We start from the raw sequence: 133,245 nt of genomic DNA, 5'->3' as shown, positions 1-133,245 counted from the left end.
GCTACTGACAATGACGGAGTCAGTGTCACAGGCTGCTGTCTCTGCAGTCCGTGGTGGCAGGTGCGGTGTGTGGGTCTGCGGCATGATCTGGGGGCTCTGGTGACAGAGCCTTCCTGTTCCTGCCCAATTTCAGAAGCTGGTTCACCAATCTTCCCAGAAATTTTGTGATTGTTGCATGTGCTTTCACTAAATTCTTTATTGTTCACGTCAGTCTGGTCAGTGTCTGTTGCTTGCAACCGAGGAGCCCTGAGGGGTTCACCTGCCTCTCACAGTGGGGCTCTTGCCCCCCAACATCCACTTCCCTCTTGGACTGCTTTCTGAGCCGTGTCCACAGCCACTCTCAGTCCTCAGTATCCCAGTCACCATGGTGATGACAGGTTGACCATCTGCTCCTTCCTCAGGTGTCTCCTTTGTCTTTCGTGGAGCTGCTCTCCAGGGAAACCAGTGGTCACCATCATTTCTGGAGATCCCTAGTACCTCCCTAAGTCATGAAAGTATGTGGTTAAAACAACCTTGGGCCTGAGTTTCAGAGCAGCACAAATTTTAAATGCGCTGTTCATACACCATGCCCCCATTTTGGGGTTTAAAAATACTCTCCATCTCCATAGCATGGGGGTGGGATTGGTGGCCTGCCAAGGCGGAGCTGCCTTTCACATGGAACAGATTCACCGAGTTGTGTAAGAGCAGAGAAGCCAGGATAAAACAGAACAGAGAATCAGAGACACCACCGAGAGAGCTCCCCAGAGGACAGCTTTTAGGTGGTGTGAAGAAACACTGAAGAATGGAGTCCCGGGGGCCAGAAGAAGGTAGCAGTCAGCAAGGACAGAGAGATCACAGAATTAGACACATGTTGGTTATTCTTGTAGAGCCTACTTGTCCCGAGAGTGGGCTGGACATAGTCATCTGCTTCTAAAGAACAGAATCCAGTAGAAAGGACAAAGGGCCGCTTCAGAGACCACGTCATAAAAGGCACTGAGGCCTCCTCCTTGCTCTGTCTCAGGTTGCTCACTCTGGGGGGACGGTAGCCGCCATGTTGTGAGGGCACTCAAGCAGCCCATGGAGAGGTCCATGTGGGGAACCGAGGCCTCGTACCAACAGCTAACAGCGCGGGCCTCCCAATAGCCAGCAGGGAACCAAACCTGCCCAAACGAGCAATTTGGGTAAGCCAATTTGGGTAAGCCATCTTGGAATTGGGTCCTCCCAAGTCACAGTCACTGTGAAGCCTTCAGACAACTGTCGCCCCAGCTGACATCTTGACTGCAGCTTGCCAGAACCAGTCCGCTAAGCTACTCCCAATTCTTGCCCAACAGAGACGGAGAGGTAATAAATATTTGTTGTTTGAAGTCACTGAGTTTCAGGGTATGTTCCAGAGCAGTAGATAGCTGTGTACACTGGTCCACACGTGTAGTATGGGCAGGACACTGGGGCATCTCACATACTGAAGGGGCGGTGGAAGGGCCAAACTGCAGGAAAGAAGGGGGACGGCTAACCGTCAGGAGCCCACAACACCCCTGGGTCTCTGCAGCTCCTGTCTGCTTCTCTCTGCAGATCAGCTTTATTACAGATCTATTTGTCGTGGATTGGCCTTCACCGCCTACTCCCAGGATAGGACTCACTGTCCTGCCCAGAGCTCTTTATTTTTATACTTAATGTCCAACCCAAGAGAAGGGCAGACTTTCCTTCCAAGTTTCAGTCCAAAGAATGCCAGGGAAGGCCTCCGACGGGCCCACCTGGAATCAGGAGCCACCCAGGAGTCACGTGACCCGGCAGCCTCTCTCCCGACTCCGCATCAGAGAGGCATCAGAGAGGAGGGAAGAGCAACTGCCTCAAAAAGTGGGGGGTTCTGTTCCACAAAGAGGCTGGGGACAAACAACAGGTATTCTTGACCGGAGGGAAAGGTGATGGGGCCTTGCAGGCCTGCTAGGGGTCCAGGGACACCAGGGACACTCTGACTCCTCCTTGACTTGACCCCAACTCCCCACCTCAGGCGACTCTTCAGGCCCAGAGAAATGTGTCAGCCCTACCACGGCCACATGTCTGTTCCCAAGTCTGGCAACAAGAACTTTTTCAAGTGACTCCCCTCCCCCCTCCGCAGTTGATCTCCCTCCAAGATTAAAAGGAAAGTTGGAGGAATCAGAGTTTCTTTTTAGTTGATTAAATAAGAAGAAATTGTTCAATCTGTGTGGCCAGAGTATAACACTGCATCTGACACAGCCAACTCTTAGCTTTCTGATTAAGTGCTACTTGTGGAAATTGCGGAGTGGAGATGGTGCAACTTCGGAGTCAAGTGTCTTTTTGAAAACAGTTTTCCAGAGGAAAATCCAAAGCACCTTGAGGTAAGTGCTTACTGCCTAGAGAAATCAATCTAAGGGACACTGGCCTGTGCATCCCCCACCCCCAGGCCCGTTCGGTCCCAGGGGTTCATGTAGTGACCCTCTCTCCCCTGAGTAGACCACCCAACGAGCAGCCAGGGAACCAGCCTGCAAGGGGACCTGTGGCCACAAAATCCCACGGCCACGAAGCCCCATGCATATCCTGGCAGTGGCAAAGAGCGAAAAAAAATCTCTTTCTTGGGAATTCAAACTGGAAAGAGTGAATGACCCAAGGACCAAGGACAGCGCATGGCTGGTGGAAAGCTGGAGGCAAACAAGGGCACTCAAATAGGAAATACGGAGAGAATCCATCCAGGAGAAATGGAAGTTAGAAAGATGGCCTGGGGGAGGCCAGGCGGGGCACTGGCAAATCTGAGCTGAGCGGAAGCCCACTCTGGGGAATAAAGGCAGTGATTCTCAATCCTGCTGCAAATGAGAACCACCTGGGGTGTCTAAAAATACACCTGGGGCGTTCCCAGGTCCACGAGGCAGAGACCAGGCAGTTAAAAGCAGACGTGAACCGCCCCTCACGCCGAGTCAGGACGGACCCCTACCTCTGCCCCGCTTTGCTCCCAGGAAGCTGCTGCGCCTGCGTCAGTTCGCCAGCTCCCCTCCATCCCTACTCACCTGGTGGGGGTGGGGGTAGGGGTGGGGGCGGGGGGAAGGCCCCCACCCCCTAACTCCACGGGGTTAACAGTGGGAGAGCACCCATTCCACTTGAGCTGGGGGCGGGCCCTGGGCCCCCACCCGCCCCGGGCGGAATCCGGCCTGTGGAGTTAAAAGGAGCGGCTGCCAGCTGGGAATTTCCTGAGTTTTCCGGAGCAGCACCGCGCGCGGGCGTCGCTACCCTGCGCTCCCTCCAGGCTACCAGGTAGGACGTCCCCACATGCGCCCCCGTGCGTGTCAGAAACCCTTGGCTTGAGTCAGCAGAGTTGTTTCTTACTTGCCCCCTAGAGACCCTTAGGTCGCGCTCTCCGCGTCTTACAGTTCTCCCCTTGGCGAGCGAGCCCGACTCCTGACATCTCTCCTCGCGTTTGCTCCGCTAGCGCAGGGACTGGGGAGGCCGTCGTTAGACGCCGCCTCTCCGGAAACTGCTCCTTTCTCAGGTCGTGGTTAAGATACCTTGACACTGTGAATTTCAAAGAACACTTGAATTTGGTTTTGTTTGCGAAAAATACAATGCTGATTAAGGAGGCAGATAAAAGATGCCAGTTTCTTCAGTCACGTTGACCTTTATTCAAGCACGTTGGTTCAGAAGCCCGGCGTCGGTGCCGGTCTCCGGCCGCGGCCAGCGGCCGCCTCCCCGGCGCTCGTGAAAACACAGAGGTCCTCAGAGAGCAGAACACCCGGCGAAACAATTGGATGAAAGAATAAAAAGTGAGAACAACTCAAGTTCAAGTAATAATGTTAGCTTTTTTAAAGTAAACGGTTTTTAGGACAGTTACGTAACTGCGTTTAGAACTATTTTAGATTTACAGAAAAATGGGGAAGATAGTACAGAGTGCCTGTGCATCCCATAGCGTTTCCCCTCCTCTTAACAGCCCAGATTAGTGTGGCACATTCGTTACAATTAATGAACCGATACTGATACAGTATTACAAATCAAAGCCCATAGTTTATTCGGATTTCTGTAGCTTTTCCTTAATATCTTGGACCCGGTGTCCCCTCCGCAACTCCACATTACATGTCCTTGTCGTGTCGCCTTTGTCTCTTCTTGGCCCCGACAGTTTCTCAGAATTTCCTTGCATTCAATGACCTTTAATTTTTAAATAGCAGTGCATACCAGTATATTCTGTGGGGGAAACAATGGGTGTGTCTGAACAGAAAGCAATTTATTTATTTTTTTTTTATTTTTTAATTTTTTTGTCATTAAAGACAAGCTCCTGCTTGGGGAACCTGGCTGGTTCAGTTAGAGGAACATATGACTCTTGATCTCTGGGTGGTGAGTTCAAGCCCCACGTCGGGTGTAGAGTTACTTAAATAAAATAAATTTTTTAAAAAGTCTGAGCTTATTTTATATTTAAGAACTGTGCCTTAGACGCCAACAACATATTTCTCAACCACATATGGTCACAGGAAACATTTTCTTTGAGGGCACCCTGGAACTACAGCCATATTGGTAAACACCTGGGTGTTTAGGGATTTCAGATTTGCAGTGTGTTTCCTCTTCTAGGGAAAATGTTTGGAGTTGAGCCTAAATAATAGCTTAGTTTTTTAAGCTTAAAGCACTTTTTGCATAATATTCTCACATCCCTGATTTCATTTTATCATTTAAAAAATAATTCCAGGGGCGCCTGGGTGGCTCAGTGGGTTAAAGCCTCTGCCTTCGGCTCAGGTCACGATCCCAGGGTTCTGGGATCAAGCCCCGCATAGGGCTTTCTGCTCAGCGGGGAGCCTGCTTCCTCCTCTCTCTCTGCCTGCCTCTCTGTGATCTCCATCTGTCAAATAAGTAAATAAAATCTAAAAAAATAAAAATAAAAAATAAAAAATAAAAAAATAAAAAATAATTCCAGTATAAATAACTTAGCATTATATTGGTTCAGGTGTATAATGTAGTGATTCAGTAATTCTCTACATTACTCAGTGCTCATCATAAGTGTACCCTTTAATACCCGTCACCCATTTTGTGATACTCCCTCCCCATCCCACCCCTTGTAACCATCAGTTCTCTATAGTTAAGGGTCTGTTTTTTGATTTGTCTTTTTCTCCCTTTGTTCATTTGTTTTGTTTCTTAAATTTCACATACGAATGAAATAATATAGTATTTGTCTTTCTCTAATTTATTTCACATAGGATTATTTTCCCTAAAGTCATCAACATTGTTGCGAATGGCAAGATTTCATTCTTTTTCGTGGCTGAGTAATATTCCTGAGTGTGTGTGTGTGTGTGTGTGTGTGTGTATGCATGTGTGCATGTATACACACCTTCTTTAGCCATTCATCTATCTGTGAACACCTGGATTGCTTCCATAATTTGGCTACTGTAAATAATGCTGCAATAAACATAGGGGTGCTTATATCTTTTCAAATTAGTATTTACCTCTTCTTTGGGTAAATACCCAGTAAGTGGAATTATTGCATCATATGGCAATTCTATTTTTTAATTTAATGTGTCTTGCTTTTGTGCCAGTACCATATTGTTTTGATCTTTATACCTTTTAGCATATTTTAAAATCTGGATTGCAAGTCCTCCAGTTGTGCTCTTTTTCAGAATTGCTTTGGCTGCTCGGGGTCTTTTGTGCTTCCATACAAATTCTAGTTCTGTGGAAGATGCTGTTGGTATTTTGATAGGGATTGCATTAAATCTATAGATTGCTTTGGCTAGTATTTTCATTTTAACAATATTTATTCTCCCAATCGATGAGCATGGAATGTCTTTCCATTTCTTTGCATCCTCTTCAATTTCTTTCATTAATGTTTTACAGTTTTCAAAGTATAGGTCTTTCTCCTCCTTGGTTGAGTTTTTTCCTAGGTATTTTACTATATTTGGTTTGTAAATGGGATTTTTTTTTAATTTCTCTTTTTCCTACTTCATTGTACTATTTGGAGCTGCATCAGATTTCTATAAATTTATTTTGTATCCTGCAACCTTACTGAATTCATTTCTCAGTTCTAGTGGTTTTTTGGTGAAGTCTTTCAGGTTATCTGTATTTGGAATCATGTCATCTACAAATAGTGAAAGTTTGACTTCTTCCTTGCCAATCTGGGTGCCTTTATTCCTTTTTCTTATCTGATTGCTGTGGCTAGGACTTCCAGTACTATGTTGAATAAAAGTGGTGGGAGGGGACATCCTTGTCTTATTCCTGGTCTTAGGAGAAAAGCTCTCAGTTTTTCACCATTGAATATGATATTAGCTGTGAGTTTTCATATATGGATTTTATTATGTTGAGGTATGTTCCCTCTAAACCTACTCTGCAGAGGGTGGGGTGTTTGTTGTTGTTGTTGTTGTTGTTTTTTTTTACATTGTATTTATTTGAGAGAGAGCAAGCGAGAGAGTAAGAGATCAAGAAAGAGCACAAGCGGGGCGCCTGGGTGGCTCAGTGGGTTAAAGCCGCTGCCTTCGGCTCAGGTCATGATCCCAGCGTCCTGGGATGGAGCCCCGCATCGGGCTCTCTGCTCAGCAGGGAGCCTGCTTCCTCCCTTCTCTCTCTGCCTGCCTCTCTGCCTACTTGTGATCTGTCTGTCAAATAAATAAATAAAATCTTAAAAAAGAAAAAAGAGCACAAGCAGGGGGAGTGGCAGAGGGAGAGGGAGAAGCAGGCATGCTCAGCATGGAACTCTATACCAAGATCCTGGGATCATGACCTGAGCTGAAGGCAGACACTTAACTGACTGAGCCACCCAGGCGCCCTGTAGAGGTGTTTTTTTTTTTCTTTTATCATGAATGGGTGTTGTACACTGCCAAATGCTTTTTCTGCATCAATTGAAATGATCATATGGCTTTTATCCTTTCTCTTGTTGATGTGATGTATCATGTTGATTTTTTTTAAAAGATTTTATTTATTTTTCTGACAGAGAGAGATCACAAGTAGGCAGAGAGGCAGGCAGAAAGAGGGGGAAGCAGGCTACCTGCTGAGCAGAGAGCCCGATGCGGGCCTCGATCTCAGGACCCTGAGACCATGACCTGAGCTGAAGGCAGAGGTTTAACCCACTGAGCCACCCAGGTGCCCCTCATGTTGATTGATTTGTATATATTGATCCACCTTTGCATCCCAGGAGTAAATCCCATTGATTGTGGTAAACGATTTTTTTAAAATGTATTGTTAGATTCAGTTTGCTAATATTTTGTCAAGAATTTTTGTGTCTCTGTTCACCAGAGATATTGGCCTGTCAATCTTCCTTTTGTAGTGTCTTCTCTGGTTTTGGTATCAATGTAATGCTGGCCTCAGAGTATGAATCTGGAAGCTTTCTTTCCCTTTATGTTTTTTTGGAATAGTTTGAGAAGTATAGGTATTAACTCTTCTTTAAATGTTCAGTAGAGGAGGTGCCTGGCTGACTCAGTTGGTAGAGTGCAACTCTTGATCTCATGGGTGTAAGTTTGAGCCCCACATTGAATGTAGAGATTACTTAAAAATAAAAGTCTTTAAAAAATGTCTGGTAGAATTTACCAGATGGCCAAGCTATCTGGTCCTTGACTTTGATTTTTTGGTGGTTCTTTGATTACTAATCCAGTTTTGTATGAGTAATTGATCTGTTAAGTTTTTCTATTTCTTCCTGGTTCAGTTTTGGAAGATTTATGTTTCTAGGAATTTATCCATTTCTTTTAGATTGTTCAGTTTGTTGTCATGTAATTTTTCATGATATTCTTTATAATCCTTCATATTTCTATTGTGTTGATTGTTATTTCTCCTCTTTCCCTCTGATTTTGTTTGAGTCCTCTCTCTCTCTCTCTCTCTCTTTCTCTTTCCTTCCCTCTTTCTCTCTCTCAATAAGACTGGTTAAAGGTTTATCAATTTTGTTGATCTTTTCAAAGAACCAGTTCCTGGTTTCATTGATCTGTTCTATTGTTTTTTAGTTTCTATTTTGTTTATTTCTGTCCCAATCTTTATTATTTCCTTCCTTCTACTGGTTTTGGGTTTTGTTTCTTCTTCTTTTTCTAGCTCCTGTAGGTATAAGTTTAGGTTGTTTATTTTAGCTTTTACTTGCTTCTTGAGGTAGGCATGTATAGCTATTAATTTTCCTCTTAGAACAGCTTTTGCTGCATTCCAAGGTGGAATTGGACCATTGTGTTTTCAACTTTGCCTCCATGTATTCTTTTTTAAAATTTTAAATTCTTTTTTTATTTTTAAAATATTTTATTTATTTATTTGACACACAGAGAGAGATCACAAGTAGGCAGAGAGGCAGGCATAGAGAAGAGGGGAAGCAGGCTCCCTGCTGAGCAGAAAGCCCAATGTGGGACTCAATCCCAGAACCCTGACATGACTCAAGCCAAAGGCAGAGGCTTAACCCACTGAGCCACTCAGGCACCCCTCCATGTATTCTTTTAATTTCGTCTTTGATCTCTTGGTTAACCCATTCATTAGTGGTACGTTATTTAACCTTCGTGTATTTGTGCTCTTTACATATTTTTTCTTGTGGTTGACTTCTAGTTTCATAGCATTGTGGTCAGAAAAGATGATATAACATCAGTGAGATTTGTTTTGTGTTCTAACATGTGATCTGTTCTGGAGAATGTTCTATGTGCACTTGAAAAGAATGTGTAATCCACTGTTTTAGGATGGAATGTTTTGAATATCTATTAGAGCCATCTGGTCCAGTGTGTCATTCAGAGACAATATTTCCTTGTTGATTTTCTGTTCAGACGAATCTGTCCATTGATGTAGTGGGGTGTTAAAATCCCCTACTATTAAAGTATTAATATCAATATCAATACTTCCTTTATATTTGTTTTTAACTGCTTTATGTATTGAGTGATCCCATGTTGGGTACATAAATGTTTATGATTGCTATATCTTCTTGTTGGGTTGTTCCCTTTGGGATTATGTAATGTCCTTCATTGTTCCTTGTTATAGTCTTTGTTGTACAGTCTGTTTTGTCCAAATAAGTATTTCTATCCAGGTTTTCATTTCCATTTGCATGATAAATGCTTTTCTATCACTTCACTTTGAGTTTACAGGTGTCTTCAGGTCTGAAATGAGTCTCTGGTAGGTGGCCTACAGATGGGTCTTGCTTTTTTATCCATTCTGTCACTTTATGTCTTTTGATTGGAGTGTTTAGTCCATTTACATTCAGAGTAATTATTGATGGGGATGTATTGCCATTTTGTTGCTTGCTTTATGGTTGTTTTTGTAGTTCTTCTCTGTTCCTTTCTTCTCTCTCTCTCTTATAGTTTGCTGGCTTTCTTTAGTGATACTTGGATTCCTTTCTCTTAATTGTTTGCATATCCATTACCAGTTTTTGCTACAGAAAGCACTGTTTGTAACAAAGACAAAACTACAAAAGAAGTCACCATCCAGTTGGCCAGTTGAAAGCTACTCTATCCTAGACATTTCGGCAAACACAAAATAGTCACATCTTAGACACCACACCAAAAAAAGTGCACTGGCATTATTAAAGATAAAATGAGTGCCCTGAGTTAGAGGCATCAGAAAGTAGCAGTTTCACCCAGGCAGGATGGGTTTAAAGGGGGGCATTGTCTTGGGTGAGTTTTGCTAGATTTATAAACAAGGTTAGGTAGGACAGGCTTCTCCACACACATCATTAACCTGTAAGCGTGTAATTAGTAACCTGTGAGACAAAGGAAGAAAACTTTCTAAACAAGCTAAGATTGTCCTTCTTTTATTTAACAGAGAACTGTTGGAAGAAAAAGAATACTTTGTGTGGATGTAGAAAGTTCTGATGCCTTGGAAATTGTACTTTTTCTAATACCTCAGGCATCAACTAGCAGAACTGAAAATACAAAATACCTTAAACTGCTCCAGCCCTGCCCCGCATCTTCCTCTGTTCTGGGAGCTGAGGCTTGCAGTGTAAACTAACACTCACACATTTATGCACACAGCCGCCTGCCCCGCCCTGTTCAAACCAACGGAGCTATTTTCTGAATCAAATTTGCACAACTTTAAAGAAAAAAAAAGTTCAAAGAACAGGATGTTTTTCAAGGCAGGCTTTTTAGAGGCTCATGTTGACTTGCCCTGTTTTAGGCTTTTTCAGTGTTTATTTTGCCTTCTCTGGTAGCTCACAGTTTGGAAATGAGTTCCTCATCTGGTGTGGGAAGGTCCAATTTTTACATCTTTGTTCTCCCCTTTGTTTGGCTAAATGTCTGAAGCTAGGAATCTACTCGTGCTGCAGTGAGAAGCATTTCCAGCTCATTAAACCAAATCCTCATGGTTTGAAGATCAGCTGATTTTCTTGCTACAATGCCTGAAAAGAGACCGGATCCCCCTGAGGAGGTCTGGGTCAAGATGAGCAGTGTTAATCAATATCATGTCAGTAAAGGCATAATGCAACAGAGCTGTTAATTACAAAATTTAGAAAATTGTATAGTTGTAAGTCAGGCTGCCATTAAGTTAAGGCCACAACATTTCTCTTTGGTGGCCCTTATAAAATGTAAGCTAACTCACTGCTGGGACCTTGAAACAGGAGTCAGTCAGAGCGGCAAGCATAGCTCCCTTCCTGCCACTTTCTGATCCTCTGATTTGAGCTTATGAAATGAGCCCATAATATAGAAACAAGAAGCTAATTTTCCTGTGTAAAAGGAGGAAGGACATGAATAAATATTTCTCAAAGAAATAAAAAGAAGAACATCTCAACTTGACACCTTTCTTCTGACCCATTTAACTTAATAGCTGGTTCTCTGGGATCTCTGGGTAGATCTCATTACTGAGCATGATGAAACCCTGGGCTTAGTAGCTGTCTCTGCATGTGACTAGTTTCGCTCTCCATCCTCCTGCTTCAGTGCCAATTTAAGAATGCAAATCCTACGTGGGCAGGTTTTTAAAGTTCGTGAGATATTTTTATTTTATTCTGGCTAAAAGTAATCATATTATTTTCTAAAGTGAGCCTTTATGTTTATTGCTTTTTAAAAATCCCAGTCAAGGGGCACCTGGGTGGCTCAGTCAGTTAAGCATCTGCCTTCAGCTCAGGTTATGATCCCGGGGTCCTGGGATCAAGTCCTGCACTGGGCTCCCTGCTCAGTGGGGAGTCTGCATCTCCTTCTCCCTCTGCCTGCCTCGCCCCTTGCTAGTGCAGTCTCTCTGTGTGTGTCAAATAAATAAATAAATAAATAAATTTTTTTTTTTAAAAATCCCAGGGGCGCCTGGGTGGCTCAGTGGGTTAAAGCCTCTGCCTTCGGCTCAGGTCATGATCTCAGGGTTCTAGGATCAAGCCCCACATCAGGCTTTCTGCTCAGCAGGGAGCCTAATTCCCTCTCACTCTCTCTGCCTGCCTCTCTGCTTACTTGTGATCTCTGTCAAATAAATAAATAAAATCTAAAAAAAAAAAAATCCCAGTCAATTTGAAAGTGAAGTTTTAAGGATGCCAATGATTTTAAAAATCTGCCCTTTGAGAAACACTAAGCTGAGTGTCCCTGTGTGACAATAGTGACTGCCACACCATATTCTAGTTTTAGGTCAGCCTAGGGAAGCATGAGCCAGATACAGTTCCTCTTGCCACAAAACTTGCTGAAACAGAACCGAGGGGGGTGAGAAGTAGACAAGCACTGTTGACATATAAACATGTCTATATGGCATGAGAACATCTAATCTATTGTGTTCTGTGGAGAGAGGTCAACTGATATCATGTGTAAAAATCAACAGGTTAGCTGTCCAGACTTTTCTGGATTTCAACTGGTTGTATGTTAGCATAGAGACATGCTAGCATAGTCACGATGAACCGAGGAAAAATACAAAGGTTTATTACCAGTGTAAGTATTTTCTCATTTACTTCTTGACTCTAAAAGGGGGAGATTTTATTTTGTTCATGACTTCCCCTGAGTAAATGATGGGGAAATTTAACACACTAGCTTAGGTCAATTGATTGAGTTACAAAATATAACATCCTCATGTCGTCTAATTTACAGTAGGCACTGTATATAAATAAGAGAGCTGAAGTCTTCTGCTCCCCCATGATGCTCTCCTTTGTGGTTACAAATTGACGGTTAGAAGGTAGAATCCAACTTTTTTGTTGTATATGGATGCTGGAGAAAGAAAATAGGATTTATCAGATTTTAGATAGCACCAATAGCAGCTTTCAGTGTAAAGCTTCCTCTTAGCAGGAGAGACTGGATTAGAGTCCAGAGTAGCTGGGCTTTTTCCCACTGGGTGAGCGCTGCTGTCAGGGGTCGCACGCATGCTGCCAGGAAATCGGTGTGATCTGGAGAGGTTCTCACGGTGTTGTACAAGTTCCTTTTGTGACGGGCAGTATGAATCCGAGAATTCTTAAGGCCAAAGGACTTGCTCCTGGTGCCCCTAAGGATCTCTACCATGTGACTAAGAAAGCTGTTGCTATTTGCAAGCATGTTGAGAGGAACAGAAAGGATAAGGATGTTGAATTGGGACTGTACTCTGATCAAGAGCCGTCATCACTGGATGACCCAATATTGAGACTCCCTGCCCCACCTCCCCCCAAATTCAAGTCATCCACAGCCTCTGCCCAGGTGGCAGCAATGTGTCTATGTATTCCAGCAATTGTCTAGCTATTGTCTAGCTAGCAATCATTGTCTAGCTAGGCAAAAAAAGTGCCTGAGGTAAACTCAGGGGTATGATGCCTAAACGCCTACACTGTTGGGCTATCCGTCCATCCATCCTGTGTTTTGGAGAACCACCTGTGACAATCGCAGGGGTGGGGAGAAACATTTCCAGTCCCTTTTTTTTTTTTTCTTTTTTAAGTTTTAAAAGAGAGATGAAATCCACATCTGGGCACCTTTGGCATTTTTGTCCAAACAGACTCTGACAAAGAAAGCAGGACTGTAGTAACCCTGCTCACTTCATTTCTCCCAGGCGGACTCCCCTCCCATTTTCTCAGTGCCATTGGTGGTTCTGTTCCAGTGGCCGCGATGCCTCCTTCCTTCTGCCCTTCACAGATGCACAGAGCTTTACACGTTCCTATGGTGGGAAGGGGTTCCTGGTCATCAAACTCACTGTTAAAATCTCTACCCAGAGCCCGCACCTCACTCTCCCAACTAGGCTCCTCTGTGCCCTCCCTCCCCGCACCCCACCCCTGCAGCTTGAGCACCATTATTTGGGGCTTGGGGGTTTTGTACATTTTCCTCTGTTGTCAGGTCCACATGCTTGATGCTGGAGCCTGCTTTCCATCTCAGCCAGCCAGACTTTGTCACAGTTTTTCTATATTTTGGGGCAACTTCTGTTAACCTGTGACCCAAACTGGCTGGGTCTCCTATTTGAGAATTCTTTGGAGAGCCCTCCTTCGTCTTTGTGATGCCATCTCTTTGATTCCTCTCCATCTGGATTTCCTTATTTGATTCGTTGACTTTCTTTTATGGTTTCTTCCTTCTTTGTTGAGGTGGAAGATTACTGATATCCTCTAGTGTCGTAGCCCCTGCACTTTAGGCTTCTGAAGCAGGGAATTTGGTTTGAAGATCGTGAATTCACTAGAGCGGTGAGTTCCTTTTTCTGTTCGGGAGACTTATTCTTATGAACAGCCATAACTGCTTTCTGGATTTGCTCATGGATTTGACCTCTGGTTTGCCTTCCCCGGAATTAGAAAGACTGTTCTCAGACCCAGTATACCTCTTTGGCTGAGTGTCCTCCTTGGATGTCTCTGCAAGGCTCCAACTCTGACCTGACGCTTTCTGTGACCAGCTGTGGCACTTTCCCCATCACCGATCCAGCTGCCTTTCCTGTTCTCTCCGAGAACTTCTCATTGATTGCTATCTCCTGGTGATTAATGTCTGCACATCTTCATTGACTCTCCTGTTCTTACTCTCCTCCTGGCCTCCACCCTTTGTATTTTCTGCAAGATGTTGGAACAATGAGGATAATATTCGTGCAGCTCACGGTAGCATTTCTTGGGGGAACTGATTTTGTTTGCTGTCCTCTGTCCCTGGCAACGCTTTCAAGCTTTGTGGTGTGCCTTTTCACCATCCACTTTTTAAAACATTCCTGTCAGCATCATTTTCTCAAAACACTGCTGAGCTCTGCCAGTCTTTTTGCAATCTTGCCCAAATCATCTTTGACTTGATTTAAGTTGCTTCCGGTGAGCATCTGTCGTCCGTGTGTCATGAAAGCGTGATTTCCACTCCTGTGCAGGAGGCGGCCATAGCCCGCGTGCTCCACAGTCACTGTGACGTCAAGTTCTTGTGGGTCAGTGCAGGCTGCCTACCATGATCACTGCTTCAGCTCACAGGTTGGAAGGGAAAGCTTTCCAGGATGTGTGTCTGTACTCTTCCTCCTTTGACCTCTGTTTAGGTTGGTATTTCTTCAAAAGGTCCTGAGTGGCTCTGTGTAACTGAGTCAATGTGTTTCTCAAGAATAGCAATTCCCCACTGTGTGTGGTTTTCTGAGTCCAGGCCAGGTGCAGGGGTGCTTCCGGGGTGCTTCCGGGGGGGCACGGTTCCTTTACGGATCCCTCCCTGGCCACCCACCATCCCATCCCCTTGTCACGTGTCATGCAGCCACTGCCTCCTGGGTCTCCTCCAACCTCCCGCCCCCCATCCCTCCTCACCTACACACCTGCCCTGCACCCTGTGTGTGTTCCTTTGTAAGTAACCAGGAAGTGGACTTGGACAAGTGGAAAATGCAACCTTGTTTTGTTTTTTTTTTAAGATTTTATTTATTTATTTGACACAGAGAGAGAGATCACAAGTAGTCAGAGAGGCAGACAGAGAGAGGGAAGTAGGCTCCCCGCAGAGCAGAGAGCCTGATGTGGGGCTTGATCCCAGGACCCTGGGACCATGACCTGAGCCGAAGACAGATGCTTTAACCCACTGAGCAACCCAGGCACCCCAACCTTGTTCTTATATAGAAGGACCCAACCACGTAAAAAGTCAGTTCTAAGTAACTTATAAATTTAATGTGAGTCAAATAATATATTTATAATAATAATATATTATTATATGTGTGTGTGTGTGTGTGTGTGTGTGTGTGTGTGTGTGTGTGTGTCAAAAAGTGGTTTTTTTCCTGGCAGTAGGCAGGTTCATTCCAAAGTTCAGATAGAAGGATAAACATGCAAAAAAAAAAAAAAAAAAGAAAGAAAGAAAAAGAAAGATAAACATGCAAGGACATCTAGGAAATTCCTGAAACAGAAGAGCAGTGAGGGTACACTAGCTGTCAACTAGTGGTAACTAGATGTTAAAAATATGATACACATTAATATTAAAATGTATATGTGACTGCATGGTTGTGTGGGCCTGGCCCCATGTGCCCAGCACCCAGCCCACCAGCTGCCAAGGGCAAGGTGCTCCATGCCAGCTATGGAGTGAGGGGGTCTGGGACGTGGGGCAGCAGTTTTGCTCCGGGTTCCAAATGCGAACATGCTGAAGAGTCAAGACGTCTTTGCAGAAATGCGTCATCAGGTGATCAGGAGGAAGCTAATTTCCAGGACTCTCACTTGTCAGTGGCATGACCCGCAGCCTGTGGGCCCTTGGTGGTGCCCGTTCGCATCTGACCTCATTCAGAATAATGCTGTTCCCATTGACCTTGGATTACTAATTCAGACCATTTATCCTGCGTCCTTTACGGGGACTCTCCGTATTCTCAGGAGGCCCTTCAGCAACTCTGTTCTCGTGGGTTGTTTTTTTTTTTTTAATGGAGACTACTTTTTTAAAAGAGATTTTATTTATTTATTTATTTGACAGAGATCACAAATAGGCAGAGAGGCAGGCAGAGACAGGAAGGGAAGCAGGCTCCCTGCTGAGCAGAGAGCCCGATGTGGGGCTCGATCCCAGGACCCTGAGATCATGACCTGAGCCGAAGGCAGAGGCTTAACCCACCGAGCCACCCAGGCACACCTGTTCTTGGGGCTCGTTCTGTATATTCCTTCCCATTCAGTAGCTGTTTGCTCGTCTGCTTTGGTTATTCTGTTCTCTGAGCCTCGGTTATACTTTCAGCTTAGACACTGGTTGGTCCGTTCTCTAGTAATGTTGATTTTGTTGAGTAAGTAAGACATTCCTTTTAATCTTTTTGAAAATAGATTACAGTCGCTGTCTAACCTTGTGTCTTGCTTGCAAGGGACTCTGTGCTGTCATTGAATTCTTAATATTTGTTCTTTGTGCAGTAAAAGGTTTTTTTGTTTTTTGTTTATTTTTCTTTTTTTGGTTTCACATAACTTGTCTTCCTATTGATTCAGACTTCTCTGAGTAAAATCTTGTTCATCTTTTCTTATTGACAAATTATTTGGAGTAGTTATAGTTGATTTAAATATGTTATTTTTTTTTAAGATTTATTTATTTATTTATTTGACAGAGATCAAATAGGCAGAGAGGGAGGCAGAGAGAGAGGGGGAAGCAAGCTCCCTGCCAAGCAGAGAATCTGATGCGGGGCTCGATCCCAGGACCCTGGGATCATGACCTGAGCCGAAGGCAGAGGCTCAACCCACTGAGCCACCCAGGCGCTCCGATATTTTATTTTTTTTTTCATTTTATTTTATTTTTTTTCAGTGTTCCAAAATTCGTTGTTTATGCAACACACCCAGTGCTCCATGCAATACATGCCCTCCTTAATACCCACCACCAAGCTCACCCAACCCCCCCCCTCCCCTCCAAAACCCTCTGTTTGTAAATATTTTAAATAGATTCTAAATTAGGGAATGAATTCTCGGTGGTATTACTTGCAGTGCCATTAGCCTGAAAGCCCCTTGGTATTTGAGAAGCCACCGGGAAGGGGAGGCGCCGAGGGGATAATCCAATGACAAGAAGACCCCACCTGGCCTGCGCTGGTACTGCAGGAGCGAGCTCGGCGGGGTCCCGCAGGACCGTGACAAAGCCAGGAACCTTGTGCACCTCATGCTGAGAGCTATACCAAATGGGCAGCAGTGAAGATGTTACAGGGAAATCATGTCATCAGATTTGCTTTTTATGAGGATTATCTGGGGAAGATTGATTTTTGTGGGATGGGCAGAGAGATCAAATAGAGGCTGGACAGCAGGCTTTCAACTACTGACACTTGTTGAAAAAGTGCCAGAGCATGTCTTCCTGCAGAAACCCCTTGTTGCAGCCTGTGCCTCTTGTGTTCCAGACCCCTGGGCTGCTCACCAGGCCTTAAACTCTTCTTAGGAATAGGTTCCTGCCAGTGAGAGCAATCGGTATCCTTTGAGTACACAGCTCCTAAGGTGCAGAAGCAGGGGGTATATAGTTGGACAGACACAGGCTTTTGTGTCAGACACACCTGGGTTTGAGTCTGGGTTCCTAGCTGGATGGTCTTGTGTGGATCACTTAATCATCTGAAAGTTCTCAGTTTTAGACCAAGTTATGAGAGAGGCCTCTGCTCTGGGCCACCAGCTTTAGAAGTGCCTGCTGTGGTCCTCTTCCAGCAGCCCCCTGCCCATGGTGGGAGGACTCTATGCCAATGATCAAGGCCCACGTGGAAGTCCATATGAAGGGTGCCCGTTCCCCACCCTGCCCAGACTTGCACAGGAGACCTGTGCAACTGCAAGTTGTGAGCTCCTAATAAGAGGAGGAGCAGGGTTGAGGATACTGAAGGGGTAAAATCCAGACTTGGTAAGGGTCAGGATATGACCAGGAGAACGATGGGGCCATCAACAGCCAAAGGAAAATATGGCAGGGAGTTGAGAAGTCAATTTTTGGTGTGTTAAGGCTTTGGCCCTGCAGAACAGCTATCCAGCAGCCTGAACTCATGAGGGAGGTCAGACCTAGACATGATTTTGGAAATCATCATATTGGGGTAATAGCTGAGGCCAGGTGGCTATATGAGGCCTTGGAAGGAAAGCCTATAGGCCATAGGGAAGACTGAGACTGCCCCTCTTGGGAACATCTCATTTTTAGTTTATTTTGCTTTATTTCTAAAGGACTTATTTATTTTTATTTTTTATTTTTTTTTTATTTATTTTTTTTTTATTTTTATTTTTTTTTTTTAAAGATTTTATTTATTTATTTGACAGTCAGAAATCACAAGTAGGCAGAGAAGCAGGCAGAGAGAGAGAGGAGGAAGCAGGCTCCCTGCCGAGCAGAGAGCCCAACATGGGGCTCGATCCCAAGACCCTGGGATCATGACCTGAGCCGAAGGCAGAGGCCTTAACCCGCTGAGCCACCCAGGCGCCCCTATTTTTATTTTTTAAAAAAAGATATTTATTTGAGAGGGAGAGAGAATGAGTGAGATCACGAGGTGGGGGAGAGGCAGAGGGACAAGCTGACCCCCCGCTGAGCAGGGAGCTCCATGCGGGGCTCTATCCCAGTACCCTGAGATCATGACCTGAGCCAAAGGCAGATGCTTAACCGACAGAGCCACCGAGGGGCCCCAAGATTAATTTATTTTTAGAGAGAGAGCATTAGTAGGAGGGAAGGGCAGAGGAAGAGAATCTCAGGCAGGCATCCCCCTGCACACAGATCCCAAGGCAGGGCTCAATCTCATGACTCTGAGATCATACACTGAGCCAAAACCAACAGCGGGACATGCAACCAACTGAGCCATCGAGATGCCCCTGGCTTTTAAAATTCCAATGAACATACAGTGTTAAATGAGTTTCAATTGTACAGTGTAGTGATGCAGCAATTCTATGCGTCACTCAGGGCTCATCAAGATAAGTGTACTCTTAATCCCCTTCACCTATTTTAGCCATTCCTCCCCATCCTGCTCCCCCCCCACCCCCCGTAAACATCTCTTTGTTCTCTGTGGTTAAGAGTCTTTTGGGGGGGTGTCTCTTTTTTATTCCTTTGTTTGTTTCTTAAATTCCACATATGAATGAAATGATAAATTATATTTGTCTTATTCTGACTTAATTTGTGTAGTCTTATACTCTATAGATCTATCCCTATTGTTGCAAATGACAAGATTTCATTCTTTTTTATGGCTGAATAATATTCTCTGTGTGTGTGTGTGTGTGTGTGTGTGTGTGTGTGTAAAGATCTGAGATCTACATCAGATATATCGTATATCAGATATAAAGCTTACATCTTCTTTTTCCATTCTTATACTGATGGACACTTAATCTACTTCTGTAATGTGGCTATTGTAAAAAATGCTGCAGTAAACGTTGGGGTGCATGTATCCTTTCAGATTAGTGTTCTCCTCTTCTTTGGGTAAATACCCAGTTGTATGATAACTGGATTATAAGGTAATTCTATTTTTAAGTTTTGAGGAACCTCCATACTGTTTTCTACAGTGGCTATACCTGTTTGCATCCCCACCAACAGTGTTGCACAAGGGTTCCTTTTTCTCCACATTTTTATTAACACTTGTTGTTTCTTGTGTTTTTTATTTTACCCATTCTGACAGGTGTGAGGCGATAGCTCACTGTGGTTTTGATTTGCATTTCCCTGATGCTGAGTGATGTTGAGCATCCTTTCATGCGTCTGTTGGTCATCTGGATTTCTTCTTTGGAGAAATGTCTGTTCATGATTTCTGCCCATTCTTAATTGGATTATTGGTTTTCTTGGTTTTGAGTTGTATCCGTTCTTTATATATTTTGGATACTGACCGTTACTTCATGGGGTATGTTGTTTGCAAATACATTCTCCTATTCAGTAGTTTGTCTTTTTATTTTGTCAATCATTTCTTTTGTTGTCCAGAAGTTCTTTATTTTTAGGTAGTTCTGATAGTCTGTTTTTGCTTTTATTTCCCTTGTCTCAGGAAACCTATCTAGAAAAATGTTGCTATGGCCAATGTCAAAGAAATTACCACCTGTATTCTCCTCTAGGAATTTTTTGTTTGTTTCAGGTCTTGCATTTAGGTCCTTAATCCAGTTTATTTTTGAATATGGTGTAAGAAAGTGGTCCAGTTCCATTCTTTTGCATGTAGCTGTCCAGTTTTCACAACACCATTTGTTGGAGACTGTCTTTTTCCCATTACATATTCATCTCTCCTTTATCAACGGTTAATTGACCATATAACTATGAGTTCATTTCTAGGTTTTCTATTCTGTTTCATTGATTTATGTTTCTGTTTTTATGTTAGTACCATACTGTTTTGATTACTGCCACTTTGTAATATAACTTGAAATCTGGGATTGCGACTACTCCCATTTTGTTTTTCTTTTTCAAGATTGCTTTGGTTATTCAGAGTCTATTGTGGTTCCATATGAATTTTAGGATCATTTGTTCTAGATCTGTTAAAAATGCTGTTGGTATTTTGATAAGGATTGCGTTAAATCTGAAAATTGCTCTGGATAGTATAGACATTTTAACAATATTCTCACAGTCCATGAGCATGGAATATCTTTCCATTTATTTGCATTGTCTTGAATTTCTTTCATCAGAGTTTTATAGTTTTCAGAGTACAAATCTTTTATCTCTTTGGTTAAGTTTATTCCTGGATATTTTATTGGTTTTGGTGTAATTGTAAGTGGGATTGTTTTCTTAATTTCTCTTTCTGCTGCTTCATTATTAGTGTATAGGAATGTAACAGATTTCTGTACACGGATTCTGTATCCTGTGATTTTACTGAATTCATTTATGAGTTCTATAGTTTTTTGGTGGCGTCTTTAGGGTTTGCTATATAGAGCATCATGTTATCTATAAACAGTGAAAGTTTTACTTCTTTCTTACCAGTCGATGTCTTTTATTTCTTTATGTTGTCTGTTTTATTTCTTTATGTTCATTGCTTGGGGCTAGGACTTCCAGTACCATGCTGAATAAAAATGGTGAGAGTGGACATCCTTGTCTTGTTTCTGACCTTAGGGGGAGAAGCTCTCAGTTTTTCACCATTGAGTATGATGTTTGCTGTGGATTTTCATATATGGCCTTTATAATGTTGAGTCATTTTCCCTCTAGACCTACTTTGCGGAGGGTTTTTATCATGAATGGGTGTTGTACTTTGTCAAATGCTTTTCCAACATCAAATGAAGTGATCAAATAGTTTTTATCCCTTCTCTCTTTGATATATCATGATGATTGTTTTGCAAATATTGAACCACCCTTGGATGCTGGGAATAAATCCCACTTGGTCATGGTGAATGATTTTTTTATGTATTGTTGGATTCAGTTTGCTAATATTTTAAGGATATTTGCATCTATATTCATGAGAGATACTGGCCTGTAGTTTTGTTTTTGTTTTTGTTCTGTAGTGTCTTTATCTGGTTTTGTAATCTGGTTTTAGGGTGATCTTGGCCTCAGAATGATTTTGGAAGTTTTCCTTCTATTTTTCAGAATAGTTTCAGGAGGATAGGTATTAACTCTTCTTTAAATGCTTGGTAGAATTCACCTATAAAGCCATCTGGTCCTGGGCTTTTGTTTGCTGGGAGTTTTTGGATTACTGATTCAATGTCATTGCTGGTAACCAGTCTGCTCAAATTTTCTATTTCTTCCTGATTCATTTTTGGTAGGTTATATGTTTCTAGGAATTTGTCCATTTCTTCTGAGTTGTCCAAATTGTTGTCCTATAGCTTTTCATAATAGTCTGTTACAATTCTTTGTATTTCTGTGAGGTTGGCCTGTTATTTCTCCTCTTTCACTAGTGATTTTTTAAATTTAGGTCCAATCTCTCTTTCGTTCTCTCTCTCATATGAGTCTAGCTAGAGGTTTATTAATTTTGTTTATCCTTTCAAAGAACCAACTTCTGGTTTCCTCTGCTCTATTGTGAGTTTTTTTTTAAGTTTTATATAATTTTTCTGCTCTAATCTTATTTATTTATTTATTTATTTTTTTTTTGCTGGGTTTGGGTTTTGTTTGTTCTTTTTCTAACTGCTTTAGGTGCAAGATTAGGTTGTTTATTTGAGACTTTTCTCCTTCTCCCCTTCCCCCCTCCATTTTTCTTGCTTCTTGAGGTAGGCCTGTATTGCAGTAAACTTCCCTCTTAGAACAGCTTTTGTTTAATCATTTTCTTTTCATTTCCATTTGTCTCCATGTATTTTTAATTCTTGATTAACTCATTCTTGATCGACTCATTCATTGTTTAATAGCACGATATTTAACCTCCATGTAGTTGCGCTCTTTCCAGATTTTTTCTTGTGGTTGACTTCTAGTTTCATAGCATTGTGGTCAGAAAAGTTTCATGATATGACTTTGATCTTTTTCAGTTTGTTGAGACTTGTTTATGGCCTAATATGTGACCTATTCTGGAGAATGTTCTTCTCCAGAACACTCTTTTCAAACTTGAAAAGAATGTATTCTGCTGTCTTAGGATGGAATATTCTGAATATGTCTATTAAATCCACCTGGTCCAATGTGTCGTTAAAGGTAATGTTTCCTTGGGGCGCCTGGGTGGCTCAGTGGGTTAAAGCCTCTGCCTTCGGCTCAGGTCATGATCCCAGGGTCCTGGGATCGAGTCCCACGTCGGGCTCTCTGCTCCGCGGGGAGCCTGCTTCCTCCTCTCTCTCTCTCTGCCTGCCTCTCTGCCTACTTGCGATCTCTGTCTGTCAAATAAATAAATAAAATCTTTAAAAAAAAAAAATAAAAAAAAAAAGGTAATGTTTCCTTGCTGATTTTCTTTTTTTTTTTTTTAAAGATTTTATTTATTTATTTGTCAGAGAGAGAGAGAGCGAGCGAGTACTGGCAGTCGGAGGCAGAGGGAGAAGCAGGCTCCCTGCCAAGCAAGGAGCCCAATGTGGGACTCGATCCCAGGATGCCGGGATCATGACCTGAGCAGAAGGCAGCTGCTTAACCAACTGAGCCACCCAGGCGTCCCTCCTTGCTGATTTTCTATTTGGATGATTTGTCCATTGATGTAAGTGGGGAGTTAAATTCCCCTACTGGGATGCCTGGGTGGCTCAGTTGGTTGGGCTGCTGCCTTCGGCTCAGGTCATGATCCCAGGGTCCTGGGATCGAGTCCCGCATCGGGCTCCTTGTCCAGCAGGGAGCCTGCTTCTCTCTCTGCTTCTGCCTGCCACTCTGCCTGCTTGTGCTCTCTCTATGACAAATAAATAAATAAAATCTTTGAAAAAAAATAAATTCCCTACTATTTTTGTGTTACTATCACCTGCTTCCTTTATGTTTGTTATTAACTGCTTTTTGTATTTGAATGCTCCCATGTTGAGTGCATAAATATTTACAATTTTTATAGCCGCTTGTTAGATTGTCCACTTTATGATTATATAGTGTATTTCTTTGTCTCTTATTGTAATTTTTGTTTTAAAGTCTGTCTGATGGGATGCCTGGGTGGCTTAGTTGGTTAGGTGTCTGCCTTCAGCTCAGGTCATGATCCTGGGGTCCTGGGATTGAGTCCCACTTTGGGCTCCTTGCTCTGTGGGGACCCTGCTTCTCCCTCTGCCTGATGCTCCCCCTGCTTATGTGCGTGCTCTTTCTGATAAATAAAAACATAAAATCTTTTTAAAAATAAAAGAATATAAAGTCTGTGTGATATAAGTATTGCCTCCCTGGCTTTCTTTTGACACCCATTGCATGATAAATGTTTCCTCATCCCTTCACTTTCAATTTGCAGGTGTCTTTAGGTCTGAAATGAGTCTCTGATAGACAGCATATAGATGGGTCTTATTTTTTATCCATTCTGTCATGCTATGTCTTTTGTTGTTTGTATTTAATTTTATTTATTTTTCAGTATTCCAAGATTCATTTTTTATGCACCACACTCCATGCAATATGTGCCGTCCTTAAAACCCACCACCAGGCTCGCCCATCCCACCACCTATCTCCCTTCCAAAACAGTTTGTTTCTCAGAGTCCACAGTCTCTCATGGTTATGTCTTTTGATTGGAGTGTATAGTCCATTTACATTCAAAGCAATTATTGATATTTATTGTCATTTCGTTGCTTGTTTTATGGTTGTTTTTGTAGTTCTTCTATTTCTTTCTTCCCTTTTCTCCTCTCATGATTAGCTGGTTTTTCTTAGTGACATACTTTGATTCCTTTCTCTTTATTTCTTGCATATTGATTACTGGTTTTTGGTTTGTAGTTATCATTAGGTTTGTACATAACATCATCTACACATAGCAGTCTATAGTAAGTTGATGATCACTTAAATTCAAAAGCATTTTTTATTTCTCTCCTTCCCCACAATTTAGCTATATGGTGTCATATCTTATATCCTTTTATTATGTGGGTCCCTTACTGATTTTTACAGATAGACTTATTTTTACTACTCTTGTGCTTCCTACTTTCCTTACTCTTATGATCTTCCTTTCCATTCAAAGTATACCCTTAATTTTCTTGTAGGGCTAGTTTAGTGGTTGTGAATTCCTTTAACTTTTGTCTTGGGAAAGTCTGGGAAAGTCTCTATCTCTCCTACTATCCTCAGTGATAGTCTTTCTGGATAGAGTATTCATGACTGCAGATTTTTTCCTTTCAGCACTTTGTGCCGCTATTCTCTGGCCTCCGAAGTTTCTGCTGAAAAATCAGCTAATAGCATATGGAGTTTTCCTTTTACAGAACTATTTTCTTTTCTCTTGCTGCTTTAAAAAGTCTCTCTTCACCAGTATTTTTTGCCATTTTAATGGCTACGTGCCTTGGTGTGGACCTCCTTGGGTTAATTTTGTTGGGGGATCTCTCTGCCTCCAGAATCTGGATCTGTTTCCTTCCCCAGATTTGAGAAGTTTTCAACTATTTCTTCAAATATATTTTCTGCCCCCTTTTCTTGCTTCTCCTTCTGGAATATCTATAATGCGAATGTTGTTACACTTGATAGTGTCACTGAGTTCCCTAAGTATGTTCTCATTTTGCACAATTTTTTCTCTCTCACCTGTTCAGTTTGATCACCTTCTATTACTCTGTCCTTCAGGTCCTTAATTCATTCTTCTGCTTTCTTTAGTCTAGTATTTATTTTATTTCTAGAGTATTTTTAATCCTATTTATTGTGTTCTTGATCTCTGATTGGTTCTTTCTTATCTCTTTGTTAAGGGTCCCACTAATGTCTTCTACTCCTTTCTCAAGTCCAAGGAGTATCTTTATGACCATTACTTTAAATTCTCTATCAGGTATATTACTTATCTCCATTTTGCTTAAGTCCCTTGCTGTGAATTTGTCCTGGTCTTTCACTTGAGACATACTCTTCTGTCTCCTCATTTCACCTAACTTTTTATGTCTGTTTCTCTGAGTTAGGGAAGTCAGCTACATCTCTTGCTTTGAAAGTAGTGGCCTTATAAAGAAGAGGTTCTGTAGTGCCATACAGGGCAATGTCCCCTGTTCACCTGAACCTGGCGCTTCAGGGGTGTCTCTTATTTGTGTTGCATGTGCCCTGGATGTGTGGCTGAGCTGCTTTTGCCTTCAGTCCAGTCATCTGCAATGGCTCTCTGTGTCTGTTGTGGGCAGGGTTTGGTCCCCGTGGTGTTTGTGGGCGAGTCTGGGGCTGTCTTGGGCTTTAGTTGAGTCAGACCAGGCATTTGCCAGAGATGCAGTAGCACTGAACTGCAGTGTGCTTCCCCTGTGTTGTGCCCCGAGAAGCTTTTATGGTGGGTGGAACCTGCAGTCAGACCAGACGTTGGCCTCCAGCCTACTCCTGGGCCCACAGTCTGACTGGTGTGTGTGTTTATCTTTTCCTCTCCTTGGGGCAGGAGTCACTTTGGAGGGGTGCTGTTTCTTGTTGGGGCTGCAGCACACTGCCAGGCTTGTGGTACCCCTTTGGATGGGCTCTGGCCAAGAGTGTATTGGAGGGAATAGATCCACAACATACCTAGGGGCAGACTGCGCAGTGTTTGCAAGGTTTGCACGACTGTCCCCAGGGAGAGGGGACCTTCAGTGCTGGGACTGAGTCAGGTCCGGCTGGAGGGGGCAGATCTGCTGAAGTGCAAGGAGAGGGGGTGTGGAGGGAGGGAGGGATCAGGGTGTTAGAAAGGTAGTGCTGGCATTGTGCTGATCCCACAGGTGTCTGTGTGTTTATGTTGGCCGGCAAAGGAAGGAAATGGTGACTGCTAGCTCCTTCTTTCCTGGAGGAGTCTCCCGTTGCAATCCCTGCCCCTTTGATGCTCCCAGATTAGTAAGTAACTCTCTCTCCCATATGCCCTAGGCATTTTTCCAGCTGCTACTTCCGTGCTGCATCTCCATGAGCTGTTTGTTTTGTTGACTCTGTAAGGGTGGGGACTCAGTTTCCTTTTGTGCTCTAGGCTCTTCCAGAGCTGAGCCTGCTAGTTTTTAAAATCTTAAGTTTTAAGTCCTTCTTGTAAGAAGTCATGAAATTTGGCCCTTCTGGTTTTCAAAGCCAAATGTTACAGGGATTTGTCTTCCCCATGTGCGCTCCCTGGTACACCCGTCTGTTTCTCTCCCCCTCTCTGTGCCTGTGGGTCCCTCCCTCCTGTGGACAGTCCCGTCATCTGTTTTAACTTCTCAATGTATCTCTGCCCTTGCTACCCTCTTCTATGTGGCCTCCTATCTACATTTAGTTGTGGAATTTGTTCTCCTAGATCATTTTCTGGGTTACACTGATGTAAGTGTTACCTAGTTGTATCCCTGGGAGAGGTGAACTTAGGGTCCTACTCTGCCATCTTCCCAGCAGTAGGGGGTGTGTGTCGTATGTGTTTAAAGGACATGAGGCACAAAGAGTCACCTAAGGAGAGGACCAGAGGGCTTCAAGGTCTTGGGAATGTCACTGATGGTACAGCTAAGGAGCTGAGAATTTTGAGGGCATTCAGAGTCAAAAGAATTCAGTGAGGACAAAAGTGTTGCCCTAAGAGACCGCTCTTTCTGGAGTGAGTGGTTGGTGTGTAAGTTGAAGCTGAGATGTTGTCTACACCTGCAGAAATGTGGTGGCGATAGAAAGAAGTGAGAAAGGTGGTGAACATGGGCAGAGCAGGATCAAGCCAGAGACTTGAGAGCACATAAGGGAGAGGAGCAGCAGAAAGTGGAATAACTGCTGTGGCAGGTGGTAAAGGAGAAACAAAGGGGGGATCTGGAGAGAAAACATCTGGAATGGGGTGGGGGGGGATCAGCCTTGAGAAGAAGGGATCAGTGTGTGTGAAGAAAGAATAAGAGAAAATGTTTGGAGTATAGGAATGGGAAACTGGGAAAGCTTGTGGGGTCTGGGATTGGGCTTCTCAGGGGATAAGAAGAGTAGGCTTCTGCCAAAGCTTCTGGAGGGGCGAGTGGGGATGAGGTTGGAAGAATCTAGATTCTGAAGAAGCTTTGATCACATCTTCTTTGGGGACCTCATGGCTCTGGTGGGAATGTGCAAGGGTTATATGGGTTGAATGTATTTTTGGCAGAACCACCATGCCTTGGGGATATTAAAGGATTCATTCCCTCTTATAGGATGGTGAGTGCCAATTATTTTGAGTAAAATGGGAGACATAAAGATGACTAACAGCCCCCTGAGGTTAAGAAGCCCACAAGAGCATTAGCAGATGAGCCTGTGATAAGGTTGTTGAGCAGCTTTGTGTAGCTAGGCAGCATGTATTAACAAAGCTAGGATTCAATACCCACAGGAAGAATGAGTTAAGCAGTTTGTTTAAGACAGCTAAACTTCAGGGGCTGTGCGTAGAATTAAAAACACAGGATGGATTAGGAAGGCTGGAGGTTGGTGGACTTGACTTGTCAGGAGTTCACGTAAGAGGTCACTATGTCTTGGACTCTTTAGTGATCTAAGGCTTTGAATATGCTAAGAGTAGTAATGACAGATTCTATTACTTGACATGTCTTGCATGTCTGATACCTTTACTTCTATAGTATTTTTTGGTGCTCATATCAATCTTATCTGGTATCATTAGCCTATTTTATAGACAAAGAAGATGACATAGGAGATGAGCCATTTCATCTCCCCATCACACAACTGGGACATTAGAGGGCCATCCATGTTCTTTTTACTGAGCCACACAGCCCTCAGCATGACTCAACTGCTTGAAAAGTAAATAAACCTTGGTGTGCATTTATAAGGATGGCATGTCCAGATCATGGGACTCTTTGGTGTCTCAGCTTGGCTTAGGACAGCTGGATCACATCTGGAACAGAGTGTTTATTTCTAGGGATCCCCATATAAAGAACAATGCACTGTCTGTACAGACAGGGCATGGTAGGGGCAGGTAGGATAGGATCGAGAGCTATGTCACAAGGAGGTTCAGGGACTTAAGGATGTAGTTCTGTGGCTGCTGCTTAGAGCAGAAAGAAATTCAGTAGGTGGGACTTATGGAGACAGACTTAAATCGGTCCATTTGTAATTGCAAAATGTTGGGATCTTAGAGTTTAATAATGATAATAATAATAATAAATGGATGGTTAAATGCTTCTACATCCATACAATGAAGTACTAGGCAACTGTGGGAACATGGACAACACTGACTCCATCTTTGGCCCTCCATCTTGTTTATTCCTGCACAATGACCTCCCTCTGGACTGTGTGTTGCAGGCCCTGTGGAGGATAGTGCACGCTCTGACTGGACTGTGGGAAGACTTATTCTGATCTTCCCTAAGGTGGTGGATAGAGGGCTCCACTTTTAAACATTTTATTTTTAATTTTTTTTTCAAGATTTTATTTATTTATTTGACAGAGAGAGATCACAAGTAGGCAGAGAGGCAGGCAGAGAGGAGGAAGCAGGCTCCCTGCTGGGCAGAGAGCCCAATGTGGGGCTTGATCCCAGGACCCTGGGATCATGACCTGAGCTGAAGGCAGAGGCTTTAATCCACTGAGCCACCCAGGTGCCCTGAGGGCTCCACTTTTAGATGACTACCAGAGATGACTGGTGCACAGAGGACAGCACTTTATTTTTTTACTTTTTTATTTCCAGTATAATTAACATAGAGTGTTACGTTAGTTTCAAGTGTATAGTACAGTGATTCAACAATTCTATACTCTGCTCAGTGCTCTTCATGCTAAGTGTTCTCTCTATCCCTTCACTTATCTCACCCATCCACCTACTCACCTGCCCTCTGGCAACCACCAGTTTGTTCTCTATAGTTAAGACACTGGCTGTTTTGTTGTTATTGTTTCCTTTTTAAAATTCGTTCATTTGTTGTGTTGCTCAAGTTCCACCTCTGAGTGAAATCATATGGTATTTGCCTTTCCCTGACTGATTTCTTTCACTTAACATTATATCTTGCAAATGGCAAGATTTCATTATTTTTAAGGCCCAGTAATATTCCACTGTGTGTGTGTGTGTGTGTGTGTGTGTGTGTGTGTGTGTCTGTACACACCACTTCTTTACCAATTCATTTCTCAGTGGAAATTTCAGTTGCTTCCATAATTTGGGTATTGTAAAAACAAAACAAAACAAAAAAACCAGGGGCGCCTGGGTGGCTCAGTGGTTTAAGCCTCTGCCTTCGGCTCGGGTCATGGTCCCGGCGTCCTGGGATCGAGCCCCGCATCGGGCTCTCTGCTCAGCGGGGAGCCTGCTTCCTCCTCTCTCTCTGCCTGCCTCTCTGCCTACTTGTGATCTGTCTGTCAAATAAGTAAATAAAAAAAAAAAAAAAAAACAAAAACCAATAAACTCTGGGGTGCATGTATCCTTTCAGATTAGTGTTCTCCTCTTTTTTGGGTAAATACTGGATTTAGTAGTATGATTACTGGATTATATGGCAATTCTATTTTTAAGTTTTTGAGGAACCTCCATACTGTTTTCTACAGTGGCTGTACCTGTTTGCATCCCCACCAACAGTGTTGCACAAGGGTTCCTTTTTCTCCACATTTTTGTTGACACTTGTTGTTTCTTATGTTTTTTATTTTACCCATTCTGACAGGTGTGAGGCGATAGCTCACTGTGGTTTTGATTTGCATTTCCCTGATGCTGAGTGATGTTGAGCATCCTTTCATGCGTCTGTTGGTCATCTGGATTTCTTCTTTGGAGAAATGTCTGTTCATGATTTCTGCCCATTCTTAATTGGATTATTGGTTTTCTTGGTTTTGAGTTGTATCCGTTCTTTATATATTTTGGATACTGACCGTTACTTCATGGGGTATGTTGTTTGCAAATACATTCTCCTATTCAGTAGTTTGTCTTTTTATTTTGTCAATCATTTCTTTTGTTGTCCAGAAGCTCTTTATTTTGAAGTAGTTCCAACAGTCTATTTTTGCTTTTATTTCCCTTGTCTCAGGAAACCTATCTAGAAAAATGTTGCTATGGTCAATGTCATAGGAATTAGCACCTGTGCTTCCTAGGAATTTTTTGTTTTTGTTTCAGTTCTAGCATTTAGGTCCTTAATCCATTTTATTTTTGAATATGGTGTAAGAAAGTGGTCCAGTTCCATTCTTTTGCATGTAGCTGTCCAGTTTTCACAACACCGTTTGTTGAAGAGACTTCTTCCCATGACATATTCATTTCTCCTTTGTCAAAGATCAATTAACCAATAATTGTGGGTTTATTTCCAGGTTTTCTATCCTGTCACATTGATCCATATGTGCCAGTACCGTACTGCTTTGATTACTGCTACTTTGTAATGTAGTGTAACTTCAAATCTGGGATTGTGATTCCTCCTGTTTCATTTCTCAAGACTGGCCATTCAGGGTCTTTTCTGGTTCCATACAAATTTTAGGATCATTTGTTCTAGATCTGTTAAAAATGCTGTTGGTATTTTGATAGGGATTGCATTAAATCTGAAAATTGATTTGGATAATATAGACATTTTAACATTACTTGTTCTCCCAATTCATGAGCATGGAATATCTATTTTTTGCATTGTCTTATATTTCTTTCATCAGAGTTTTATAGTTTTCAGAGTACAAATCTTTTATCTCTTTGGCTAAGTTTATTCCTGGGTATTCTATTGTTTTTGGTGCAATTATAAGTGGGATTGTTTTTCTTAATTTCTCTTTGCTGCTTCATTATTAGTATATAGGAATGTAACAGATTTCTGTACACGGATTCTGTATCCTGTGACTTTACTGAATTCATTTATGAGTTCTATGGTTTTTTGGTGGCATCTTTAGGGTTTGCTATATAGAGCATTATGTTATCCATAAACAGTGAAAGTTTTACTTCTTTCTTACCAGTCGATGTCTTTTATTTCTTTATGTTGTCTGTTTTATTTATGTTCATTGCTTGGGGCTAGGACTTCCAGTACCATGCTGAATAAAAATGGTGAGAGTGGACATCCTTGTCTTGTTTCTGACCTTAGGGGGAGAAGCTCTCAGTTTTTCACCATTGAGTATGATGTTTGCTGTGGATTTTCATATATGGCCTTTATAATGTTGAGTCATTTCCCCTCTAGACCTACTTTGCGGAGGGTTTTTATCATGAATGGGTGTTGTACTTTGTTAAATGCTTTTTCAGGATCAACTGAACTGATTATATGGTTTTTATCTTTTTTTAAAAAGATTTTATTTGTTTGAGAGAGAGCACAAAGGGAGAGTGGGAGGGAGAAGCAGACTCCCTGCTGAGCAGAGAGCTCAATGCGGGACTCTATCCCAGAACCCTGAGATCATGACCTGAGCTGAAGGTAGAGTCTTAACCCACTGAGCCACCCAGGCGCTTTGTCCTTTCTTTAAATGATGTGATGTATCCTGTTGATTGTTTTGTAAATACCGAACAAACCTTGTATTCTGGGGGTAAATCCCACTTGATTGTGGTATATGATTTTTCAAATGTATTGTTGGATTTGATTGCCTAATACTTAGTGATGATTTTTAGATCTGTATTCATGAGATATTGGCTTGTATGCTTTTTGTTTCATTTTGGTTTGTTTTTTTGGTAATGTCCTTATCTGGTGTTGGTATCAGGGTAATGCTGGCCTCATGGAATGAATTTGGAAGTTTTCTTTCGTCTTTTGTTTTTTTAGAATAGTTTGAGGAGGAATAAGTATTAAGTCTTCTTTAAATGTTTGGTAGAATTCTCCTATGAAGCTATCGGGTCGTGGACTTTTGCTTGTTGGGGGTTTTTTGACTACTGATTCAGTTTCATTTTTGGTAATTGCTCTGTTCAAATCTTCTATTTCTCCTTTAGTTTTGGTAGGTTATATATTTCTAGGAATTTACCCATTTCTTCTACGTTGTCCAAATTGTTGGCATGTAAATTTTCATAATATTCTGTTACAATTGTACTTGGGTGATGTTATTATTTCTCCTCTTTCATCAGTGATTTTGAGTCTTTTCTTAAATGAGTCTGGCTACAGCTTTATCAATTTTATTCGCCATTTCAAAGAATCATCTCCTGGCTTCATTGATCTGTTCCTTTTGTTTCTCCATAATTTCTTTCTGCTCTAATCTTATTATTTCCTTCCACCTGCTGGTTTTGGGTTTTGTTTGTTCTTTTTCTAGCTTCTTTAGTTGTAAGGTTAGTTAGAGATTTTTCTTGCTTCTTGAGTAGGTCTGTATTGTTTTCAACTTCCTTCTTAGAACTACGTTTGCTGTAGCAGGCCTAGCAATCTGAATTAAAAGGGGGCCTTAGGGGAATGCTCCTTTCCCCAAGGACAGCAAAATCTAGGGTTCCATATTTGACCCTTTCTACTAGACCTGGTGTTTAGGTCATCAGAATTAAGCTGGAATCAGCTGTCTTTTAGCAAATGTTACATCAGAAGTGAACAATCTTAACTGGGGGAGGGGGAGGGAGTCTCCAACTAGGATGAAAAAAGGGGATAAAAAGATAAAAGGAAAAAAAAAACCCAAAAGCAGAAACATAGATGAGAAAAAGGCCATCTCTGTTTTGTTCCCACATATGCCTCATTTACATCCAAAGCTGATGGCCTTTGAACGATATGCAGGTGGCAGGAGGAGACCAGGCCAGGCTCTACTGTTGCTGTTAGTGAGGACTTCAGGGGTGCACTTACAACACACGGTGGGAGGGCAGGGTTAGAGTGAGCCTTAAATACCAGTCTGGGCCTGGCTCAAGGGAGTGGGGATGGACAGGGGGGAAAAAAGGACCCACTCTGAATTTGAGTGCAAAAAATAAATATAAAATTTATTAAAACACCCACAATATTTTAAAGATACCAGGAGTAATACAGTTCACAAACCCAGTTGTTTGTGTAAATTATAATAAAATACAAATCAAAAAAGGATACATACTTGCAATTTCTAGGCACCCTAAATTAAATTTACTGAAACACTGGGGGAGAAGGGAGGGTAAGGAGGGGTAGCTCAGGAGGCAAACCAATAAAGTGGGAGGAAAAAATATTAACAAAAAGGTAAAAATTATACAAAATAAAATTATCAGCATAAATTTACTGTACTAAGAATATCTACAGTTTAATAATACACATCCTATTGCCTTGAGACATTGCAAAAATCTACCATTCATCCATCAACCCCAGATAAACTTCATTTCAAGTAGCCACAGTTACAAAGTCAAGACGGAATATTCAAGTATGGTTGTTAAGTTTACCTCCATTGGAAGCCAAGTAACCAAACAGGAATTCAAAGAGAGAAGAAATAAAACACATCAAAAAGCTATAGGGGTTCTAGATTAAGTCTAATGCATTAATATGCCACAATATGACCTGCCCTTATTTCTTTTTATAATTAGAATATGCAAAAAAGAAATGACATCACTCCTGTTTTTCTCCTCCTTTTTCCCCTCAAAAGAAAAAAAAAAAATAAACAAAAAAAGGTACTGGAATCAAGAAAATTTTGGATGTTCAAATGAGCCAAATAGTATTTTTTCAATCCCCATGTGAATAGTGATGAATTTTCCCTGAATGACGACGGGTAGTCAAAATGAGAAGAGCGCAAATGACACCACTACAAAAAGCATCCCTGATATCAGAAGAGAAGCAAACGAGGAAGTCGGCCAAATCACGCACTGATCCTTAGGCCAAAAGCAACTTCAGACCTTGCATTTCTGTGCTGCAGCCTCTGCTCAGGGGAGAAGCCTATTGCTCTGCTCTGTGGGAGGAAGGGCCGGGAGCGCCAAGACAGGGTCACACGCGGAAACGCTCTACGCACGGATGGGGTGGGGCCGTATATAACCTATGCTGGGATACGCACCTCAAAAAATTTTGGTCCAGGGTATGTCCAAGTTGGCCGCGTACTCCAGCAGACGCAGCTGGCTGATAAAGTAGGTTTTGAGGAAGTCATGTCAAATGACAGCAACAATGCCTGCCAAAGCTCAGTGAGATGGGCACGGGAGATTCACATTGTATCCGAAAGCAAAACTGACCAAGAAAATGAAAGAAAGTCAACCACACTCCTTCCTTTCGATGTTCTGCCATGATTAACTGCCGAACAGTGAAAAATAAAATGACCCCAGATGCTTCAAGGTCAAGTCAGTCAGCGGATGGACAACCTGCAGGTGTCAGACCCTCGCGGAATCTACTTTACTGAAGTTGTCACAATGTCCTGTTTTTGAGGTATTTAAAAAAATTACTGTGACAGTGGATGACACAAAATGGAGCTTCCTGTTACGTTTCTCCAACATCAACTTTTGTGGACCCAAGAGGAAATGGAGAGTAGCACCAACTAAAAAGCAGCCTCAGTGGCATCAAGTGAGCAAAGAAAGCTCCTTCCTTTAGTTGGAACACGAGGAGGGACAGGCAGGAGCAGCGCTGGGGCCAGGGCTGGGGGGAGCAGGGGAACGAGCCTGCCACGCACCGGGGCCCTGGCCAGTGCCAGGGGAGGAAGGAGGTCCCTGTGGAACGCCTTGGTAGGCGAGGGCCTTTGAGACCCTCAGCGGTGCCTACTTGGCACCCTGGGCTGCAGGGGAAAGTGTGTGTCCTTGGCTACGAGAATGTCTGCCATGGTAGAAGGGGCAGGAGTACCAGACTCCCCTTCCTCAAAAGAAGCCCTTCACCCTTCCTTTCTCATCAGGCATGAGGGGACACACGTGTCACCAGAGCCCCTGCCAAGCCAGGCAGGCCCACTCCCGTCACTGTTAGGGAGCCGGCTGCCTTCAGAACTTGCCTTTCTGTGTTCGGCTACCAAGGGAAGAAGAATAAAATGAAACAGAAAAACTGCTCAGAGCAGGTTTTAGCACGGTAAACAGAGGTCTAGGAGACAGCACCAAAAGGGGGATGGGGGGGAAGCCAAGAGAGACTGGAGCCCACCTTGTTTTTGGTTGGTTGTGGTTTCAGAACCTTGATAGCACCTCAGCAGGACAGGATCAGGGACAGTCACATTAAAACACCATAGCACCATTTTATTTAGACTATTTCAATTCATAAAAATGCTTCCTAGTCCATAAAACACACTTCCGTAACAAAAGGAAAGAGATTGGTTGAGGCACGTCAGGGATATTACTTAAATTTTCCACCAGCATCGCCTTGGTTTTGAGATCTGGCGGTGGTTCAACTTCATAAAGTCTGGCTGGATTTCTCTCCATGAAATCAGGTTACCATCTACTCATCAACCGTCTTCACACATCTAGGACTGTTTGGTACAAAGCCCTTGAGCTCTGCTCCTTTCCTGGCTTTAGCACTTAAAAAACCCCTTGCCCTATAAACTACTGTTTCCACAAGAGGCTGGTGGAAGGACCAAGAGGGGCAGGGTATGATCTCTTTCCATGCACACCACGGTCACCCCGGCGAGAGGGCAAGCAGTACCCACGAAGCCAGCGTGTGGGAAACTTAGGCCCTAGCAAAAACAAAAAACAAAAAACAAAAAACAAAAAAAAACCCCACCTCCAAAACAAAAACAAAACCCCCCAAAACAAAAAACAAAACCCAAACGATGACAAAAGAAACAACAAAACCTCAAAATCCACGCAACAACTTTAGTCAAGATTTCTGATAATGGGTTCTTGAGCTAGCACCAGTTATTTTGTGAGAACCTGCCGCAAAGCGATTTATTATTTTAAAAATCTCTTAGCACAGAACTTTGCAAGCACTTCCCTTGCATGCAGAAGGCAGGGGAAACCAAACACAGGGGGACCCAGATATCCGCACTGCATGTGGCTGGCGTCTGTGGACAGGGTACACTGGGGAGAGGACTCTAGGACTCCATCGCTTCTCATTGCTATAATATTACTCTACAACTTGGTCATGCTGTTAGGTTCTTTAGTTGCAATGGCTTTATTTTTCTTCTCATGATAAAAATGTCTGTTAATCATCTTTAGGACTTAAAAAATGATAGTGCCAGTAAAAAATAAAAATTTGATTTTTCTCTTTAAGAAACCTTCAGCAGCAAGGGGGGGGAATAAGGAGCTGTGCATAGTTACTTTTTAAATATACGTCTAAAGCATGCTAATTTTAATGACTGAGATTTGAGGTAGGTTATACATGTAGTGTGTAAAAATCAGCATGGACTCGAGCATGGCAACAGCACCACCTAATCTGTGAAACACCATTGTCAGGGGAACGGGAACATCCAATGGAGACCGCCTCTTGACTCAGCTCTCAGCAGCCTTGGTGCTAGTCTAGAAAGTTATGGACCAAAGGCTGTTGGGGCTGCGGGGACAGACATCACATGCTTTGAGCCTGTATCGGTTTCTCCTTTCATCTAATGGCTTTGCTACCAAAGGGTGACGAGGGGAAGAGAATATTTAACAGACATCAGGAAGATTCACACATGCCAAGTATCCGAATCACCTGGGTTACACTCGGGACCTTCCAAACCAACAGCCAACCTGGGGTTTTCCCGGGTCATACAGACGGTCACATTCTCCAAATGGTTCGTAAAATATTGTATTTCTTGCTTAAGATCATTTAAAATGAAGTTTTCAAGGCACCCCCGCATCTACCTAAGCACGGAGTCAAATGAGACCTGCATAAAAGTACTGATGCGATAAGCAAAATAGCATTTAAAGGACCCAACTTTTCCTCAAAACTAGAAAATTAGCATGCTTATTAAAGACTCTGCTTCCTTTAGCTTGTCAAACTGAAGGTCAGAGGTTTTCCTATAAATCTGAGTTCTGAATAATTCTAAATCCTGATAAGCTCTTGGGTATTTATTTCAAAAGCAATAATATTTCATTTTTGTCCTGTAAAATAAATGCAACTTTACAGAATATGGTAAAAGTGAAGGATAGACAAAGCACGTTAAATATTCAGCTACTATGTACAATTTCTCCCACAATTACATGTTAAAACATACTTTTTTTTTTTTTCAAGTTGCTGTTTAAATCTAGGCAAAAGTGCTTAAAAAAATCTTTCACTATGTACAGTTAAAACCAGACCACATAAATGCTCAGGACATCTGACAGCGACTCCCCGCCCATGCGTCTGACCAGTTACAGCAAACACCCAGCGGGTCGGTTCTCAGCTCTTACACAAGGCACCTGGAAGCTCAGGAACTTGCCTTCAGCATCATCATCTGATTGTTAAACTCGTTTTACGAAGACCCACGTCTGAATAAAACTGCTCAATAAATATCTGACCTGTATCTCAGGGCTTGGTTGTCATTCACTGTGTGGCCACGGTCCCCTCCGTGTGTCCTGCTGAAGCCTCCCACTCACTACGCACATCCACACGGGCAGCTTGATGGAAACGTCGCTCACACCACAGGAAAAACACACACGCCAGGGAGTCTGACTTGCTGTCCACAGAAGTTGCTTCCACCAGCCACGCCCAACCTCTCTGACAACGTTGCAAAAATGAAGCACCACATTCTCATTTCAAAGAACCGAACGAATGCACCAGAATTTTAGAAGGGGCAAGTTGAGGAGGGGGTGGGGAAGGAAGGAAAGGAGAAGATGATCAAATCGAGAAATGGCACCAATTAGGGAGGAAAAATCATAGCTACCTGCTGAAAACGTTGGACTCCTGCATTTTAAAATTGCTGAGGGTATGCCCACCCCCGCCCAGGAGAGCATGGAGAGGGTGGGCCTGGGTGGGGAGGCCTGCACCATTGTCTGATGTGGAGATCCAGGAACAGAGAGATGCGCTAACTGCTGTCACGAGGCTGGGCCGGGCTCCCGCAGGATGCCACCTGCCCCGGAGTACCAGCTCGGCACTACAGCACCAGGCTCTGCACAGCGCCGCGCCACGGGTGGACGCTGGCTTTTCACAGCTTGGGTTCAACTTCTTGTGTTTAGAGATACAGTAGCCCTTTTTCAATATCAGCATAGGCTTTGGGGCATTTTTTTTTTTTTAAACAAACAAAAAAAACCTGCCACTACGACAAATTCCTTCAGCCCAGCATTCATTGGCTTGTCAACCCGGTGGAAAAGGCTCCAAAGAGCCTCTCAACTCCAGCTCCTGCAAGGAGGTGCTGCCTGGGGAACCGTGACATCATGGGACTTGATCGACAATGGACAGAGGATTCAGTGTGGAGACTAGCAAGCTCGAAGCTGTCTACTTCCAACCTGGTTTCCGGGGGAAATCAACGCCAGCATCTCCGGTGCCTGGCCTGGGGGTGTGCCTGCCTCCCAGTTCCCGACTCCAAGCCGGTGACTGGAAAAGGGACCCCGGATGTTTCTTTACAGATTCTCCCATCCTGCTGGAGAGGACGGAAGCTGTCCTGAGGGCTCCCTCCCCTGAAGGGAAGGCGTAGCGGTCAGGAGGGATGGACCGGGCGGCTACAGTCTGCACTTGGCTCGTGAGGGGCAGATGGCTGAGAGAACCTTGCCAGCTCCCAAGAGGGCCAGGCTCGCAGGGCCCAGCAAGACTGGGCAGGAATGCGTGCTCTTGGCCTTTCCCGCCGCTCCTTTACCATTACTATTGTCGCTTTTTAAAAAATCCAATAAATACACATTTTAAATGGAATTTAAAACTACTCCTTTGTGAAAGGACACTATAAACTTTCTTTCCATTATTGTGATATACAAGGATAGAGTTTTAAAAACAAGAGGAAATAAAAGCCCCCCCAACAAGGGGGGGAGGGGAGAAAAAAACCAACATGGAGATATAAATAGTAAGATCACGAAAAAAATCACCCGACAGCCGTAGTTTCTTCTTCAAAGTGCTGGGGAAGTTGGGGGAGGGAGGGGCGGGTCAGTTCTGAGGTTTGGACCATAAATACATATATATGCATATCTATATATGTATATATAGATAAAAAGACTTCTGCACCCCCAACCCGCCCCCAGGTGTGAGGGCAAAAGCACCACAGAGGCAGCTCGGGCCGGGCCCGACGCTGAGGTACACTGGCTCCCTGGCACCGGGCACCTAGATCCAGCGGCTGTAGGGGCCAGTGACCTTCGTGTAGGCGTAGGAGGACACGGTGACTGCTGAGTCTGTGGGCACGGCCAGCGCCTGCCGTGTGGGGACAAGCCCCTTTTTCTCCTTATGCTGGGGCTCGGCCACCATGGCGCCCCCCCATTTGCGCTTCTTTCCGTAGAGCTTGGCCTCCTGCTGGCCCAGACCCAGCCGGGCGGCCTCCTCCTGTCGCGCCCGGGCCCTCTCCGCCAGCTGCTTCATCTTGGCCTCCCAGAGGGCCAGCCCATGGTTGGGCTGGTTGAGGTTCTTGTGCTGGTAGAAGACCAGCGAGATGCGGGTGGGGTGGCAGCGGTTGGGTTTCTTGAGGGGTGTGGTGGCGTGCAGCTCCCGCCGGGCACACTCGATGAGGATCGAGCCGTGAGCAGGGGCCACGGCCACACCGCCGATGTTCTCGTCTAGGAAATTGTGTTCACTGTCGGACCAGAGCTCTTCCTCCTCCTCCGCGCCCCCACTCTTCTCCTCCTTCACCGCCCCCTTGTTGGGGAGGTCCTCGGCTGTCCCCTCCTCCAGGCTGAAGGGATCCCACAGCTTTTCCTCCGACTTCAGGGCCCCGAACAGTTTCTCACTGGAGCCCAGGGGCACGCCGAAGGACGGCCAGGCTTTGTCCAGCTGGCTTGCCCCTGGGGTTGGAATCCTTCCCTCCTCTCCTTTCAAGGGGCTCCACAACTTGTCTTGGAACCCAGGACCACTTTTCAGGGCAGAGTTGAAATCCCCAGCCCCAACCCCCCAAGGCTTCTCAGTCAGGCTGGGACCAGCCAAGGCCGAGGTGTTGTTCCCAAACTTGCAGGGGCTCCACGGTTTGCCTCGAAGCCGTCCTCCGGGTTGGGGTGCTGGCTGCTGCCCCTCCCCAGGGAAAAGCCCCCACTGACCATCCGGGAAGTGAGAAGGGGTCAGGCAGCTGGTCCCGTAAGAACTGAGCTTGTCGGGGATGATGGCAGGGCTCTCCCCAGGATGGAACACACCCCAGCTGCCGCCCACACTGTTAGTCCTCTTGGGGGACATGCTTGGGCCTCCTGAGTACTGTCCCCAGAGGTGATTGGGCCCCCCATTCTGAGAAGCCTCGGGCAAAGGTGTTTTGCCCATCTTACCAGGGTCTCTGGGTATAGACTCAGCCTGGACCAGGGGGTCCACTGGCTCTTGCTTGATGGATCTGTTGTAGCAGTTGGAGCTCTGTGCAAAGGGAGAGGGGTCCCTGGATGCTGGGTGGATCTGGGGAGCCTTGGGAAGCAGATACTCCTTGGGGCCTGGGTAAGCAGGCTGCTGGTGGTGAGGAGTGGGGTGGTGGGTGTCCGTGGGAACAGCCTGGCCAGGCAGCTCGGCAAACTCAGCACCACCGTAGGCCGGGCTCAGGCTGTTGTGCAGCGCATGGAGGTCTGGCTTCTTCTCAAAGCTGCTGCTGCTGCCACCGTGTCCCCAGGTGCCAGGACCCAGGAACTGTGAAGGGAAGACGGGATTGCTGGATGGGAAGCCATAGTAGCTGAACGACGGAAGAGCATACTTGGAGTGAAAGCCGTTGACGGAGGTCAGGCCGGGCTGTGCATAGTAGGAGTGGTAGGAGTACACGCTGTTCACGCTGTAGGGGTCGGAGGGCCGGCAGCTGCCCAGCACCGAGTAGCTCTCCACCACCGCATTGCCGCTGTACTTGAAGGAGCTGAAGTGGTTCTGAGGCTCCACTTTGAGGGAGGGCTTCAGGCCTTGCTGGGGAAGTCCACCCTTCAGAGCCAGGCCTGGGGAAGACAGGAGGCAAGACAAAGAAGGAGCAGAGAGAACCACAGCCCACAATGGGCCCGCGGCCTGAGGACTGGGGATGGAACCTCCCTCTTCCCCTGAGGGGTTCCCAGCCCCACGAGAGCCCCGGCGAAAAGCGGCTGCCAGAGCCCACATGCCCCCTGCAGCACTCCTCCTCCCCGCTTCCCTGGTGAACCCTGTGGGTCCACACAGAAGCTCCAGCCACCACGTGCTGGCCTCTGGCAGGACCGGGATCCACGGACGTGAGAGCGGCCCCACACCCCACTGCGGACCATGCGCCTGGGGCCCCGGCACACTCTGCAGACACTGCGGCAAGCTGGAGAAGCCCAGCTCCTCTGTGGGAAGATGAGACCCCCGCCCCACTCCAGTGTCCTGGGGCTGCCACGGATATTGCACTGGCTGAAAGTTAAGATACCGCAGGGTCCAGATGGCCGAGAGAGGCCCTGGGACTCTGGTCTGGAGTTCCCTCGCCAGGCAGGAAGAGGGGCAGGGAGGGAGCTGTCCAGGGCCACCCCCCACCTACCCCGGCCCCGACGGTGCCACCTCTGGCGGGCACCCTCTCCCCACACACCTGGGTCAGTGGTGACACCGGCCAGCTCGAGGGCCTCCTGTTTGATCTTCTCGGGAGTACTCAGCTTCTCCTTCTGCATCTTCTTCTTCTCGGCCGCCGCCTTCCTGGCTTCCAGCTGCCGCTGGCGGCACGACTTGGCAGGCTCAGGCAGGCGCCGGACCTCTCGGGGGAAGGCGGTGAGCACCTGGATGGCCCCGCTGCCCACCTTGGCGTTCTGGTTCTCCTCACTGCCAAACTCGTCCGTGTTGGCCATCTTGTACAGCGGGAGCACATGCAGCTGTTCGTCCTCGGGAATCTTGCCCACGCAGCGATTGTCTTCCTTGGTCAGAGTGCAGACCTGGCCAAGCAGAGAGGAAGGGAGGGTGTGTGGGGTTGGGGGGTGCCGAGCGCATGCAGGGAGGAAGGGGCTGAATGCTGGCATTCAAGACCTCCCCCTTCCCCGCGCTGTCTCAACACCAGCCATCCACTCCAGAAAGAGTGCCTAAAAGCACGTTCTGCTGGTTCTCAGAGTAACACTATCACTAGCATTAGAATCTGCCCTACAGCTTTCAAAGGGCGCCCAATCACTTTGTCTCCTGTGACCCTCGGGCGAAGGAGAGGGGAAGAGATGACTGGCCCAAGGTCCCACGGCCGGGAAAGGGCCGGTCAGGACGGGCAGCCGTGCTCTGCCTCCAGCGAGACACTTATCCCGACGCCTCATCACCTCGCTGAGCCTCAGACCTCACCCCGTTCTCCTCTGTGCCCTGAACACACAGTGTCCTTTGGCTCTTTAAAATACTTCGTAATAAAAACTACCTGTACTGCTTGTAGAAAATTTAGGCCAGCAAAAAGGAAATAATTTTTTATTATCTCCGTAATCCCACCATCCAGAAATAATCACTATAAACATATTGATATTTGCATACACACATACCCACACTCACTCTTTGGTAATGAAATTGAATCGCATTATGCATACAACCTTATAGTAACTTCTTTTCAAACCCAGTATGAAGATTTTCTTTTCTTTTTCTTTTTTTTTTTTTTTAAAGATTTTATTTGACAGAGATCACAGGTAGGCAGAGAGGCAGGCAGATAGAGAGGAAGGGAAGCAGGCTCGCTGCTGAGCAGAGAGCCCGATGTGGGACTCGATTCCAGGACCCTGGGATCATGACCTGAGCTGAAGGCAGAGGCTTTAACCCACTGAGCCACCCAGGCGCCCAGTATAAAGATTTTCTTATGTGTTATTCTCCCCCAATGTGATTTCAGAACCTGCATATTATTCTGTTATCAATGTGTTCATGTGAACTTTCATTGCTATTAAAACTTGTTTCCATCTTTTCCCTACTGTAAACAATACTTTTACACTTTTAGCTAAATCTCCTAAAATACATAATTCCTTGGAATAAACTCTGTGAAGTCAAGGGCCACATGTTGCCAAACTGCCCGTGCGACGAGTCTCCTCAATGCTTCTCTCATACTGGAAGAAGGGTAGTTTTCACCTTCCTACATTTTTGCTTATAATTTTGCCATTCACTTCTGAAAAACATTTTGTTCATTATGGAAATGTATCTCATTGCTGGTCTGCATTTCTCTGATTGCTAACGAGGTTTGATTTTTTTTCCCTCTCTCAAGTTTACTCTTTACTCTTGTGTTGACTATATTTTATTTTCTGTGTTCTTGATGTTTTGCCATTTGGGACCTTGACCCTGGAAGGGCTTTCCTTCCCCCAAGACTAGCTAATGCCTAGAGATAGCAAATCACCTCCTCTGGGTGCACGCTGATACACAAACCAACCAATCCAGAGCCCACAGCCAGCTCTCTCTATCAAACTCTCGCACCCTGAGCCAATATTCCCGCTGCCCTACATCACCCAGGGCCAGGGAAGACAACTGGGGACTACCCCTATGGCCCAGAGTGCCAAGAAACTCTCCAAACTCTCCAATCCTCAGCTTACTCAGCTTTCTACTCTGCCTCGCCCACTCCTTCCCATAAAACCTCCAATAAAGGCTCGGGCCATACTCTCCCCTCTCCCCTCTCGCCCCCTGCCCTATCCTGCAGCTTTCACGTGGCCCGGCAGGTGCTTCTGAATGCTGAGGATGAAATTCTGCCCTCCTGATGCTCACATCTGTGTCTTCAGGTCATACTCGAGTCAAACAAACCTTGGGTGTATTTTAATACCACTGTCTTCTTTTTCTCATGAGTTTTATGCCTTTTGCCCATTTTTATATTAGACTATTCATTTTAATCATTTATGTAATCTTTGCATATGAAAATTATCCTGCCCTTTATCACTATTATAAATACTGTTTTCCAGTTTGGATTGGCCTTTCAATTTTGCTTGTGGGGTTTTATTACTGAACAGAAACAGTTCATTTTTGCAAAATTAGCTGTAGTCCTTCCTCCCATCTACAGCTTCTCCTCTGCTGTCATGCTCTACCATGTAGGTTTCTTCCCTGCATACATGGGGCCCGTCTGACTTAATCTGCTCTGACCAGACCCCCGCATACCTTCTAGGTTGGACTGACCACCGCCCTGCTTCCAATCATTCCCTGAAAACCAGTTTAATAAAAGAGCAAAAGTAAAGGCAAAGGAGGCGTGAGGACAGGAGCCGTGTTTCTCTCCCTAACATACACACCTTATCCACGTCAACAGCTAAGGCTATCCTTTTTTCTTTTTTTAAAGGACATAAAGTACCATGAGATACGTCTGTCACTCAGGCAGGCAAAAACTCAAGAAACTGAGAAAGGTCTGTGTTGCCAGTAAGCACCCCTCTAAGCCTAGAAATGTCCTGGCCCAGGACCTCGAGGTTATCCCAGCACTGCACCAAGATTCGGTAAGCCTGGAGCCTCCCTCTGCTTTCTGGAGGGGGCATGTAGAAGCACTCACTGTCCATCCAGAGGCGGACGGTCAAATAAACAATTGCAAAGCCATCCATCCAGCCTGAGCACAGGCTGAAGCGGATCTACACCCAGTGACACAGAAGTTGTCCATCATGTACTCCTGAGTTGAGAAAAGCAGGTCATGGAGCAGCACATATGTATCATGTGATCACGTCTGTATAAAATGTGTAGAGCTGTCCGCAAGCACGCACACACACGTTCAGGTGCCTGAAAGGATGGTCACCCTAATGCTCACGTTGGTCATGTCCATGAGATTTCAGGCAATTTTTACTTTATACCTTCTTAAACAATGAATAGTTTTTTTTAATCAGAAAAAATACTGCTCATTTTGAAAAAAGTTTGCTTTTTTTTTTCACTCCAAACTCTACAAGCTCTGGGATTGAAATAACCTCACCTTGCTCCAATCTCCCAGTGTTTCCTCCTCCTCCCCTGACCCTCTTCTAAATCCTGCAGGTCCCTCCCTTTTTCTCTGTCTCAGCTGGAAACCCTCCCTGTACAGTGTAGACAGATGCCTGCCCCACCTCGCTTTGAGCCTTGGACCTAAGGAAGGAGGACAAGGCAGAGAAATACGATCTCAGGGCTGGGCCATCAATCCTGGCGTCAGACCCAAGTCACACCCAAACTCCAGGAGCCCCCTTTCAGATGACCTGCCAGGGCCTCTGCCTCTGCTACAGTTCCCTGGGGAGCCCTGCCTGCCAGGACCCAGTAAAAAGCAAAGCAGAAAGCTGGCATCATCCCTTCAAGGAGGTCCACTCAAGCCCAAACCTCCCCTCTTCTCCAACTGTACTCATTCCCCTGGTGACCGCACCTGGCATTACGGCTGTAAGTGTGAGCTACGTTCTCTCCAGACGCCCCCTCCCCTGCATACTCGGCACATCTATGTGGGCAGACAGCAGGCCTCTCAGGAGAGTTTCCCTCCTAACTGGCTTCTCCTGCTAGTCTACAGCTCAGTGTGTCACCCCAACACATGTCCTGGTGCTCAAGCAAAAAGTCTTGGGTGGTTCTCTTGTCCTTCCCTCTCCTATCCTGCATCTGTCCATCAGCAACACTCCCTTGGCTGGACCTTCAAAATCACCCAGAGTCGTCCCATTACCCTCCTCCCCACCCTCCCTCCTGCCCCAGCCCTGTCACCTCTAGCCTGGACATTGTCCCAGCCTTCTAACTGGCCTCCTCCTCCAGCTCCCCCCCAATCCACCACCTCCACATACTTATATTTGCCAACTGCAGGAGGAAGATTCTAACTTCACAAATGAGATCCTACCGTTCTTGGCTAAAGAGCCCTCCAGGGCTTCCCATCACACTTTGAGCATAGCCCGCAGCTCTGTCTGCCTTCTGGGCTCCCTATGTCTTGATCCCAGCCTGCCTCCAAGCCTTTGCCTGTGCTGGTCCTCCTGCCTGGAGCACTCCACCCCCCACTCTCTCACTTCATTCACGTCTCAGCTCAGCCGCCCCTTCTCAGAAAGTCCTCTCTGCCCACGGCATCTCAAACAGCATCTGCTCTTTCCCCTTCCTCTACTCCATCTTCATCGGTACCAGACATGAACTGTATCACATACTTGGGCAGGGCTTAGTCCCTTTTATTCCCCAGCATCTAGACCAGCACCTGGGGCTCAATAAACATTTGCTCAATGGGTGCATCAAGAGATTGTTTGGATTTAAATCCAAGTGTTCAGGGAGACCTGGAACCACTAGATAACGGAGGGCCTACAGGTGTCCAAGAGCCTGCACTCTGCAGCACCCGCATGAGACACAGAGCCAAGGCCAGCCTGGTCCAAGCATTCCGGTCCATGTGTTTCTCAGAGTAGTGAGCATGAGCAGTCTGGCAGGGCACACCTCCTGGAGATCTGAGACTCTTGTCTCCAGGTTCCTCCCTACTCTGAGCCCACAGGTCTGCACAAACCAGCCCCCCTCCCAGAATCATCCCGCAGGGGGCCCAGGGTTCCTTACCACAGTGCACCCATTGTAGAGGTTATGCTGGTCCTTGTGGGCGTGGGCACAGAAGTCCATGCAGGCCGTGACCCCCGAGAAGGGCCGCCCTTCCTTCAGCCCCAGACGGCAGTCAATCGCTATTTCCTCATTGGTCACCTGTGTGGACAGCCAAGGAGAACTGCTTGTGTGACCTGAGGTCAGTGGCCTGGATTCTGCACCGGGGAGGCTACGTCTCGGAGGGAGGGAGGTTAGGGACCACGGCTGCCTTGCACATGGGCTGCAGAAGGTAGGCTTTCTGGCTGAAGACCCTGTAGGAATGACGTCCTTCTGAGTTACCTCAAGTCCCCCTCCCGTCATCTGGGAGATGCAGGGGCAAGAGGACAGAGAAACTCGAGCCTCCCCGGGAGAAGCCAGACCAGGTGAGAGAAGAATAGGAGAAGAGGCATGAAAGCAAGGGATAGAGGAGAGATGGTCTGGGATGCCATTAGCTCAGTGTAAAGAAAGGATCTTATTCAAGACCTCCATTGTCGCTGTCTCTCTAGCCGAGCTTTGCCATATGGAACACCATGGGAGGAGGCAGAGATGTGGATGACACATGGGCAGAGAAAGGCCCAAGACCCCATACCTGGTTCTGATAGGCCTGGGGGGCCAGCCTCTTGTACAGGGGAGCAACTTCGGTGGCCAGGTCCTGGAAGCTCTTCCGGAGCACTTCCTCCTGTGGGAAGAAGAGCCGTTACACACACCCACAGCAGCCCCACCTGACAAGCTCTGTATGCTGGAAATTGACCTCCATTCTGGACCATCACTAGGCTGCTGGGAAAGTAGAACTTAGGTGCCATCAGGGGTCTTGACAGAGTTCCCTCAGGAAGGGGCACAGTGCCATGTCCGTTTTAAAGCTGGAGACGTGGAAGCTCAGGAAAAGTCCTGGCCTGAAGGTCCAGCCCCCGGACTGCCCAGCTACTGCTCTTCCAGGCTCTCGCTCAGGGCATCTCACAACCCGTAAAACAGGCTGTTGGTTTTGAGTTCTGAGCATCCCAGGCCAGAGGTATGATATGGCAGGCATGTAAAAGCAGGAGCAACAAATGTGGCTTTCTCTTCCGGTATTACAGGCAGGGAGGTGAAGGCGAGAGGGGTGCTCAAGGTCTGTGTGGGGGAGCCCCCAGCCAGCCAGGCCTAGAGCCCATCACGAGCCAGCGGCACACCCTTCGGAGCCCTGCCCTGCAGACCTGCGCCATCGTGTGCCTTCGTCGCCAGCCAGGCACGGCTACTGAAATAAATGTGAATTTTAATTAAAGTGAAGAATCCAGTCCCCCTGTTTTACTAGTCACATTTCCAAATGCTCAGCGGTTCCACACAGCTCCCGTGCTGTTTTTACAGAGAACGTTTCCCTCCTCACGGACATTCCGCTGGCCAGAGCCGCCCCACACCAGGCAGCAGCATCCCCGCTGCATTTGGTCAAGGCTTCAGGTGTCACCCGCCTGGCCCTCCAAGGGGGCCGAGCAGAGCCAGCGGGGGTGGGGCCAGGGGCCTCCTAGAAGGCCTTGAACAGAGGCATGCAGAGTTTACTCAGAGGAAAGAGGAAGACGACGGAAGAGAGAAAGAACCAAGTTTAGAGAAGTGGAAATGTGAGCGCGGGACCGATGGCTCAGCGTCTGTCCAGCCAGGCGGCCCGGGCAGCCAGCCACCCCCAGCCTCTGGCTGTAGTCCAGACACTGCCACCAGCACAGCGGGCCCAGGGCCAGCACAGCGCAGGGGTGAGGCTCATGAGCTTTGGGGAAATCCATGCCCAACTTCACCATTACTGCCACAGGGCCTTGGGCAAGCCAAGCGCTTCCTCTATGAAGTGAGGAGCAGTAGCGCCCAGACCCTGGGGTGCCATGAGCCTGGCTGAGATATACACCTGGGAGGTGCCAGCCCGAACTCAGTAGGACGGAAGCGCATAGGAATGCGAGCTGACAGAACAGGGCGAGTGAGAGAGAAAAACGAAGGCAGTGCATTTTCTCTCCTGGTAATTCTTACTTCCCGTGGCCCCGGGGCTCCTCTCTTCACTGAAACAACTGCATTCGCTGCTTCCAGGGGAGGGCGGATGCCGCCAGAAATAAAAGTCTAGTGTCAAACCAGACTGGTAGACTAGCTTGTGCAACAGTCTAAAAGCCGGGCTTCGGGGGCACCGGGGTGGCTCAGTCGGATGGGCGTCCAACTCTTGGGTCATGGTCTGGGGGTTGTGGGACTGAGCCTGGTGGCATCGGGCTCCAAGCTCAGTGGGGAGTCTACTCCCTCTGTTCCTCCCCCTGTTCTGGTTCTTTCTTACACTCCCACTCTCTCTTTCTCTCTCGAATAAATAAATGAAATCTTTAAAAAAAAAAAAAAAGCCAGGCTTTGAGGGAAAAAAGTTCTGCTTTGAAAATGCTTCCTTTTGTTTCTGAAAAGCAGGGCTGAGAACTCTGAGCATAGAAGTTTATTACATGTATAGTAGAAAAATACACGCCTGCGGCGCCTGGGTGGCTCAGTCGGTTAAGCATCTGCCTTTGGCTCAGGTCATGATCCCAGGGTCCTGAGGTCAAGTCCCACATTAGGTTCCTTGCTCAACAGGAAGCCTGCTTCTCCTTCTGCCTGCCACTCTCCCTGCTTGTGCTCGCTCTCTCCCTGACAAACAAAATCCTAAAAAAATAATACACTCACACCCAAGGGGAGTCCCCATACCCATGGAAAAGGGGGAAACCCTCTGGTACAAGGAGCTTAGGGATATACGGAAGGTAGAACCAGAGATCAAGATGTTGCCTTGACCCCCACAAAAGGGTCTAGTACCCTACCTAGGACAGGGAGCCCAGACAGGTCTGCACCTTCTCTGTACTTGGAACTCAGAGGGGAGCCCACCTCTTGGAATGGCCTTCACAAGCAGGGCAACAGAGGGGAAGGGGCAGGGCGGAAGGCAGCCTGACCTGACGAGGCAGCTACCGAGAGGCCGTACCGTGTGGACACCAGGCCAGTGCCTAAGGGCCAGGCCAGACTCCCAGGAAGAGACAGCAAGGGCCCAGACAGGTGAACAACCGCAGAGAGGTCACTGGCCACCAAGCAGGATGAAGGTCACTCTGGGAAATCCAACACTGGCCCCAGAAAATGGCTCATGGCCTTGAGGCTCCCCTTCCTGCTAAACATCCTACCCCCTCAAAGACATCTTGGCAAGAAGGAAGAGAAGAAATGACCCAGGAAGCGGGTCCCATTCAGATGTAGAATTTGAACATTTGCCATAAAGAGATGGTTTTAAAGCTGGAAGAGTCTGGGTACCCAGTTGTCGGTTAAGTCTAATCTCTCACTCCCCCTGCCCTCACACCACACCCCACACCCCTTACCTCATGGCAAGATAAGGTCAGTTCAAAAAAAACAAAGCAAGTTGCATTCTGCGCCCGTCTGAGTCCCACCTGCTGACCCACCCTCCCCCCTGGGGCATGAAGGATGGCAGGTAGAGCGGGGCTGGCGGGAGGGTCCCCCCGCTCACCTCCTTGGGGTTATCCCCTGCGAGGCGGAACTTGCGCGGCGTCTTGCTGCGAGCGTATTTGCAGCCGTTGAAGTACATGCTCCAGGAACAGCCGAAGGAGAAGGAGGCGCCACAGGTGCTGGGGTCTTTGCCTTGGCAAGCGCAGGTCCGGCTGCAACAGACGTCCCACGTTAGGCACGCGGACACAGGCTTTGTTCGGAAACCTTCCTCCCTGCCCAGGGGGAGGTCCTGCGGAGGCCTAGCATCCGTGGCCTCCCAGTGACTGGGACCACATCCTTCCCCACCTCCGACTCCTCTCCCAAGTGTCCTGGGGTCAACGGTCCGCTCTGAGCAGCCCGTTCTTCTCCTACCCCTGAACCTCCTGCTGTTGGGAGAAGCTCATGGGTTGTTTGAGGTAAGCAGGAAGAATCCAGTCAAAACCCCAATAAGGCTTATCCTTTGCCTTTACTCTAATATCATGACAGCTTTCGACGCGTTCAACAAACAGGGACGTAACATGAACTACGGGGTTTGAACACTCCCACATCCTTCAGGCCCGGGTGCTGACAGGCCTTTAAACAAATTAACACTGACATTGTCACTCAACAACTAATTTGGAAACAACCCAGATGCCCCTCAACTGGGGAACAGATAAATGAAGGCGCCGCCACTGGCAGTGGCATACTACTCAGCAGTAAAAAGGAACAAGCTGACACGAGCACAGATGAAGCTCGGGGAAAGAAGCCACACCCAAAAGGCTATGCTCGGTCTGGTTCCATTTATAGAACATTCTTGCAAAGGCAAACCTATGGGGACAAGAAGCATGATAGGCCATTGGTTGCCAAGGGCAGAAGGAAGGATCTTCTTGTAAAGGGGCACAGGGGAATTGGGGGGAATGACAGAACCGTTCCATTATCTGGATGGTGGCAGTGTTGGCTATGGCACTGTAAACATTAGTCCCTGTTACACTGTGGGTTAATCAACTGCAATTTAAATAAAAACTTAAAAAAAATCTTCAAACTGTATACCTAAAAGGATGAATTTTTACTCTACTTTTTTAAAGCAAAAATACCATAATTTTAAAAATGGAAAGAGACCCTAGGAGGGCAGGTTTCATGATGACTACTGATGCCTTACACTTGAGTGGGGGCACTCACACACTTTTTCACGGTTGTTCCAGCATTAGAGTCCCAAAGTCCATGTGAGGTTCAACAGCAAAGCTGAACCCAGGGAAGAGACCCTTTGCCGCCGGCACCAGAAGAACCCAGGCTGGGATCATGGGGGAGATGCTTTCATCACAGCCCTGACTGCAGGGCAGGCAGGGCCTGGGGCGGGTGGGCAGAGTCCCCTGCATGGCAGAGTCCCCTGCCAATGGCCACCTGGCCCAGCTGCCCCCACCCCTGCATGTGGGGACCCCCCACCCTGCCCTGCTCCCCACGTACTCATCATTGAGGCCACATCTCCGGCTGGTGGGGTTCCCATACTTCCGGAGGGTGTCGGTGAGCTCCTGGTAGAGGGTGTCTCCGAGGCTGCGGGGGATGCCCTCCCAGGCCAGGATGAGGATGACAATCACAGCGTTCTGGCAGTGGTGACCTGCCCGGTGCCGCACCAGGCACAGCAACTTCTCCTCTAGCGTGTGCCTACGGATCACCTGCAGGGATGTGGGCAGGAGCACACCGTTCACTGTCGGAAACCGGCCCCCTCGCTCCTCTGCCCGGGACATGACACCCCCTCACCTCTGCCCACCAGACCAGGGCAGTGGGTCTTTAGGGCAGTGTCGGCAACAACCACGCAGGCTGAGAGACCACTATCATTAGGGAATAATAAACACAAACATTTTCTTAAGAGCAAAATAAAAAATAATTACTACAATAAGTTATTGATGAGTTGCATAGGCTTAGAACTAAAAATATAGAGATAAAACTGTGAGCCAAGATATATTCAGAGATTTCTTTTTAGGTCGTCCTAAAATATTTGCAGAGAAAATGCTGCCTATCTGTATGATTTTGGTTACAAAACAAGAGCTTTGGCGCTTTGGGAAAGTTTTGGGCAGTTTCTCGAAATGCATAACATGTCATTACCACATGACCAGGCAGGGCCACTCCTAGGAATTTACCCAATAGGACCGAGAGCGGGGACTGGGACAAGCATTTCCATGCTCCTGTTCAGAGCAGCACCAGTCACAGCAGCCAGATAGCGGAAGCAACCCAGATGTCCATCAACAGACATGGATAAACAAAATGTGGCCTCTCCATACGTGAAATAGTCATCAACAAGGAAGGAACATCAGACACACATGACGACAGGGATGGGCCTGAAGAGCACTGTGTTAAGTAAAATAAGCCAGATGTTGAAGAACAAATACCATACAGGATTCCACTTACAAAGGGTACCTGGAACAGTTGGATTCACAGGGACAGCAAGTAGAATGGTGGCTGTTGGGGGCTCAGGGAGCAGAGAATGGGGACTTAGTTAAAGGGTACAGGGTTTCTGTATTCTAAGTTTTGGAAATACAGAGTGTGGTGATGGTTGCATAAGAATGTGAATGTAGGGGCGCCTGGGTGGCTCAGTGGGTTAAAGCCTCTGCCTTCGGCTCAGGTCATGATCTCAGGGTCCTAGGATCAAGCCCTGCATCGGGCTCTCTGCTCAACGGGGAGTCTGCTTCCCCCTCTCTCTCTGCCTGCTTCTCTGCCTACTTGTGATCTCTGTCAAATAAATAAGATCTAAAAAAAAAAAAAAAAAAAGAATGTGAATGTAGGGGTGCCTGGGTGGTTCAGTGGGTTAAGCCTCTGCCTTTGGCTCAGGTCATGATCTCAGGGTCCTAGGATCGAGCCCCACATTGGGCTCTCTGCTCAGCAGGGAGCCTGCTTCCCCCTCATTCTCTCTCTTGGCCTGCCTCTCTGCCTACTTGTGATCTCTCTCTCTTTGTCAAATAAATAAATAAAATCTTTTTTTTTTTAAGTGAATGTAGCTGGTACCACTGTACACTTAAAGATGGTTAAAAGGGTCAATTTTACGTTATGTATAATTTAACATAATTTTTAAAGATTAGTAATGCCCCCCAAACCAGTGACCTGTATACTCTGAATGGACGAATTGTATAGTATGTGTACTGTGTCTCAATAAGGCTCTTAACATGACGAGCAAGGGCCTGGGGCTCTGCACCCCATGGCTCCTCAGCCAGGCTCCCCCCACCCCAGGTGCCAGAACTCCCACCTAGCTCCCACGGCAAAGGGCCCGGGAGCCAAGGCATGAGGTGGCTGACCTCTCCTAAGAACTCCAGCTAATTCCAGGAGCCAATGAGGGCCTGTGAGGAAGGTAGACTGGGAAGGGTTTCGAGGGAACAAGGACTCAAGGTGGCATTCCACAGAGAAGTCAACACAGAGGGCTTTCCTGAGGAGCTTCCTGCTCTAGAAGGGGAGCAGGTGGTAGGGGTGGGGGAGAGGGACAGGGAGGCCACTAACAGACCTAACACAAGCAGTAGTGGATCACGTGCTGAAGCAGGGCCATGGGGGAGGACATGGGAAAAGGAACACATTCAGACACACTGAAGAGAAAGGGGACTTTGGGACCCTCTGACTCGAGGGGCTCACAGACAGGAGAAAGTTTTAAATGCATTTTCACTTTTGTGGCACGGGACAGTGGGTGGGTTGTGGGCTGCTTCTTGGTGAGTTAACTGGGAACGTGACCGGACTGAGAGCAGTCAGTCCTCATAGGCCCCAGGAGATGGATCTGGGGTCAGGAGATGCCTGTGCTGGATACACACTTGGTCATGAGTGTGTCAGTGCAGGAGACATCTGAAGAGGCAGCCAGACAGGATAAATAAGGAGAGTGAGTCAGACGGACAACAGGGGAGCAGTGCGGACAGAGCACAGCCACTTGAAAAAGCAGCACTTGCCCTTCAAAAGGAATAAGCCCGGCCTTCTCTCCATCGACCAGTGCCTGAGGAGAATCTCAGCCTAGGACATCCACCTCTTCCAATTTTAATAAGACAACAGAGATCCAGACTTTTACACAAAATCTCTGCTTTAAAAATGTGAGCATTTTGGGGCACCTGGGTGGCTCAGTGGGTTAAAGCCCCTGCCTTCGGCTCGGGTCATGATCCCAGGGTCCTGGGATCGAGCGCCGCATCAGGCTCTCTGCTCAGCAGGGAGCCTGCTTCCCCCTCTCCCTGCCTGCCTCTCTGCCTACTTGTGATCTCTCTCTCTGTCAAATAAACAAATAAAATCTTAAAAAAATAAATAAATAAAATAAAAATAAATAACAGTGTGAGCATTAACTCCAATGTTTTAAATCACGGTAAAACACCCAGGACATAAAACCGACCACTTCCATGTGTGGTTTGGTGGCGTCCGTACGCTGCCATTGATGGGCACCTGCTGCCAGAACTCTCTTGCCCCAAACAAAAACTCTGTAGCCTTGTAACACTCTCTCCCCTCGCCTCCTTCCCCAGCCCGTGGCAACAAGCACTCGATCTGCTGACCCTCCGAGGAGGGCGACTATGTGCAGAAACTCATACCCGTGCAGTCGTCTGGGACTTATCCTCTGGTGACTGGCTTATTCCACTCCATGTAACAGCCTCAAGGCTCATGCCGGCTGCAGCAGGGATCAGAATTTCCTTCCAAATTTTAAGGGGCACCTTGCAGGCTAAACAAAACACATCCCCGGCCCACGAGTTCCTGCTTTGAGCCATCCCAGGGGAGCATCAGTTACATCATTATTTTTTAAACTGTTTTTCTGGGAAAAGGAACCTATGAACGTGCCACTAAGTCTGCCGTGAGAAGACTCGCTGTGTGACTGTCTGGGCGTGTTGTGAGCAGCTGCGCACATCCCAGGGATTGATAAGACAGCAGTCCCTGGGCTGCCAGGGTGGCTCAGTTGGGTAAGTGTCTGCCTTGGCTTGAGTCATGATCCCGGGGTCCTGGGATCAAATCCTGCACCAGGCTCCCTGCTCAACGGACAGCCTGCCTCTCCTTCTGCCTGCCATTCTCCCTGCTTGTGTGTGTGTGCAGGCGCACACTCTCTCCGACAAATAAATAAAAATCTTTTTAAAAAATTGCATATTAAAAAAAAAAAAAAGAAGACAGCAGTCCTATCACCAGGGTTCCTGAGGCACCACCGTCCACCTCTTGCTCAGTGCGCAGGGCAGGGCACTGGCTCATGGCGCCCATGTGTGACAGTGTATTCCAAGCACACAGGGAAACATCTTACCTGTCTGAGCTGAGATTGAGGCCATATCCTTTTGGTTTCCCAAGTGGCAAACACATAAACATGACTAGCACAAGCAGACAGCTCTCTGTGGCCATACCCTCACAGGCCTATGGCTACACTCAAAAAAACCGTCAGAAAACTGAGTAAAGTGGAGCTCCCTACCCACATTAGGAAGGAAACCAGCAGGACTGAATGCACGAAGCACACAACTGAAAGGCCCACGGAAGGGCAGGAGGACGCCAACACCTGAGCTCGGCAACACCAATGGCTCATAAGCCACCACAGAACCACAGACAGCCCACTCAGATTCTGGGCAGGATTTCCCTGACCACTGCACCCAACAGAAGCCCAAATCCGTCTTCCAACAGCTCCCACTCCTGGTACTCAGTTTCAACCCCCGGGTTTCCCCAGGAGGCCCATTCCACGGTGCCTTCTACGGGCCTTCAAATACCGGGCTTCTGCCCCTGGTCATCGGTACAGACTGGCCCATGCAGCAGCTCCGCGGTTCTTCTACCGAAAGCCCACTTCTGCTGTCAGTGGCATTTGCTTCCGGCGTGCCTCCGTTTATACTGAGCCCTAAGAATGCGACCTGGGTCACTCCCTTACTCCCACGCTTGGCAACTTCCATATTCTCTACAGGCCACCTTACAACTGGCGGTTACCAGTGGGCTCCCTGGGCCATCCCACTGCTTTCTTAGATCCTTCTCTCAACACACATTTACTGGGTACCCATGACGAGCCTCAGCTCTGTCCCTGAGATCCTGGCCAGTCAAGTCCCGAATTTGTCAGGCATACTACTTTTAGATGAACGTACTGGCTGGGGGCTCAGGTGGCAAACAAAGACATGAAGCTGGTTGGAAAGGGAAACCCGGGCTCTAGACGTGAGACCAGAGGAGGCTGTGGGCAGGGAGAACCACAGGAGGTGTCCACCATGGGCAGCCAGGCACTGCCCTGTATGTAGCCACAGACCACCGCCTGGGCTCCTGAAGCTACGCTGCCGCCAAAGACAATCAGCCCTTCTTGGCACTGATGAGTCCCTTCCCCATGAGGGGGCACCTGTCCCTTCTCCAACTTCCAGGGAGGTAGAACTCTGTAGATGAGCTCTACCAACAAAACAGATCGTGTATTTGGCGGCTGTGTAGGCAAACCAGAGAAGCCCACCGCACTGAGGGAGATGGCTACACAAGACCACCACACGACTCAGCACCACCCCTTTCTTACCACTGTCATCATCTATGACCTGCCACTATTTGCTCTTCCTATTAAAAAAAAATTTCTTTCCTCTCTCAATTAATGTTCCGTCACCAGATACTGGAATTTCCCCATCTCTGGGAACACCGTCACCATGCATTCCCTTCTATCTGGCCTTTTCTTTCAAAGCCAGCGTCCCCCACTGGGGTTTGGTGACGCTCCTGAGCTATTTCATCCCTTGGACAAAACATCAGGTGTCCTGCGTGCTCTGCTCTGGGCATCTGTCCATAGACCCTGCAGGATCAATGTGTGAAGATCGAGGTCCTCCTGCTCCCTCATTCTGCTTCCTGCTCACTGCCCCAGGGACCGAGCTCACTCTTCACCCAAGCACCTCCTTCCTCAGGCCCGGCAGAGACCCACAGGAGCTGCTCCCTGGGGGTACTGGGAGCTGGAAATGCATATTCTCTTCACCAGCACCACCCACAGAGCCAGCTCTTTTCTTCCCGACTGTTCCAAAGATGGAAAAGTCTCTACCTGGGTGAGGACCTTCAGTTTTCATCCAAGACTGGAATTCCTCGAGGACTACCTGAATTAGCAGGAATAAGGGGCAGACACCAGGTCACTGATGGCTTCTCGGGGGGCTAACACCACCTCCTAATCAGCCCCAGACATACACCGTCTACCCGCCACTGTAACGCCCAACTTTCTGGAGGACGGGACACTGTGCTCCTTCATACTTGTGAAAGCTCTATGTAGTTCCAGGTTCTTTTTTTTTTTTTTCTTTTTGAAGTTCTTATTTATCTGAGAGAGAGAGCAAGCGCGCGCGCGTGCGTGAGCGAGCGCACACATGTGCACGAGTCGGGGGAGGGGCAGAGGGAGAAGCAGTTTCCCCACTGAGAAGGGACCCTGGGATCATGACCTGAGCCAAAGGCAGACACTTCACCTACTGAGCCCCCCAGGCGACCCCACCCCCAGATTCTTTCATTGTATATAATTCAGCAACATTGACTGAAAATTGCTAAAAACAGTTATGTGGTAGTTTAGGTTCAGACACCTTTCATGTCCATTAAAAACAGACCAACATACGAAGGCATGGCGGACAGACCATGTGCACAGATGGACAGATGGACCGCCTTCCCTCACTCCAAGCGAGCTGGTGTGTTCATGTGGCCTTTCGCCTTTGCTCCCATGACTCTTCTTGCCAGAAATGCTTCTGCTCTCCCCTCGGGCCATTTATATGGCCCTGCGCTCACGGCCCCACAGTCGTGGCCCCATGCACACCCCCTCCTCCAAGAAACTGAGCCTCACTCTCCCCCCACCATGCACGTCCCTGGACTCTGGACTTCACAGCACTGTCTCAAAGTTGGACCTTGATGTTTCGGGTCTCTGATTTTACTTCCCGTGTCTCTACATCAGAAGCCGCTTGGGCACAGGCCCAGAGCTCTCTTGTTCCAGGCGCATCCCTCCACCAAGCACCCGGCACAGAGCCAAGCTCACGGCTACCTGATGACCCCATGGCTGCTCTGGAGCACAGACTCTGCAGGGACGCTAAAGGGCTCCTGCAGGACTGGAAAGACAAGGTCAGAAAACTGTGTGTGGGCGGGGGGGTCTCAGTCACCGCCGTTGCCCCTGCTGAGACACTTAGGCTGCCTCGAAGGCAAGACTGGCTCAGAAGTCACTCAGATGCACGCGCCTCCCGCCACCCCCCCGCCCCCGAGGCAGAGCTCTTCTGCCACACGTGGGGCCCGGGGGTCACATGGTCCACAGGGGGGCCCCGCCTTGAGGGAGACGCCGTCTCTGTGCCTCCCTTCAACTATGTCCCCGAGCCATGGGGAGAGTTTGAACTGAACATAATGACTAGAGCATTTCTGAGGCCAGCCCAGGATGCCAGGGGCTGGCGTTGAAACAAAACAAGAGCAGGCAGCGCAGCCTGGGGGAAAGTGACCTTAACCGAGCACAGATACCAACTCTGACTCCGCTGGACAGGAAGCGTCTATAGGCTCTACACACCCCTGGGCTGGCCTGTGGGAGGCAAGTGAAGCACAGCCCTTGCTGGGGGCGGGGTGGGGGGGGTGCTTGACACTCACCCACTTGGCGATGGGGCAGCCGCGCGAGCTCTTCCCCTCCTTCCCAGTGTAGATGACCTTCTCGATCCGGATGGCTTTCCCCTTCTCTCCATACCTGGAGACGGAGACAGAAGCTGCCATCAGCACAGTGGAGCCCCAGAGGAGAGCAGCTCATGGTAAGAAGGCAAGCCTCAGTGTGCTTCAGCGTGGGTTTCGTTACCATGGGGTCAACAGAGAAGGAGAAGAGTTTAAGTGTTTGTTCTGTGCCGAGAGCCTCTGGAGACATAGTGGCCACTTATGGCATCCCAGGGCCTCTGGTCCATCTTGCCCAGGGTTGAGGGGATTGTCAAGCACAACATCCCTGGTTATTACCTCTGAGCCTTGGGGAAGGGTGCTCAAGCCAGTGGCTAAACATGGCCCTTTGTATCCAGCCTTGGTAGCTGAGTCACCCTGAGAGTTTGTTATGTATAAATTCAACAGGCAGAACGAGGTAAACGGGGAAAGCCTTCTTGTTTTCCTTCCACAATCCCCAGCTGACACCTGAGCATGAGGAGGACCGACAGCTGAGGCCAGGGGAAGGGACCCTACCAAGCACCAACTGTCCATGCCCCGCGCGGATGGCACACACATTCCGCACACACACTTGCCCTGGTCTGCACACGCACATGCACGTGTAAGGGGGCCCGAGGCCATCTCACGCAGAGGGGAGGAAACCATGGCCACAGAGCTGACTGCCCTGCCCAAGGCCACACGACCACAGTGCCGTGGGCAACGGGAGCTGCAGTGCCGGCCCCGCCACTTTCCGCCTACAGGACTGCAGCCATGTGACTGAATTTCTCGAGGCCTCAGTCTCCTAACCTGCAAAATGGACATAAAAAGGGCTCCCACTTCTTAGACTTGGAAAGAGAACAAAGGAGATTGTCGCCAGGGGCTACATGGTTTCAAGTGCTTTGAAGTTCCTGGCACAAGGTAGGAGCTCGTGAACTATTAATTCTTAACAACGCAAGTAGCCACCTGACTGAACTGTCTTATTTTTAATAGCTTTTTAGTTTCTAGAACCAAGTCCTAGCATCTGTAAGCAGGGTCAGCGGTCCCTTCCTCCTGTCCACTCCTCATGCCCCATTTCAGGCTCCTGTCTTTCTGCCCCAGTCAGGGCTCCCCAAATGCTAGCGGGCACCTTTGCTTATTCCCTCCCTCGACTAAAATGCTGCTGACTCCATCCGTGAGCGTGAAGCCAGTGGACCCAGGGAAGAGACAGAGACTGCCTTACTTGGCAGCCACTTACCAGGGGTCTCCTGTTCGAAGGATTTTTGATCAAGTATTATTAACTTTTATCAAAAGCACTTTTCGCATCAAAGGACATTGATGCCTGAATGGTTCTTTTTTTCCTTTGGTCAATTAATGCAGTGTGCTACTTTAACGGACTAAATCAAACTATCCTTGTATTTTTGTAATGAATCCGAGTTGGCCACGGCCTGTTATCTTTAACACACAGTTTAATAGAGAGAAATGATAACATTTCACACCTGCCCCCGTTTACATATCCTCTCTTATGCACTCCCTCACTTCTCAACATGTTATACCACGGTGGTCTTATGAAACACCGACCTCAGCCCCTGTTTTTTGGTAACTGAAACTAATCCAAAGAGAATTTCTCCTTTTATGAACAAAGGCAGAAAGTGAACATCGTGTTCGGCGTCTCTTTCGCCATGAGCCATTGCGGAGGCAGTGCGCGCCCAGAATAACGGGGCAAGAGTGGCCCCACTAAGCATCTTCCCCAGGAAATCCACTCAGCATCTCCGCATCCAGCTGCCAGAGCTCTGAACTGTATCCGTGAGCATCTGGGCTTTGTCTTGATTTATTTTGTGCATCCATTAGCCAGATGTATCTTAAGGTATGAGAGAAGCCTAAAAGAGGTAATTGGAGCGGAAGGAGGGTCCAGGAACGCTCTAACATTTCTCCCTGTAAGTTAAATGTAACTGCTTCTTCACTTTACTGCTATTTTCGGTTTAGGAAAATTTTCAAAGGGATGCTCCACTTCTGGATAGTGCAGGAGACCTGCATTCTTTCTCTTGTCTGCTCTGCTTCCAGGAATCTCTAGGCCTCTGAGCTCACTGCACAGACACACCAAGACTTAGGAACAAGATATTCATTGTTGCATCGACAACTGAGAAATTAGAAACAACTTAAATATCCAGCATAGGACTGGCTAAATACAATATAATCAATATAATACATTTCCATATAATGGAAAACCATGCAGCCATCAAAAAGGATTTGACATAATTGTATGCATTAACATGGAGGAAATTAACAAGGGGGGAGGCAGCTGCAAACAGTGGGTATGTTATGACTGATCCCCTTTGGTGTAAAATTCATCTATATATGTGTAGCTATAAATGCTTAGAAAAAACTAAAGGGTAAGCATGAAACTTTCTTTTTAAAGTTTCTTCTGGATAATTGCTGGAGAGCTTTATTCATTCTTAGTTTTTTAAAGCAAGACTTTTATAGACAGGTTTTATTTTTGTAATTGGGAAAGAAAACAAATTATTTTTTAAAATACTGATGTATAGTTTCTTTGAGTTCCCAGAGATCTTGAGTGAAACAGAGAATACTGAAGAGGTAAAAAGCATTTCTGAGAATTAGCACATGAAAATTCTATGGCTATGTGAGTCCCTTATAGAATGTGTTCGGGGATAGGACCCTGGGGAGTTGACATGGTGTGGCCTGGTCCCAGAGGAAAAGACCAGATAGTGCCACTTTTGTTCGGTTCCTGGAAAACTTTCAATTTCACAAACATTTATCAGGAAGTGGTCGCCACGTGCAAAGCCTGGATACTTGATGTGTCCTGGGGTCCTTGTGGGAAGAACAGCCCAAGGTGTCCACGCTGGTCTCACCGAAACAGACAGGATATCATGTTCCCCACAGGAGGGTGAGCTGAGGACACTGACGCGAGCTTTCTGACCAGTACCTTCCCCACCATCCCACCCATGTGAGAAACACTTCCTACACTGACCTGCATATTCAAGAGCAAATAAAAGGGCCAAGCACTGTCTGATTAGCTAGACCTTCTATCTCTGTGCTTAAAGACAACCAATCAACTCTGGATTTGGATCTTTTTTTCCTTAAATGTCTCACTCGCTGGCCTATCATTAAGATGATATTCTAGAACATCTAGATGATGTCCATCCCCATAGACAGACGAACTCCTAGACCCTAAGCAAAGTCTGAAAGGACAGGTTGAAACCTTACTCTGAGGGATAACTCGATCATCTTAGCAAGTGATTCTCAAAGGGTGGTGGCGAACCAGCACCACCTGGGAACCCAGGAGGAATGCAGACTCTCGGGTCCCACCCCAGACCTGCGGGGTCAGGAACTCTGGGGTGGGGCCAGGGATCTGTGCTTTCACGAGTCCTCTGGGAAACTCTGAAGCCTGCTCAAGTTTGAGAACCACTGACCTAAAGTTGGACTTCTTTGGGGTTCCCTTTATCACACAGTAATGAGACCAGTTCCCCCTAAACTCAGAGGCTTTTTTGCCAGCACGGTGCCGGTTCTCTGTTTTTCGAATAAACATTGAATGAACTCCTAGGCTGCACAGAATCCCCTTCCCAGTTGGGAGGACAAGGGACTCTGCAGCACAACCTTCTTGGATACAGGTTTGAACAACAGACTACAATTGCCTATGTCAGTGGGGACCTGGGTTCCCACAGATGGAACCCATAAATAAGTTGGGAGAATATTTTAGGATTTGCTTTTGACCTCCCCCATCTTTTTCCAAATCTTTACCAGAGAAGCTAAAAGCACCAACGTCTCCTTGATTTCAGTTCGCTTCCCCTTCCTGACTTTGGCCAACTTCTGGTGGTAGAGTGGTCCTGCAGAGAGAGGGTCGGGGGGAGAGGTCTAGGGAAAGAGACAGCCTGGACCATTCACAGACTAGACCCTCAGCCTGGTGATATTCACTAATCATTCATTCCTCTCCTTCTACCACAAGAAAACTTTTTTTAAAAAAGGTCTATAAGATAAAAATAACAGGTGATGAAATCAGAGTAAAGGGGGAAAAGACGGATGTAATGTTGGTGTGCAAAAATGCAAGCAGTAGGGTCTTGTGTGTATTTCTGAGAGATGGGCCTAGAAAATTTCATTGCATGAGAAATCCAGCAAACTCATGAAGACTCCTTTGGGTCATGTCAAAAGGACTCAGGAGTGAATCTGACTAGGTTCCCATGGGCCAAAGATGAGAAATTACATTCCTCCTAATAGGGGTACACAAATCTGGCTCTAAGCTTACCAGCAGCTAACGAAGATGGAAATGCAATCTGTTACATAATTTACAAGGTCCTTAAGATAAAAATAAACCAGCTGCTGAGGAAAAACACAAGTATTCCTGGTCTTGACAGGAATTCCTCCCTTGGATCAGTTTCTGAAGAATCTACAGTTGGCTGTTATTTTTAAAGCAATGAGGGGAAAAAAAAAAAAGGACAAATCTCAACTTTATCACTATCTTCTAATCCTTGTTTCAAAACATACTCTTCCATAACTAAAAGTTATTTAGAGATCTGTCTAGAAATTTCGTAAAATTGTTACCAAGAAACAAACACAAACAAAAACTGTCCCAGATCAATGTGCACATTGGAATCCCCTGTAGCCTTCAACCTGCAAACCACAGTATCAAGATTTCCTTGAAAAACAAAATCATCACGGGCCAACTTGCTGGCTGTCCCAGCCTTGGCGCTGTGACGCATACGCGTGTCGGCACACTTGGGCGTGCATGTGTAATGCACACCCTGTCTTAAATGTTCTGTTCTCATGGACTCGGAGGTACCCTTGCAGTCAGGCTCGAATGTGCAGACTAGGTCTTTGATCAAATGCTTTTCTGATGGGCTACTTTGAATCTAAATGTTTGCAGATGGTGCAGGACAATTAGGAGTCATTACAAGAGATCACAGTCCTCCATCCATCTTACCACTTATTTACTCAGGGATGCCAGTACAGCTTTTCAGGTCAAAATCATGTTCCCTGCTACATTAATGACAGGATTCATCTGGCTCCCCGATCAGATGAAATATGGTTCCCAAATCTGTGGGAACGCTGAGCCACTCAGCCTTCCACACATCTGTCTGTATATGTACACACAAACATGTTTGTCTACATAATCTTTGCCTTTACTATTAAAATGCTAATGCTTGTTATAAAATTTCTACCAGTACATATGTGTATGAGACAGAACCCCTGGTGCGTGGTCATTGCCTATAAGCACGAAGTACTCTCCAGACACGAATTCAGCTTCTCTTTGTAACTCTCCTACAGTGTATGTGTACTTCTATCAGCTCCATTTTGCAGATACGAAAACTGAGTCACAGAGTGGAACAACTTACACAAGGACTCAGCAGGAAGGGCAGGGCCAGGATTAGATCGTGATGTCTAGCTCCAGAATCCACATGTTCTCAATCATCAAGCTATTTTACCCTTCTGTACACTGGAACTCATGGCATTTCATATCTGCTTTGGACATAGATTTTTGTACATAGATTTTTGTACATAGATTTTAAAGTCTCTATATATACAAACTGCTTAAAAAAACAGAACAGCGTTGTTAAGGAAAAACCCTATAGTCCTGAGTTTGAATTCTAAATGTTAATGTAAACTGCTATGTATTTGATCAGTAATCAATAACCAAAAATAAAAACCCGACACATACCTCTTAGCTCTTTCTACTGAAATGGCCTAGAAACAATGGGCACATCTAGTACCAGAATTTGTTTTCTAAGTACTTTTCCCCCAGTAAAAGGGACCGGGGCTTCTTGGGTAAGTGCGGAATGCGAGCCCCGAGCATAATACCACATGAGGAATGGAGAAAGCTATCAGACTCCCGGGACAGCATCACAACGACTCAGGGTATAGCCTAAATAGACACCCACTGGCCAAAGAGGAAATATTCTATTCCTCCTAGTGGAGGCACAAAATACCACATACGAAGTTGTTTTGAAAAAAAGAAAGAAAAAACGATCTGATTCCCATGACGTCTTTAGCTCCAGCTGCGAATTTACATGCCATAGTGAGGGCAGAAGGACACAGTGAATGATACCTCAAAAAAGCCAGCAGCAAAATTCAGACCTTGAGAAACACTGCGGGACAGGGTCATTTCACCAAATTTCATCAATAAAAAGTAGTTCAAGAGAGACAGAGAAGAGCCGGGGAGGGCAAGAGAGAGGGCAGACCTACGGAGAGAGCCCCGTAGTCAACCTTCCACTGTCTGGGTAGCGCGACCTCCTTCCTGTTCGTCGTCCGGTATGAGGCAGTGACAATGAGAGGCGCCTCAATGCCACGCTCTCTTAACTGCCCACCTCTGCTTGGACACCTGGGCGTCACTCACCGCTCCTCCATGAGCTCCCGGATAGAGGCTACCGTGGGGCCAGATCCCAGGTGAGTATAATACGGACCTTCATCTTTCTCCACTATTTGTTCTGCAGAGACACAGAGTAAACATTATTTGGAGGCATCGGTTCATAACATCAATTCAGAAAGGCAAACCACCAATAGGAACGTTAACGGGCACATTACAAAACAGGAAATTCAAATGGCTTATAAACGTGAAAATGTGTTCAACTCCTTTAGGAATCAGGATATGCACATTAAAGTCACAGTGTAACACCACGGCACACCGGGCAGACTGACAAAAGCTGAAGAATCTGGTAAAATCAAGTCAAGATTGTCGAGACTGTGGTAGAACCACTTCAGAATTCAGTCTGCCGCGCTGTCCGCGTTCTAGACTGGGGTCAGCAAACTCCTCTACTCCTAGGGCTATACACACAGGAATAAAAAATAACGACTCACTCGGATACTTGTAGGCTAATTTATGAGAGACAAAAGGTGAAAACAACACAAATGTCCATCCACAGATGGACAAAATGTGGGGTCGCCGCCCAATGGAGTATCATCCAAACCTAAAAAGGAATGAGGTTCCAAAACCTGCTACAACATGGATAAGCCTGGAAAGCTTGATGCTGGGTGAGAGAAGCCAGACGCAAGAAGACGGCTACTGTGTGACTCCACTTAGAGATGCTCAGAACAGGCAAATTCCTAGAGAGAGAGATTAGACTAGAAGGTAGCAGGCAGGGGCAGAGAAAGGGGACTTACTGAGCACTGCCTTTCTGCATGGGGGGATGAAAATGTTTTGGAAACACCGGGGACTGGCCGCATGGTGTTGTGAGTGTAGTTAATGCCACTAAACCGTACACTTGAAAATGGTGAAAATGGCAAGTGTTCTGTTATATATATTTTACCACAATTTAAACAAAAAAAAAAAAAAAGAGGGAAGTACTGACATGCGGTACAAGGCAGATGAACCTGAAAAACAGGACACGTAAAAGAAGCCGGACCCAAACCATTGCACGCCACGCAGTCCCGCCCGTGGGAAATAGCCAGAATGGTGAGGCTACGGAAGCAGAACGCAGACTGATGGCGGCTGGAGGCTGGGAGGAGGGACAGAGCGTGCAGGAACTGTGGGACGAGTAAGGGGTTTTGGGCTGGGGTGATGGACATGCTCTGGAACTGGACAGACGTGGTGGTTGTGCCCTGTAAATGAACTAAAAACCACGCAAGTGCTTACTTCCCAACGGTTAAATTTTATGTTGTAGGACATTCGCTGCATTCATTCATTCATTCACAAAAGGAACAAATTATTGAGGCACGGAGCCTGGATGAATTTTAAATGGATTTTTCTCAGTGAAAGAAAGGAGACCCAAATGACTATGTCATAGTAAGTAGCTTTTGGCTACTATATGTGGCTAAAAACAGAAAGAACTTTACACGAATACTATACTGTAGTTGGTAAGTTTGTTTTATGTCTAAAGAAATGGGACAACTAAGTGCAATGTGGTATCCCGCACTGGTCCTAGAACAGAAAAAGGATGTTAGTGGAAACAATGATGAAATCCAAAGTCTAAAGTTCATAGTACTGTATCAACATTAATGTCTGATTTTTAAGTGCACCATAACTATGTAAGATGCTTACATTAGGGGTAGCTGGATAAAAGGTATACACAAACTCTGTTCCGACTCTGCAACTCTTCTATACATATAAAATCATTAAAGGATTGAAAAAAATAAAAAACTAGGGAGCGGGCCCTATTTCGTGGATTCTGTCCTAGAAGAAATCTTAGTTACATGCATCAAAACACATGTACAAAGATTTTCATAGCAACCTTGTTTTCAATAGTCAAAACTGGAAACCTATAATCCCGCCACAGTGGGATGGATAAATAGAGTGCGGTACATCGTACGATGGGATCTCTCTAGCAGTGAGAACTGACAACCTTCGACAACATGGTTGAGCACCACAACATCACAGTAATGGAAAGAAGCATGGCAGAGAACAAATACAGTAAGATTACATTTAAATAATATTCAAAAGTTGGCTCCACTAAACTATACTGTTTAAAGAGACATGCAGAGGTGGTAAAATTACTAGGTTGAAATATGAAATGGCAGACATTCAACGGCTTTTTACCTACAAACAATGGTGATTTTATATGGTCCAATCTTACTATAAAGAAAAACAAGAAAATCCTTGTCACAAGTCAAGAGAATGGTTGCCTCTGGAGGACGGAAGAGGAATGTGAATGGGACAGGGGTACAGGGGACTTCTGAGGAGGAGGAAATGGCCTATTTCTTGATCTAGGTTGTGGCTACCCAGGCATTCACTTTATAAATTTTCACTGAGTTGTATGTGAATGTTTTGCGCACTTTCCTATACATGTAAGTCACAATTCTTTGTGTATAAAAACACTGTCAAACCTCTTTTATGCAGAACGTTATGCTCAGCTTTACGGGGGATTCAAGATAGGATGATATCTAATTGTTGCCTTTTAAAAGTTTATGGTCTATCTGGGTAGGTAATATCCACAAATAAGAAGATACCTAATGGCATTTCAAATCCATGGGGAGATTCATTTTTCAATGCACAGTGTTGAGACAACGGGGGGGGGGGAGTCTGATCCATACTCAATTATCTTACCCCCACATGTATTCCAAAGAGCTGGAAGATTTAAATACCTAAATAAATAAATAAATAAATAAATAAATAAATAAAAATTTAAACTATGCAAGTTCTGAAAGAAAAACAATGGGAGAGTTTCAAAAATATTCACAGAAAAGGGAAATCTTCTCTAAGTGTAACACGAAATTCTAAAGCCCCCTGGCACGTATATACAAATCCTGATAAATTTAACTAAAAAAAGTTTATAGTAATAACTACCAAGAGTCAAGCTAAAAGACAAATAACACACTGGGGACAAATATCTAGAATTCATACCAGACAAAAGGGTAATTTCCTTAAAATATCAAGAGCTTCTATAGCTAAATAAGGTCAATAATTCAAGAGAAAATTTTAAAAAGGATAAAAGGGGAAATGCAAATGGCTCAAACATCTGTAAAACACAAGAAGGTACCAGGTTTACCTTCCCGAGGAGTTGCCATCAGGGTCTTGTGTTGGTGAGAGTACAGGAAAACAGGCAGTATGCAAAGTAATTTAGCAATATGTTAAAATCACAAATGCACATGAGTCCATCTAACTCAGCAATTTCAAAGAATTTCAAATCTTCTAAGAACTCATTTCTGGAAATTCAGATATGTGCACAATAATACTTGTATACACAAATACTCATTACCTCATTTGTAATGGCAAAATAACAGAAACCTCAATGTCCATCATGATGTATTATGTATTCCAAAGACACTGGGGCATGTCCGTATAATGAAATGCTAAGCAATATCAAAAGGAATGAGGCAGCTCCACATTTATGGACAAAACACGACCTCCAAGATATTTTAAATGGGGGCAAAAAAGCAAATTTCAATACTGCGTGTATAACATACTACAGTCAGTGTACACATGCAATCACACATACATGAGTGTGCATACATCACACATACACACTACGTGCAAGCAAAACGGTGTTTGGGTCACTACCCACACTAAAAATAAGTGTAAGAGCAAGTTTGTTTGAAAATGAGTTCAGTTGTGTTTCTGGCTTTAAAAACAAACAAGAAGGGGCGCCTGGGTGGCTCAGTTGGTTAAGTATCTAGCTCTTGATTCTGGCTCAGGTCACGATCTCAGAGTCGTGAGACTGAACCCCGCGTCGGACTCCACGTGGGGTGTAGAGACTGCTTAAGATTCTCCCTCTCTCCCTCTGCACCCCTCCCCTTTCTCTTAAAATAAAATAAAGTAAAATAAAAAAACAAACAAGGAAAGGTCTGCAGAGCCTTCAGGCCACTGTGAAGGTGGGCAGGTCCTGGCCAGGCTGAGGAGGTTGATCTCACTGAACTCCCAGCCCTTTGACATTTCCCTGAAGCCCCTCAATAAAATGGTTTGATCCCAAAAAAAAGTTTGCAACGGTGTGTCCAGCCAATGAATTGACCAGACGTGTCTGCCTCTTATGGCTTCTGCTCCTGGAGGCTCTTCATCCCCCACTAATGTCCTGGGTCAGGCTCTTGTCTGAATTATGGGCATGGTCTAACTGATCTCAGCCCTCCTAGGTTATCCTTCCCAATTCCGCCAGTTTATACACCGCCCCCAACAAAAAAGTCTGATCATACCACTTCCCCCTAATGACCCCATGTTAGACAAGAGAAAGAACCCAAATTTCAGAGCACAGTCCACAAGGGCCCCAAGGAGCCATCTGTGCACACATCCCACCCCACGTTCGGCAGCGACCAGCACAGCTCCTGCCACCCAACTGTGCGATCCCTCCGTGTCTTCAAGAGGGTTTCCTCACTGACAACAGTGGCTTCCCTTACTTCTGTCTTTGGAAAAGCTCCTCTTTTAAGGTTTAGTTTAAATGCCACCTCTTCCCTGAAACGCAGGGGCACTTGTCAGGGTCCACTTCCCCTCTGGATTCCCAGAGCACCTTGCAGACAACAGAAACATCAAGGCACGTATGACCACCGTGTCATTCGCATGGCACAGCAGAAAGAAAGCGGATTCTGCAGAGACCTGGGGACCTGCGACCGGTTACCCTCCCGACCTGTAATCCTCGTGACTTCCTGTGCACACCACACAGAGGGCTCCGTGCAGTCTTTGGCGCATGAGATGAACTCAAAAGGCAGCTGCTGTCCAGGCTCTGCCAAACAAATTGTGTGACTGTGGCCAAGTGACACAACCCTTATGAGCCTTAAAAGCAGTTAAAATAACGTTCCTGCATTACAGAATCGTTGATGATAAGATGAGAGTTAGTCACCTAGCACTGTTCCCAACCTATTGGTGCCTAAATGTTTCATGAATGAATGAATGAATGTTTTCAACTAAAGGATTAAAAATGACTTGCTCCAAATATACACTATTCTGAACATAACACAGAGAGGATTGCAGAAGGAAGCATATGGAATGGGGGCGGGAGGGAGGGGAGACCAGAGAAGGCTGGGGAAAGGAAATATAAGAATGTGGGTGTTGGAAGTAGTGGTTTGAAGCTCTTTATAGGCGCTAGGAGACTACATGGTATATAGAAAACAGAATATAAGAAGATGCCAGAACTTCCGGGCTCTATTCCAGCTCCTATTGTCTGGAGAAAAGTCAAAATAATGGATTGACTGCAGGATCTTCCACTGGAACTAGAACATAATGTAGCTTTTAGTGACTACCTTCTGCCCCCCAGTCAGAAAAGCTCAAAACTTACTAGCTTATAGGCAGAGAAAGGAGATTTTCAAGGAGAAGATGCAAACCAAATCTTGGCCACTCCAGCCGCTGGGAAAAAAGATACAGATCCGAAACCAAGCCAGCCTCCACACGGGATGGTCAGGTTTCTCGCGGAAGGCCTCGAAAATGCAAAGGCAGACACGGCTCCGAGTGCCAAGCAAAAGCAAAGTCATTCTTTCCTGTCTGTCAGTTTACAAGGCAGCCCAGGGAGTCCTTCAGAAGCACTGTTCCCTTTAACTATATCCCTTTTCCTGACCTACATCTGTAAAAGCATATAAGATAGATAGATTTAAACATAAAGATAGATAGATCTCCTTCCTTGATTATATGTTGATTATATGTCTGTATCAGGGAGAAGATATTCTGTGGAAAAAAATTAAACTTAAGGGGCGCCTGGGTGGCTCAGTGGGTTAAGGCCTCTGCCTTCGGCTCAGGTCATGATTCCAGGGTCCTGGGATCGAGCCCCACATTGGGCTCTCTGCTCAGCGGGAAGCCTGCTTCCTCCTCTCTCTCTGCCTGCCTCTCTGCCTACTTGTGATCTCTCTCTGTGAAATAAATAAATAAAATCTTTAAAAAAAAAATTAAACTTAAAACCAAGTATGCTTAGTTATAAAACTAGTATACATTTGCAAATGTAATTATTCACAGGTATATGTTTATATATCCACAAGGCTATATATTTCATTATATATATTTATATAGGCATGAGAAAATACGTCTCATTATATATATACATATAAACATATACACACATATACGTATTTATATACATATATACATGTATATATATACATACGTGTGTGTGTGTGTGTGTGTGTGTATCTTTTCTATAGCAATGGGCTTGTACTCGGTTATGGTGCCAGACAAGTGACAATACTTTGCAAGGTTGGGATAATGTTCTAAAGAATGCAGTCCACATTCTCAATCAGTAAGCAATATATGCTTCTGTTTTTTCATAGGAAAGTAAGGTTTATTAACCTTTTTTGGTGCTGTTTAATGCAATTCATCTTAAATTCAGTACATGAGTTTACCCTATTTACATTTATTGTCATAATATATGTTTGCTCTTCTGTCATTTTATGTTATGTTTTCCATGCTGTGTCCTTGTTTTTTTCTTTCCTGTCTTTTGTTATAGGTTTTATATTTTCTTTTACTCCCTCCCCTCGACCCTGGTAATTTAGAAAAATCTATAGTATGTCTTTAGTAATGTTCATTATACTTTTGCTGAGAAAGAAGTTATTAGCATCCTTACAATTTCTCCCACCTCCTCCTTCACTTTGTCTCCTGCTTTTTGTGGGTATCCTTGTGAACATAGTTTTTCCTCTCTGTTATCAAAGAGATATTTGATATAAAACAATTTCAAATATAAGTAAATAAATTACCCGTTTTAGAAAAACAATGATCACAGTTATTTAAATGCAGACTTCACATCTGAGTACATTTAGTGTCCCATCATATATATAACTTCCCCAATCCATTACTTATTTGATCCATCTCTAGAAAATTTGAGTTCTTGTATATTTGGAAGTATCTTAATGAAATTTTTACATGTGAAACGCAACATAAGTGGGTATAGAATTCCCAGGTCAAACTTTTAATATTCCGAGAACGGCAAGACACATCTCCAACAACAAAAATCAGATCCACCATAAATAAAGAACCCTTGCCAATCAATAAGAAAAAGACGGAAACACAACAGAGAAATGGGCAAATGGCTTGCATGGCCACTCTACAGAAAAGTATGAACAGGTATGAAAAGGTGCTCAACCTCATGACTGATGAGGATGACGGAAATGCAAATTAAACCCATGATGGGATATACCTGCCACAACGGCAGGAAGACCACTGATACCATTTGCTGGTGAGGATGTGGAACACGCTGGCAGGAGTTTAAAGGGTCACAACCACTTTGGAAAGTGAATAGTAGCAACCTAAGCTGAACACAGACAATTTCAGTCTTGGGTATATAGCCAATGGAAATATGTAAGTGTATACCTCCGTGTTCCAAGAGACCTATAGAAGATACCTTATATCAGCATGATTCATAATAACCTTCAAATTGGAAACGATCCAAATGATCAACGGTCAACGGGATAAACTGTGGTATATTCACAAAATAGAACACTATGTAGCAACGAGAATGAAGGAACGACAGGAACCGCTACACACACATAGATGAGCCTCACAAACACACAAACACAACATGAACAGAAAAAGTCAGAATGTGAAGGAATACATATAGATTCATGATAGGATATGTATGCAATTCAGGAACAGGCAAACTGGTCAGTGTGGTTACAAGTTAGAAAAGTAGTTACATCAAGAGAGGGGTTGGCAAACCTATGTGAAGGGCCAGATGGCATGTCAGGCTTCACAGGGCATTGCTGTCTGTGGCGAGTACTCATCTTTGCTGATGTAGTGAAAACGCAGCCACAGATAACACATACACAAACGAGCATGGCTATGTTCCATTAAAGCTTATGGACACTGGAATTTGGACCTCATCTAATTTCCATGAGTCATGAAACTTTATTCTTCTTCTGATTTTTGGGGGGGCACCATTTAAAAAACATAAAAATTATCTTCGGCTCAGAGATGAGAGCCAGATTTGGTCTGCAGGCTACAGTGTGCTTTAGTGAATCAGGTGTAGGGGACTGGGCGTGGGGCTCCTGAGGGGCTAGAAAAGCTGTTTCTTGATCTAGTTATGGTTACATAAGTACATGCCTTTTGTAAAACTTATTGAGCTGTACACTTAAGGTTTCTATACCTTCCTATATGTTTTCGACTAAAACAGTGTTTTTTAAAAGCATTTTTTAAGCTTAAAAAAAAAAGAGTACATGTGACTTAATTTTTCAGTTAATTTATCTGTAGGTGATTGTTCACCCTTGAAATTCAGTACGTTGGTCAGGATCATGATTTGTCCATTTTTAGTCATTTTCTTTCGCTTCAGAAAAGTTTTCTATCCTTTGACTCTTGCCTTTGCTCAGTTTGTTCCAGGCTCTTCCCCGGTGAATGTTGCCAGCATTCCTGACAGGGAGTCGGCACACAGGACCCCTCCTCCAGCCTTTGGGTCCCCTTATCTCCCGACTCTGACTAGGACCCTTTCTGTTTTCTTTTCCTGTTTTGCCATGACCTCCAAGTCCCTCTTCCTCACTGATTTGCTCTTCCTGTAACTCTGATTCTGCTTTTTCCAGCTTCTGGTGCAGCTGTGTGTGCTGTGTGCAATGGCCTGCTTCTGGAATTTAATCTGTACCTCGTGCAGCTTCTCTGTAACTTCATTCTAGCCCCTCATCTTTCACTTCCTGTTTCAAAGGGAACTTTTTTGGTTCAACTTCCCTGACGGCATATATCAGTTTTTCGAATTTTTGTTTTCTCTAACGTAAACTTTCATTCTAAATGTTGTATGTCAATCCCTCTACTTTCCCCACAGAATCTGAATGGATTGCATGTGGGATTGTTTGTTTTACTTATTAATTAATCTTTCCACAGCAAGGTTTATCTCCAGGGTTTCTCCCCTTTGGCACTACATTTTGGACTGGACAGCCCTGTGTTGTCATGTTCTGGGTATCAATCACTGGGGAATACTCAGCATCTCTGCCCTCCACCCACTAGATGCCAGTCGTACCACACCGGTTGTTACAACCAAAACTGTCCTCACACATTGCCAAAGGTCTCCTGGGGACAAGAAGGGCAAAAGAGCCCATGGCTGAAAACCACTGGTCTACTCACCTGCCCCACGGAGGATGTGGAAGGTCCTGACTCCTCTATTTACCTGCACACTGTGCAAATTCTTCCTTTAGAAATTAAGCTCAAGAACTGGATAGTGGAGAGGTTTCAACTATTAGTTCAAAAGCTCAGCAGCCTGAGCGGGGATGGAAGGAACTGGGGCTGGCTGTGTGTGGACTGTTACAAGTAGGAAATTTCATCTTTGGGCACTCTGTCTGTTGGGGCCAACACCTCTGAATAAGGACAGATGTATGTTTGTATGTTGGGGGTTGGGTTATGCTCTGTCCTAATGCTAGGATACTGGTTTATTTCCTCATTTGGGAGTGAGCGGGTCACTGTGATAAGTTAACATCAAGTTAAAATAAAGCCCCATAGATTGCAGGATTTTTGTTCAGTGGTTCAGCAAATACTTCTCTGTGCACAATGGCCTTTGTTCGGTGCTGCTGGCCCTCAGCTACAAAGCTGGCTCCTAGGATATGGTTTCCAGGCCCTCCAACCAACTGAACTCACCCTATACCTCACCCCCATCAGAAGCTGGAATAGGGAGGGGAAGGGGGCTTGTCTGCATTCCCCACTTTCCAGAGAGCATGCTTTCCAGAAGGGTGGTCCCCAGCCCATCTCTCCAAGCTTCAGAGTCCAAGAGTCCACTACTGTTTCTCCCCACACTGCGAGCTATATACCCTGCATCATCCTTTGTTTTAATTCAACTTCTCTTAAGCTAGTAGACAGCCCCTAGAATTCATGGTTTAAGATTGGGGCTACTTCCAAACTTCAGTGGATGAATTTTCACTTCTGTTTTGGTTGTTGTTCCTTTCACCAGGCTTCTAGAAAGGGTTCTTTGGCTATCTTGCTGTTAAGTCACCGATTCTCCCGCTAGTCCCCAGTGGAGTGTGTCTTCCTCCTCTACAGAGGGAAAGAGCAAGGGAACTGCTCAACTCTCCTTGAAGAAAAATCTGCTTTATGTCTCACTTTGAGCAGCTGGAGCAGACAGAAGTGATTTTTCCCCCTAAAATACACAGTAGGAAGCTCTGGGGCAGAGCTCAGGAGAGAAAAATCCAATTTTTGAGAAAAGTGCTGGTTATGTGGCTCTAGGTGCTTTTCTTTGCCCTGTGCACTTAATTTTATGCTCATTAAGACAGAAAAATATGCTCTGCTCTACTTCTGCACTAGGCAAGGGAGAGAATGAAATGTATCCTTTCTGCTATCAGCAAGAGATACCAAACACAAGAAACTACTCATGACTGCCTAACAGCAAGAAGGATCCTTAATTTCTAAGTGAACCTCCCATCTTCTCCCCCCCTACCCGGTCTACACAGAGGAGACTAAGGCACCCACACTTCCCCAGTGGGAAAGATGATGGCCACAGAAAGACATGGGAGCACAGGCCGAAGCACTTTTCCTCTTTATGACATTGATAGAGACAACTGATAACTGGTATAATTAATGCATAGGAGTCAAGATCACACTAAGGTTTTATGTACCGGTCTTCTTTTTCCAAACAATCCTATATAAAATGCTCAGTTTCCTAGTCCCATTTCAGTGGACTTCAAGCTGAACAGCTCAGGCTTAAATTAACTATTTAGACTCTATTTCCATGACAGTGAATCACCAGCTGCTAGCTCGTTGCCTCCTGGCAGGCATAAAGCCACACAGTGGGTAGGTAGATGGTTGGGCCCTACCCTGGATTAGGTGTGCTAGATGAGTTTTTTAAAAACTAAAATCACAGGTCAGCTGCCTGTGAGTCCATGGGCAGCGTGCCAGGCCTGCTGGTAGTGGACACAAATACCTTTATAACAGGGGCACACTCACTGATGACAAAGGTTAAAGGGAAGGAGATCGTGCCTAAACTCATCTGACATCTCTGCAGAGTTTAAATGGGGAGGCAGAATAAGGTTGATCAGTTAACCAAAAAATAGGAAGCACACCTACCAGAATGCTCAGCACCAGTCTAAATGTTCTAGAAATACAACATTCAGTCCCCGTTCCTAAGGAACCTGGGATTCAATCGACAAGACAACCGCATGTGTAATAACAAATTGTGTGAGACAAAGAAGAACCCAGCATTGAATACTGACGCTTCTCCAGAACTGGGCTCTCAGCCCTCCCAACCTCCCAGCTCTCTGCTGATTCTTTGGCCTTCCCCAACCTCAATGTCTTCCCACGTCTCTTCCACACCCTCCTTCACAGTCTCCTGTTTGAGACCCTCTAAATGCTAGTGTGCTCCCTTCCTGGGCCTCTTCTCGATCTACACGTTCAGCCTGGTGGAATGATGGTAATTGAAACATCAACTACCATCACTTTGTTCTAGAACCTCTAACGCACAGACCCACCTCGATGCATAACCTTCAGGTCCCACAGATATCTCAAAGGCTGGATGTCCAAACCTGCTTCCTTCCGAGGATTCTGAATCTAGGTAAATGGCACTACTGTCCACCCCAGTCACCCAACCTGGAGCCCCAGGAGCCAACTGACATGCTGCTTCTTCCTTTACTCCTACAGCCCCAGTTAGTTCTTTTTCCTAATCTTTCTCTTATCCATCCACTTCTCTCCTCCCTCCCACTCAATGTCATTCTCTGAGTTCAGGCACCCATTATTTCTCACCTGAAGCACACCTCAGCTTGCAAACTGGTTTCTCTGCCTTCAGTATCATCTCTGTTTCCCCTGAAGCTCTCCTGTCCGGCCACTACCAACCTTTCATCCAATACACCAGTCACACCAAAACTACTTGCATCTCCCCATGTTTTCTCACCACTACAGCTCGGGCTTCGTGAGGTTTTCCATCTCCACGATCTTCATGTCCCTTTGCCTGGAACACTCTCCCTTCTTCCTATTAATCCATTAAATGTCTCACCTCAAACATCACCTCCTCCAGGAACTTCTTTCTGATACCCTCCCCAGAGTCAGATTCCCCATCTTTATGCTGGGATCCAAATAGTCTATTGTCCAAAAAAATATTTAAAACACATGAAGTTCCTCTTCATCTCAAACTGAATAAGAGGCAGGGGTTGGGGGGGGGGTACCTTCTCCTAAAAACTATATGAAATAGATTTTCCCTGATTGTAAACAGAGGTAAGTCTCTGTGTCCCCCATTCAGATCCCATGGGCACTGGTACCAGCCATATCTGCTGGACAACAGCTCCCTCTCACCCAGACTTTCACCATGCTCCAGGCAAAAGGACTTTTGTTCTGTATTGGCCTCTGGCTATCTTTAAGGTAGATGATCAACTGAATAAAAATATCATTCCTATGAAGGTGCCTCCTAAGATCTGTCTCCCAGTCTGCTTTTCCTATGGTCTAATGTCTAAAGCTGTCTGTGGGAGGCTCCTCAGAGACAGGGGCACAAGACTCAAAAGTTAATCCAAACCTGTTTCCTCAACTGTAAAAGGATGAACAGATGACCTCCAAGGATGCTTTCCCACTAAAAAGCCACCTGGACTCATTCTCTGTCCTAAGCTGGCTCATCCCGTGAGCGTCCCCATCTAGGAGTCGTATTTTATCTCTTCCTAGTCATTGCTGCTCACTGTCCTGCCTCTGACAATGGTATTACAGGATGGTTAAGGGGATCTCTACCGTGTGCCGCAAAGTATTAGAAATACATCAATACGCTCGTCCTCCAATAATCTAAAATAAAACTTCAACTTGTAAGTTTTCCCAAACCTGGACATACCATACTACCTTTTGGAGAAGGGCACTTCCTTTCACGTCTTCTAAATTTATTTCTTTGAAGCTTCAAGAGGTGCCTCTAATTCTAGTATTTCAAGATTTGGAGAATAAGTCCATATGAATGCCCCCCATTCCTTCAGAAACTCAGTCTTTTTAAAAAAATTTTTTTTTAATTTTTTAAAAGATTTTATTTATTTATTTCACAGACAGAGATCACAAGTAGGCAGAGACGCAGGCAGAGAGAGAGAGGGAAGCAGGCTCCCTGCTTAGCAGAGATCCCGATGTGGGGCTCGATCACAGGACCCTGGGATCATGACCCGAGCCGAAGGCAGAGGCTTTAACCCACTGAACCACCCAGGCGCCCCCAAAAACTCATAGTCTTTATACAAGGGGAAAACAGTGCTCTTCGTGTATGAGGTTTTGGTTCGTCAGTGAAGCCCACGTCGGCCAAAATCACCAATTTGGCAGAAGTCACCATATTGAATATTAAGTTTCTTTTGCTGTGCTATAAAACCTTTTTATGCCTTTATAAAGTTGTTCACTATTAGTGCATGATGGCATCTCCTAATCTCACTGTCACTTCTATGGAAAATTCTTCCTCAAACTGACCTGCAATCCGCACCTCTCTACCTACCACTGTTGAGAGGATGAGTTTCTGGAACATGAGACAGTTCCCATCTGACATCAATGCCAGAGTGAGCAGCCTTTACTCCTAACCCTTGTCCTGAGCCCGAGTTCACAGAGACAAATTCTGCCATACTGACTGATGGAAGCAACTGTCCAGAGGTGGGATCTCTAGATACTTCCGGAAAACAGGATGGCTCTCCCTAACACAAACTCCAGCACCTCAAGAAGCTGGCTCCAAGTGAATTCCATCTTTCTCGCCCTCTTCACTCTTAATCCCACCATTTTACGTAACAGGACTCCTTTCTCAACTAAACAATTGCAATCACAGTATGGTGTGCTGGTTAAGAGTTCCGCTGCCTAGATTCGAATCTCGCCTCTACTGTGTGCTACACATGGGACCTGGGTAAACTACCAAATCTAAGTTCGCTTCCTTCCTCGTTACGATGGCACTACCGACAGTACGCCCCTCATACAGGTGTTATGAGGATTAAACGAGGTAACTGTAGAGTACTTGGCACAGTGCCTGGAACAGAGCAGGTGTTTCATAAATATTATTATTACTACTATTACAATTCTTCTTCTTCTCAATAGCTCCCCAACTAGTCTTCTACAGCAAGGTTATCACCCTTCACCGATCTGTCTTCCAGGCTATTTCCAGGATACGCTTTCAAAACATTTCTTGATTGTAAAACACATATTTCATTACAGAAAGCTCAGAAAACATATAAGGGAAAAGTCACCCGCCGACCACAGAGACAGCCACTTTTGATGTATTTCTTTCCAGTGTTTTCCTTCCTTCCCTTCTTTCCCTCCTTACTGCCTTTCCTTCCCTCCCTCATTCCCTCCCTTCCCCTCCCCGCCTCTTTCTCTCTTTCCTTTCCTCTCCCTCCTTTTCTTCCTTCCTTTCCTTTTTAACATAGGTGAGATGATCATTTATGTACTGCTTGTGTCTACTGGCTCCCAGCAGGCATGTCCCCATAAGCTAACATTTAACAACACGAGCTAGGCTCGGTTCGAGCTCTCTGCTCAGGATTGCATACAGAGAAACACAGACTGGAACACTAAAGGATTGGCCGTGGCAGGTGCTGCCCACTGACCTGCCCTTCCCCAGCGGAGGGACAACGGCGGCCAGCATCGCTGCTGCCAGGTTTGTGGGACGCCGACTTTCTCCTACCCAATCCTCTGTTCACTAGCTTCGAGCTGACACCCATCCTCTGTAGGGGGACGCAGACCACCGCGGGGCGGGAGCACCCCCATGCCGCTGGCCCTCCGTGCCGCCCGCCGGCTCCTGCTGCCCCGAAGGCAGGGCTCACACGTTCCCGGGGCTGCAGCGGCTGCCCTCTCACCTCTCCCCGTCTGGGTTCACTGCCTGTTTCAAACCCCAGCTTGGAACAAGAAAACATCACCCTCAGTAATGACAACCAAGCCTGCGGGTTCAGAGCACTCCTACCATCCAGCCACACCCGTGCAACCGCACGGGCACCTGGCAGACGCCTGCTGAAGGGGCGACTCAGTATCTTGTGGTTTCAGCGGTCGCCTCGAGCACACGACAAAATCCTTCAGAGACGAACCATGTCTCCTAACTTTGATCCTTCACAGTAGTTAATACAGAGTTAGTAATCAATAAATGATTGATGAATAAAGTAATAGCCAACACCAGGCTTCCTTTTTAATACATATGTTTTCACTTCTTTCTCTTGCCTTACTGCACTCAATATACACCGTGACGGCTAACACCCGGAGGGCTCGCTCTGCGCCAGACACCATCTGAGTGCTGTGTACATATTAGCTAATCTAATCCTTCCAACAGCCCTGGCAAGGGGATGTTAATCATCATTTTCATTTTAGGCACGAGGAAGTGATGGAATTAGAATTCAAATTTTAAAAACTAGTTTGATCAAACATCATATCCAAATAATTGAATTCAATACCTGAAATATTTAGCAAGGACCAGCTATGGCCTACACACTATGTACGATTATGTCTTACACTGCAGGGGGAGGAATTCCTAACAACGAACTAAATACAAGGCAGAGCGGGCAGATACACACCAACGCGGAGAGAGAAGAGGGCAAAGGGAAGGGCCCAATTCCTATGATCAGAACAAGCTTCTCCAAAACGCTGAGAAATAAGGAGGCCCTCAAAGACATCTCATTATGAAGATCCAAGAATGAACAGGGCTAGCCCTCTAAGGGAACCATAATCCCGGAACACATCTGGGAGCATTCGGCAGGACCCTGCACTTCTGTTCACCCCCAGACAGAAACCCTGGGGCCAACGTCTCCTTGTTTCCCCGAGTGAGTCCTTGTCCGGAGTACAGGAGTCTGGGGTAGCTGGAGTGGGCTGGGCAGCCCAGCTCCTCCTTACTGACAAGGACACAGCACCCCAACAAATCACACCATTGCCCCGATATTAATTTATTTTGACAAGCAGAGAATACAGACCTGGTTTGTATATCCTAAAATTGCAAGCATTTCAACACGCTCCTCACTAGCATCGATGTGCTTTTCAGGCAACACGTGAAAACACATCTTCTAGGGAACGCACCATACACAGCAGAGAGCCATAGCCCTAGAGGAGACCTGGGGTTCCCAGTGTATCCGTGCCCGCCTAAGACAGAAGCCCTGGGGAGCAGTCCTCGCAGCCTTGGCCCTGATTAGTTACGGGAGGGCAAGGCTCCTCAGCGCTTTTACCCGGAGCCTCAGCCACAGCCTAGATGCCAATTGCGTCCAAACCCACGACTCAGAGGTCCAGGCCCTCAGCCTGCTCTCGGGGACCAGCACCACCCAGGTAGAGCCCCGAGGCCATCCGTACCATACATGCCCTCCCCCACGAGAGGCCCTCTGCCTGCCCACTCTCTCGGTCGGGCCCGCTTTCCTCCTTGTCTGGTTCATGACACCATTCTTACAGGTTTCAGAAGAGTCTTTTGGAAGCACAAAGTGACAGATCATTCCTTGCTTTCCAAGCCTCAGAAGCTCGCTTATACCTATGAGATCAGGTCAAACTCCTGACCTTAGCTTGCCGGGCCCCTGTCAGATTTGGTTCCTCGCTGCCGCCCAGGCCACCTCTGGTTCAGACCCACATGTACTCCACCCCTCCTGCTCCTGCCAGACCCAGAGCAGTCCAAATAAGCCTCACCCTCTCACAGCCACCCAGCTCAGGCCTCAACACAAGTACCATCTTGCACAGGAAGACCTCCAGGATGCCTTTGCCTCCCTCTGTGCACAAAGCACCCGCGCTCGCCTCCGCTAACGTGCTACCTACCACACAGCATCACTGGCCGCTTCCTTCGCGATCTCTTCCACTAGTCTGTGCGCTCTTTTCAGTGTCCCCAGACCCCAGTGGCAGGGGGTGGTCAGCACACAGCAAACATTTGCCACGCGACAGATGGAGCCTAGACACCCAAGCCCACCAGGCCTCTCCTGTCCCTGACACCCAACAGACTTACCGACACAATCGCAGGTGGGGAACTCGGCCTGGGCTCTCTTTGCAGGTGTGTCCAGCAGACTCTTGGTGGGCGTGTCCAGGTACTTAAGAGGTGACTCCAGGAAGCCACTGAGGGTGGGTGTGAGGGGGTTCTCGGCCTTGGTGGGTGTGGCCTCCTGGCCTCCCTCCTCCGAATGGAAGCAGGTGGTTGAGAGCACAGTCACAGCCCCTGAAGACTCAATCTTGATTTGCTTGGGGGAGCGGGTAGAAAAAGGGCTCTCGGGGGCTGGGAGACATGTTGACTGGTTCTCGGCGTCCTGAATGGGCACAGATGGGGGGCCAGGAAGCCCAAAGCTATCCCCAAATTCAGCTTCAAACTGCCGGATGAGCTCTTCCAGCTTGTCATCAGCAGGGGGAAGAGGGCCGGCGGAGCCCGGCTGCAGGGTCGCCATGGGGCTAGGGGATCTCATTTCCTGAGTAGGGGGCAGCAGGCTGTCCCCAGAGGGACTAGGTGCAAATAGCGCAAGAGAAGGTTCTGGGGGCGGGGGGGCAGAAGAACCCTGGGAAGTGGGGACAGGGGCCGGTGGCTGTGCCTGCACATCCTCAGAGGCCGGGGGCCTCAGCCCTTCCAGGACGATTTGCCGCAGTGGCAGGAAGAGAGGCTGTGCTTCCCGCGGCCTGGACTTCTTGATCTGAATGGGCTTCCGGACACTGGGCTTGATCCCGGGGGCTGCCTTCTCGGTTCCCGGGGGACCTCCAGCTGGTGCCAGCGGCTTCTTCTTCTTCTCCTTGGGTGGTCTGTCCAGAGGCCGTGGGGCAGGTGAGCTTGCTGGGGCCCACCAGCCTGGAGCAGGAGGCTCGGCGGGTGGGGGGAAGGGGGCATCGTGGGCCTGGTCCAGGAAGAGACTGCGCTTATGGTGAAGGTGCTGCTGCAGGGCGGTCTGGGCCTTCTGGTGGGTGTCAGGCTCTGTAGAGGGTGCCGGAGCCTCCCTCTGGAGCATGGGGGATGGGGATGGGGCTGGGGAGGAAGAGGGCGCCTCCACCTTGACCTTGGGCTTGGAGGGCAGGGCCTCGGGCCGCTTGAATACTGACTGGATGTAATCACTAGCGCTGCCCAGCAGCTGCTCCAGTTCGGCCATGGGGTCAGGGCTTGGGCGGGGCAGGGGCCAAGAGCTCCTCGGAGTTGCTGGTGGGGTGTCGGTGCCCCAGGCTTCAGGAAACTCGGGTCTAGGAGTTGCCGGAGGGAAGGCGGGGCTGTCAGGAGCAAAGGGTGCATGCTCTTCAGCAGGGACCACAGGCCACGAGGGGGCCCGGAGGTAGGACTGGGGGGACCGGAAAGGGGCAGGAGGAGACAAGGCCTCAGGGAGGGGGCAGGAAGGCTGGGAGGTGGAATGGGAAGGCTGAGGGAGGGCAGAGGAGAGCTGGGTGAGGGCCTCGATGGCGATGGCCGTCTGCAGGCTGATGTTCTTCTCCTTGGCGATGCTCAGGGCGCTCTGGGACAGGGGAAGGCCCTCCGGGGGAGGTATGTGGGGAACCTCGGAGCTGAGCACTGGCCTGGGGCTTGGCGCTGGGAGGCCAGCCTCAGCAGAAGGCAAAGTCCCTGGGAGCCCGGGCCGCCCCTCCGCGCCGTCCACGACCACAGACTTGATCTTCCCCTCCAGCCACTCGAGGTAGTCCGGGCACTCCGGGCCGTCGCAGTTGCAGCTGGGCGGCTTCATGCCGTGCCGCGCGAGGGCCAGGGCCGCCTGCAGCGTGTCCAGGTCTTCGCTGCCGGCAGAGCAGCCCTCAGGCCCCGACCGGGCTCCCCTGCTGTTGTTCCCAGCCTCGCGACTCATCTCACGGTTGAAGGTTTCGTAGAGCCGGGTGCTAAGGGCCCCATAAGAGGACACCGCTTCGGCCACAGCCGAAAAGGCCACCAGATCGTGGGCATCTTCCAGGCGAGCAGTGTGAACTGGGCCCGAGGCAGCGTCCCAGTCGGGCTTCTGGTCTACTCGCCAAGGACCCCCAGCCCCCAGCAGACTGGGTCCGGCGGGTTCTCTAGCACCATTGACCGGCGCCCCTGAGGCGCTTAGCTGCCGTGAGTCCCCATGGTACACTGGCCCTGAGTCCATCTGACCTGGAACAGGTCCATCAACTGGGCTGAGCTCTGAGCCTGTCTGAAGAAAGAAAGAGAGAAAAAAAGGAAAAAGATGAGCCATAATATTAAAAAAGCACTGTCCTGCTTCACCCCACTCAGAGGCATACCTAAACCCCACATTTTTTGCAAACTCTGCCCGACACAGCTTGAACCTGAACTCATCTTTGTCTTCCTGTCTCCTTGCCCAGCCAGCTGCACCAACAGAAATGGAAGGCAGATCTTTAAGAGGTCCTAATCCAGAATTCTGCTCCTTTTAGAGCCTACGATCTATGGTACAGATGAGGCTCCCCAGACACCAAGCATTTATTCAGGACTCACAAAAAGACCTCTAACTTCCAGGGACCAAAGTGACCCCGGGGCCATGCCGACTTCGGTGTTTGTCAGGAAAAAAGCTAACCAAACACCCCAAGAAGCCACAGGCCATAAATGTGTGGTGTGTGTGTGTGTGTACAGGGAGGGGGTGAGCAGCTCTGAGGAACAAATGCAGCCTGGACCAGAGATCAGCCAGAGCTTTTCAGTGGGAAGGAACCCACAGTTTTTTTCTTTGCCTTTTCCTGTCTGCACTTAAGCCCTAGCCGAGCTCTGAGAGCTGGTGACAAGATGACATTCCCACTCCCAGCCCCAGGCAGGCTGGAGGGAAACAATGATTGGACACCACGTGCGTTCAGCCCCCTGCCGAGCCAGTCACGCCAGTGACAAGCAAGCCACCGGTCCGCCCGAGATCCAGGCCTCTTCCCAAGCCCAAGAACCACCACTATGCGCTTGATATCCAATAAAACACACAGACAGGGGAGGGCATAAAAAAGGAGGAGCCAGGGGTCCAGCCCAGCAAGTTAAAAGCTAATACAAAGTTGTGAAATTCGGTTTGCAGAATTCGTCCCTCTAGAAAGGAAAGCTCTTCCCCACAGTAGAAAGCAGGGCCAATAGATTGGGAAAGTCATCAGTGAATGCTACAACTAGCAGGTGAAAGCTTGATAGGGCTCAGGATATAGACGTGGTCTTAAGACATCTCCACAAAAATCACCGAGTTACAACTGTAAAGAGAAGTCTGGCAGACGCCACCTTAACCAAATGATCAGAGTTCTCATCGTCACCAGTACTGTGACAAACCTACTTCCTGAGAGTCTTGAAGTGATACACTGAGAAGGACACAACATCACTCACACAGAACTCCAGCCAAAACATACAACCCGCCTCCCATTATGAGGAAACATCAGATAAACCCAAACTGGAAGGCACGCTAGAAAGCACCTGGATTGTTGTCTTCAAAAATTTCAAAGACAAGAAAGACAAACATCTCCGCAAACATCTTCAGCTTACTGAAGAGACAAGACAGAGAAAGGCATGCTCATGAGTTAGATCACAGACGGGGGAAAAGAGCTAGAAGGCACACCGACGGGACATCTGATGCAACTGGAATATGGACATGGATAAGATCACACTGTGTCCGTCTCAGTCTTCTTGGCTTGAATCATTTTACTCTGATTATGTAAAAGAATGTCTTTGTCCTTAGGGGACACACACACACACACACACACACACACACTGAAGTATTCAGGGCAAAGGAACATAGTATCTCTAACTTAATCTCAAGTGGTTCAGAAAAATGTGATATGCATATAAAAATATGCACACATAGAATGATAAAGCAAATAAAGCAAAATGTAAATAATTTTACTATGTGGGAGTCCCAGGTACTCTTCTTGCAACTTTTCTGTAAGTCGTAACATCAAGCGGATTAAACAGATGGTTACGTTGCTACTAGTCCCCAGACTGTGGAAGGTGGCCATCACGCATGGGCTCCAAAGCAGCGGTGGGAAGGTGGGCTTTGGAATCAGCCCTGTGGGAGGGGAGCAGAGACCTCAGCCTGGGGTTCCCACCTTATCCTCATCGCTACCCAACTCTGGCCCCAAAGGACCCTTATGCTTTTCCAAGTTTTGCATGTGCAGGGCTCACTGCCTGGAATGCCCTTCCCAGCCTCTGTGGGGCCACCTTGGCTTATCCTTCAAGCACCAGCTCAGAGGAACCTCCTCCCTGACCTGGCCAGCAGACCGCCCTGTGGCTCCCGTCCCCTGGTCTCCCATGGCACCCCGTCCCCTGGGCTCCCGTGGCACCCTGTACAGGCCTTAGCAGCACTTTTCACCGGCCCCTGCTATCATTCCAGCAGCTGCCTTCCCGACCCGATTCGAGCTCCTTCAAGACAAGGTCCACGTCTTAGCCGCTTCTGTGCCTGCTGCCCGCAGCCGCTACTCACACTCTCTCCTGGGGTAAAAGGGCTCCCACGCCCCCAGGCACGAATGCCACCTTTCCCTGACCGTCTCTCCCAACCTGGAACCAGGAACGAGACCTTCCCTCTAGGAATGTGGCTGATCACCTAGTTGTCCCTTCCTTCCTTCTCAGAAACCTAAAACTACCATGACAACAAAGACAATGAAGTCTGAAGTGGCTGAATTTTACCTGCTTATGTGTAAAAGACAGCAGGAGCACACATAACCCCGAAGAAACATGAGTAGCGTGGACTTACAAAAACAGTGTCAGGAAGACTGATGCTGCGGGAGCTGAGGCTTCCCCAAAATGGTCAAGACAACTAAAAGGATTTAAAAAGTTATTTTTGGTTTGTGAACAAGCACAAGGGCGGGCTAGGCTGGCGCTCGGGCCTCTGACTTCCCTGGGAAAGAAAATGCTCTTTCGACCAAAAAGAGAAGGAAGAGAAGAGTGGACACAAAAATGAGGGAAGGGAAGCCAGGACGGTGGGGGGATTTTTTAAGAAATGCTACATTCCAGCTTCTCGGCCAGGGGATTCCACTAACACATTCCTCGACACCGGCTGGGAATCCTGGAGGAAAGACACCATCAGGAGAAGGGGCCACCGGCAAGAAGAGAGCAAGCATCGTTCCAGACTCTGGTGCCCGGAGCAAGACCAGCCCCAGGAGGGTTCCTGAGACAGTAACTGGGGGAACCACAAGGAGCCAGGTTCAACAAATGCCACCAACCCATCAACACCCAATGAACCTTACTGGTTTGTGTCGTAGGGTCACCGGACCAGAAGACAGGGAGACATCCTGTCTGACAGATCACAAACTCAAGGGCTGTTGGCCAAATCAGCCACAGACCTGGTTTGTTTGGCCTACACAGCGTTAGATTCTTATTTATCTTGTCAATATTAAAATGTCAAATTTGACATGAAACCCCGATCGGTCTTAAAGGTCTGCATTTCCACCTAGCAGACAAGCCGCGGCTTCTGCTCCAGCCACCCCCGGCCTTGCAGTTCCATGCCGCTTTCTTGACACCAAGGCCAGGGGTCAGAGATTACTTGAATTGCCTGAATTAGTTATCACTTCATTGGTGTTACTTGCCAAGCCTTTGCACGCATCTGCATTTGCAACTTGGGCTACAGACGTTTAAGTCTACTAAGGCCTGCTGTGATCCCCTGGAGGGCCAGTGGTAGAGACAGGCCCAACAGGCTGGCTGGCCACGGGCGGAATGACCATGCTCAAATTCAAGTGGGGTAGCAACTTGGGTGGGGGGCAGGGGGGGTCTCTAGTGGTCTGCCACGGGGCTCTGTCCTCAGCTAGTCTTTCCTCTCTCCTGATACACGCAACAGGAGGATGTGGCAGCTTCAAAGGGTCCTATAACCCAGGGTTTTCCCCCCAACTTCTTTACTACAATCCACAGTTAACAAATACATACAACATGATCCATTACATGCTTAAACGTATGACAAGGTGGCAAAATACTATTTCCCTTTACTAGATACACAAATCCCTCCCTCCATTTCTTGTAGGGTTCAACCTTGTAAGGCGATTTCACAGCCCACTAAGGAGTCCCAAGCCATAGCTGGACATACACACAGCCATGACCTGACTGAGGAGGACCCATAGCACAGGCAGTGATGGCCCCACTCTGCCCAGACAGTCCGTGAGGGGACACAGAACAAGCTAGACAGTGCAAAAGTATAGAGGTACAGGTCCCTTTAGGTTCTGAAGACAAAACTCGTAAAAGTCTTTACACATCTGAAGTCTGTCAGTCAGGCACAGAATTAGACTCGTTTCTAGTGACTCTGACAGATGGAATTAGAAAATGAGTAAAGCTTTAGAGAGGTGAACATAGGCTCAATTTAGGGAAGACTGTGAACACTTAGAGATGCTAACGCATTGGCCAGTGTCCCCCTAACAAGCAGGAGGCAGCAAGTTCTTATCAATGGAGACTGAGAAGGGAACAAGGTGGGTTATCAGGTGATTAGTGGCAATGCCTCATGATGGAGGCTAGTTGAGAAAGCCTCCCTTTCAAATTCTCAGTTCAGAAATGCCCCAGCTCTGGCACCTGGGTGGCTCAGTGGGTTAAAGCCACTGCCTTCGGCTCAGGTCATGATCCCAGCGTCCTGGGATCGAGCCCCACATCCAGCTCTCTGCTCAGCAGGGAGCCTGCTTCCTCCCTTCTCTCTCTGCCTGCCTCTCTGCCTACTTGTGATCTGTCTGTCAAATAAATAAAATCTTAAAAAAAAAAAAAAAAAGAAAGAAAGAAATGCCCCAGCTCTAAAACCCTCCATGATGTCTCCATCCCATTCCAAAGATTTTCCCCAATGTTTGCTTTTTGTCTGGACCTCTTACCTGACCTCCAGCTAGCTCCAACCCCAGGGACATGTTACAAGCCCACTGAGAGGCAGCTTGTCTCAAACAGAATGTAACTCCCCTCCCCACCTGCAACAATTTCCTATTCTGGACAGTGTTCTTACACTTGCCAATGTTCCTGACCCCAGCATCACCTGTATTCTTCCAATGTGCCTCATCACCAGACCCCAAACAATTCTTAAACAAGAACACCTCTCTGTTCTATCTCCTCCCTCTCCATGCCTGCTTCCTAATTTGAGCCTTGCTGTGTATGCATGCTTTCTATCAATCTGCCACTGGCTCCTTTAAGCAACTCTATGTGCCCCCCTCAGCCCCATCCCACTGATTATCTCTGTTGATGATGCCTCACCTTCCCTCAAGGCTCCCAGCACCACTTCATAACTCCTCCTCCCACTCCGCCTTTGCTCACCCTCCAGAATTTGAGAATGTCATTTGTATGCACAAAGTGCTTGGGGCGTGTAGCCCATTATATTTTCCAAAATGGCCATTATAACCCTCCAATCCAAATGTACTTCTCCTGTGGAGAGGTGGGAATCTATATGCTCCCTCCTGGTGAATTTGGCTGGGCTTGTGGCAGTGGTAGAAGTGACCCTACATGGCTTTCACAGGTGTACTGCAAAAGGCAACACAGCTTCTGCCTAATTCTCTGCGGACACATACTCTTGGGGCTCAGCCACCACGGGGTGAGGGAGCCCAAACCACATACAAAAGGCACATGCAGGTGTCTGAGTGGACATTCCCAGCGGAAGTCCCAGCCAACAGCTGCCATCACCTGCCAAACGTGTGCATGAAGGGGCCCTTCAAGGATTCGAGCCCAGGGGTCAAGTTACCTCCAGGTTTTGAGCCTCCCCAGCCAAGGCCCTAAACGTCAAGGACCAGAGACAAGCTTCCCCTGCATGTCCTTCCTGACTTCTGAATCCAAAGGCTCCAAGAGCATAATAAAATGACTGCTTTATGCCACTAAATTTTGGGGTGGCATAAAGACCAGACTATTTCAGGAACACCAAGATGTTAATGAGTGAAAAGAGAGACTATAAACAAACACCATAAAGCCTGTCAGTGCTGTGAAAGCCATCTACATGAGGGCACAGGCCAAGTGGACATGTGTGTCAAGAATGATCTCACTTGGGGCCCCTGGGGGGCTCAGTGGGTTAATCCTCTGCCTTTGGCTCAGGTCATGATCTCAGGGTCCTGGGATCAAGCCCCGCATGGCATCGGGCTCTCTGCTCAGCAGGGAGCCTGCTTCTCCCTCTCTCTCCCTCTCTGCCTGCCTCTCTGCCTACTTGTGATCTCTCTCTCTGTTAAATAAATATAATAAAATCTTTTTAAAAATTTTAAAAAATTAAAAAAAAAAGAAGGATCTCACTTTGGGGTGCCCGGTGTTGACATAGTTTACTTAAAAAAAAAAAAAAAGATCTCACTTCAAAGTAACCTTGGGGATGAAGTGGAAAGCTGGGTAGGTATTTGGGAGGGGGGAGGGGGGGAGAAATTCCAGATGGAGGGAGGAGCAGATGCGAAGTCACACAATGGGGACGGGCAGGGAAAGATAACTGCTGAGCATAGGGAGGATAGGTGTGTGGCTCACAGTGTGAACAAAACAGAGTAGGTGTACTTTTAGGAGGGGTAATCAGGTGACCCTGTAGAATTCAGACTGCAGACTGCAAGGCTGGTGGCCTAAAGACCAGTTGGGAGACTTGAGGTCCCAATCAATGAAAAGGACCTGCAAGAGCAGAGAGGTGAGACTGGGCCATGCTTACGGGAGCGGACGACTCAGTGCAGGGGCTGAGCCAGGAAATGGAATTGATTGCCTCCCCATAGAGCCCTCCCTCACCAGACCTGCTGACCACAGGGTCTGAGCCAGATCCTATGGTCCCCACACACAGCCTCCGTCTGGTGGGGGATCTCTCTCTCTTCCTGTGAATCTGACCAACTGCACCGTAAGCGCCCACACTGGAGCTTCCGCCACACCCTCAGAACTGAGCACACAGTACTCGGTATATGTCTCAAAGGACCTGCTGCTTCTTCCTCCCAGCACCGGGCTGGGACCTGCCCCTTCAGCCCCATACCTGGAGAGGAGGGCCTGTGAAATCCTAGGCAAAGCTGGAGGCTGCTTCCCCACCACGGCCTGCCACAGAGCACACCCAGCAGAGGTCTGCAAGGCAGCCGGCACCGGGAACACCTTCACCACGAGTGACTGGGGAATCTGACATCAGACCTGGGAACGGCCTGCCCCTAACCCACCCGCCGCGGGAAGGCCCAGCCAAAGTGGGTCCCTATTTACCGCCACCTTCCAGGTACAGAACCACACCCCGGCTTCACTGGGATGCACACACCCAACCTTACCCAGTCCGTTCCCTGCCTCACAGTGCCACCCATCCCAGGCTGTGCCTTGTCCAAGCTGGGGGTGCTCTCCCCTCAATGGGGGGCAACAGGGGCTTGTTCCTGGGAGACAGGCAGAGTAAATGCCCTTCTCAGATCCAAGCAGAGACTTAATGTCGCACCCCGCTCTATGAAGAGTGGATGTGTGCATATAGCACACTGACCCCAGGATTGCACCCTGAGGGGACTCCAGATCCTCCTCTGAGGGTCCACGAACCTCTCCTGGGATTGGTCCCTGCACCCTGCCCGCTCAGGACTCCCAAGGGCCCACCCATCTCTTCTCCTGCAACCAACTCCCTTCTTCCGCTCCCAATCCCCCACAGCTGGTCCGCCGACATCTGCAGGTATCCAACAACAGTAGCCCACCCTCCCACCTGAGGGGCTCCAGAGAAGTGTGGAACTCTGCCACCAAATGCCAAACATCTCATTTTGCCTATAACACAGGGAGCAGGGCAGAAAAGACACCGGATTTTCCAAGTCCTTCCTGGCTCTCAGAGTATCAGCCCCTCGAAACCAAATCAGCAATCCCCTATCAAAGGGAAACAGAAGGAAGGACGTTAAAGACTGCTATCTTGAGAGATCAGAGTCTGTGCTGGCCACACCATCCTAGGGCCTCTAGGGAAGGGGAACCCAGAAGAGGCACAGGGTCCAGGGGGCTGCTCCGTGGATGGGCAGCACTTACGCACCATGTTGGAAGAAGCGTGTCTGGGAAGGTGTTTCCAGCCAGGATGGAGAAGTCTGCAGTCCGCCTCCACCAAAGGCCAGTGGCTGGGGGGCAGGGCTGGTCTTGGGTGCATCCTCTATGGCGGAATCTCCAAGAATGAATTCTTCTGAGATTCCAAGATAGTAGTGGCTGCTCCCCATCCAGCTGGCCAACAGACCCCACCCAGCGCTTTCCCAACAGCCTGCGCCTCTGCCCTCCAGCAGCTGTTCAAGTAGCTGGACCTCCCAGCTCCGCCCTCTCCCCCAGTCCTAGAGGGCAGCAGCCAAATCCTTCCTACCCCCCTCCCCCAACTGATGGCCCCACCACCTCTCAGCACAGGGGCTGTATTTACGGCACGTTCTGTCTAGAGGTGATCAATTATTCATCTCTTAAGAGGATTCTCCCCTCCTGGGATTTTACTGATGAAACAAATCCATGAGTGGGGAAAGAGACTTTTAGGGGAGCCCTTTCAGAGGATGTGTTCATGCATCTGCATGTGTCTGTGTGTCTGTCTGAGTGTGGGGGTGTGTATGCTGGCTAGCCCTGTCCCATGTCTACACTCTCCACACCCAAGCTCTCTGCAGACAGCAAATCCTGCGGGGTTAAGTCTAACTTTAGAGATTGTCATGTATTGGCGAAGGGTGTTCTTGTGTGAGGTGGGGGGAGATAGTGGGCTCTTGTGGTTAGTAATGTACGTATCAATAAAACACTTTAAAATCTAATTTTTTTCCTACTACAAATTGGATGCAGATGTAGCAGATCTCTCAATGGCTGGGGTGATGCTTGGGAAAAAGCTGAATTAGACCCAATGACCTCAGGCCTAATTCCCTGAAGTCACCGTATCTGGCAGAAGCACAGGGCTGCGACCATTCATGCCTTCTGACCCAACAGTAACCAATATGGTTTCAGGGAAGAAAGAAAAAGAAGAGGAACTAGGAAAAGTCTAGTAACTTTGATGAAGCACTCTTAGAGTATCAACCTAATCACTGCACACTCACTTGTCTCCTCCAATCATCACAGACTCCTACAGGGTACAGATGTACCTCCACAGATGAGGACCCTGAACACAGAGAGGCTAAGTTCACTTCACCAGCATCACACAGTAACCCAGAAGAGCACAGCAATTTTTCACCATTAAGTGTTCCTAATTTCACTTCAGGAAATGTAAACAAAATAAATAAGACAACAGAAGAAATTAAAAAGTTACATGTGTCAAAGACTTCCCCTGAAGCATTAATAGCCAAGAATTACAAATAACCTAAGTGCCCCAAAGATAGGGGAATGGTTTTAAAATGTTATGTTTTAATGGTTTTAAAATGTTATGTTGGTTTTTCTTCATGAAAAGAAAACGGAAATAAACATAAAAAAGTACTCAACTTGGGATGCCTGGGTGGCTCAGTTGGTGAAGCAACTGCCTTCGGCTCAGGTCATGATCCCAGAGTCATGGGATGGACTCCCGCATGGGGCTCTTTGCTCAGCAGGGAGTCTGTTTCCTCCTGTCTCTCTCTGCCTGCCTCTCTGCCTCTCTACTTGTATTCTCTGTCAAATAAATAAAATCTTTGAAAATAATAAAAATAAAATAAAATAAGTACTGGTATGATGTCCATAGCATATGTTGTTGCTGCTCTTATGAATACTTGTCTTGGGCCTTTTCTTCCACATGCAACCTTTCCTTGAAAAATAAAGCATATAAATATGCATTCTTTCATCCTAAGTGTTATTTTGTACATGTATTAACATACCTCTTCATTTTACTCATGGTACAGCAGGCTGCTAAGATATCTTGGTTAAGTGGATTCTAGCTTACTCTATTATTTTAATAACTAATTTTTATAAAATAAACAAGATCTCAAAATGGAAAAAAAAAAAAGTTTAGTTCCTATCCTGCCTGCCCTTACCACTTACTAGTTGTGTGATCTTGCAGAAGTTGGTTACCTTCTCTGTGTCCCATTTCTTTATGTGTAAATCTGGGGTTAATCATTAACCTCTCTGTGCCTCTGTTTCCTCATTTGTATATCCGGGGTTCATAATAGTACCTAACCTCACAAGGTTGTCATGATTAAACGAATTAACATATGACGAGCACTTTCAACAGTACCATGTACATAGGAAGGGGTGAAAACTTTTGTTTCACACCAAGTGCTGGTGGGGTTTAGCAGGAATATTTTTCTCATATACCACTTGTAGAAGGCAAAATAGAAAAACCATTCTGGAAAGGTCTGTGGTTCTTTCTTTTAATGTTAAACATACACTTACCCTACAGTCTTGCAATTCCATTCCCAGAGAAACTTTGCAAATGTGCATCAGAGATATGTACACAAATGTTTACTGTAGCATTACTCATAAAACTCAAATCCTGGAAATATTCTAAGCACCACCAACCACAGAGGGACTACGGAATATTATATAGTAGTGCAAACAAATGAACCACAGGAACACAAACAAATCTCAGAAACTAGACTAAGCTAAATTAAAAAAAAAAAAAAAAGGCAAGGCTTGAAAGGCTATATATAGTCTACCAATTCCAAAAAGTTCAAACAAAAAATAAATGTGCTGTAAGAAATTTAATTGAAGGTATGAAATTAAAACTTTTTTTTTTTTAAAGCAAGGGAATGATAAACACAAAATTCAAGGGAGCGGTAACCTCTGGAGGTAAAGAAAGGATACAAGGTTAGGGGAAACAACTCAGGTTTTTTTTAAATTTTTTTTAATTCAATTTTTATCTTGGATAGGCACTTCATGTGTGCATTACCAAGCTTTATCTGTTTAACGTACATAAAACACTAGGTCAAATATACATTTCAAATAATACACACAAAAAAATTACAATACACACTACTTTACCAGTAGATGTATAACTGTTTAAAATGATTTAAAAAAAAAAGGACATTATAATAAAAACACAGGGAAATGTCTTCGACGAAAAAAGAAACTCAAGAATGTACTCATAAATAGATGCTTTCTAAGGGGTTTTATGACAGGGGAAGTGTCTGAAGTGGAGAAAAGAAACAAGATTCAAAATATTACCCAATTTAAGAATTCCATCCACAACACACACTTGTGCACACAAACAAAACACCAAAGGAAAATATGCAGAAACGGTAACAGTGCTCATCTCGGGGTGGTACAGAATGTGAATATTCCCTTATTCATCATCTCCAGACTTTATTGAAGGTATTGTAGGCAGAAAGTGTAAGAACAGAGTATGGACAACACACCTGAAACGGCATACACTATGCTACCTCTGAACAAAAATTAGATGGGAGCTTCCTGGAGAGGAATGTGTGGGGTGAAGTTTCTTGCTATTTCTCTTGGTAGAGAGTTTGTGCTACCCATCCCCCAACACACACGGAGAGAGCAGGAAAAGTCCTACGAGATGAGCCAGCGCACTGGGGGAGGGGAAGACAGGGTTTGGTTGAAGTGGGGTGCAGAGGCTGAAGTTCCCCACCCATTAAAAGTTCTCTGCGGCTCGAAATGCTCCCACCCCAAGTCCAAGGTAAAGCCCTGCAACGTGCACGGCTGCAGAAGCCGCTTCCCTGGGCAGCACAATCCTCCCCCACCTGCCCCGAAGCGACCCCGGCAGGCAGCAGGAGCGGGTGCACGCTGGGGCGGGGTGCACGCTGGGGCGTGGAGCCCAGGCCAGGCGCCCTCTCCTGATCTTGGACCAAGGCGGCCAGCTCTCCCGACGGAAGCCCCTGCCTCGAGCAGCCGGTGGCGGCCCGGCCGGGGGCCAGCCGGGAGGAAATCGAGCCGACCACATCTGAGGCCTGGCGAAAGGCGCAGCAGCTGCCTCCGAAGCCGCCAGCGCACGAGAACCAGGTCAGGACGCAGAGGCGGCTCCTTGGCGAGACAGCAAGACACACACACACACACACACGCACACGCGCACACGCGCACACGCGCACACGCGCACACGCGCACACGCGCACACGCGCGCGCGCGCGCCCCTCCAGCAGCCGCTGGGGCCATCGCCCGCACCACGCAGTGCACGTCCAGAAGAGCCCCCACCGGCCCCCCGCGAGGCCAGGCACTCCCACAGCTCCACCCACCCGACTGCACCCGCTCCTCACCACCCACCCCCCACCCCGAAACGTGAAGCAAAGGAGAAAGCAAACGCGCCGCCACCACAGCCCGCGGAGCGCCAGCCCCAACAGAACAGCAGCCCCACGCACGTTGCCTAAAGGGGTCCAAAGCCCGTGAAACCTCCGCACCCCTCGGGAGGGCTGGAGGACAACGCTGAGGAGGAGAGCAGCGAACAGTTTTGGAAAGGCCAGTGGAAATCCCAGATTAAACAAGCACTCTCATATTCAAATGTAACCTCTGGAAGTCTTCCAACATCCATTTCAGTGGATGGGCAGATAAACGGGGGACAGTCAACCAACAGACTAGAAAGGCTCAACACTGGTGAGTGGCAAAAGCCAATGGAACTCAGGAGGGGAGCCTGGATGCCCATGGCCTCCCAGCTGCCAAGCTTCTCCACTTTTGGAGAATGAGCTCCCACACTCCAGGGATTTCAGCCTCTCCCTTGCACCCCTGACAGGTGAGTTTGCCCCAGGCCCTTCCTTTCTCAAGAACTCAAGAGGACTTACACCTTTTTTCATTCAAAGAAATGAATCTTTCTTTATGCCAGCACCAAAAATCTGGAGGAGAAGTAATTTGTGACAGAGGGGCCTCCAGCCATCAGTCATAAGACCGACTTCACGAAGTGGGCTAAGAACTGGAAATGGGGCAGAAATGCCATTTAGGGAAGCCTGGTGATAGGAAATTAGGGAATGCAAACAAATCGGATAAATTCTATTTGTCCTAAACTCCTAGGGAAAAAAAAAAATCACACAACACATCTCAGTATAAAATCTCATTATCCACAGGCACTACAGTCTGTTAGCCCAGGTAACTGAAAGATGCCCGTAATCTGGGTTCTTGTACATGTTCATCTGCAAGTCCCATCTGCAGTGTTAGAGAAAAGGGCAGAGAAACCCTGGCCCTCCCGGTCCCAGAAATGCTCTCTGAGGGTCAGGGGTGATGAGAAAGACTGTGGGAGTCCTCCCTCTGGCCTTCCTATGGCACACACCCCCCTCACCTCCCTCCCAGTTTCTGGGACGCTGCTAGATCTTGGTCCCCCATTCTCCATTTCTTCCTTCATCCCCTCAGCAGAGCTATTCTCCACCCTTCTGCCTTCTGGAAACTTCCCCTCCACCCAAGGCTCCACAGCTCAGCCTGCACCAATAACCCTAAAGCTTCCTTTTTCCTAGACTGCTCCTCAAGCTGGAGCCTGCTTTCCAGCTCCAAGAAACATTTCTACGGATGCAATGTAGGCCCAAAGCACTTAAAACCTAACTCAGTGGGCAGGTTGGCGGGGAGGGCACCCAGCTGGCTCAGTCAGAAGAGTACGTGACTCTCGATCTTGGGGTCTTATGTGTGAGCTCCACACTGGATGTAGAGATGACTTAAAGTCTTAAAAAACAAAACAAAACAAAACAAAACCAACTGACTCAGCACCTGTCCCTTTTCCCAGCAACTCCTCCTCTGAATTGGTTTTTAAAAATTCATATGAAAAGTTATTCATCAATGAAGTTATTCCATCAGCTTTGATGTCGTCCCCTTTATGCTTCTATATGCAAGCAGACCCCAGTCCTTCCAACGGCTCCCCGCAACAGTAGTTCAGACCTTCTTCTTTCCATTTTCTCCTCACTTCTCTCTCAGGGGATAACTGCAGTACAAGTCTCCTTGACTGGCCAGCCGACCTCTGCCTTCACCTCAGCTCACACTGTCAGTCATATTCAATCCACTGAACCCCCAATCCACCGCCCCAACTCCCAGACCAGTGTGCCTAATTCACTGCTTCAATCTCTCTTTTGGTTCAAATGGTAAAAATAAGCAAGTAGGTGAGTAGGTAGGCAGGTAAGTAGGTAGGTAGACAGATACATGTATCAAGGGCAATAAAGATCCTGCCACCTTGCTCTCTTAGGAACTTAGGTTTAGAATTTTGTGTTTTTTCAAAACATCTTTTCTACATATTAGTGAAAACTGAAAACTCCGGATGAGGGCAACAGTTGGGTAAATTAGAATACAACTCAATGGAATATTAGAGAATCCTCAAAAACAATAAACCATGAACGCTAAGGGAATATGTTAGATAAAATGGACAGGAGAAACAGCAGAATACCAGACTGTACGAAGGTCATGACTGTAACCACGTAAAACCATGCAGGCAAGGGGCACAAGCCGGAAAGTAGTTTTTTTTTTTTTTAAAAGCAGAAGAAAAAAAAAGCAAGAAAGAAGAAAAAGCAGAAAGAACTAGAGTGACCCCCACAGAATACTAAAATCTCACCCAATGATGCTAGCAGTGCATCCTAACCCTCAGGCCTTTCATGTAGAGCGTACATGTATGTTAAGTCAGGCATGCTTCCAGCAAGCACGTGTTGAGAACTTACTCGGTGAGTGTTAACTTGCAGGGACCAGGGAGGCAGGACTGGGTGAGCAGTCTCCGCCTCATGAACAAAGACTTTAGGGATGTCCGGACTCATCTTCGATCTCATTCAAGGGAAGGTTCCTCTAGGACAAACCCGGACCACTACTTCTGAAGTGTGTACGGCAGCATAAATCTAGGCTACAGACTCTGTGGCTTTGAGTCTGTGATGAAAGCAATGAAAACTGATATTAATTATGAGTTTATCTCTGAGTGAAGCTGCCCTTTGTGCAGCTACTGACAGAATTATCACAGGCACACTGAAACTCATTACAGAGCCAAGGAAAACTCTGGTGGATGACCCAAAGGAATCAAGCAGGGTCCTAAGAATAGAATGACAAGAAACGTAAAGAAGAGTTTCAGTAGAAGATGCTGAGAGGGAGAGAAGAAAAGGAGACGCCCTCCCTGCGAAGTGGAAAACAAAGAAGTAAAAACAAGGAGTTGCCACTTCCGGGGAGGACTATAGTTTACATTCGGTGCCCCCTCTATGCAGTTGGCATATAGTTTATAAAATTGGGGTCATAGAGTATATTCAGGATTTTTAAATACTTAGCTCTTCCCTGACTGTATCCTAGGTATTTTCCCACAGCGTTTCCCATACCCTGACGCGGGTGAATTTGCATGTGATGTGAATTATATCGAAATAAAATTGTAATTTAGAAAAATCCTTTACAGGAAGCCTGTATCTCCCTCCCTGTAAGAAGCCTTAGGACAAAAGCAGAAACAACATGCGCTCACAAGATGGCTGAGCTGGAGAGCCCACCCCAACCGTGAAGGGTAAGGGACAGAGGAATGGCAGGAACCTCAGTAGAAACTCCCCTTCTAGGGGCACCTGGGTGGCTCAGTGGGTTAAAGCCTCTGTCTTCGGCTCAGGTCATGATCTCAAGGTCCTGAGATCGAGTTCTGCATCGGGCTCTCTGCTCAGCAGGGAGCCTGCTTCCCCCTCTTTCTCTCTGCCTGCCTCTCTGCCTACTTGTGATCTCTCTCTGTGTCAAATAAATAAAATCTTAAAAAAAAAAAAAGAAAAGAAAAGAAAAGAAACTCCCCTTTTAATTCCCTCACAAGGGTTTGACATTTCCATTTCCCCACTGGGTCACAAGTGAAAGTGAGAATAAGAGGGATCTTATTTCAGGGTGAGTGCTGGTGGTCAGGACAGGGAGACCCCCTCCCACTCCGTCGCTACACTTGGAAGGGAAGAGCCTCCCCAGGACAGCAGGAGCATGGTACTTCCTGTGAGGAGGGGAAAGCAAGCTGGTGTGGCCACAAGCTGTGGGTTGAGAAAGAAAAAGCTGTGTTCTGAAGATGCATAGGCAAGGGTCCCCCAACCCAAGAATCACTGCCACAAACTCCAGTGATCAGCTATGCAGTCACAGGTAACAGTCACGAAATGCAGGTGGATTCAAAAGGCCCTTGCTTACTAAAGAAGGAAAAGAAGGAAAGAAAAGGAAAGAAGGAAAGAAAGGAAAAGAAAGAAAGAAGAAGGAAAAGAAAAATGGGGGAGGGGAGTCTGCCAGAGATTCAGTAAAATAAAAGCAAAATAAGACAAAGAATATGTATTAAGCAATTAGCATGTCCTTTAAAAAGTTAAATGCAAACCATTTTGTTGAAAACTGGAGTAGTGTTTTTAATACCCACAATACAGGCCCTTTGTTATGAAAAGACCATTCTAGAACCTCTGGGAGAGGACGAGGGCAGGTGAGCTGGTGACTTGCACACTCAAGCCCAGCCTCCAGACATATCCCAGGCTCCCATTTTGGGCTGGAGATGAACAAGTCCTAACTAACTCCAAAACTAATGGGGGAGGGAGATTTGAAAACCACATCCCCAACCTGGGGGTGTCAGTCCTCAGAAAGCAGCAGCTGTGCCCCACCCAAGGCCACGATCCTTGCTCCTCAGCCTTCATCTCAAGGGAAAGGCTGGACCAGTTTTAAAGTCCCTCTCTCTCCCCAGCTATGGCCTTGATCTCTGGCCAAACCCAGATCAGCAAGGAAAGGGGTGGGGGTGGGGTGCTGTGGCCTGGCATTGCCAAAACAGAGGGGGAAAGACAAGGGCAGAAGAGGTGGCTGATGATACAAAGACCTAGCAGCAAGATGTTCACCTGGAGCTGGGGGGGGGGCATGTGACCAGCAAAGACATCAGCTTGCCAGGTGGGACCCTCACATCTTCTCAGGTTGTCTTCCTATAAGCCCTGGATAACATTTTATCTCGCTGGGCCTCAAATTCCTCATCCACTCTTTAAAAATTCTTTACGTGTGTTAGAGAAAACTGAGGATCCACTCCAGGTTAAAGGAGACTAAGAAACCTAAGCACTGAATATGTGTGACTTGGTGGGTTTTTTTCCCTTATGAAACAGACTGTAACAATGGGCAAAATCTAAATAATGCCTGTAGGTTCGTTTATGTTAATAATGTTAATAATGCTAGTGTTTGTAAAGTCTGTAGATCAGGTCTGTAGTAGTACTGTATGTATGTTCATTTCTCGGTTTATCGTGGCACTGTATTAATTTATGTGATTATAGAATACCCACACTCAGGGTGCCTGGCTGGCTCAGTCGGTGGAACATGCGACTCTTGATGTCAGGGTTGTACGTTCGGGCCCCAGGCTGGGTACAGAGATTACTTATAAGACAAAATCTTTAAAATATTAAAAAATTACTTATTACTTATAAGATAAAATCTTTAAAATATTCTTTAAAAAAAGAAAATCCACACTCAAGTGGTTAGACGTAAAAGGAATCATGTCTGCTACTTACTTTCAAATGGTTCAAATAAAAATTAGAAAAAGAAAGCAAAGCGCATGTAGTAAAATGTTAACATTTGGAAATCTGAGGGAAGAGAATTCCTTGTACTATTCTTGCAACTTTTCTGAAACTCTGAAAGTACGCCAAAAATAAAATAGTTTTTAAAAGAATTACGTTATTAGATGACTGATAAGACTCTCCTAGTCTCTGTAAGAAGTTAACATTTTCCACATTTTAGGAAACAGGAAGAGGACAGCTCCTTGACAGCACCAGGAGGGCTCTGTAACTCAGGGTCTCTGACTCAGGTCCTCCCTCCACCCAGACTCCAGCTTCCGAACAGCAAGGGATGGTAAGCCCCAGACACCACTCCAGATACCTGACAAAAACCTCAGAGCAGAAAGCAAGTAAGTGCCCAGAAGGCTGTCAGGAGAAGCAGAAAGCTTCGGAAACAGACCACCCTGTTCTCCTCCAGAGACCCCTTCCCTTCACATGCACAGGGCACAGACGGTTTCTCTGGTGCACACCCCAGAGGCTAACCAGAAGTAACCAGAAGCTTCAGCCAGCATGCATGCACTAACTCCACCAGAACACGCAGCCCCACAACACAGAACACAGCCTGGACACGCAGTATGGCCCTAGGAGGGCAGCCTTCAACTGTCTCTGACCATGGAACACAACATCTGGAAATCCTAAGTCAGTCTCCTAAATAACTCTAGGGTCAAGGGAGAAAAAAGAAACCAAATCACAACTACATTTATTTCTAATTTATGTGTGCTACTTGTCCATGTCATGGTAAGCATGTACTTTAAATATCATTAATATGTAAACTGATTCGAGTATAAAAATAAGAGCTATTTCTGTGGAAAAAAGTCACACTTACAGATCTGAAGATTAATGTCCATGAAAATAATAGCTATTCATGGAGGAAAAGTTCTTCTATTTCTTCTAAAGCTGCTTCTATAAATACTTTTTATGAAACATGAAGGAAAATAAATTAAGGCTCCATCCAAAAATATAGAAAATAGAATCCTTTAAAAACGTAGGAAAGGAGCCCCTGGCTGGTTCAGCCGGAGGAGCATGCAACTCTTGATCTTGGGGTGGTGAGTTCAAGCCCCATGTGGGGTGTAGAAAAGACTTAAATAAAACTTAAAAAAATAAAATAAAAAGTAAACAAAAATGCAGGAAAAAGGAATCCATAAAGACAGAAATAGTTGATTAGAAAACAAAATGTAGTGGTATTTATAAATGGAATCTAAGAGATGGCTCTCCAAAAGACCAATGAAATAAAGAAACTTCTGGCAAGGCTGAATCATTTGAAAAAGAAAAACATATAAACAATATTAGAAATGTGAACAGAAATGTAACTATTATCAGTGAATAAGGCATGAAGTGCATTACTAAAAACTTTGAAAATATTAATGAAAGGATGATTTTCTAGGAAGAGGTAGAAATATTAAAACTATCAATCACCAGACAAGTAGAAACATATCAGAGAACGACCCTCCCCCCCAAAAGGGCACCAGGACCAGAAGTTATTACATTATTTTTCTAGGTCATAAAAATGATGTTTTATTCTTTCATTTAATTCTCCCAGATCCCTATAAGGTAAGCACACTCTCTCACAGACAAGGAATCCAAGGGCTCAGAGGGGCTCAAGCAGTGTCTCCAAGTCACCCAGCCACACGTGGCCAACCTAGGACTCAGTCCCACAGCCTGACATTTCTGGGGTAAGGCTCAGAGAATTCTGTGTTCCAAAGTGTTCAAGTACTTCTGTGATCAGCCAGGGCTAGAAACTTCTGGGCCCTTGCTACTTAAAGTCTAGTCCCATAAACAGAAGCAGCATCACCAGCAAGCATGTGAGAAATGCAGAATCTCAGGCCCCACCCCAGACAGACGGGCTGAATCAGAAAATGCATCATAAAGAGATTCCCAGGTGATCTGGATGAACATTAAAATATGAGAAGCACTGGTCTCTCCTGTATCTATCTGCCCAGTCTGCTTCAATTCCCTTTAAAATTTGTAAAAGCAGCACCTGTTCTGTCTAGCACAACCCAAAAAAATGAACTGATGTACAGCTGGAGGGAGATTTGATCCTATAACCACGCACCAAAAAAGTGTAGCAAAATAAAACATTAAAAAATTAAAAGAAATTTGTAATATGTATCAAGGTCTGAGAGAATACCACTAATAAATGAAACTCTTACTAATCCATAAAAAAACACACACACAAAGAGGCAAAGGAAATAAAAATATATTCACATAGTAGTACAGAGACCCAACTAAACAGAGCAATAAGAGATCTGCAAATCAAATGTTATGCCAATTTTTTTTTAAAGATTTTATTTATTTAGTTGAGGGAGAGAGAGAGAGAGAGCATGAGAGGGGAGAAGGTCAGAGGGAGAAGCAGACTCCCTATGGAGGTGGGAGCCCGATGTGGGACTCGATCCCAGGACCCCAGGATCATGACCTGAGCTGAAGGCAGACATCTAACCCACTGAGCCACCCAGGCGCCCTGTTATGCCAATTTTTATGCCAATTAAAAAATAAAGATTTTATAATAAATATGTATTATTTTGTTGACAATCAGGGGAAAATCAATAGACATTTAAAATAAAATATATATATATGATTGTTCTAGAAAGACCCAAATATTAACAGGAATTCTAGGTGGTGAAATTACAGATGCTTTATTTTATGTGCTTATGTGAACTTCTAGTTTTTCTGCGATAAATTTGCATTCTTTGTAACAGACAACTACCAAGAAGTTCTTAACTATTTCTTAGTTTGACCTGATCTGTAATTTAACAGCTTTGACACTTAGTCTCTCTTAGATTTTCACAAGTCCTCACACATTATTTCCTTTTCACAAATCACAGTCTTAAAGGCACGTCCTTTCTGTCCTCATCAAGTACCGAGCCCAGATAAACAGAGCCCTTTTACCTTACTCTGCAGCCTGCAGTTCTCAAACTCCAGTGCGCACAGGAATCACCCACAGGAAGGCGGCTGCAGATGTGGATCTCCAGGTCCTACCCTCAGTGATCAACCCTGTGTGTCCAGGGAAGGGATGTGGAACCAGATGGCCCCTTAACCATCTTTAGAGAAACCCCCCGCCTGGCCGATAACCCTATAGGAGTGAGGGTAAGTATAGAAAAAGGGAAGTCTTGACTGGTTTAGAAATTGGGTGAACTGAGGGTCTCACAGGTTGGCAGGGGGACAGTGGTCTCTTTCCACCCACCCCCTACTCTATGCACGTGCAGGGTTGACCAGGGCTTCTACTGTTGAAAGAGGGCAACAGGTGGGCAGGGGAGGCAGGGGTAGAAAAAGGTTTTCTCCCAACAGGTGAGCTGAAGTCCAGCACAACCCTGTGTCTTAGCCTCCCTGCCAGAATGCACTCTGCTCCGGGAGAAGGCACTTGGAACAGCTCTAAGGGTTCACAGAGGTCCATCTGTCAGGGTTTCTTCGAGGCACCCTGAGAAGGCAGCTCCTCCCCGGCGAAGCTTCCACAAGGGGCCCGAGGACTTGGCCTGGTGCTGGTGGGCCCCACGGGGACCTCCTTCAGCCCTGGAGCTGCTCACCTGGAACAGAGCTTCCCCTCTCTCCTCAACCTTGTGGGTACCCCCTTGATTCCAAGGTTTCCTGGAGGACTTCAAAAAACCAGCAGAGGAGCCAGAGAAAGGGCTCGGTCTGCTACACCACCTGAACATGAAAGGGGAGGAGGAGCAGAGGCCACCAGCTAGATGAGAACTGCTCACCGCTGCTGCAGACGCAACCTGGTGACACGCGGACCCCGACGCGTGACGACCCTTCCGGCGACTAGGAAGCGGCTCACAGCCCACCTCTAGCTGGCGTTTCTTTTTCACTTTTCTCTTTTCAAGTCAAGTTGACCCCTCTCCCCCTCTTCTTTTTAGGGAGGGCAAGAGACAGGAATCTGGCCCCTGCTTAACAGCAGCAGGGGTTCCCACGGCTCCCAGGGAAGTGGGGGGGGTCCCTTGTTCATGGCTCCCAGGAGACGCAACCTTCCTAGGCAGACAGACAGCTCCATCTCCAATGTAGTTCTTGGGGTGGCAGAGACCTGGAACATGCGGTTGTGGGGTGAGGGGCAGAGGGCGGGGCAGGACAGAGGGGCTGGCCCTGGACAGCTCCACAGAGAACTAGTGCCTCCCATTCCCCAATTATAAGTTTAAAGTGCAGGGCGCCTGGGGAGCTCAGTCGGGTAAGGGACCAACTCTTGATCTCAGCTCAGGCCTTGATCTCAGGGTCATGAGTTCAAGCCCCGAACTGGGCTCCACGCTGGGCGTGGAACCTACTTAGAAAATAAATAAATAAAAATAAAAGGCAAACACAACGGGGAAGATTAGCGCGTTGACAGGCTCTATCTAGAACACACCTGCGGGAGTCTTGGACTCTGAAGAGCCGGACAACCAACAAAGATGCTGCCTCAAGAAAGGAGACCGGGCACACAGAAGTGGAGCCAATTTCTACTTCCAGCTTCCACGAATCCTCATCCCCACAGAGCAGCTGCAGGTAAGTGTGTTTTAGGCTTCCTTCAGGTGTCTGGGAACTGAGAAGGCAGCTCCCCCTCCTAGTAGTTAGTACTAATGAGAGTTAATGACAAGTGGGCTGTTAGTCCCCAGGTAATTACAAGGTGTGGGTTCACAGGGCTCCTCCCTGATGTGTGTCTGTGGGAAAACAGCCTAGGACCTTCTTTCTACGTTGGGGAACAGGCCAGTGCCCCATCTATTATCCGGCTCACAGCCAAGCCTGCGTTAGATTCTGCTCCTCAGACCGGCCTAGGCTGTCACACTTTGAGGAGGTGAAGCTCGTTGTCTCTCCCATCAATTTGATTCTACAGCATTTATTAGAAGGACTTACTGCATGCCAGGCCTTGTGCCAGCTCCTGGGAAATGGAATTGAGGGACAGGAACGAGCACCTCACCACAGGAAGTCATCCCAGGCCCTAAAGTACTCCTAGGGAAGTACAGACTTCCTGTGCAGCAATGAGGGAAGGGTGGGTGCTGGGTTCCAGGCGGTGGGAGCGCTGGAGACAGGCAGCACAGCTGCAGGGACAAAACCCAGAACTCTTCCAATATACCCGCAGGAACAGGTTAAAAAGTGTAACACAGGCGTGCCTGGCTGGCTCGGTCAGAGGAGCACATGACTCTTGATCTTGGGGGCTGTGAGTTCGAGCCCCATGCTGGGTGTCGAGATTACTTAAATAAATAAAACTTTTACAGAAGTGTAACAGAAAAAGATCCCACTCACTGCAGTAATGACCTACAACATCTTAGATCTGAACCTATTGAGAAATGTGTCAGAGCCAAAACTTTAAAACTTTGTGGACATACAAAGAAGACTAGAAGAGACCAATATACTTTCCATTTCCTGGATAGGAAGACTCATTGTAAAGCTCTCCATTCTCCCCTAAATAATCTATAAGTTCCATGTAATTCCAACTGAGAAATCACAACATTTTTTACAGAATCTGACAAGTTGTTTATAAGCTTATTTGGAAAAGGAAATACAGAAGAAAAGCCAAAAAAAAAAAAAAAGTGGAAAAAATGAGTTCTGAGTTGTTTTTTTTTTTTTTAACTCAACTGTTATATAAAAACTGCTGTAATTAAAACAATAAAATACTGGGGTGCCTGGGTGGCTCACTCAATTAAGCGTCTGCCTTCAGCTCAGGTCATGATCCCAGAATCCTGGGATCAAGCCCCATGTAAGGCTCCCTGCTCATCAGGAGCCTGCTTCTCTCTCTGCCCCTCCCCCCAGCTCGTGCTCGAGCACACGCTCTCTCTCAAATAAATAAAATATTAAAAAATAAAATAAGGGACGCCTGGGTGGCTCAGTGGATTAAGCCTCTGCCTTCAGCTCAGGTCATGATCTCAGGGTCTTGGGATCGAGTCCCGCATGGGGCTCTCTGCTTGACAGGGAGCCTGCTTCCTCCTCTCAGTCTCTCTGCCTGCCTCTCTGCCTGCTTGTGATCTCTGTCTGTCAAATAAATAAATAAAATCTAAAATAAAATAAAATACTGACATAGAATCAGACAAATAATTCAATGGAACTGAAGAGAGGCTCTAGAATGCCCATGAATATGTATTTATAAAATGCTTAAGGTAGGGGACGCCTGGGTGGCTCAGTTGGTTAAGCGGCTGCCTTCGGCTCAGGTCATGATCCCGGCGTCCTGGGATCGAGTCCCACATCGGGCTCCTTGCTCCGCAGGGAGCCTGCTTCTCCCTCTGCCTCTGCCTACCACTCTGTCTGCCTGTGCTCGCTCTCTCTCTCTCTCTAACAAATAAATAAATTAAAAAAAAAAAAAAAATAAAATAAAATGCTTAAGGTAGAATTATAAACCATTTGGGAAACTATAAATAGTTAATAAACAGAATGGCTTTCTATCCAGGAAAAATTCAATCCCTATCTAATCATACACAAAAATAAATCTTGAACAAATAGCCAAAAAATGTATGTACATATGTGTCAATTACCACATCATTTGTAATTACAAAAAACTGGAACTGTACAAGTCCATTGATGGGAATCAATTTAATTACAATAACTCTATAAAATGCAAGACTCAAAAAAATAAATAAAATAAAATAAAATGCAAGACTCTACAGCCTTTATAAGGCTAAGATAGATGTGCTGACATGGAAAGATACCCTCAATGTATTAACGAGCAAATAAAAGAACACCAAAATATAAAAGATGGTACAAACACATTACTGCAGGAAAACTAGTGAGTTCACCTACTCATTTTAAAGTCTGCAAGATATGTATAAATTGACAATAGAGATTACACCAGGATGGAGAGAAATAGCAATTTTCAGTTTCAATCAGTTTCAAACTGATTTTGTATAGGTTAAAAAAATTTTTTTTCTCCCATAGGTCTGGCTGCTAAGCTGCTAAGCTGTTACTAGGTCCCTGCCCGGCGGTTTGGAGACAAAGCCCCTAAAAGTAATCAAGCTCATTCTCTGGCCTTGCCATTGAGCCACAGCCAGTGATTCTCCCTTGTTGGGAGCAAAGGGAGCCAGGCTGCATCAGGACTTGGTCTTCTCACATTGGCTATGCCATCAGCATCTCCCCAAGAGCACTAGCAGACATGAAATAGCAAAACCTGCAAAAGAGGCCACAGTAGAACTTAGAGAAAAAGTCATATTTTTAAATGTATCTGTGATGGGGGAAAAAAAAAAGTAGAAAAAAAATAGAGCATCTTACAGATCCAACAGAGAATCTAGAAAAAGCACATACCAAATAAACCTAAGGAAAAGAAGACAATAAAGACTGAAGCAGAAATTCATGCTTTAGAAGACAAAGCTGGGGCACCTGCCTGGCTCAGTCAGTATAGAGCATGTGACTCTTGATCTCTGGGTCGTGAGTTCAAGCCCCACGTTGGGCATGGAGCCTACTGAAAGAAAGAAGGAGAGAAAGAAAGAAAGAAAGAAAGAAAACAAAACAGAAAGCACAACTGACAAATCTATGTGCTTTTAAGTTACATAAAAAAAGAAATCAATGTACGATGTTGGGAATTAACAAAATGAAAAGAAATCACAGCTACTGAGGGAACTGAAGGGCAATAACTATATACCCATGATTCTATTAAATTCGAAAAGATATCACTTTCAGAGAAAATACAAAGTAAATGTTTTGTAACAATAGCCACAGAAATTATAGGTCAATCTCCTTCACGAAAATAAATGCAAAACTCCCATGCTGATAAATCAAACAGCATGTTAAAAAAAATACCCCATTACAAAATATGGAATATTAAGGAATATAAAGATAGTGCAACACCAAGAAATGCATTAACAGGGGAGGCTATGTGCTATGGTGAGTGCTGGGAAGTATGTAAGCCTGACAATTCACAGACCTGTCCCTTGGGGCTAATAATACATTATATGTTAATAAAAAAAGAAAGTAAAAAATAAATTATAAAATTTTTAAAAAGAATCTTTTTTTTAAAAAAAATTAACAATGCAAGACATCACAGTGGTTTCACTAGTTTCATGTTTACTACTTTCTGCATGATTTCTGCTAAAACAGTTCATCTTTCTTTGATATGAGGTGTTCTTTTACTTTTAAATAAAATGTTAACTCCTAAAAAAAAAAAAAAGAAATGCATTAACACAATTCATCCTATTAACAGAGGAGAAATATTTCACCTTCAAACCACGTTAAATAGATGTGACAAAATGAGGCATCCACTGTTAATAGGGAAAAACTCCTTAATAAAATGGAGCAGGAGGCGAATTCCCTAACATGACATAAAGACCTCAAACAATCAGCAATACCATGCTTATGGGTAAAACACTAGCGACATTCATATTAGAGTGAAGGGGGGGGTGGGAATCACTAAGGAGAACAATGGCCTCTGCTCACTAAATATTTGTCAAATGAATTTAACATGGAAGGATAGTCCTAGGAGAGAGGTGGTAGTCTACAAACAAGGGGATTGGCTCTTAAGTCAGCTCCACCTCCTAGAGAAACAGCAGCCCTTGCTCACACTACTGGCCTGAATCTGTTCATTTTGTTTTTGTTTTAAAAGATTTTATTTACTTCTTTGACAGAGAGGATCACAAGAAGGCAGAGAGGAAGGCTGAGAGAGAGGAGGAAGCAGGCTCCCCGCCGGGCAGAGAGCCCGATGCGGGGCTCGATCCCAGGACCCTGGAATCATGACCTGAGCTGAAGGCAGAGGCTTTAACCCACTGGGCCAAAAAGAATCTGTTTTCTTATCCGAAAGGTGGGGCTACTACCACCTGCCTCCAAGTTGTCACAAGAACCATGAAAACTTGGCCCCATGCACCACACACATGGGGAATGTTCAGTAAGCAACACTATAGCTAGTAATATGTAGGATAGTAGCTAGTAATATGTAGTATAAAGCAGGCTGTAACAAAACATGTTGTTTTATAAACAACGGAAAATGAGGAGTTCACTCTGGAAAGACTTGAAGTTAAGGGTACTGACCCCCATGCAGCTGAAAATCTGCATATAGCTTCTGACTCCCCAAAAAGTGAACTGCAGGGAGCCTACTGTTGGCAGGAAGACCTACCATAACATAAACAGCTGATGACCATATATTTGACATTTTATGTATGATCTACTGTATTCTTATAAGAACACTGAGGAAATGTTAAGAAAATCATAAGGAGGGGCACCGAGGTGGCTCAGTGGGTTAAAGCCTCTGCCTTCGGCTCGGGTCATGATCCCAGGGTCCTAGGATCGAGCCCCGCATCGGGCTCTCTGCCCGGCGGGGAACCTGCTTCCTCCTCTCTCTCAGCCTTCCTCTCTGCCTTCTTGTGATCCTCTCTGTCAAATAAATAAATAAAATCTTTAAAAAAAAATCATAAGGAAAACACATGGACAGTACCATAGTATATTTACTGAAAAAAAACCAAAAAGAGTCCACATATAAGTGGACCCACACAGTTCAAATCCACGTTATTCAAGTGCACAGAGTCAAGTCTGGGGAATACTAGTGAACAGTGGTTAATCAGGTTGTGAAATTATGGGCAAATTCCTCCCCTCTATTTTCTCATTTTTCCAACAAACATGTATTATCTGTAAAATACAAAAAGAGACTAAAAAGAAAAAAAAATGGTAACAGTTCTGGATTCAGCCAAGACAGAGGACTAGGCAAGGCTCCCAAGGAAGGTGGTGGAGGAACGACAGGTGGGGGGGTGGGGGCCTGGTTACCGAGGGGAGGGGCTTGCGGGCCGCCCGGGCACCTGTCGGTGAAACCCACCCAGTTTCAGGCACACCCACGCTGCGCAGCACGGCGGGAAGCCCAGCTCCCTGCAGAGGACGAGATGAAGCCCTCCGGGCCCGCAGCCAGCACACAGTGCCGTACAACTGCGGTGCCTGACCTGACTTTGTGCAAATGACACAGAAAGCCTGGATGATGGGAATGGGGTGAGAGCACTCATTTCTCGAGCCAGGGACTTGTTATGCAGGTGTGTTTGCTCTGTGAAAACTCACTCAGCTGCACACAGTATGTACCCTTTTGTGTGTATGCTGTACGTCAATAAAGTGTTTTTTTTTTCTTTAATCAGAGAAGAACACTCAGTTTCTGTCTTCTGCCACAGGGCTTCCCTCTTAAATTCTGGTTTTTATAAATATGAACTCATGGACCTGTTTCATGGAACAGAACATTCAATCCGGTATTTTGCCTGACATGTCTTGCTGTCTTCATTTTTCCAGACTCTTTATTGATTACTACTAAAATTATCAATGGACAAGAAAAAAATTCTGGGGCAGTCAGGGAGACACAGGAAAGCCAAACCGGATGAAGGCTAGTGGCTCTCCACTCCCAAGCACACATCTGAAACCCCTGAGGAGTCCTGAGAAATGCTGGCACCCAGGCTCTACTCCAGACTAATTACATCAGCTTCTCAGGGCCTGGGGCCCCGGCACTGATATTTTCTTTTTTAAAAGCTCCCCAGATGATTCCAGGATGCAGTGGCACCGGGAACCACTGAACTAGCTGAACTGAACTAGCTGAACCGGAGGGACTAACCCCCAGGCACTCTCCCGAGCAAGCTTAAGCATGCTCCCTGTTCGTCCAGGCAGAGGCTGTGGGGGTGGGAGCTAGCATTTAGGGCCCAAGTGCCCTGGCACCCTCCCAGGCCCTCCTCCACGTCCCACGACCCCCAGACCTCAGGCAGAGATGGGGGGGTACCATGCCCCCACATAAAGGAGGCATCCACTGGAAGGCTGGGGAGGTGGGGAGCTTCCCAAGGGCTGGACACAGAGCCCGGGGCTCTGGCTCCCAGCCAGGTGTTCAGAATGCTCTGGACCACTTGCCAGTCCAGCCCCAAGACATGTACCACTCCAACCACACAACCCCAGAGCTAAGCCCTAACTACTACCCAGGGTCCAAATGACACCACTGGGAACCCACAGCTGGAAAACAGGAAACCAAGGAAAAATAACAGCAAGAAGAAAGGCCACGGGGCAGAGGTCAGTGTATAGCTCAACCATCACATAGGACCTGGCTCAGGGACAAGGGGCAGGGCCAGTGTGGAAGGGATGCCACACGGACCACCTGCCCAGAGTCTCCAAAACTCATCTCTGGGACCCCCATACCACCCTCATCTTGCAACCACTCTGCCTAAATGTGTGAGAAAGGAAGCCACAGGTCTGACCCAAGCAGTAGCTATCGTAGCCCAGCAGCCCCACAGCATCTTATAAGCACCTAGATAACTGACAGGAGTCGTCCCTGGCCTATAGCCCACAAAGCAGTCCCCTCAAAGGCCCCCTCTGCTCAGCCCAGAACTTAGGGCTGGCTCAAAGCACAAGGTGTGAGAGTGGGGATGGACTGAAGCCATGAATAGTGTTCTAGGATGGAGAACACAGTAGAAGAAGAGACAGGGATGTGTTGCGCCAGGAAAAACAGAATGGGCATCTCTGGGGCACAGCCTGCCCCAACCCACTGCAAATCCATTTCTGTGTGCCCTCCGCACAACTCAGGGTGGAGGGCAACAATGGTCCCACTTGGGAAGGCAATCTCCCCCTCTCTGGGTCCAGCAGAGCCTGGGGTCAGAGGGTACTCCCTGCACCCAGAGTGAACTTGTTCAAGTCAGTAGAGAAATGATTTGGCCCAGGCAGCTTGGGCCTTGGCCCACTCTCAAGGGAGAAGGTGGTGGAGAGAGAATCTGTCTGGGGATGCAGACAGGACTGTCAGCCCGGACCCCTTCCAGGGTCTGTTTCTGCCTCTGCTGGAATTACTGGTCTCCCTAGTTCCTCCACTTATGCAGAAGAGCCGGCAGGAATCAGGGATGGAAACTTCCTAAGGTATAGGACGATGGACAGGCAGAAACCACTCCTTCAGTAAACTCCATCTGTGTAGGAGGGCTGGGAACCAAGGCCCACAGGCTGAGAGAGCAGACGGAGGTGGGGGGGGGCGGTGGCGGGTGGTGGTGGTTGTGGGTGCGTGCTGCAGAAGGGGCAGAGCAGGAAAACTCAGTCAATAGGGCAGGGAGTTTAGGAGCTCACTGTCAGGGACAAGTTGCAAACCCTTTCAATGTCTTTGTTTCCCTTGCAAAGCCCATGAGGTTAGGATTACATGTGAAAAATGCTTGGAGGCGGGGTTGAGAAATCCAATTACTTAAGCACCAAGGGCACAAGAGTTCCAGGCCACAGAAGTAACCAGGATTTGCTCAGACCCTAATCTTACTGTCCTTGGGATGTCTGCCTCTTAAGGAATATTTCTGGGGCAGGACAATGTCATCTGTGCCTTAGCCCCTACCCCACTCTCCTTAGGGTAAGGGAGCTGGGGTAGTAGAAAATGGCTATTTTTCTTTGTCTAGTCTTTAGCATCCTAAATAAAAACACCAAAGATCCTCGGCAGAAAAAAACAACAAGCTTTGCAGAGTGTTTAGGGGGAAAGTGGGATAAAGTAAGAAGGAAATGTCCAAAACTTTAGCAATCAAAAATATTGGGACATCCGTCCTTACAGAAACCAGTGCAGAGTTTGTGATCAGCCCCAAGACGAAAAGAGCTATACCTCTAAAGGAATGAGAGCCACCAAAGCAGAAAAGCTTGAAAGTCAAGGTGCCCTGAATGAGGCCATGGAGCTTTAGTGTCCTACAGGGTCCAGGTCCGCTCCGGCATCTATAGGAGACCTGGCCTCTCCGTAACTGTTCCCTTCTAAAGCACACAGTAAACACACACACACACACACACACTCCTGCCCCTTCAGGGGCCTCTGCAGGTTCTCCCCCTCTCCATCAAATCTGAGACTCGCAGAGAAGTAAGGGCAAACAGGAGGCATCCTTATCTACAGAAGCCGAGAGGCGGGTAAATCTTTGGAGATACTTGGAAAGAATCTCTGTGATAGTAAGATCTCTGCTCTTCCACGTGTCCTCCAGAAGGACAGTACAGAAGAAAGGGGAGGTCCTGTCCAGAAAAGGGCAGGGCGGGGGGGGGGGTCAAAACAGAGACCCTCTGCTCTCCCAGGAGCAAAGTTCAGAAGTAATGCAGTCCAAGACCTGGCCCGTAAGCTGTGGCTCACCAGTCCACCACGACTTATAACCATCGCAGCTATGTGCACCTGCCGTGACAAGCCGGAGCTTGCTCGCTGACACGCCTCACCCGGGAGCTCCCGGACCGGTCTGGATGGTGCTGAGCTCCCAAGGGGAGCCATGCCCACCACAATACACAAACTCCTTGCACAAACAAAGTTGGGCTATGTTTTCATCTGCAACATTTTGGTAATGAAGAAAAAAAGAAAACTGTCACTTTGCCACCTTTAGTTGGAGAAAAACTAACTTTGGGTAACCCCTTCATTTCACAAAGATGACTAAAGTCCAGGAACATTAAGTGTCCCCATGCCTACCACATAAGAGAAGAGCAGGGAACAGAGAGGAGAAGAAACCAGACAATTGCCCTTCCCAGCTTCCTCCTTTCACCTGGTGGTCTCCATGGGAACCCCCCTGGCAGGAAGGGCTGCAGGACCCACACACTCCCACTGAGTAGAAGGCAATTCGGGATTCAAGGTGGAACACCCAGAAATAGTATTTCCATCTCGCTTTACCTGAATCTCAGACACAGCACATCTATGACCAGCGCTTTCCTTTCAAAACTAAGCTGTCTTCCCACCTCTTTCATTCCTGATCCCATTACCCTAATCTGCAAGCACCAGCTTCCAGAAACACTGACTTACTCAAAACAAGCCTGGCATATGGATTCTTCCTGCAAAGTCCCTTGAGGTCCACTGAGCCAGTGATGAAAGCAAACATAAAGAGCTAGGAGCTAGGCACAGCTGGGGGCCAAGGGTTTGGTCCGCACGTGCAAGTTCACAGCCCTAAACAGAAAGATCAAAGCCTTCACTGCATAAAAAACAAAACTTGCCAGTGCTGGTTTTCTCACTCCGAGTTAGGATTTTGGGTAATATTGTCAATGTCTCTTGGGTCCAGTGGTACTGTGAAGAACAAATAATGACTTATTTTTCAGGATCTGGTACTGTACCTGGAACATGGTAAATGCTCATAAATGTTGAAAGATAAAGGGGGGGCGGAAAGTGAGATAAAACGAGTAGGATCACAGTCCCAGATAGGACAATAATCAACAGATTTTCACCGTTTGAGCCATTCCTGTCCCCTATTTGTCCCAGGGCTTCCTAAGCTAACCCCTAAGGAAGCCACCTCCTTCTCAGAAGCTGCACACATGCTGGGAACAAGGGGGAGTCCTCAGCTGACTGCCAGATGCACGAGTGTGAGAGGAAATGAGGCCAAAAGCCCAAGAGGTCAGGGTGGGAAAGAGAGCTGGGAGACTTGGAAGCTGAGCCAAACCAAAGCCTCTCCCCATGCTCCCTGCCCCCACTCCCAAGGAGCCAAACCCCTTGCTACAGCCTCAAGGGTATGGGAAGGGACTTGGCGGGACCACAAAGCCCATTTCTAGCATCTGGAGGGAGCCCAGAGCCCAGGCCCCCCTCAGCAAACCCAGCAAGTGGGACACTGGAGCCCTCACCATGATCCCTGTGGGCAGCTCCCGGGGCCCCTCACTGTGGCAGGCAGGAAGGCTCTCCCTTCCACTCACGTATCTATCCTGCAGTGTCCTCTCAATGGTTCAAAAGTGGATGGGGTCACTAAGGAGGTGGGGCTGAGCTCTGGGACTCTAACTGCAGTCCTTATCAGGCATGGGGGCATTCCCAAAGGCAACTCTGTGTTTGGTTCCCTTCCTGCTCTAGCCTGACACGCTCACCTGAGCCCCTATCTCTCCAAGATCACTGCTGCCTGAAAACTTACCTCAGAGAAAAAGTTTCTGCTAGACCCCACAAAGGGGCTGGAGAGTAGGAAGAGCAGGCAAGAAAGAACTAGGAGTCACCCACGGTGTGTGGACCACGGATCCTTGACAAAGGGGGCATTTCTGCAGTGGTCCAAAGGAGAGACAGGAGGCAGAGATCCCGGGCACCGTCCCAAAATAGTTTCCAGACATCCTCAGCCAGTCAAGGATTCCCATGGGGTTGAGCGTGGGAGCAGCGTGGGAGCCCGAAAGCAGGGGTGGCCTGGAGCTCTCGGCACTGGGCACTCACTCCTGTCCGGGCTGCCAAGAAGGAGGCGGTGGCAACAGTGTGTGCTATGGCATGTTCCTCGGGATATCATGGGTAGACACATAACACACCAGCCAGTACAATGACAAACTGCGTTTAGCAAGCTCAGCTCTGTGCCCCTGCTAGGCGTTACGCAAACCCTACCTCATGGATATGCCTGAAACTCTGGCTGGACTCCGCACACAGCAGCGAGCCGATCCCCCCCCTCCCCCCGCCTGCTGCACATCACTCACCCATGAGCTTTATCCATCTTGCACCCATCATGTGGGAACACACACTATGACAAGTGACGCCCCCTTGTCCCATGTCCCAGTCTTGGCCTGATCTCAGAATGAGCTCACGCACCAGACACATCTTCCTACACCAAGACCTGCTGAGGGAAGAGGATCTGGTCACACTGCCTCATCCGGGTATGTGGGACACAGCACCTGACTGGCCACCTAAGGGAACTCCATGTGAGGGAAAGGTAGCACCAGGAACGGGGGTGGGGGAGTGGGGAGTGTCATATCCTGGTGCTTGTTGGCAATGCCCAAGCCGGGCCAAGAGAAGGCTACGATTCTCAGACAGACAACTCAACAATAAAAACAAGCACAGACACAGTCTCAGAACTTCAAAAACACAGCCAGCTCAGGCTCTACGTGGAGAAGGGGGAAGGAGGAAGACGTGTTTGGAAGGCTTCCTCTGCTTTTCCAAGGAGCCTCTGCCGCATGCCCACACTACCAAAGGTTGAGGTATGAAGTTGAGAGCTTCCAGCAGCACTGCGGGGCCAGGAGAATGCAGACAGGGAGAAATGGAGAACATACTTGGAAAGAACAGAAGAGAAACCATGGCTAGGCAGGAGGGGGGTGCTTTGGGGAGTAAACAAACCTGCCAGCAGTCCTTCCTCCAGCACAGAGGGAAGCTCTGGCTGACAAGGCTGGAGACACAGAGGAGGGAGGGAGCTGCCTCCTCCCTGAGCCCATCTGTCCTCATCCCCTTGTCCTGTTTTCCCCGGGGGGGGGGGGTGCAGAACAGGTGCACCACATGATCTCAGCGCCCACAGCCCTCAACAGCACGCACAGTGATTACAGCTCCCCCAGTCAGCAGTGGGAGGCCAGGGAAGGAAGTGGAGGTGGAACCGGGGGTTCTGCTCTGGAGAAGTGAACGAGTGAGCTCACAGCTCTCTCCTCTCCACCCACAGCACGGCCAGTATCAACCACCCCCTGCTTGCCTTGGGGGCCACCCACTGCTCCCAGCCCCACGGAGGCATGCCCAGCTCCCCACAGGAGCTAAGGCCCCCTGGTTCTTCTTCCCCCAGACTTCGGCTTCAGGAGCAAAATCCGTGCCCTCCCCCCAAGCACTTCCTTGCCTCAAGTTCCTTGGGAGGAGGCCAGGGAACCACCCTGGCTCCCAATTCACCCAGCAGTCGCCTCGCCCTGGAGCCCCCATCCCACGTGGGGAAGCAGAGCCCCTCCCTAGCGGCGTCCCCACCCAGGCAGTGAGGCGGCAGGGTGCCACTTCCAGCACCTCCACAGAGCTTCCCACAGCTTTCCCAGGAAGCCGGAGGAGGATTTCCAGGGACCAAAGTCTAAGAGCGTCTGGGGACTCAAGCAGCTTGCCCACCTGCTACCCAAGCAACCTGATTCCCACAGGCTCTGTGGGCCAAAGGGGAAATAAGGGCTGAAGCAGGCGCAGGGACGGGCTCCCTCCCGGTATTCTGCCCCTGCCTGACAGTCCTCACACTCCTTCCCCAGCCCCTCTGCCCAGCAACTTGAGAGGCAGGCACACGAAGCTGCCTCCCGCTCTGTTTTCTCCACCCGGGGCCAGCAGAGGATACTGCTGAGTAATCCCAAACACTCGTCGGGTCCCCAGCCCTGAAAAGAGGGGCAAAGCCCAAGGAAACCTACCGATCCCGGTCCTTGCCGACGCGAGAGGAACATCTGTATTCCCCAGCAATGGCTGATACCCCAACAGATTCTGCCCTGCCCTGCCCCAAATACCCCAGTCTCAGCCCTCAGACGATCACAGTGCCCCCTTCTCTGCTGCCCACGCACCTGGTAACATTCCCTTTCCAGTCCCCCAGACACGGAGCAGCACAGAGTAACAACAGCCGCCCGCCGGATTCCCAGTCATGATGTTGCATCAGCCCCCACCCTACCCAAAATATCCTCACCCCCACCACCTCCTCTCCTCTCCAGCCATCTCCATGGTGACAGCAGCATGACTAATGACACCCTATCAGCTTCAGACTCAGGAGCACAACCCCCCCTCCCCCATTACACTCCCCCCCCCCCCCCGCGCCCCGGGATTTCTGCAGGTTGGACGCAAACCAACAGCACCAGGGACAGTCTCTAGAGATTTCCAGAGGCAAGAGTGGGGAGTGGGTTCCATGTCTTAAAACACACACACACACACACACACACACACACAACACACACACAGTTCAACAAACCCAATCCCAACTGAACCCAAACCATCCAGCTGAGAAAGCAAAAAGAATCCAAACAAAACCCACACAGGCCTGAGAATTCATTGGTCGCCCACACCCCCGCCACCCCTCCCCCTCGGCTGCTGCTACACACACAGTGGGAGATTAAGGGATCACCAGAGGAGACCCTTTATTTTTATCCAATCCAGTCAAACACTTCACCCCCACCACACACGCGCACACACACATGCGCGCGCGCACAAGGTACCTTGACAGCAGCCCCTTGTCCCCACGGCCCGGCTCCTTCACCAGCCTTTATTTCCACCTGCAAAAAAAGCCAGAGAGACTGATGAGCCCGGCAGACACCCGGAAAGAAGCGAAGTCCTCCTGCTGCACACTCCCAGCACCCATGCATTGGAAGGACGAGAATGGGAGGGAGGGGGCCTCGGAAAGAAAGGATAGCAGGGACCATCTTCCTGCCTCCAGCTGCCGCCCAGACTCTTGGTGGATAGGCTCCTTCGCCTTCCTGTGTTTTTGTTTTCATTTCTCCTTTTTCCACCCTCCCGAGATCCAGGAGGGCACTGCCCCCCCTCCCGCGTCCTGTCTGGCCTCGTCTCTCCCCGCCCTGCCCGCTCTACCTCGGCCGGCCTCCTCTGGTGCATCGGCCGGCGGGCCTCCCATTATCCCCGCCGGAGAACACGGAGGGAGGCACTGCAGAGGAGGCGGCGGCCAGCTGCCGGCTTGGCTCCCCTCCCCGCCGCCGGCGAGGCTGGTGTGGAGGGGGCGGCGCGCTCGCCAGCCAATCCCTGTGGCCCGCCGGGCGGGGGCAGGGCCGCCCGGGGCTGGACCTGCCCAGCCGTGAGGCGGGGGCGCAGCCAAGGGTGCCGCGGAGCTGCGCTGGCTGCTGCCCAGGTCTGCCGCCGCCGCTCCCTGGCAGGCGGGGGATCCCGGGGCACCCCGCTTCCTCCCAAGCAGGGGACCCTGAAGGTAATACCCAGGGCGTCCTCTGCATCTCCGGGGTCAGAGAGGACGGACCGCGCCCGGCGGAGCTGGGGTGGACTGGTGGGATTTCCCCCCCGCCCCACAGCAGCTCTCTAACCCGAGGACACCAGCATACTGCCTCATCCTAGGAGCAGCCAGGACAGTGCCGGTGCCGGGTGCTGGGATAAGAGCAGGAGGGATGACAGCCCCCCTCATCTTCCAAGAAAAAGAAACAGAAAAAAGTCTTGGCAGTGTGAACCTTTACCCCATTTTTAAAGATGAGGAAACAAGGCAAGACAAGCAAAGGAACTTACCCAAGGTGACAACAGCTAGAACAGGGCAGAGCTGGGACTCCAAGCCAGACCCATTTGGCTCTAAAGCGAGACTCCGAACCATTACACAGTCCTGCTCCTCCCTCCCTCTAGCGCCCACCTCAGAAAAGAGACTGCTTGAAGCCCACACTGCCTGTGGCTCAAAGCCTCACCAAGTCAGCCCTGCCCTCCCCATACACACAAACACCCACACCTTACCCTGGATCACTCATCCCTCATGCCTGAACATAACCCACCCCAGCCAGACAGCCTCCGCCACCGCCACCACTAGGATGTTTCCTCTTCTCTCAAAAAGGCCACAGAAGGTGGCCCTCCAGGTCCTAGGCGGCCCCCAGACCTCAGGGCTTCCCATCCCTGGGAAAGGCTGAGGAGAGGAGGTGATGAGGACCCCAAGAGGTCTGGCCTCCACTTCCCAGACTCTGAGCCTTTGAACACTCTAACACCCAGGAGACTAAAAGAACAGCAGGAGGAGAAAGAACAGGATGGGGATTTCATTTCATTTCATTTCCTGGGCATCCCGGGCACATCCTGCTGCACCCTAACCCTCCCTGGAGCTGAACACCCCAAAATTTCCACCTCCGCGGGAAAGGACCAGCCCCAGAATCTGGCGCTCACGTGGCTGGTCCAGTTCCTGGCTCCATCACGATCCAGCCACAGCACTGCGTGTGACTTTACCTCTCAGCCTCACTTGGCTCCTCTGTAGAATGGAACTACAAATACCAGCGAAGCCCTGAGCAGTCCGGAGGATTCTACAGAGAAAGGTAGCATGGCGCCCAGCGCATGACTGAGCAGAGTGAGCCACCAGCACTCTGAATTTCAGGGGGAGCTCACCGTGGGCCACTTCTCATCTCACAGATGAAGACGCTGAGCCACAGGGGAGAGGCAGCTGGTAGAACTGGTTAGGACGTGTGGGAGCCTCTGTTTCAGAGGAGTTCTGCTACCTGCCCGGTTGCTGTCCCCTCTGGGGTGTCCTGCGCTGATACTCAGAATGGGACAAGCCGTCTTGGCCTCTGGTGAGGAGACTCCAAGAAGCACCAGGACCCACACCTGCCTCACCCCTGGGGACAAAGGGCAACCCTGCTGGCTCCTCTCCAATGTAGGTAACAAGGCGAGGCAAGGAGCAATGTCCCAAACCATGGCTCAAGATGGGAAACGGCTTCTGCACCCCCAAAGCTCTTACTTTGGCCAGGCCAAGAGAAGTGCCCTCTTTATCCTGGTCCCCACCACCCCTGGCCCCCCACCCCCGCCCCACACACCATCTGCTGCCTGATGAGAGGGACTAACACTGCCTAGATAGTGACAATTAATAGCTGTTGCGGCTGCCACAGTTTCTCGAGCCCCTGCTCTGTCCCAGGCCCTGAGCCAGTGATGCTGTAGGAGCATCTGACTGGGCATCTGACTTACTCCACACACAGCCCTGCCTCTAATGGGGAAGTGGACTGAGAGATGGTAAGTCACTTGCCTAGCAACACACAGCTGGTGAGAAGGGAGCTAGAATTCCAATCTAGGCCTTTCTCGTTCCAGTTCTCTAACTGCCCCCTTCTCTGCCAACCCCAGGGAAATGCAAAAAGGGACAGGGTCATTTGAACCTAACCACTTCCCTTCCAGCTATGGGTCTGAGAATAGTAATGTTTTTCATGCCTCAGAGACTTCGTGAAGCTGCTCCTTGACTCGGTTCCTCCCCCCTTTCCCCTCCCCCGCCTGGTGCTGGGCTTCCTCTGCCTGTTCCCTCCCTGGGGGGCCTTCCCAGCTCCTCTAGCCCCCCGCGAGCATCCCCCACTCCTCTGGGGCCTCACAGCGCAGCTCACAGCCTCTCCTAGAGCACCGCTCACAACCAAGCACAGTTATTTATTTACATGGAGTCTTCCCCACGTGGGCGGGGGCCCTGTCTTCCCCACTTTACTAGGCTCTGCACAGAGCTGGAATGTGCTAAGTTTCTAGGCAAGGAGGGTGGAGAGGCAGGGGGTTGGGCACTGAAATGTGGAGGCCGCTCTCCTGGCTGACCTTCTCTTTTAGGTCCCCAAGGATCAGAGGGACACCTGCTCTCCTGGGAGGGCAGACCTGCTCAGACTGAGCTAGAGCTGAGCCTTAGCCTCATTCAGCCTGCACAAGTCCTCCTCCGAAGCCTGCAGGAGCCATCCTGACTGTCTGACCCACCACCCCCCAACTCCAGTGCTAGCTCAGTCCTACCCCACCCACCGGTCCTGGCTCCCCACCCCCAGCAGCCTGCGGATACCCAAGAAGAGCTGTGGTAGTCCATCTGCCCCCACCTCTGTCTCACATGGGCCCTCTGCCCTTTCCTGAGGCACCTGGAATGCCAGGGCTCCAAGGAGTCAGGGGCCCATGCTCCTAGCAGAGACACTCTTCACACCCCACGGCCAACCCTCTCCTATCTCTACTGGCCTCTCTTTCTGCATTTTGGACTTCTCAGTGACTAACCCAGATGTCCTTGGGCTCCCTGGGGGCTGCCATGACCGCAGTCCCACTATACTCCCAACCTCCCAACAAGAGGAATAGGGCCACTGCCATCCCCACTGAGGAGAGGCAGATGGATTCGCTCACTCTCAGAACACACAAATGACCCCAACACTGAGAACTGCAGTGACACGGGTACCCCCAGGCCAGAAATCACACAGACACACCAAGACTAGAGGATGGGGACACACGCAGACACAGATTCAGGAGCACATGCAGGAACATCAACCAAACGTCAACCCCACGCAGGGCCCCATACTTGGAGCATGGTGTAGCAATTTTATTTAATCCTCAAAATCAACCAGTGAAACAGGAATTATCCACACCCATTCTACCGATAGAGAAATCCATTGACAGGGAGACTAAGCACCTTGCCTAAGGTCACACAACTAGAAAATGACTGAGCAGGGCTCTTGCCATCCCCTCACTTGCACTGATACAGTTGGGGCTGCTCTGGGTAGTTCTAGGATTTTCCTATCAACCTATCTCTTTTAGTGTCGGCAGAGAATAAACAAACTTCTCTTCTCCGGCACAGCTGTGTCCTGAATGAGGTCACTCCCCACAAGCTTTACTTTAAAGCTCAGTTCAAGACCTACTTCCTCCAGGAAGCCTTCTAGGGTTACCCAGTCCTCTACCTGCCGACAGCACTTGTAACGTTTCTCATTTGACACTTGGTACTATTTGTCAGTCTGGGGGTCCTGCTTCCCCCCACCAGAATGGCTGGAGTCATGCCTTTCCAAAGCCCCTGAGGGGTTTTGCCCAACATACCACACCCGGAAGGCACCTGAAATCAACTGTGGGGGAAGCTGTACCCTCCTTTCCTTCCCTCTCTACCACACAAAGGATCCTGCCAAAGAAACCCAATACTCCCTCCACCTTCAGAGCCTATGTTTGAAGTCCCCGGTGTCCATGCATCAATTTCCACCCAAGTAATTGCAGCCCATCACACACATCATCCCCTATATTTGAAACTCTTTGTGGTTGTCATGGGAACTGCCTTTGCCTTCATTCACTGATCAGGGCTCACAATTAGCTTTGGCAGCGGAAGTCTGTGTCAACAGCAATCACAAGGAGGAGGAAGAGGAGGAGGAGAAAAGGTGCTTCTCCTGGAGACTAGAGACGCAGCGGAGATAGATTGAACCCTTGTGCCCAGCAGCGTCCGAGGGAACACAGTCGGAGCCAGCCAAAAACTCTGCCTGCCCGCAGGCTTCCCTACTCACAAACAGAACGTACCTGGGCCCCCCAGGCTAACAGACAGAGGCTGTAGCTCTGCCCAGACCCCGCAGGCCTCCTCGAAGCTTGGGAGAAAGTCTTATAGTCTATATCCCCACCCCAAATTCAACAGCTTTGGGCCACCAAATGTTCCGGGATCCAAGCAAACAACATGAGACCTTAAGAGGTTGTAGAGAGGTGGGACAGGAATGCTGAGTAGTTTAGAAACTCAGGGACAGCGCCCACCCGTCGAAGACTTCCAAGAGGAATTCACACAAAGTGTCTTACCTACCACCTGGAGGACCTGGGAATATGCTCAGGGGCCCCTTGCAGTCAGTCCAGCCCTTCCACACCCTGCCACCAGTCGTGAACATCAAAGAAGCATCTCCACACACCTCAGACTCAGGCAAGATGCCCCGTTCCTCCTGGAAGCCCTCTCACCCTTCACCTATGGCTACACTGAGACTCTCGGAACATATCTCCTCCCTTCCCGGCTCGCCCAAAGGTGAGTAAGGCTGGTCTCTGCCCTCCAGGCGTCCCTCCTCCCTCACAGCCCTGGCAGCCTGTCCTGTAATTATTTGTTTCCACGCTTGTCTCCCTCCCCAGACTGTGAGCTCATTAAGGACGGAGCAAGCGCTGCCTCCTCCTTCCCGCAGCTGAGGCTCGAGAGCGAGAGCGCCTGGACAGTCCCAGGCGAGACTCGCACTGAATGAGGCTGGGAAGGCAACTCGCGGTGTGCGAGTCAAAGCAGATGCCTTCCTGCTTAGGAAACTGAAGCCAGTGCTGGAGGGAGTGACGGCCCTCACCCAGCACAGGGGACACTGCCAGTCCCGCTGCCCATCCCAGGACCCGAAGAACATTCCGGAGAGGTACCTCTCCTCCTTGTCCCAGCACCAGGGCTTCCCGATGCCCCACACCGTATTGGGGCATGAACGCATACCCTTAAAGAGCAGAGCAATCCGTGAAGAGAGGAAAAGAGGAGACCTGAGTGAGCCAGTCCATGTTCTTCCAGCGTGAATGGAGCAGAAGAGACTCCATCTAGCCCAGTGCCTGGATATTTGTTATTGACCCAACATCCCCAAGCCCCTTCCTGAGGCTTCCTCCAGCCATGTGGAGGAAGGGTGAGGGCCGAGGGGGCACATGCCCTCTGGTAAACTCCCCCAAAGGACTTCACCCAATGCAGCTCCCCTTCCGTTTGGAGGGTCCCGAACTGCTGCTCTCCCAGCAGCGTCTCTGTTCACAGCCTCCCCAGCTAGGGGGTGGGGGGTGGTCACTGGACCAGCAGTGGAGGAAGAACTTGTACAACCTGATGCAAGCCAGCAAGCCCCAGGCCTGGGGTCACCTGCAGGCCAGCCAGTCACCCCACAAGTCAGGTGCCAGCTTTCTCTTCTCCCTCAAAAACTAATAAAAACTTGGGCGATGGGATTTCTTAGGCAAATGATGAGAGATGAGGCCCCACGGGGTGTGTCCACGGCAAGCACGGCAGCAGCCTCTGCCCTGCACGGGTCACACTCAGGTAGAGACCCACCACAGCCCTCAACACCACCAACACCCCTGCCTAGCAGCTGGCCAGGCCGAAAGAGGACTCAAGGGAGATGAAGGGGTGCCTTTCCTTTCTAAGACCTCTCTTCCTGAGTGTCCTACCTTCGATCCACAAGGGAGCCGTGAAGAAGTGATGGGGAGGAGGGCGGGGAATTAGTGACAACTCCTGAGACCCCTGATGTGGTCTTTCAACCAGTTGGAGGCCCAAGGCAAAAAGGAGACAACAGGGCTAGATGTAAACACAGGCAAGGCTCCGGGTGGTCAAGATTGGGGGTGGGAAAGGCCACTTCCCCCTAGGGAGCTTCAGAGACAGCCTTTGGGTGGGGAGCCACGCCTCATTCCTATTGTTCTTTCCCCGGAGCGGTAATGAAAACACAGCCCCTGCCTTCCAGGAGAAGCGATGATGAGCTTCAGGGTGTGTTAGAGCCCAGGAAAGCACCAGCCCCTTCCACACCCCTCCCCACTTACCTTGGAGGTGGGGTGGGGACAGAGATCCCAATCCAAAATATTCTTCTGAGAGCCGCCAGCACAAACAACTATGTCCCCAACCCAGTTATAGGTTTCAGTGAGGGTCCAGAGATCACACAGGGAAACTCCATATTCAACAGAACTTTTCAGAGTAATGGAAACATTCGCTATCCGTGCTGTCCTGGACACAAGGCACTGGCCACATGTGCATATTGAGCAACAAGGGTCGCTAGTACAGCTGAGTTACTGAATTTGGTTTTATTCCATTTTAATTAATTTAAATTTAAATAGCCACACAGGGCTAATGGCTACCATACTGGACAGCTCAGAAAGAACGCTTTTCTTAAATCTGGGGAGTCCATGAGTATTACTGAGAATCTGCTGAAAACCACGGGCCCTCTCCCCTGAGAAAACACACCTAATACCTTCACACATCATTTGGCAGAAATTTTCAGAAAGTTCACAGACTTTATTCCAACACAGTTCTGAGATTAGGTCTAGGTCTAAGATTGTCTATAACTTGACCAAAAACTTTTACTAAGAGCAATGTTTCTCCTGCAAAGTAATTGTCTAAGTAATATGAAAACAGACCTGATATTATACTTCACAGTCTCAACAGGAGACACCAAGCATGGAAGCCCCCACCTGACAGAGGATGTCCTCATGACATCCCTACCATTCAACACCCAGCCTCTCCCCAGACATGTGCAGGCACAGGAGAGGCACTCCCTCTCAGGGCTGGCTCTTCATTTTTGGAACAGCTGTAAATGTTAGACATTTATTTTTTCTCTTCTTTTTTTAAAGTAAGCTTTACACCCAAAGTGGGGCTTGAACTCACGACCCCGAGATCAAGAGTCGCATGTTCACTGACTAAGCCAGCCAGGGGCCCCTAGACAATTCTTTATTCTAACACAGGTTCAATCTCCCTGCTTATAATTTCCACCCACTACTAAAAGTTCTGCACACTCCTCTACACATAGAAATTCCCCCTTTCACGTAAGACTCACCTTGGCATTCTTCACTGCCAAGCTGAACAGTCCTATTTCCTTCAGTTATCCTACATGTGACCATTCTGACAGATCTCAAGAGAGGCTGTCAACAATGCTTTCGGAGTTTCAGCTCTTCCTACTTGCTAGGAAACCAGGGTTCCTTACCTGTGTATTAGTTTTTCTTTTTTTCAACAAGTACAAGATTCTGGATTCACTGATTAGATTCCATCAGCTCTGGCTAGGGCCCATTGCTCCAGACTGCCCCCACTTAACCCCTTGTTCTATCATTCAACTTAATACCTGCACCACAGCCCTCACCACTCCACCCCACTCCCAGAGCTGACACACCTACTCCCCACCAACATCTCAGGCATCTTAGGAAGATGGTACACATGCCTTACCCTCCATAAGTCTCCAAACCCTCCCATAAGATCCAAGGTTCTATAAACACACCTCTCTTTCACAACCACCACCATCTACTACTCTCATGGGCTCCAAGATCCTGTCAGGCTGCTTACCAGCAGATATCTTCCGAGAGCCCTCTCCTGACTATTCTCAAAACACACACGCACAAGTTCCACAATTTCTTAAGGGGTTTTATTGATAACTCACTAGACTAGAAGGTAATGGGTTCCAGAAGAACAAGAATAAACCTGAAGTAAATCTCAAGAGGTTCCTGTCTCTCTGACCTGCAGGGCAAAGAAATGGGTTGGGTTGGGGCTACCTGGGTGGCTCACTTGGTTAAGCATCCGACTCTTGGTTTCCACCCAGGTCGTGATCTCAAGGTCGTGAGATCGAGCCCCGTGTCTGAGGAGCCCCATGCTCAGCTCCGAGTCTGCTTAAGTTTCTCTCTCCTTCTCCTTCTGCCCCTTCCCACACCCTGTGTATGTGCACCCACATGCACACTCTCTGAAATAAATCTTAAAAAGAAAGAAAGAGAGAGAGAGAAAAGAAAAGAAAAACGGGTGGGTCATCTTGGTTACTGTCGTTGGCAACTAGAGTTGTCTACCTGTTCATCCAGACTTACTTCTGGCCCCTTCTCCAAGCTCCACCCCCTTTTCCCAGTCACACAAGTACTGAAGATCGGCTCCTCACACTGCATGCACACACAAATCACCTGGGAATCTGGTTAAAGCACAGATTCTGATTCAGTACGTCCTAGGTGGGGCCCAAGATTCTGCAGCTCTAACAAGCTCCCAGGTAACACCAGTGCTGCTGGTCCACTGACAGGCACAGAGGACACCTGGTCACAAAGCATTCAGATTCTCTGAGACTCAGGGCAAGCAAGCAACCGGCACTAGAAGAGGCCAGGCGGGCGCTGATCGCCTCGGTCTCTCATCTGCATCAACGAATTTCTACCCTAACGACACATTAGATGCACCTGGGGAGCCCCAGCCCGACTAGGTTCACTACAGACCAATTAAATCAGAATCCCTAAGAGTGGAACCCAGGGGATGGCAAAGTAGAATCCCTGGGCCACACGGTTGATAAAGAGACTGAACCAGGCAGTTACGCCAGTGGCCTCTCTTCAGGATGACTTTAAATAAAAAGCTGGCCTTCTGATCTGTCCAAGAAGCTGCAGGAGATGCCATCATTTATTTGCAGAAAACCAGATCTATTAATTTGGCTGGGCAGCTTTATAAAGAGCCACAGGGACCAACCCCACTCCCCAGAGCTCACCACCTGCCTTTCTAGTCTCACAAACCACCTTTTGAACGATCTGCTCTAGAGTGGGCCAAAACGGACGTCAAGCTTATGTGTTCATAATTTCCCAAATCTCCGCAAAATTGGAACTTTTTGCCTGTCTCCAGTCTTTCAGCCCTCTTTCAGCCACCGTGACTGCATACTGTCACTCTGGAAGTGCAGGTGACTGTTCCATAGGGAGCCAATGGCTCACACTCAGGCTGAGGCAGCGGACAGGCCCTTCCTCCCGAAGCACACAAGCACACCCTCGCAGTCTTCCCCAGGCTCACTCCTCCCCACACAGCAGGGCCCCGGTAGCTGTTCTCTGTTCTCTGTCCCCAGCTATGTGGCCGAAGTTGTAAGCCTACTCTTCCTTCTCATTCTTGCCGGAGGAGTATACACAAGACGTTTATTGTCTTGGGTATTTTCCACCAGCCTCAGCACATTCTGGCCACTGGACTTCCTGACACTCCTCTTAAGGGGTCAGACCACTCCTGAATCTGCCCTCAGCGACACGCACCCCCTTTCCACATATGGAGCATAGCCTTCCACCATCCACGCTCACTCAACAGCAGCCTGCGCAGTCACCCAGATGGCTCAGTTCTCCCTGAGTCCCACCACCTTCCTCCTTGGGGCACCATTCAGGGCTGTACTGTCAGCATTTCCTTTTGAGGGGGCAATCCTATCCCTCCTGCTAAGTTCCCTTTTAGAGCCTGTGGCCTTGGGGTTAAAAACTGTTTGCATTTGAAAAACAATTTCTAAACTCTGTGGCCAATGCCTGTCCTTGCCCAGCCTTCACAGACGCTTAGCTTCACAGACGCTAAGCTGGGGTTCCTTTCTCGACAATGGATCTGATCGCCTCTGTTTTACCAGTCAATTCTCCCCTTGCTGGTGGGAACTGGCGCCAGCCCGAGAGCACCCCTCCTCCAGCCTCTGTCTTCAGAAACACAGAGCGACAGGCGAGGCAAGAATTCACAGGTATTCTGATACTGTGGAGGGGTCCCCAACGCTGAGGTATCTTGTCTCTAAACTGGCAGAGAAAGCCACTGAAGCCACGTGGCCAAGGGCCATACAGTGTTTTCACACTATATCTCTTCCCGTTTCTCGTTTTCACCCACAATGTTCTCAGTCAAGCTTCCCACCTCACACACATGTTTCTCTAAGGAGGGTTTGGATTTTTTTCCCATTAAGAGTTATTCTCCGGGGCGCCTGGGTGGCTCAGTGGGTTAAAGCCTCTGCCTTTGGCTCAGTTCATGATCTCAGGGTCCTGGGATCGAGTCCCGCATCGGGCTCTCTGCTCAGCAGGGAGCCTGCTTCCTCCTCTCTCTGCCTGCCTCTCTGCCTACTTGTGATCTCTGTCTGTCAAATAAATAAATACAATCTTAATTTTAAAAAAAGAGTTATTCTCTGACCCTTCCTATCAGGTGTTTAGTGCCTTCACCCATGAGCAACTTCTCAGTCAGGTCCAAGACCACAGCAGGTCCCGGCCCCCCGGGTGTCCAGCCTCCTCCCCCAGCACAGAGGCTGGCAAACTCCTCCCTCCTTCAGCCCGGCTCCAGGGTTCTTCTGTGAGCAAGCTACAAGATGTCTAGAGATAAACACTTAATTTGTATTATATCTCTACAATTACCACTCAGAGACTAACTAATACAGAATTGTTTATGCATAAAGACACCACACTGTCTCAGTTTCTTTCACCCATCGCCACCCCTCAGAGTTCGCGTTCACTCCCAACCATCTTCTCTAGATGTTCTGGGAATGTTTTGTCCCTGTCTGTTGATTACCTACTATGTGCCAGACATTATGCATATTTTAATCTCCATTCATCCTCACAGCAACCCCGCAGAGAAGGGTCACGCCATCCGACAACTAAGAAACCGATGCTCAAGGGGCACCTGGGTGGCTCAGTCAGTTAAGTGTCAGCTTTTGAGCTCAACTCAGGTCTTGAACTCAGTCATGAGTTCAAGCCCTGCGTTGGGCTCCATGCTGGGAATGGAGCCTACTTAAAAAAAGAGAGAGAGAGAGAGAGAGAGAAAGAGAGACACCAATGCTCAAGACAGTAAGCAGTATAGTGCTTACTTGGGGGTCCGAGGTGTACTTTGTCTCCACACCCAAACCCTACTTTTCTAATTAGGCATCTTCATTGTGCTACAAGTCACCACTCAGGTAAAAAGAATGTAAAGACAATCAGCCTCAGACATCAGCCTAGGACCTAAATCCTTCCTGCCATTAGGAAGGAAGACCAAAGTCCAGGAATGAACCACGTCATGGCAGACAACCTCGCTTTCAGTCCCAGAGAGCAGTCACCTGGCTCTGGTGGGAGGGCCCGTCCCTGGGAGCGATCTCTAGTCTTAAAATGATGAACTTCTTTTCTGAGAGAAGGGGCTCCACAGGACCTCTCCCTACACACACACACACACACACACACACACACACACACTCTCTACAAAAAAGAGTGAGGAGAAGGGAGGAAAGATGGGAAGCCCAAGATAATGTTCCCCCTTTACAGAATGATACAAGGAAGCTGTCAGTACACAGCTCAAAGGAGGCAGGGGGAGGCGGAGACCGGATGGAAGAAAGAGGCCTAGAAGAAGAAATGCCAGGGAGCAGGGAGGCAAGGAGATGGACTGGTTCTCAAGAGACTCCCGGGTGCTGTGTCTTGCCCCACCTGAAGAATCAGGGCCAAACTCTAAAGGTCCATTCCTGAGCCAAAACAAAAAACCACCCCCAGATGTCAGTAATATGTCTCCCCCTTTCCCAACCTCCCCAACCCCAGGACACATTCCCTCTGCTACAAGGTTGCTCAGGTCTAATGCTTAAGGTCCCGGCAGTCCCCCTGTGGCTGGTAAATCCGGGGCTGGTTCCCTGGCTCAGTCATGCAACCAGAGCCTCTCGGGATGTTTCTCAGCTCCATGACTGTGCCAGAGATACGCTCATTAAACGCAGCATGGTCTGGACAGTGGTCCCACGCTTTCAGCTTTCACAGACCCATTAAAAAAAAAAAAAGTCGTACATCTAAAGCTACTAGTTACTATCTTGTATTTTACCAAGCAAAGACTTTTTAAAAGAAATAGACCCACTTTCCATCAGCACCTTCATTTTGTAAAAGAAAGCACATTTTGAACGTCAAATTGAAAGGACCTATGCTTAAAACAGGTCAAAAAAAGCTCACTCCAATTGTCCCCTTTCCATTACTTCTCTAAAAACTGGGAGAACTTTGTTGTGGGCCAGCACTGGTCTACATGCCCGTATGCGGACCTTCTGTCCTGGGACACCTCGGGCCACCAGCCCCAGACGCTGGGGGCCTAGAGGGACAGCCGGCCCCCGGGAGAGGGGGCCTCTCCCCTCTCCCCGAGGGAGAGGTCCACAGGGATATAGATCTCTCAGCAGAGCTGTCTCTAAGCCTCAGCCAAGCCAGATCCCTGTATTTGAACCATGATCACCGGGCTGCCCAGGCCAGCAGCTTAGGCACAAGGATGACATGACCCTGGCCTCACTCCCTACCCCCCTCACTCGGCTATGCCGCACTGGTGCTGCCCTAAGAAAAGCTCAGACACGGTTCGACAGTGCCACTGGTTCCAGGAACATCCAACTTGGAAAGATCAGCCCCCCTGCTCCTTGGGTTTGATCACAGGAGAAGTGGAGTGACACATAAGTGGGGGGAGGGTGAACGCTTGAAGGAAGCAACCAAGGAAACCAAGCTTTCAAAGTAGACTGAGAAGGTCTTCCTTACACCAGAACAACAGATCTCTTGCCAAGCAGTGAAGCCTACTCCTGCTCTTCTCCCCGCTTTCAGAAATGACCCACAGGGCCCCACACCAGCAAGATGCCAACTCCCCACGGCACCACCAACATACAGGGGATGGACATGGTCTCCCAAGCTGGGGTGGGGAGCTGCCTGCTTTAACCAGAGACCGGGGAAGTCAAGCACAGAGCCTGTGGTCCTGGGCAGTGACAGGCAGCTTCCACAGGGAGTGGACAGAAGGTGAAAAGAGCAAAAAACATCCCAGCGACACCCACTTCCCTGCCCCCGACACTTGGAGCTTCCTTCCCAGCCACGGGACCACAGCCCCATCAAGCTCACGGCACAGCTGGGCGCTCAGCGGTCAGGGAAATCCCGAGCGCCAGCCGCCAGCCCCGGGGAAGCCACAGGTGCCCTAGCCCTCAGAAGCGCGGCGGCTCCCAGCCCAGCTGGAAAGGGCTTCAAAGGCCATCAAGCGCAACCCCTCCATTTCCCCAGGGAGAAGACAGGCCCAGAGAGGGGGCCCGAGTCGTCTGAGCCCTCGGACAAATCAGTGGCAGAGCGGAGGAGCCCCGCAGACAGCGCAGGCCGCCGGCTCTGTCCAGCGCCAGTTCCGCTGCCTAGAGCGACCTCAGCTGCTCCACCGCTCCTCCCAAGCTGCTCAACTTTGCTCATCACTACTCCTGCCAACTCTCCGCTATCGAAGCTGCCACCAACCTCGTGCTGGCAGCCCGCCACCCGACTAGAAGGGAAAGATGGCCAGCGCAGGGTCACTACCTCTCAACTTTCCCCTTTCATCTCGTCCCCGCTCCTCCCCGCTCCTCCGTTCCTCCATTCCCCCTATTCCAAGTAAAGGGAGTACTCTTTCCTGGGCTTGACAGGGTCTCAAAAGCACATCATTCATTCATTCACTCATTCATTCCATTAGTCTCCGAGTGCCGACTACATGTCAAGGAACTGGGCCGGGTCCTGAGAACACAAGAGATAAAGAAAAGTCTTTGACCTCCAGAAGTACTTCAGTCCAGCAGGGGAACCCAAATCATGGGTTGTCATTAAATTTCCAGTTCCAGCTGGTGCTCTTGCTGTCTTCCTGAGAAGAATGATGGGGCCATCCCATTCCGTCAGGGCAGCATAAAACCACCCTGTCACCCCAAATCTTTCTTTCCAAATACCTCAGTCTCTACCCCTTACCTGACACCACCACTCCCCATGTCACTCAAGCATTGGCGTGACCCTGAAGTACACCTGAGGCTTCAAGCAGGACAAAAAAACTTCCAGAAATAAGGCTGGATATGTCCTGCGTCAAATGCAAATATCAGAGACGAGAGTGCTGGCCGGAGCCCCCTGCTCCCTGGTTTCTCGCTTACAAACCATCAGCCCGGCAAAGAAGCACAAGCCTGCTCAGGCCCACGGCCCCATCCAGTTAGACCGAAAGGATGAGAACGGAAGCATGGGCTGAACGGTGTCCGACAAGCCCCTGGGAGGACAGGGGTCGGTGGTAAGGGCAGGGCGGCCGAGCAAGGGCCCGCTTACCTCCTTGAGAAGCCCCACCTTCTTCTTCAGCACCTCACACTTGCGCAGTTTGCAGATCTGGTGCGTGCGGCGGTTTGTGCAGCTGGTGCAGGCCCCGCAGTTCTCCAGCCGCCGGCAGGGCTCACAGGTACCACACCGTTTTCGTTTCTTTCGCCCATCTCCACCCCCTCGGAGCTGGGGCTCGCTCCCAGCCATGGGGAGCCCAGGCCCCTGGAAACCCCCTACCATCACCTGGCCCTGAGGGAAGTCATAAAGGCCTGGCAGTTCCGGCTGGACCGCCAGGGGCACCTGAAATTGGCTCATAGTGCTGCCAGGGGCAGGGGCATAGGTGCCAGAGAAGGGCCGCGGTCCAGCGTCCTGCCTGCCCGCCAAGGCCCCCCACCAGGTCCTTCTCTCCTAAGACAGTCAAGAGTGCACAAGGGTGAAGGTAAGTAACTCCAGTATCCAGGATGGGCGCCTCTTCACCTCCTCTGCAGCACTCTGGCCGGGCTCAGCCGGGGGCCACTCTCCCATCTGCTGGAGCCCGGGATCTGGGGCAGGACACCAGCAGCGGTCCCCAGAGAAGGGATCATCTTGGCTGGGCGGGCTCTTCACCCTCACCCACCCTGGACCCAGGCATGAGGTGAGCAGGTGGGTGTGTGGTGGGGGCTGGGTAGGTTGAGGAGGTTCTCCCGGTACTTGTCCTCAGGGGGGCAGGATGATGGAGAAGAAGGCAGCGTTGCCTAAAAAAGAGACAGAAAGGGGAAGCGCATCACTCGAGGCTCAGGGACAACTTTCACATGTTACCTCTTC

At 47.9% G+C, this 133,245-nt stretch overlaps 1 protein-coding gene across 2 annotated transcripts; it reads right to left on the bottom strand.

Moving 5' to 3' along the window:
* Positions 1-32,625: 32,625 nt before the first annotated feature.
* On the bottom strand, positions 32,626-132,756 carry TET3 (tet methylcytosine dioxygenase 3; the record flags this gene model as incomplete). 2 transcript variants are annotated; one of them, XM_080814106.1, is made up of 11 exons in its annotated part: positions 32,626-40,497; positions 41,091-41,427; positions 45,920-46,057; positions 46,527-46,616; positions 49,401-49,551; positions 50,822-51,030; positions 57,869-57,962; positions 64,221-64,311; positions 81,004-83,137; positions 117,765-117,821; positions 132,454-132,756. In XM_080814106.1, the coding sequence occupies 11 exons, from the start codon at positions 132,754-132,756 to the stop codon at positions 38,720-38,722; spliced, it is 5,382 nt and encodes a 1,793-aa protein (XP_080670232.1). In that variant the 3' UTR covers positions 32,626-38,719. The 2 variants fall into 2 exon arrangements, with proteins under 2 accessions (XP_080670232.1, XP_080670233.1); XM_080814107.1 differs by lacking the exon at positions 132,454-132,756 and adding an exon at positions 118,135-118,158.
* Between the last annotated feature and the right edge of the window lie 489 nt (positions 132,757-133,245).

This window comes from Martes martes, assembly GCF_963455335.1.
Source record: "Martes martes genome assembly, chromosome: 9".
NCBI lineage: Eukaryota > Metazoa > Chordata > Mammalia > Carnivora > Mustelidae > Martes > Martes martes.
This window is presented reverse-complemented; position numbering and strand designations above follow the sequence as displayed.